Below are 115,599 nucleotides of genomic sequence, written 5' to 3' on the forward strand. Positions count from 1 at the left end.
AACATATAAAAATTCACTTGCGATATACAGAATTTCAGTCACATTTCGATTTAAATCAGTGTATTCTGTGAAGAACTTCTTCTATCAAAGGCATCAGAAAACAGTTTTGTGTACCTTAAAACATAAAATTCCAGGTTATAATAAAATTCCCTCAGCAGTAAAAATGGTTTTTACCTTTTACTTCCTGGGAACAACAAACATCCATTACAAATCCATGCGACTTAAAAAAGACAGAAGAGATCTAACAACCAGCTACCTTCTTCAAAATTAAATAGCAGTTTGGCACATAATAAATTAAAAACATCTATAAAATAGTCTAAAACTCACTGGTCTGATCAAAAACTGGCTCAGCATCTGGCGATGCTCAGAATCCTTGTCTCTTCAGAATCTGTGCACGTTACTTCACATAACACTGAACAGACGTAGCGATTTATTTAACAATTTCCCTATTCATGAAGTTTATTTGTTCCTCACAACTAAATCTCCAGGACTGCGTTGTGCCTCTCCAGAGGCCTCCTACAAAAGAAAGAAGAAGCTGCACTTGAGACTTTGACCGCACAGAAGTTTGGAATGGTTTGACTCTGTCTGCGCTTCAAAGAGAATTACAACGTGCTCAAAAATTCCTTGACCTGCAACGAGAAACAAATATTGTCAATCACACTAAGTGTTTATCGGCAGACACAGGCAGCAGGTATACTTACCTCCCCTCTGCTTTATGCTTTACTACAACCTAAGGAAAGAGGGAAGAAGCAGCTCTGGCTCAGCTGTGCCATTACCTGTCCACCAAGAACATTTGCAGACATGGCACCTGTAATTTGGCAGATGCAGGGAGAGACACGATGGAATTACGCTCACCCCTCGTGAGGTGATCCTGAACTACAGCCCTCTGTCACAAAGGACTGCATTACAAGCAGGTGTCACCCCAGGAGGAGGATAATGGCCACCTCAAAAGAGCTGTCATCTGGAAACCACGGAGTCAGGCCCACTGCCTGCACACCAGACAGATTTAATGCTGGCCAACAACCCAGGGCACCAAATCAGGATGTCCCTTGGAATCTGAGGCTGGCAAACAAATAATGAGGCAATACCTACGAAGACCACACCTTTGGAGAAAATACAATACTGGAGATCAATGCCAGGCTCACAACTCCCGCCTTTAGGTTTCAGGAATATCCTAGGAACTAGGCTGTAATACAGCTCGAACTAGGAGCGTTCTCCTCTGTCCACTCAAGCCAGGCAACTCCACAGAAGGGAACTGTTTTCTAGAGGACACGATGCTGTTCTTCTGGCAAAGGCTGTCCTACGCAGAGCCCATCTGTAAGCGTTTTGCCCAAGTTCTTGATGTGAAATGGAAACAGATCTTGGCTCACACTCTCCAACTGTGACCCTTCCCTTCCCAGGTCAGGGCTCAAAGAGGTGGGGAAGAAAGAAGAGATCAAATCCCTTCCTGTAGAGAAGGGAACACGTAACTGTGCCAAGACTAACTTTAAAGGCACCACAAGAAAGTCACCCTCTGCTACAGAGAGTAGCACCAGTAATCCTGCATGGAGAGGCCTGTCAGGATTTACACACCAGGCACAGTTTCAGGATGAGCATCACAACAGAGGCAAGAAGAAAGGACACAGGGTCTGGGTCCCCACACAGCACACGCCAAAGCCCAGTGTAGCCAGCCTCATCAAGTGTACCTCTTCCCTGGCTCCATTTAGGAAATCCCAAGAAATAGAGCCAACACAGGGCATAAGCTGTGCCCAGATAACCTGACAGCTACCCTGGAGTAAACTCCCCCAAAATCCATACTAAGCTGCCCGAGCCTGGCCTCATCTCATCTTGTGCAGATGGGAAGCATGCTCCCTCCACAGCTGCCATCTCCAGTCATTCCACTGATTAACAAGCTCAATCAGGAAGACTGGTTTTAATCAGGGGAACACTTCCAGTCCTGGGTGGACCAATGGAGATCAAAGGACAAAGCTGCTTTTCTCATGAAGGAACACTTTACTTCTGAAGAATGAAAAAACGTGTGCGAACCACTGCTGAGGTCTGTAAGTCATTGCAGCTACTCAGATCAAAGTCAAATTCTCCTTGCTTGAATCCCACTGGGATTCAAGCACTGAGCACCTGAACAGTTAAATGATAAAGGTTTGGCCTAGCTTTAAAATATGTATTGCCATAGGCTGTAAAACTGTTCATTACCTGAACGGAACTCTGTGACTTACATATTTTAGAAGGATAATTGAAGTGTGTTTCTAGAGCAACGTGAATCATCAGTTTGTACTGCTTGTGGAATTTTACCTTTTCAATCATGTGAACGTATCTGTCCTTTTTGCCTTTGAAGTCTTCGTTAACATCGAGCGTTAAAATCGGAATTTCCTGTAGATAGTCAAAATCTGTTCTGTATTGGGAGAGGAACAAAGCAAATATTAGTAGCTGCAAATAAAGCAGAGGGCATTCAAATTCCTGTCAGCAGCTTCATTGTTAAGAGTACCACAAAAAGAACTGCATCTATAAATCACAGCCAGGAATTCTGAATCTACAGTGTGGCTCCTGGGATACACCGGTGATTCCCTGACATCCTGCTCCCCCAGCTCCTCACTGAACAACAGCACACTGTGTATTAAAGCGAGTTCGGCTGAAGCCTCTGCTGCTCAGAGCTCTGTGCGAGGAGAACTTGGAGCACACTGCATGTCCAAGCAATAACGAACGTGCTGGAAAGACACTGCTACTAACACAACACTGAGAGAAATGTGCCTGCAGTTTGCATTTACACATCATAAGGAAAACTGAAGTTCCACCGGTGGAAAAAGCACCACAGAACATCCTTACAGAGATTCATCTGTCCTCAAGGAACCACTCAACAAACCCTACCGCAGTGTCCTGTGCTGGAGCCAACTTTCATGTTTGTAGTGAAGCTTCTCCAGATATTCAATGGGGATTTCTTGCTCTTCATCTCTTCCACGCAAGTAAATCCTATTCAAGCATTTCTAAAGGCAAAAGATAGTAAATAGAAAGAAATAAATTGCTGTATTGCATGCCAGGAGCAGAGAAATATCCATCTGACATTACAGACAAGCATTTCAAAATCCTGTTGAATTTGAATATGAACAAAAAACGTTTCTGGCTCTTAAGGAACCGTTTTCCAACGTTTGAAATAATTTGTTCCCATCCTGAGTGCACCTAAAGCCTCAACAACAAGCCAGAACTGTTTAAGTGTTGCACCTTGCAATTTAAATATACTTTCTTTTTTTAAACAGAAGAACAACATGCCCTCAGAGTTACCCCAACGTGTTACATTCCACAGTCTTTTAAAACTGTAACAAAACTGAAGGCATGGGAGCTGGAAGCAAGGAAATATGGAAGCGATCTCTAAGTTCATTAGAGCTCTTTTAATCTCACGTTTTTTTTCTTGACCAAGCAAGTTTCATACTCAAAGGAGCTATTATTCTGTTCTCCCCTTTTAAACAAATATTAGATGGCCCAAGATCAAAGCGTGGTCAGGAGGCCTTGCACACAGGGCGCGCTTTGCCCTGGCTCAGCTCCAGCGCCCCAGGTGTAGGGGCTTCACAGACCACCCCCACACCAGCTCCAACATTACAGCACACTGCTGTATCCATTCCCCCCACAGCTACATTCCCGATGGAACAGCTATTCCTGGAGATATTTTGTACTTTGCTGGAGTCGCTGGCTTTATTTCAGCAGCATTTTCTGGTTCACTGTTCTCATGTATTCTGTTTTTAGTATGAGAAAATCGTTACCATCAGAGCTGACTTTAATACACACAGTCTACATCTGAAAGAACGTTTTCCTTGAGTACTTCCAGACCCAGTCACAGCTCAAGTATTGCAGCCTTGAGGGGAACAGCGCAGCCCCAGCTGAGCTCTAACCATGAGGGGCCAGGCCCAGAACACAGACTTGTTTTCGGTGCCATCACATTCTTATCCCTCACCTCAGGAGTGGCTCGGAGATAAATGATCCCGTCCAGCGCCAGCCTCGATCCAAACTGTCTATTCACCCAGTCGTGCCAGTCCTGGTAAATTGTCCACTCGGTCTCGTTCATGCAGTCAGACTCGTATAAATTAGCAGCAAAGATGTACCTGTGGAGATTAAACTGATGGAAACGAAAATTCTCTTGGACACAGGAATCCCTTGGTTTGCCTCAAGCACAGTAACTAGAGAAGCAGCTGAGTGATAACGCTGCAGCATCTCTGACGATCTCCTGGAGTGGAATTAAGCAGCTGGTATTCTCCTCCTGGAGCCCTGTGCATGAAGACCACCAATATTTGCAGCGCAGGTGTGCAGGGATAACCCACAGAACACAGCTGGCTTGTACACTGGGTCATTTACTTACAAAAAAATTAAAACCCGTTATTTTTTGCAATATATCACAACAGGTGGAACACCTAAGGATTACGGGATGGGATCCAGTTATCAAGTCTCACCTTCCGAATCCAGAAATGCAGGACGGGGCATTTATTTAGACGTTTTTTTGTTGGTCATAAGCTAAAATACAAGAAAAGGTCCACCTCAACATGAAGAGCTTCTCGCCATGAGGGTGGCCAAGCACTGGAACAGCTGCTTCGGGAGGTCACAGAGTCTTCCTTTCTGGAAGCATTTCAACCACCTGCAGGCGTTCCGGCGTCACGTGCTCTGGGTGACCCTGCCTCGGCTGGGGGCTTGGAGCGACTGATCTGCAGAGCTCCCTTCCAGCCCCACACATCCCGCGATCTGACCTGGGAGAATCTCCACCCGCACCTCGAGGGCTCCAGCCCCACGCACCTGTCGCTGTAGACGGAGCGCTCGAAGAACACCGCGGGGTTCTGCGCGTCCCGGAGTTTGCCATCCAGGGCGTTGAGCTGGGCCCGGATCCTGCTGAGGCAGGCGTACGTCTGGAAGGTGAAAGCCCACCGCTCCGGCTTCTCGTACATCATCCGCAGCACGTTCCCGCCGCTCCTCTGCGACGTGGTCAGCTCCTGCGGCCGCGGGAAAGGAGACAGAGCGCTGCCTGATTCCCAAGAAACGCGGCCAAGGAGAAGTCAGGAGCCACGTGTCCCCGTTAACCCTTGCGCCGAGTCAACCAAAACACACTGTGCTTTTTGCCAGGTCTGAAAAAGATCCCCAGTCCCTCAAAAGCCACTTGCACAGGAAGCAGCAGCTGGATTGCTGATGGAATTAGCAGGTAGCTGGGAAAAAAAAAACCCACCACTAAAACCAAGTGAGCAGCAGCTCTCAATTTCCTAAGCCATTTCAGAGCACACTTTTCGTGGCACAGGAACAAGCCTCTCCGCTCACCTGGTTAGCTCACAGTGCCTACAAGTAACTCTTGTAACCCTTCAGCACTTTCAGAAATTACATCTGATGCTGAACAACATTTATTCCGTAATAGACCCAACAAACTGGAAAAGAGGAACTCGGACATTGTAAAAGCAACCAGCAAAAGCGTTGCTATCACCCAGAGTCTGAAAAACGCCCAGTCTGTTGGATATACTGGTATTCTGAAACTAGAGGAACATTTGACCTTTTTTTTCCCCCTTTTACCTCACAATCATCTTCAGAGCTTTGCTGGACATTGCACCATCTAGCTACAGGCTCGAGAACCACTTCCCACTCTTCACTGGCTTGTTTCAGAATATTCACAAAGGTGGATTTCCCTGCAGCTGTAGGAAAAGCATGCAGGAACAAGGTCAGTGAGAAGTCACCCACAGCAGCGTTACTTAGCTGGTGTTCAACTCTGCCTTCCACCCCCACAAACCAGCCTCCCACTCCCACCACGATCCAGATCGAATAGCGGAGCAACAGGGTTTCTCTTTATCTGCCTTTAAACAGGTTGGACAATGCTCCCAGGCGCCTGGTGATATTTTGAGGTGTGCTGTGCAGGGCCAGGAGTGCGATTCACAGGTCCTTAGGGATCCCTCCCAATCCGGGAAATTCCGCGATTCCGGGTGCCGTACACCACAAACAGGAAAGACGCGAGGAAAAGCTTATCCAGGACTTCAGCACCAAACAGGTGAATCAGTTAAAAACGGTAAGGGAAAACGCTTTTTTTTTTTTTTTTTTCCTCTCAAATCTCATAATTTTTTACGGTGTCAGGGTAAAGTCTCTGACATTACGAATGCGCTTGTTTGTGCCTCCTGACCTGATTAAAAGCCTTTTACGGCCAGGAAAATCTTGTGGAAGCGTCCCTGTTGCCCCGCTCTGCCGTAGTGGGAGGAGCCTTCACACAAGGAAAAAGTGGGGGGAAATGGGTGGGGGAAAGAGGCAAGGAAGAAGGGGATGGGAGGAAAGGACAGAAAAGAAAAAAGAAAGGAAGGAGGCAGGCAGGAAGAGGCCGCAGAGCTGCGGCCGAAAGCACCGAGAAAGCCGCCTCTCTCCCCAGCCCTGGCCGGCTCCCCCTTCCCCACATCGGTTTTCCCGCGTGGGCGAGACGCGCCGACTCACCGATGTTGCCCTCCACGGCGACCTTCTTGAGGCGGCGGTCGGGCCGGGGGCGCTTGGGCGGGGTGGCCATGGCGGCCTGAGGGGGCGCGAGCCCGCCTGAGGGGGCGAGAGCGGCGCGAGCCCGGCCCGGCGCGCGCCGCCTTCAAATTAGGCGCGCGACAGCGGCGGGCCCGGCGGAGCGCCCGTGACGTCACCGGCTCGCGCCGCGGCCCACCCCGCCGCAGGCCGGAGCAGCGGCACGCGGAGCGCATCGATGGCGCGCCCCCGCGCGCGCCGCGAGCTGCTCGCGTTCTCAGCGCTGCGCCGCCCCGCCCCGCGGGACAAAGGGAACGGGAAAAGGAGACAAAGCCACCCCCGCCCCGGCACCGAGTGCCTCCAAAACTCACCGGGGAGGGAACGTCTGGGCACTGCCACGCGAGGCCGGGTCTAGGGAGATCGGTGGCACTAGAAGTTAGAGCGCTGCTACTGAAAATAATTGGGAAGACATTCTTGTTAACTTCGGGAAGGAATTCTTTGCTTTAGGCTGGAATTCTTTACTTCAGGAAGGGCTCGCACCCTGGGAGGGTGGTGAGGCCGTGGCACAGCGTGCCCAGAGAAGCTGTGGCTGCCCCTGGATCCCTGGAAGTGTCCAAGGCCAGGCGGGATGGGGCTTGGCGCCACTTGGGATGGTGGAATGTGTCCCTGCCCATGGCAGGGGAACGGCCTTTGAGGTTTCTTCCAAACCAAACCATTGTGGGATTCTAGGAAACCCTAAAACCTCCCGGACCCAAGGAGAACCACGTGAAACGGGGGAAAATCCTGAGCCAAGGGAGATGGGCAGCAGCAGGGAAGCAATTGTAGCCCCAGCTTTGTGTAAAAACTTGAAGTAAACCCCATATTTTTTAACCACCTTTCCCCAAACTGCCCTCCAGCCATGTGCGTGAGGAACTTAGCGCGGGGCAGGGCACTTCAGAACCTGCTGTGGATGGGAGGGCAGCAAATCTGGAGCCCTCCCAGCTGTGGGGGTCACAGGAGGTTCTTGGGAGAAAGAAAAGCCGAAAAAAGGCACCTATGCTGCTGGGCAGGGCCAAAAGTGGAGTCTGCACCTCGTGTGGCTCGGGGGACACAACATCATCCTTGGCTGTCTCCTGGTCAGATGTCTACAATATGGGGAGAGAGGAATCTATTTACAAGTAGAAGACCATTGAGGAGCAAGTCCAAGAAGGAAATAAAGACAGTCATGGTCAAACATAGCTATTTATTTTCTCTTATAAACAGCCTTCAGTTTCTTATTGAAAAGAAAAAAACAAAAACGAAACAAAACAAAAAACCCCTAGGATTTAAATATTCTGCCCCATCACATACAACCATCTCGTATACATTATTTACAACTCTCAAATAAACAACGGTGCGGATCTTCAGACATTCAACTCAATTCAGTTTTAATCAAAAGCTGTTTTCATTTCAAACTGAAATCTCCACCAGTGACTACAAACTGAAGCGGCATTGGCACAGTTAGCTCACAGTAAGGGTTCTCTCCTTGCATTTTACGCGTTACACTGCGTTTTCTCCCGTTTATTTCAGGATTCTAAAGGAGGAGGGAACGTTAGTGTCGCTTTTGGAGTTGGTGGGGTTTGGTTTTTTTCCTTCAGAAATGGCCTTTTACAGAAGCCTCGTTCGTTTTTACTGCATCCTCCTCTCTCTCTCTCTCTCTCCCAGTGCACACCAAGGCATGTGCCTCCACACCACACAACCACAGCATTCCCAAGTAGTCAAACAGCCACGACAATCAGCGTTCCCTCCGCGACACGGCTCGGAAAAATTGCCCCCGAGTTGCAAACGTACAAAAATAATGAGTATAGTTTAGTGGCTATAAAAAATTAATCTCCCCTAAAAATACAATATTCTATGAACAATTTGGGGAATTGGTTCTTCCAACAGAATAAGGTAACCGGGTGTTTCCCTAGGCTGCGAACTGAACCTGGCAAGAGGAAACAATAAGAAAAGCAGGGAAATAAGAAGGTTTAACACTGAAAATCACCAAGGTTAGTCTCATGTTAAAAGAGAAGGTATCCAGAAAAAAAAAAAAAACCCAAAACGATGGGCATCCATAAAACTGCCAGTGGTTTTAGGAGTGAGGGACTGGAAAAGAAACAACTGCTACCAGCAGTGAAGGAAACGAGATTTGGTGCAGAAGGGAGTATTTCAGTGGGGAAAAAAAGCAAGGAATCTCTGCTGGCGCTGCAGCTCCTTAAACAATCCAACTGAAAGTGGGGTTATGTAGAGTAACAGCACTGTGGCAGGCAGGGGAGGAGGAGAGGGCAGCAAGGAAAAACACAGCTATCCGAAAGGATGTGTTTACAGTAAAATTTTGTCTGGCGATCCAGGAGAAAGAAGAGGGATGAGAAACAGAAAGGAACAATCTGAAAGGTAAGTTGAGTCCATAGCAGCAAACAGGTGTCCTTACCTGCCGAGGGTCAGGGACACTGGGAGAGGGCTCAGTTCCTAAGGACTGAGTAAGGACAGTGGTCCTCTCTACCTCCACGGAAAAGCAGAAGTTCAAAGCTCTACATTGCATAGTAAGCAGGAAAGGAAACTGGATACTTGCAGGTGGGCTGCCTGCCCCTCAAAACCTGTTCTGTCCCCTCAGCCACCTGCCCCAGGAGACCGTGGTGGTTTTGTTCCTCTTTGCACGAGTAACCTGTATCCCCGACTTGGACAGCACGTCCCGTATCCGTCCACCTGAGCACTGTCGGCGCTGCCCACCGTGCCCAAGCTCCGTGGACTCGGCTCTTTGCCCTCCCCAAGTCTCCACCCAAATCCCTGACAGGACCCAGTGTGCTGGTAGCAACACACTGCCACAAACCACAGGAATTTGGGACCCTACCAGACTGGGAGGCCTGAGGCAGCGCTGAGAGCACACCCTGGTTCAACCCCACTCGCACTCCCTGCTCCTCATGACCAAAGCTGGAAGGTTTTGTCTCCGAGCGCCCATCACCCCCCAAAGTCCACAGCGGGAGGCCTGGAGCAGTGCAGGGTTTGTCTCTCTGGGGTTTATTTGGAGGGGCAGGGGGCGTCCCCCCCTTTTCCTCCCATCAATGCACTAGTTTATAAACACATTCACTCGATGCAGGTTCCACTGAGTGGCATTTCCACGTGCCCTTACTCCGAGAATGTAAACACACGTCAACTTCTGGTCCCACAGCTTTGAGAAGCAAAACAACAGTGAAAAGCTGCAAAAAGAAACAGCACGGGGATCCTAAATCCCCACCACTGCAAACACATCCTCAATGATGTCATTTTCAAGTGTTGTGTAATTAAACAATGTGTTCATACAGCTGTCAGGCAAATCATGATCTCCAAGCTTTTATTACGTGCCCAGAAACTATTCGGTCAGACTTTCTACTGCCAGATATTGAATTAAAAAAACCCCACACTATCCACCTAGGACTCATTTTTATACTGGATACATTCCAAATTCTGACTGGGTGAACTGTGGCAGATGCCTCTGGATTTCTAGAACTGGCCGTTCAAAAGAAAAAAAACTGCAACAACAACGAGAACTAATCCCTCCTTGGGCGGAAGCGTGCCAGGAACACGAACCACCGCACTGCCGTGTCCCAGCAAATCTTCACACTGCTACACATTTATCCTTTTTGCCTCTTGCTGGCACGTGACGCCAAACCAAGGACTCACCCTGAAATTTAATGGGAGACGTCACCTGTTTAGCACTTCGGAGCTCCTGCCTCGCTCGCTCTGTGTCTAAACCGTGCGGTTTGAATTTGGGAGATGTGTCACTCCTGCACTGTCAGGTGGCTGGATGGTGGCACAGGAAAAACCAGAAGATCAGGATCCCCCACCGGAACCCAGCAGCTCCCAAGTGAGTCATTTCTGTGCTCAGCTGTTCCCTGCTGGCTGTGCCAATGGCCACTCACCTCTTCTGCAGGCTCCTGCACGCCAGCTCCGACTTTACTCGGCGTTTCTGGTCAAGCCAAGGCAAAACAGAAGCTCAGCTTGTCTGTCACGCGCTCACCTTGGCCTCACCTGTTCCTTTTCCCAACAGCTGGAGTTCCCTGAAGATGGGCAGTGATTTTAAATGGGGGAGAAACACCGTCACAAACTTGTAACTCCAAAGCAGCCCGTGAAATTATCTCCCCTCCAAGACATGTCTCCTCAAACAGTGGCTGCCAGAGCCCCTCCTCAGAGCCGGCCTTTGCATTCCTAACTTAAAAACACCTTCCCACCAAGAATTCTGCAAGCCAGGTTTTCTTTATTATTATTATTATTATTATTACTACTACTATCCCAGTGCAATTTTTATAGGGAATGTTTTCCCTAATTGTATTTGTGCAAACTACCTGTTCATTTGGCAACTGCTGGGGGAACATAGCAAGCCGGCTGACCCAACTGATGCTTTCCTGCTAAGAAAATAAAAGCAACTATGCAAAGTCCCATGGCAGCAGACATGGAACTACTTGCTAAGCACAAGGTCTGTGTAATTTTGACACCACCTCTGCTGTTCCGCTTTAGTGAGAACTTTGCTTTTCTGCGTAAGAAGAAATCTAGTTTTGAAAAAATTCTATATTCATCTCTAAAAAAATAAGACAAGTATTTGTATTAAAAGCTGGAGATCATTGATTTCAGCAAGTTATGGCTTTTTTTTTTTTTAGTGTAAGCATAGATATATATATATATATATTTTTTAAAACAAGTTTCAGTAAGTGTCTGGGTGTTAGTACGTATTTTCTGTTTCCAGCAATGTTCAGTATTGTATGTGCTTTGCACCTCAGAAGTGAGTCTGCCAAGGCACTTAGAGAATGTAAGCAAGTCTTCCAGGGACTTCATGAGAATGGGCTACCACTGACACAACACAAGAACCCATCCACCAGCAGAGTCAATCCCCCAACCAAGCACGTTTCCTTTATAAACACTCAGCACCTGCTAGAAATTCCACAATGGATAACAACAATAAAATAATAATAATATTTAAAAAAAAAAAAAGCTATTTACCACATGTCACTAACAGAGAAAATATTTCCCCTAATAAAAGCACAGAAAGTAGATCTCAGCTGTCACTGGTAACAGCACAGGGGGGTTGTTTTTTTTTTTAAAAAAAAAAACAAATTAACAAAAAACAAATACCACACGCTCGCTTAAAGAAACAAGTGACTTCAAGAAGTCCTCTTCCTTTTATCTGTCCTTGGAGGTGAGTTTTTCAATCAGTTCTTGAAGTGGTGCAAGTTCTCTTCTATCAATAAGGTTGAATTCCTGTAACAGGGATGAGGAGAAGGACACACATACAGAGTTTTTGTGGATACAGCTCAGGTGAGAAGCCTTATTTAGCCAGAATTCATCTGGCACTCAGCTCTCCAAGCCCAGGGTCAGCCACCACAGCGTCCCCTGCCTATCTGCCACTCGCTGTGTTCCACTGCCTGAAGCTTCTTCTCCCTCTTAAAGGAAGGACACTTAAGAAGATGCTGATTTTTTCCCACAGGGGAAGGGGGATAATGCAGCTTTGAACAGAGAACCCTGTTCGCAACGTCCTTACCTGAACGAAAAATATAAAGTGCTTGAAAGAAGTGTTAAGGTGTGCCTCTTCCTGCAGCTGGATCACTGGGTCAAAGTGCTGGTGGTAAATGTGGGCGTAAACTCTGAAGAGACGCTTGAGAATTGTCTTGGCCACCGACATGAAGTTCTTTGGGAATGGTACGCCTGGCAAGGAGAAGAAGACAGATGGCTTATTCTTCATCTCCCAGGCCACATCTGTCTGCTTTGAAAGCTGTACAACCCAGGTGAAATCGGCCTCAACAGCAGACCTTTGTCACTGCACAGGTTTTATTAAAATCGGCTGGGAAACAGCAACCAGCTACAGGGAGCAACGAACTCCCTAGCTGCCACTTCCCCAGGCTAAAAAAAAAAATAAACCATGTCTCAACCATCTGAAAAGAGGAAACCTGGCTAGCTTCTCCTCACCTGCCAGTCTCCCTAGCCAGCTTAGCTCCTCTGCAGCCTTTCCAGGTGCTCCAGGGCCAGAGGCCCAGGCTCTGGATGCTCTGAGGCCAGCCAGGACCTTACCAATGCTTTCAGGTCCCACCATTAACGTTCTCATGCTCCTGCTTCAGCCTGCCCTGCACGCATGTACATCCCTGCATTTCCTCCTCTGGCTGCTGCAGCACACGGGGAATTCATATTCAGCTGGTTCGCTTGGAGCCTCTGAACTTGTCTCTGAAGGCAGGGTTTCTCTGAAGAAGCTTAATGAAAACGTGTCAAAAGCCTCAGAAACTATTTACAAAATTAAGGCAACTAAGAGATCTCCCGTTATCTTTTCCAAGTTGTTGGTGGGTCATTATTTCCCTTCTGGCTTTCTGAAGGAAGCCTCTTTAAAAAACATGTGTTTTTTATCTTCACTTGAAAAAAAACTAAGCAAAAAAAATTATTAACTTAAGATCAAAGCTGCAGTTCAGCTTCTTTGGAGATAAGGCCTGAAAGTTTCTCATGACACCCAAACGTCTCTTCCTTGAAAAAAAGCTGCCAGTTACTGGTTGTAAGGGTCTGAGCCCCTCTGCTTTATTTCCAAAGACACAACTCACTGTTCCAAGTGAATAGAACACCAGCCTCAATGAACAGAGTGAGTTATTTGTTAGAAACAGTACTTCCTGCATCCAGAATTGTGACAAGTGTTTATTAGGAATACTAACACAGGGATCAGAGTTCACGTATTACAGCGTATCTTAAAAGATAACCGTGTTTAGTTAGATAATGTAACATTCTAAACCTTGCCTACACACCAATGGCTAAGGAGACCTTTTAATGCTCAAGGACTGGAGCGCTCCTGTTCAAGTGTAACCCAAGTGCACTGCTCAGCTGCAGTCACTCACCTATTTTAGAAGGAAACAGCGTCTCGTCATCCAGCTGGTCCTGGACCCAGGTCATCAGGTAATCGATGTACTTTGGTGCCGAGCACTTGATGGGTTTCTTTATGTTTGTGCCGTCTGCCCAGTGGTACTCGTACCTGGGGTGAGACAACGCGGCACTTAGCGCCAGTGAATCACCGCTGACGTGGGCCTGCAGGCTGCTCCTCCTGCTCCCACACCCTCCCGCTGCCCTTCCTTGGAACCAAGGTCCCAGCACTCCACGTCACCCTTCTCCGCATTTGAAAATACTCCTAACAAAATTCTGCACAGCTGAAAACCAAACTAGGTTAGCTCTCGCCAGAGATCCCAAATTACGGCTCTTCTGCAGCCACAGGAAGGTTCCTAGGAATGCTGTTAAAAATGGGAGCAGATATAAAGCGCCTTTCAGCTCAAAGAAGAGGTCTGAAGCAATCTGTGCTGGTGGAAGGTGTCCATGCCCATGGCACGTGGTCAGAACGAGATGAGCCTTAAGGTCCCCTCCTACTCAGACCAGCCTGGGATTCTGATTCCATGGTTAAGACAACTTCCAGGCTACCTACACAACCAGACAGAAGCAAGTCCTCGTCAAATTCACACTGGAACAGACATTTTGCCTGGCTTGGGGAATGCAGCTGACACCGGCCCAGATGGTGGATAATCTTGGAAATGTATTGCTCAAAAACCCCAAACACACCTAACGCGGGGAGTCTGGCAACACCAGCTCCCACGTGAGCCACAGGGTCTGTACGTTACAGATCGCACGCGCGGCCTTATGCAAAGCTCAGCTGCATCTGATAAATCTGTCCTCTCGATTTGTTTAGCAAATTCAGTTTTGTCAGAGCAACTACTGGGAGAGTATTTTCACCATCAACAAATGTGATGAGGGATTATGAAGGTGCTGCTCACAATGGGACACAAAGCCCCGTTTTTCCAACAGCAACAAGTCAGAGGGTCTGAAAGCATTTTAAAATTTTACCTAAAAACATATGCTAAAATCCCAGACACACCAAACGGAGCATGTGTCTGGATTTATGAAAAAAATGGATTGCTCAGCACCCAGTACTGTCCTGATACCAAGATTTAAGTAGTATTCATGTAGGACAAATATCAACACTTAGCTGAGGTGCAGGATCAGTCTGGAGCCAGAGCAAAACAACAAACTGAATGAGAGGAAAAAGCACAAACACTGGATGTCTCAATAAAAGCATAAGCAGGAATCCAAGAAGGGCACAGGGATTCTTATCCAGACCTCTACTATTTCTACGATACCTACAAAGAAGATTTTGGTAAGCCCTAACAGAATGCCTGTATATAAAAACTTGAAACCTTCATTTAAGAAGTCCTCATTAATGTTTAAAAAAAAAAAAAGAAGGGGAAAAGTTTTGATAATTAATTTACTTCCCAGGGTAAAGGGAAAAAAAAACAACACCAAAAACGAAACAAATATAAACAGAGACCAAAAAACCCAACTTTCTATTCCCCACCCTGTTAACAAAAGTTCAAACCCTTCTTTTCTTTCACATCCCTGCCACCCGACGCAGGCACTCATCTCAGCTAGTCTCGGGTTTTTAAATGAAAACCCATCTCCAAACCTGCACCCAGCCAACAGTGTGAAAAACACGCTCTTACTTTGGGCCCGCAGACATCACGGGGCAGCTCTCCTCTGTGCAGAAGTCCGTGATGGTTCCATAGAGCATATTGATCTGGTTGAAGAAGTCGACAGCTGAAAAGCATGGAAACCACCCGTTAGCACTCTGCAGCACAAGACCCCTACAGCCCAGGACTGTAAAGCACAGGTTCTGGAATGGTTTTTGGGAAAAAAAAAACAAAAAAAAAACCCTAAACAAAAAAACCCCCACAAACAAACAAACAAAAAGCTTCATTGTTGTTGCTTTTTTAAGATCCACTACAAAAGAGATGCAGAATGCAACCACCAACTTTCTGGAACAGCCTCCAGCAAGAACTATTTAATTGTTCACTGCAGCAAAATCTTCAGCTGGGAGAAGAAAAAGGAAGGAGAAAGCCCAGTCATTTCCTTTCCTGAAAGTTTGGTGCATTTTATTACAATCCCAAACCCTGCTGGGCAAGCGTGGGATCGCAGGAAGATTTTCAGCGAACGCTTTCCAACTCGAGAGAGCAGGTACTCGTTAAGTGACTGGCTTCCCTGAGACTTTGTATTCCAAAGGCCCACCTTTCCCAAGGACATTTCACACCATCCCAGGCTGCTTCGGGTGGGAAGGGAATTTAAGGACCATCCAGTCCCGCCCCTGCCATAGGCACGGACACCTTTTGCTATCCCAGGTCGCTCCAAGCCCCTTTATCCACTTTATCCGCGGGTATCTCTCCGAGGACGAACGGCCAAGATTAGACAAACGTCCCTGGAGCCAGTCACAGCTATTACTCAGCAGATGCAGGACACCAAGCCCTCGCTTCTCAAGTGCCCACGGGAACTGTTAATGAAGTTTCCGTCCCCTGCTCCCAGCAGGAACCACAGCCCACTGCTTGCCTGCAGGCCAGCGCGTCCAGAAAACCCACGCAGGCTCCGACAAAATGACTGACTATGGCAAGGCCCACACTCGCAAGTCTCAAAATCCACGCGCACATCAAGTCATTCCCCAAGACACCAGTCAGGCTGCGAGCTGAGCCAGAAGCAGCAGGGCACAGCACGTTTGGTTTTGTGCTCTCAGGGTCAGGAAGGGTAAAAGCAATGATTTGAAGTCGCGCCTTTTGTCTCCTCACGAGACCCCTCTGTGAGCAGAAGGGGCTCACGGCTATCGCTGGCGTGGTGCAGGGATGCTGAGGGAAGGGAGCACATCACCGGTTCACTCTTTAGTTGCACAGCGACAATTTCATTCCAGCCAGTTCAGCAGTGAAGTCACTGGGGAAGGGGAAAACTGCTGCCTCGCAGGAAAGCAGAGACGCAGAGTGGAGGAACCACCAGAAGGGAAGGATGCCAGCAATACATGAAGCATCTTTAGCAATGCTTACTCACACCAGCGGGCTGGCTGTTTTCTCCGCTGGGTTTTGCAATGCAGTGCGAATTAACTTTTAGCAAAGGATGCTGTCAGCAATTCCAGCCCGCCCTGGAAGCAGTGGTGGGTGGAGCACCAGAGCACTGCACGACTGATTGGGAACAGGAAGGTGGAAGTCAGCGTGACTGTTTCACTTCCCAAAGACGTCAAAGAGCAAGAAGAAAAAAGGCAGAACCACAGAAACAACTCCAGGACGTTTAATCCAAGCATAACCAATCCCATACCACCACTGGAGCACGTCAAGCCCGAGAGGCAAGAGGTGAGGAAACACCCAGACAGGGCACAGAGCTTGTGGCAGCCAAAACTGCACAGGCTACGGAGTGCAAAGGGAGAATCCATTCTTCAGGAGCAGAGGGCAGAATTCATGCAGCAGGGAGAGGGAGGAGGAGGAAACAAGGTCAAGCAATCAGAAAATGCTAATTCAGGCATCATTGTTTGGCCTGAGAGCAGAGAGTCTGGACAAACAGCTTTGGAGGAAGTGAAAAGAATGACATCAGAGACTTAGCAGAGCAAAGGCTCAAAACTTGGTAGGAGCTAAAGGAACTAACTTTAGGAAAATTACAAACCCCATTAGAATCACAGAATCATTCAGGCTGGAAAAGACCTCATCAAGTCCAACCTGTGGCTGATCCCCACATCTAGCTGTTCCCTGGACATCTCCAGGGGTGGGGACTCCAACACCTCCAACGCTTGACCAAGTTTTCCATGAAGGACTGATGTCCAGCCTGAACCCTGAGGCTGTTTCCAGTCACCCTGTTCCCTGGGAGCAGAGCCTGACCCTCACCTGGCTGCACCCTCCTGTCAGGGAGCTGCAGAGAGCAAGGGCCCCCGACCCCTCTTTTCTCCAGGAATACAAAGGGACACACAGCTGTCCTCCCACAAGTGTCAGCCCGCTTTCAACACCCCCAGGATGAAGAAAAGTGACTCACTGTTAACTGCAACCCATTCATTTAAGTCTTCCCCGTCTGGAAGCATCACAGCCATCCGGAGGTTGCCGCTCCCCAGCGTGGCCTCGGCATGTTTTAGCAGCTCGTACTGATGAGACCCCTCGGGAATATTCTTCTTTGGTTTGAAGGTTTTGGAAGAGCGACTACCACTGCGAAAGGGGGAGAGGAAATATTCAGATACCTTTTGGAACAGGAAATAAAAAGGAAACAAGCCGACCAGTCCCGGGAAAGGACAAGATTAACATTAAATACTTCACACACTCACATATTTTCACGTTGCAACAGGGTATTCACCAAAAACTGGGATGCTAAAGTAGCAGGTATTCTGACTTTTTATAAACCATTTTCTGACCCAGTCGCTTCCTTACCTAAAATTTTGTTTGGAAAAACATGGACTGGCTTAGAAAAAAACATTTAGATGTTTGAATTTTAAACCATGGCAGTAAGCCCGGATGGCACATGAGCCCCTCACATATCAGAAACACAATGTGTAGAATTAAATATTTGCAGGGAAGTGTCAAATGAGTCAATATTTGTGAGTATTTTCGTGTATGAGCTGAGAAAAGACTTCTGTCAGAACAGGCAAACTGAGCTCTGAATTCCAATGTAGTGGAAAGTTGTGAAACCCAGGCAGCACAATTCTCATTAAAATTTTATCCAGATCTCATTTCTTTTTACAAAGACTTGGCCAACGTTTCGCCACCTGAGGACCAAACAGAACGTTTGATTGGTGGGGTGCAAGGGTTGTCTCTCTATCCTAGGAAGAAACGTGTCGTGAAGAAGGGCTTGGCAGGACTTCCAGGGATGGTACACCCACACAGCCACGGACATTCACACGGACAGCCGAGCAACACCAGTGCAGCCGGCCGCTAAACGTAACCAGGAGGCAGAAGGAGAAGGAGGGGAACATCCTGCTCCTAGCTGTTCTGTTCCAGGACACTTGTAGCTGCTTCCAGTCATCTGCACCTCACCCTAAGCCACGACGCCAGACACAAATCCGGAATAAAATAATTGCCTCCCAGTGGGAGTGAGAAGCTTCTGTGGCTCGGGGAGTTGCCGTCACCTCCCACCCCGCCAGCCGCCTGCATCTGGTGCCAGGCCAGGCTCAAACCAGCTCCGAACAAAGAAGAAACTGAAAAAAACCCCAACAAACAAAACCCCCAAATCTCTTGACCGACCGCTTTACTTGAACCCAATTATTTTCTTTTCAGGAACACAGCCGCTTTAGAGGCACTTTGCCAACACGAGGAGCAAAAAATCCAACCTAAAACATCTGGAGAGCAGAAGAGACCGGGATCATCATCTTTCCACATGTGTCAGCGAAAGCAGAAGGAACCCAGCACGAGCTAAACGCAACCTGGATAAAGGTTATGAAATGACTAACCCAAGCAACTGTTTGTATTTTAGCACCAAGAGAGAGCCCAACAAAGGGACGAGGGTTTGGGAACGGGGCACAGGGAAAGCGTGGTGAAGGAATTCCCTAAGGAAGGAGTTTATTCTGAGAAACCCTGGGTAGGAATTCACCAGACCCACCCCAGCTCGTGTGCCCACCAGACAACACAGCGAGTCACTGCAGATCTGCTGAACACCCTGCACACATCCACGGTCAAGGAGGCCGAAACTGCAACATGCCGGAAAAAGCTTCAGGTAGCATTTAATCCCCGCTCCCCTCTCCCCAGGAACAGAGGGGATCTTCCCGTAAGCTGCCAAAGGCTGTGACAACAGAATGAACTGCTACTCTAAATACGCCATTCCATCTTTGCCCCCGACACCTTTCTGATCCCTGCTTCTCAAATGCAGCACAGCCACCCCAAGACAGCAGGAAACAGTCTCACACGAGAGGCAGGCAGGCAGGCAGGCATCCAAAAGGAAAAGTAATTAGGATAACTGCAGCCTGGTAGTCGTCGCGTGCTATGGAAATACCTGCAATTCTGGCAATGAATTATCAGAATTCCATGCCTTTATGCAGTTTGCTGAAGCCAGTTAACACACTCCCTGAGACACAGCTCAGGGACAGCCTAATGCAGCCTCTCTGAGCCGAAATCTTTATAGGATGTGGTTTTTCTTAGAAAGTCTGGTTAAAAATACTGCATTAATGAGGAGTATTCCAATTACCTTACTAGTCCAGCAGCTGTCCTGTTATTCAACCAAAAAAAACCGAAATTGTTTTTTCCTATTATGCCAGTCTGTTTCACGTGACGGATTCAGAAAGTTGTCTTCACCCAGGTCTCTCTCCTCAACTCCTCGAGCAATCACTGAAAAAAGTAACTTTCAGGAGTTCTGCCTGGAGGCCGACAATACACACAATCATCTATGTCTGGGTCACGTGTGACATTTTACTTTCAGCTCCGTTCCCTAATGGAATTAGCCATTTCTGTCGAGGTTTCAGAATGCTTTAAGACAGTAGGCAGTACCTGCTTTTTCCTGTTAAGAGTCTCTGTGCTCTCCTTCACATCAATGCTGAGGGGACAGAGAAACCAATGAAGATCTCATTTTCCTTGGACGTAAAAAGGTCGTGGAACGGGGAGCACCCGTTGCGCCATCCCCACTGTGTGCCACGAGCAGTACACGGCCCTTGGAGGAGAAGTGACCCCTCAAGCAATTCCAAGGAAGCTTTGCTCCCTTCACTCCCACATCCGACGTCTCCGGCCAACGATGCCCTTCTGTTTTTACAGGGAGCTGCAGCCCGGCCTGGCACTAAATGAGGAACTGTGTCTGAGGCTGTGCGTGGAAGCGGGGCCCGGCAAACCCTCCCCACCCGCAGGAGCCCACGCAGCCACGTCACAACTCGCCTGGAAGCAAGAACACCACGTTTCCTCCAGAGCTGTCCTTTCAGCCACTCATCTGCTGGCAGGGCGTGGGGCTCGGGATGCACGTTCTGCGGGCTGTTTCTGTCTCAGGCTGCTAAGAGGATGTTTCCAGAAGAAAGGAAAAAATTTGAGCCGTCCTGCTCACCCCACACTGCCTCGACAGCTCATCTCAGCCTCAAACACAGCGCCGGCAGATGTTCTGCGCTCAAAGCAGCTTCAATGTGCAGCCGCAGCTCTCGATAAACCTCCCAGTAACTGCGCCCAGGAGAAGCCCTCGGGCTGGCCTGGCTTAAACCTCCTCACTCCCAACCATTCGTCCACAGAGCCTTTCAGCAGAGATTTTTATCCATTTCCAGCAAGTCTGCTGCAGATGTGGGGAAACCTGAATTAAACCAGCCAAGTTTAGGCTTCTTAACCATAAAAGCTAACCCTTCCCAGCTTGCTCTCACCACAGGACTAAGCTCAGGCTCTCACCTGCTGCGCAGTGGCAGCGTTTTCAGCATAGCCCGGCCACCTACGTTCCTCCAACTGCTCCACTGTGCTCAGGCCCCCTTCCCTGGGGTAAGGAGCAAGTGAGAAACTCCTGAAAGTACAGGTGTACCACTCAGCGTCTCCCCAAAGCCATCACCACCACGGCCAGGCTGAAATAAGCCCTTCAAAGAATTTGGAAAAGCTCCAGAGAGTCTCAAAAAGCTGAACTCAAGACCGTGCACAGAACGTTTATGCGGAGCGTGGAAACTTTTCCTATTTTAACCTCGGCTTTTTCGCCTTCAAAGGCCTTTACAAGCATTAATTAATCCAAAGTATCTTTGAAGCAGGGATCATTAGTGTCTCATTACACAGGGAAACTGAGGCAGAAACTCACTGCCACAGGCCAATGAGGGAGTTTATCAGAGAAGCCCCCAAGCTTAGGCTCTGCACTTTTGTCTCCTTTCTTCAGCTGAGCCTCTTTCTAAAAGCAGAAACACTCTAAGACAAGACCCAAATTCCAGAAAAGCAAACATTTCCAGCCTTAAAATGATAACATCCTGCTAAGAATAGAAACTTCAGAGTAAGATTGGTTTGTTTCCACCAGCCAACAGGTCAACGTAGAAATTAAACTAAAAGCTCAAGCTACTTTTTGACAATGAAATCAATAGCTGCAGCCTTTAAAACACATTTTCCCTGTGACAACCACAGCATCACAAGGACAGCAGGTAAAACTAAGCTGAACATGTTCCAAATCTGCACTGATGAGATTGAACTTGAGCACTTCTGTTTATAAAACGGAACAGTCACAACATTTCTGTTCTGAAGAGAGTGAGAGAGCAAAGCGTTGCTTCCTTCAGTTCTCTACACCACCAAAGAGTGAACTGTCTCCAATCCAATTCCCATTCACTGCAGCAAGCCTGTCTCAGTCCAGTCACTCGAATCTGCAGGTAACAAAAGCTAGGCAAAAATTCAGGATGCATTCCATGCAGCAGCTCTGGGAAGCAGTCAGGAGCTGCCAACTCCTCGCACAGCACAGCTGCTCTCCCAGAGGGTAAGGCAATAGTTTGGAAGCAATTCCAGGCCCAGAGCTTTTGTTTTGGTTTAAGGAGGAATCAGTGGCACTAACTTGAGAACTCTTCCCAGACACATGGTCATTCCTACAGAATACATGGGGTTTATTGTTTATTCCTGCACCACAGAGTAACTTCAGCTCTCTGTAGGCTTTTGAACCTGAAGATGCTTCTCAAGGGGGTATGGCATTTCCTTCCACTGGAGCACTGACAGGGAAATCAGTGTCCCTGTGAGATTTTTCGTTCTCTGCCCATCAAGGTGGGGACTGAAGCCCGGCCTCCCCTTCTAGGAAAAAGTCCCCTACAGATCGGCAGCTGGAAAAGGCACAATCTCATCAACAGCTCTTCAAACACACGGGTCCCATTACACACAAGACTCTACAGGTTACAAGAGCAGATGTTTATCAGATGACTCACATCCAGGAAAGAGAAAGTTATTCAAGGTAGCCTTAAGGAACACTTTTGCTTTTGCTTGCCCCAGCCACCACCCCTGAGTGTCCAAGCCGACATAACCCGTACACATCCACGTTCTCAAAATGCATTTTTTTTCTGCTAAACATACCCAGAGTCAGTGACTTCGGGCCAGCGTGGGACTGGTCCAGCTCAACTCTTACACTCTTCTTCTCTCTACAACTCTCCCCTGAAAGGAAACCTCTGCTGGCTGAGCTCTGAGCGGGGGACAAGCGTCCTGTGTTTGGGGAATGGTCACCTCCCCCTGCAGTGGCACACTGCCAAACCCACAAGATGCTAGGTGGCCACAGGCTGTTTCCCAGCCAAGCCAGGCACCTACGCTTCCCTCTGCCTCTGTTTTCCTGCCTGCAGGCTGAGAAAGCGCCTGTAAACAAGCGGGAGGTGCTATGCTACAGCACCCGTGCCTGCTACAACTCCACCCGATGGTGTTCCTGCTCTTTACCCCCTCAGATGCAACCCTCCTCCCAAGTAATCACGATTCCCAGCGCAAGGAACAAGCAAGCGCCCAGAATCCCATCCCGTGACCGGGGAATCATCATCAGTTTGCTATGCTTACAACCAAAATAAATTCCCTTGTTTCACTTATAACGCATTCATTTAACACACTTTCATCTCCTGGAAAATCCTCAAAATAAACAAAGCAAGTCACAGCTGCCCTCACTGGACACTACCAGAGCCCCGTCTGTGCACTCCGAACACAATTAAACTGCTCCCAAGGCAGGCAGTGGCTGCGGAAGTGACTCAAGCCCTCCTGGCCTGTTCCAGGCAGGATTAACAGAGAGGGGCAGGCCAGGGCCACGAGGAGCAGCGTCCAGCCGTACCCATCACAGAAAAGCTCGGATCCCAGCTTTCCGGGCAATCGCGCCCTCCCGATTCGCAGAGCCGGGCAGGCAGACACGGGGGCACGGCACAGGAGCCGGAGCGTGTCCGTGGCACAGGATCCACAGCCCCCGCCAAGGCTCGTTGTGTTTCATGGATGTCACCGCACTGCCGCTCCCGAGTGTCCCACTGACTTTCTCCGAGAGCTCCAAGACCACCAAACTTGAAACACCTTTTCACTCCCATTAGCAGCAAAGAAGTTTGCAGCAGCGACCCGAGTACCTCCGCATGTTCTCCTCCTCCTGACATCCATGTGAAATCCTGTGGCAGGAGAGGAAGCAAGATTGTCCCAAACATTTTGTTGCACACTGACTACTCTGAGGCAAACACAATGCTGTCTTCACCCAGAAAATTTCAGGCTTACTACAAACAGACTTTACATTTTTAAGAAAGGAGAGCACTAGTCTTGGCTGTTCTGCTGTGTCCTTTCAATCAGACTGAGGTTCCTCAACTATTTCAGTATTAACATTGACTGCGGACATGCACACACACCCCCCTCGTGGAACTGTAAAAAAATAATCCAAACTAGATTTATTTCTTCTAATATCCTAATATTGACTTAGCACTTGCTTATAAGAGCGGGCTACTGGAGCTCTGAAGGAGGTAAATAGGAAGTACTCCTTTTCCAACTGCTTTGTTTTTTCCTGCGAGATGGAGTTCACCATCATTTCAGCCCCTAATTAAGCTCCCTGCAAGCTAAACAGCACCATTTCCTCACTAATGCTCCCCTCTTTTCTCGGGGATCCCTTATTTCTGTCAATTACCATCAGCTCGCTCAAAAGGGAGGGCACAGCATGAACTCCAGCTCAAGTCAGAACTTCACCCAGTAAAATGTTTCCAAGTTTAGTTTCCAAAAAGGTTCAAACCTCTTTGCTGCAGAAACGTACCTAAAACACCATTCAGTGGACACAACCACACTTTTTTTTTTTTAAACCTACCCCTCTCTATATATAAAACTGAGCAATTCATAAAAGAAACACAAGGAAACGTGTAAAGCTCCAAGCCTGGGTTGCTCCTTTCCGTGACACGCCGGCTGGCATTCCAAGAAGAACCCTGGACATGTTCACAAAGAAGGAAGGTGTCCTAAACCATTTATGTAGGCACGAAGGAGCTGAAGATCTTTCCCCAAGTAACTGAGAATATCCTGGAGGGCTCCAGCCTGCCTCAGGCAACCTCACATGCCGCCAGTCCCTCCAAGAATCCCCTGGCTGCTGGGGCAGGAGGCAAAGGGGGAGCGTGCCCAAGAAATGCAGCAGGTGATGGACGAGCAGTGTTGGCCTACCTGTGATTCCTTTACTCCGGCACCTCTTCCCTGGGATGAACAGGGACCGGCGTCCCACACAAAAGGTGTCCGCTGCTTTCCCCAGCAAACTGCTCCTCCTGCCTCGCAGATTTCCTTACGTTCGGCTGATTTATCTGTCTGTCCGTGACTAATGCCCTCTGCACCCCAAGCTAACAGTCCCACCCTGTGAATACGTCTGCAAGTAGGAAGCAGAGCTTTGCAGAAAGCCATCTACAACCCACTGAGAGTGATAAATCGCAGTAATAAAAGCTTGGCTCTAGCATCAAATTAGATCCTTACTTGTACACCAAATATAGTGCTTGGAGAACATGCCTCAGAACATGGATGGCTTCCCAAAATGCTGATCAGTGCTTTTGAAAACTGATGCTTAATGAATGACTAAAGCAAATCCAGCCACACAGCCTAGGAAATCGCATCAGGGCTGTTCCAAAGGAAGGGAAAAAAAAGGCTTAACTGAAGAGTTTAAGACAGTCTTCAATCCTTTTAAACAAAATAAAGAGAACCATCTCTCAATGTGCTTAGGGAATAGGCAGTTGAAGGAGAAATTTAACTAAATTTTCGTGGGGAACCAGTCACTTCAGCACTTTCTAAAAGGCTGCCCTTTACTGTAACCCCCACGCAGAACAGGCTGAGGATAGGAACGTGCCAAAGGACAAACACTTGGCAACTTCCCAACAGAAAATCTCAAACAGAGACGGAAGATTACACTTACATTTGGATTAAGAGGCAAAATGGGGCCTGGATCCAGGAACTAATAATCATTAGAGGCAAGGAATGACACAGAGAACAACAGGAAGAAGGAATGGACAGGAGGCAGCAGCGAATAACCTAACAGCTCTCCGAAAACACACTGCGTTATCTCACCCCAAGTATTCCTTACACAACCCCCGCACTTAACAAAGTCCTGTATGTGCCATGTGTAACTATCTTCAGGAAAATTTGCTTATCTCTTCCCAAGTATCTTATCAGGAAAACCCACAGGTCTGAAGCACCTGAGAGGGAATGATTGCTCCTACATAGACAAGAACACGTCTCTCTTGAAATTATTTCAGCGTCAGCATTTGACAGTTGAGCCCAAAAGTCTGTTTAACTGTTCCATGAATTAAAATATTCAGAGGTTTTTGTCTTTTATTTTTTCCACTCCCACCGCAGCAAGAATTTTTTAGATGAGCTGTCAATCACGGAAGTTAATGACAGGACATTAGAGAAGCTGTTTTTCCTAAAAGGGACGCCTCAGCGTTTGAAAAAGCAGTATTTTGCGGCGATAAAGTAAAAGACAAAGTAATGCCATTTTGATTCCTGGCTCCAGAGCACTGAGCAAGTCCCTAAAACAATTAATCCATTCAAGCAAAACCAGGACTGTGCCACTGAAGCTGGGAAAAACACAAAGTACCAGCTACCGAAACAGAATATAGGTTATTTCATTACAGTCAAAATAGAGAACCCACCAAACCGTCATTTGGTTTGAAACGATTTCCATATCAAAACTCAGTTGTCTCAAGTTTTAGCAAAAGAGCAATCTACCAAAGCTTACCTAAGCTTATTTGCTCAGTTTGTCATAAAGAAAGGAATTAAGACTTGTGATAAAGACAACAAATCCAGGCATTATGAGTCCTTATCTGCAAGATGTTCTCCTTCAGGCGAGGAAGGGATTAAGATTTTGTACGTCAGTATCTCAAGGACACACAAGCAATTAACTCCAGAGGCAAGTGACCACACTGGAGGATGAAGAGGTGCAAGGACAGACTACAACAAAAAAAAAACCCAATTAAACCTCAACTAAAACTCAAGTGAAACGTGGGCTGGATCTCTTCAGGTATGTAAGAATACCAAAAGGCATGGATTCCTGCCAAGGGTCAGCTGCGAATTGGAGAAGGAAGAGAAGAGAGGGTAAATAAGGTAGAGGGGTCCTCACACACCAGAAAAAAAAGCCAGAAGCGAAGTCGGGACAAGAAGCTAAGGTCACAGCTGGATTTCACACGGGGGGGGAAAGAAGACACAAGGAGAATGAGAGAATTCGCTTCCATGGACTGCTTTTAAAAGTATTAAAATACATTTGCAAGGCAAAAACTTCTGTTACCTTCATGAATTCTCAGGGTGGGACTGGCACACAAAATTACCATGAACTGACTGACTGCTGACTCACTACGGGCTTGAAATGGGAAGCCAGGCCTTGAATCAAACAGAGATGCTTGAGGTGCACCACGCTTTTCATCTAAGCTCACTGAGAAATTAGAAGTTGTTTCAAACTCACTCTCCAGGAACCAATTTGAGCTGTGAGGATACACGCGAATCCTCAGCTCTCATTTCCTTCTTTCACATCCTTTCCACAAAATACGGACCCAAGCAGCAGTGTCCTGGGAAAGCATCTGGGAGATCCGTACACAGAGATGACAAAACAAAGCACTGGGTCTGTGCAATCCCACGTCACGAAACGAGAAATTTTTCCAAGTCTGTGAAAAGTCATCCTCAGTTCTAGCTGAAAACAGATTTTAGAGCAGCTGAATTTATAACCCACAGTCTCCCTGTGTATTAAAAAAGGAGAAAAAAACCCCAAAAAAAGAACAAAAGCCAAAGAGCGAGTTCGTTGCAGCTGGACTCCAATGGGAAGTGGCTTCGTTTACAAATGCTAAAAGCATCGCAAAGCACATCCTGCGGTTTAGGCTGATTTGTGGGTCAGAGGCTTATTGATAGCTCTGGCAGCCAGATCTGCCTTACTGCTTACGAGGGAAGACTTGAAGTGGCCAAATTTAATGTAGCTATTTACTCCTCTAAGAAAAACAAGCAGCTTCATTCTGCCGGCCTCCTGCAACCCTCCAGCCACCCACCGCCTGGCGGACAAATGCTTCTAGTATTTCATCCTTTTTCACACAAGATAAAAAAAGACTGTGCACGTCTCAGGACAGCGTGAGGTGGCACTATGACCCCAGGGCTGAAGAGGTCCTGAATCCAAAGCCCTGTCTGAAAAGTAAAAGGTGACAAAGACAAAAATCCCAGCCACTCTCCAGCACATAAATCACTCCCAAAAGTGATCCTTGTTCCACCGCTCCTCCCTGCAATTAGCTAATGGCACTGGCTCACTTGAGCTGCAAACACAAAGAGGGAAGGACAAACAAGGGAAAACAATCGTGGCATAAAAACAAACAATTAGGAAGCAATTAAGATCGGACATCACTGGATGTAGTAAACACAACTTTCACACTGAACAATGCCCTTCTTCCTACGCTTTTTTTTTCCCCATTCCAGATGAACGTTTCTATCTGAGTGGGAGCTATCTAACACTTAGAAGCCACAATCAATCACTTCACCTACTACACGTTCCCAAAACACAGCAGCAGGGGCAAACGTTGTTTTTCCAACTTGCCAGGCCAAGTGCAAGACATCTAACAGCCTGAACTGGTCTGCACAGCTCTGCAACTCCGAGGCAGACTCATTCTTGCAGAAATAAAAGCCAGGCAGCAGCTTCCTTGCTCTCTACCTCCAACCTCACTGATAAGGCAGCAGCACTCCCTTATCTGACACCCTAAACACCACATTTTACTTCGCTTTAAGCTCGTTGTCAGAGCTGATGCCATTTAAACCCCACTTCTATGGAATACTTCTGCTTTCCTCAAAACTCAAAGTTGCTGTTACCGAGGCTTAAAAAAAAAATTTCTTTGGAAAGCTGGTAATAGCTTCACAGCTCTCTCTCCAATTTACCTGTGGGAAAACTCAGGAGAGACTTCTCACTCCCGGTACTTAAAAAAACCCAAACACCAGGAACTGGACACGTCACTAATGGTACCAGTCAAGCAGCTGATTTTATGTTAACACATTCCTGTGTGGAGAGCCCCTGCCCAGCGCCTTATGCTCCTCAAGATAAAACTGAAGTAAACAAACACATTGAAACCCAGGGGGAAATGTCTGGATGTTCGCTGTATTTCCCATTTCTAGCAGGTTGCAAATGCCTCCACGCTGATTTTTCCATGAGCAGATTCCAGTTCAGGAGTGCCTCCCGGTCCTCTGTGGGAGTCCTTGACCAAGAGGAGATAAACACATCCCCAAAAGCATGGAAGGAGCACTCACAAAGCACTCAGCTGCTACACTGCCCGCATTATGAAGGGAATTCCTTGAACAAGGAGCAGCATCTCGGCACCTCGAGAAGCTGAGGAAGGGACAAAAACAAACAGCCCTGATATTCTCCAAGAGCAGGAGCAGCCTGAGGAGTTGGGAAGGCCTTGTCCTTCTGGAAGCAAACCCATCAGCTCCAATTTTGGTATTAATCTGCAAGAGACGTAAGGGGGGAAAAAACCAGTGCCTCACTACACCTTCTGCACATATATTTACACACAAAGCATGATTCCAATTTAAAAAAAACCAATAACAACAAACCATGAGGAGCATCAGAAGCAGCTGCCAGGCCCCACCGTGCTGTAGAACAAGGCAGAGAAGGAAGAGCACATCTTGCCCCAGTCTGCTTTACAAGTTAACTTGCCCTTCACTCACCCAAACATACATGCCCCCAGAAACAGCCACTCACCCCAGCTCGCCTCCAGCAGCTCCTCGTCCTTCCAAGGCTGATCAGGCAACAACTACTTAAATCAACCTCTTTTTAAAAAAAAAAACCCCTGTGCTGGAATCTTCGGAGAGGGATTCACTAGTCCAAAGATAGGAGTTCTGTGGGGCTTTTTTTAAAGGAAAGACAATTTCAGAACTTCAATAATAAACCTGAATCTTTTCCTTTTATAAATAAATGGTTGTCATCTAGCTTCCTTTTTATCTAAGTCTTGCCAGCAGAGGATAACACAAGCATGTTACCATCTGGCACGCCCACCAGAACTATCTTTAATTTTTTCCCTTGGAGATGTAAGCTGAAGTACCTGCAACTATGCTGTAATTTCCTTTTTAGAGAGAACTTACCGAGCAGTGTTTTTTTGGAACTGGAGATATTTTCTAGTCCAATTCCCATTCTTAAATCACTTTTAAACAGTCAGGATAACCTATTCAACCGTTGGAAAGGTTTACAGAGTCTTCTCAGAAAGCGAGAAACGGATCAGAAAGAGAAAACCGCGGCGCTGAAAATAACAATTGCTGTCAAAACCGAGTTGTATTAATTCAGTGACTCGCCTCACAAGACAGTCTTTTTATAGTGTTCCCCCTAAGCAGAGAAGACAATGGCTCCCCTTGATTTTATTTCCCCCCCCCCCCCCCCGTAACTGGCCCTAGCAACAGGGAAGGATAGCCACGGATTTGTCGGCGCACAAGGGGGGCCCCACAGGCGCCGAGTTATCCCGGCACAATCCCCCTGTTATTTGACAAGGAGGAAGCCCGCGGGAGAGCACAGCTTTCGGCACCGTGCTGGGGGCCAGAGCGACGAGCTGCAGCCCAGGCCCTGACGATGAACCTGCACGACAGGTTGGCTGCCCCGCGGGAAACCTTCCCGCTGCACAAGGACAGTCCTCCCCGCTGCCTGCCCCAAACTGTGCGTCGGCTCACTGAGGGACGGCGGTGACACCGAGGAGGGACAACAGCACCGACAAACACCGCCCGCACCCGCACACCAGCGCAGCAACAAGGGGGTGAAAAAACACTACCAAAGCCGCAAGTGGGAGGTTTGCGGCTCAAAATGCAAGCCGGCGGTATTAAACCTGCAGGCATCCACGCGCTGTCCTGGAAACAGCTCTCGGCAAGCCAAAATTCACGTCTAACAAAAGGTGATGCTAACTTTCCGGATCCCTAAAAGAAAAGCCAAGCAACCAAAAAAAGCCACCAAAACTCTGCGACAGCAACACAGAACGTTTCCCGGGTCGCCTTGAGGCCTAGCAGGCAGATTTGCTTTCTTTTCTTTTTTTTTTAAACATTTCTAGACTGCAGATGAGCAAATCAGGTGCCATCCACAGCACTCTGCCAACAACAGCTGAGGCAGCTTTGCCAACATTTCTAGATTTACTGTGCACTAACCCCAGTTCCCATTTCTACGTTTCATCCAGAAGGATCCCTAGGAACAACGGAGGTGGGGGTAAAAGTTTGCTTTCCTAGGTTTCAGAAGGATGAGAAAAAAGAAACAAGCATCTCATCATTGCCTGCGACAGAGGGTGGAGGGCTTCATGCTTTCCCATTCCCAGTTCGCCACATGCCGCGGAGAGGGAGGCTCTCTAATTTGCAAAGCAGACTCCCAGGACGCTCGAAATCCCGTCCCCCCTTCTCCACCGTGGCAGCTGAGAATTACGAAGGAGGGGGACAGCTGGGCTTCTCATTAGGAGCAGCGCGCCTCCATCCACGGACCGCCGCCTGCACCCACCTCCCGTAGGCAGCCGAGAGATGCCTCTGAGAATCCCTCCGGGGGCACGGCAGAGTTCAGAGATAAACACCAAGGGAGGGACTGAGGAGGAAGCCAGCGCCAGGGTTATTTGTCTCCATGAGAACACAACTTACTAGAACGCTCCAGCTCCGAGATAAAGTCTCTTCTCTAAGCCCAGGCCACGTTTACGTCTGCTGTCAGATATTCCGGCAGCAGTGCCGGGAGCTGCTCGCACGGAACCCGAAGCGTGCGGGAACAAGGCCCTAATGGAGCTGGGCTCTCCCAGGTGCCTTTTCCAGCTGCCTTGATGGCCCTTCTTTCCCTAGAGCGCATCTTCGCCTTGACTAATAGGTCACTGAACCGGTTTATGTTAATTGTCACAAGTACCTCGTCTTTGTTTCCAAGGGGAGGGCCCGAAGTTCATTCGGTTCTTGCCCACGAAGCAAGATTTGAAGCAGTGGGGTTCTGCGCGCACCTGCATGGCCACCGACACCCGGGAGAGCTTTCTCCTGCCGCAGGAAAGCCCGGCCCGGCGCTGAGCGGGGCTGCGGCCGCCGGAGAGCCCCACCTGCCCCTCCACCTGCACCGGCGGTCACTTCCACACGCCGGCCCCTAACTCAGCGGCGGCACGCAACTGCACGGCACCAACCTCTGCCCGCCACAAAGGGGACACCCGCGCGAAAATATCACAGAAGCTCGGGGAGAGCCCTCGGGTGGGTGTTTTTGACCCCGACGCTGCTCTCGCCCACCCAGCGACACCCCTCCGCCGGGCAGCACGGTCCCCGGGGCCGGTGATCCGCGGCTGTTTCCAAACCCGTACCCGTGAGGGGAAGCCGCGCGGGAAGGGGAAGCCCGGCTCGCCCGCCCTCCAAACGCCCTCACGGCGCGGCGGCGGCGGCGGCGGCCTCGCCGCTCCTTGCAGGCGGAGCCGGGCGGCTGCTCCCGGGCCCGCCGGGGGGCCGGGGCACAAAGGGAGAGAGCGGGGAGCGCACAGAGCGGGGCCAGGCCGGCGGGGAGCGGCGGGCAGCGGGCGAGAGAGCGGGCGGGCGGGCGGCGGGCTGCGCTGCCCTGCCCTGCCCTGCCCGGCGGGACGGCGCAGAGCAAGAGGAAAGGACCCCCCGTAGCCCGCGGGTACTCACAACAAGAAGCTCATGGCGATGGCGGCGGAGCGGGACCGGCGGCTGCCTGCTCTCGGCGCGGCTCGGCTCCCAATGGCAGCGGCGGCGGAGGGCGGGAGGGTGCGGGCAGAGCGCCGCGGGGCGGGGACACGGCCGGCCCGGCCGCCGTCGCCCCCAGCGGCCCCCGCGCCGCTCCTCCCTCACGGCCGCGGCCCGCCGGCGCCTCCGCGTTCCTCTCGCGGCCGGCCGCTGCCCCTCGGCACTCCCTTCACGGCCCCGGGCGCGGCCACCCCGCTTGGGCGTCCTTTCACAGCCCTCCCGCCGCGCCGGGCCCCCAGACGCCTCCGGGGAAAAGGGGATCTCCTGCCGCTCCAGAGCTCGCTGTCTCTGCAGAGACCGCCACGAGCCGCGCTCCCGGACGCTCCCCTGGGAACGGGCACCGCCTGCCCCTCCAGGGCCCTGCCCAGCCGTCAGGACAAAGGGGGCCAGGCACCAGCCCACAGGTCACCACCACCACCACCAGAAAAAGAAGAGGATGGTATTAACGGCCTTGCTGCCCTCCTCATCGAACTCTTTTTGGTTTTTTAACGAAGCGTGACAAAAGGGATTCTAATATTTCTTAATATTTGTTTTGTTAGCAATTTCTGACTGGGCTGGTGGGGGCAGGCGGTGAGTGAAGGAGGGGCACTCCTCAGGTGACGTTACGGGCAGCTGAGGCTAAAAAAGCTGAGGTAAAAAAAAAAAAAAAGAGCAGTTTTTTTAATGAACCCTTGGCAGGCAGATTTACTCACGTCCCAGTGTTCTTTATGGCAGACATTGCATTCCCAGGGTGTAATTTTCACGCAAAAATCTGGCTCTGTTTAGGTCAGCAAGAAGCTAGATCTTGGAGAGGGCTCAGGGCAAGCAGCACGATCCTCGGGGATTCCCTCCTGCCACCAAGGGAAATTTGCCATCCCAAAAACCTCACACTGCTGCAGGTAGGCCAGAGGAAAACCTGATGGCTTTGAGATTTACCAGGCAAATTCAGCACGTCGAAACAGGCTACAATCCCACACAACACTAACTTTCCATAGAGCACGTCAGGCGTTTCAGCTCCAACGCCTTAGGTGGCCACACTGACAGTCATCTGCTTCCCTCACGCTTTTAAATGCTGAAACTGCATTTTCCACTCTCTGTCCTTCAGACTAAGTCAAAATGCCAGCTCAGTGCATTTCTAAGTAAATTAAAATTGCACTGCTGTTTTTAGGACACCTCTAAAATCCAGTGCTTTACTGGGCAGCAATGGTGTAATCAAAAAGCATTTCACGACGTTTGCCATTCTTCTTTTGGCTGTATTAGCCAAAGGGTGGAATCGGTCTTGGGGCACTTTGTAACAGATGCTGTTGGCCACGTAAATCAAACAGAAATACATCAGCGATCTTTCTGGCACATTCCTGTCGGGACACGAACAACCTCCATTCCCCGCTCCCACCCCTACACTTCCTTCTACCCACAGAACGTTTTGCTTCAGCAGCAAGTTAAAATTAAATGCTGGTTGCTGCAGTAGGAAATGCTCGGCCGGGAGAGAGGCTTACGTAACGCGCAGGCTTTACGTCTCACGTTCATATCGGGCTGCTGGGACGGCTGAGGGTCACACGAAGGGCTCTCCTCGGCCGCCGCCGACCCAAGGGGCTGGCAGGGAGCTGCAGCCTTACGCAAGGGCCTCGCCTCTGTCATCTCCGTTTACCCAGCGCGCTGCCTCAAGAATTCCTCTGGAAGGGCCCCTCCGGCTGGCAAAGTGCTCCGGTCCGGAGCTGAAGTTCTCAGCTTTTCAGCACAGCTCGGTAAACACAGAACGTTCCAGCTGAAAGCAGCATAAAAAAAAAAAAAAGGAGATCGCAAAACTTAACATGTGCATTGAATCGAGAATACAAAAAAGGGAAACGGCGTTTTGTTTTGAAAAATAACGCGGTGTATAAATAATTGTGGAGAATACCACAAGAGAACAGAACGTCGATTGTTCCTGACAGCAGATTACACGGAGGGATAAGGAATGCTTCCCAGGATAAGATAAGCACTGGTTTGAGTGTCACATCCCATGATTTTCTGACCATCATTTTTAGTCTGATTAGACTAAAGAACAGCTGGTATCGGTTATTCTCAACAACAACCTGTTTAACATTATTTAAGAAAAAGGCATCCTCCCGTGCAGATAAATTCTCCAAGGCAGATAAATTCTTGGTCCACAGCAGTATGGAGGCATCTCCTGAGATCTGCTGTTTTAACAGAGGCAGATTGCCTCTCCTAAGCCATCTTCATTCAACAGCAGTTCTGTCGAGTGACTCAATGCAAATTCTCTTGTCCTAGGATGACCTTTATATTCTACCATAGGTGCAGAGGCTCTGATTCATCGTGTAACTAAGGAAGCTCTGAGATTCCATGGAAACATCAGTACCAACAGTTGCCCAACAACACGGTGCCCTCTAAAGGTAACTCTCACAGACCTGACAAGCTGCCAGACAAGCAGCAGGGAGTGTTTTTTCCTGTACTTGGGAAGCAAGCAAATCAAAGGAAAAATGGGTGGAAATGTGCATCCCTTCCAGAGACTCTTCCTTGCACCCTGCTGGGGTCGCAGGAGAAGAATGCCCCTAACATTCCCTAAGATTTAGGGATCTGCTTATTCAGTTAAATTGAAAGCACAAAAGCCAATCTAGATATAGATAAGCGCTCAAGATGAATTCCTGTAGCTAACTTTAATTTTTTTTTTCTCCTATAACATTTGCTTGCTTATTTAAAGAAGGTTTTGAAGAGAAGCCCGGCAAGCAGGCTGTGAAAGACTGGAATGTGAACCACTCGGGCACCGAGGTCAACATTCCTTTGAAAATGTGCATAATACGTGATTTACCTTGAAAACTCAGAAGGGTTGAGAGTGCTGTTGTCAAGAGGCTGTGCCATTCTCAGGGTTATAGCCTGTCACGTGAAAGTTTGTTACAAGGAATAGTTTACAAAAGCATCAGCCAGCAACAAGCGGGTGACATAAAGTAGCTTGTTCACATTTTCAAAAGGGTGACAAGAAACATTCAAGGCTTCTGATAAACGAGTGTGCTGGCAGCACAACAAGATGAAAGACTTGTGCTGAAAAACCCAAGCTTGTGTTTTGGGTTTGACAGCCTGCAGTGGCTTGAAATTGCCACCCTCACTTGACAATCCCCAGGCTACAGGTACAGGGTGCTGGAAAAGGGAGGAGTATCTTGGATGTCCTGGCTCTCATGATCTTCCTGATGCTGGGGTCCTGCTTGGCCTGGCCCATCCTCCTCCTGAACAGCTACCCTGGATCTGAGCCTCCACAGCCCCTCCCTGGGTTCCTCCACTGTTGGGGTTTGGGATTTCGGCTTGCCTTTTCCTACTCATTTTGCTTCATCCTAAAAATTTTTTTCTGGCTTCAGCACTACCTACCTTCCCCACATGTGCACTCAGGAGAAGCCGGTGCCAGGTCTTTCCCCCTTACCCCTTCTGGATGCAACGATGACAGCAGGACTGTCTTCCCAGACCACCTGGAAGGGGAATATTCTTCATCAGCAGGTTCAGCCAGTGCTGCCTCTGAGACCTGCAAGCAGGGATGGGAGTGAGGGGGAGAAAACAGTCTCTCTTGGAAAATCAGTCTCCAGGGAAGGGGTGTAAAAGGCTTGTCAGTGATGGTGCCCAACCTAAAACTTTGTATTGCAAGAAGCCCTCTTTGTCTTGGGCTCATACCCACAGCGTGGGCAGCAGGGGAGGGGGAGACTCCTCCCCTCTGCCCTGCTCAGGTGAGATCCCACCTGGAATGCTGCATCCAGCCCTGAGGTCCTCAGCACTGAAAGGACATTGACCTGTTGGAGCAAGTCCAGAGGAGGCCACCAAGGTTATCGGAGGGAGGGAGCACCTCTGCTATGGAGAAAAGCTAGGAGAATTAGGATGTTTTCAGCCTGGAAAAGAAAAGCTTCAGGGTGACCCAACTGCGGCCTTCCAGTGCCTAAGGGGCGCCTGCAAGAAAGATGGAGACTACATACAAGGGCCTGGAGTGACAGGACAAGGGGGAATGGCTTCCCACTGACAGAGGCCAGGGTTAGATGGGACACCGGGAAGAACTTCTTCCCTGTGAGGCCCTGGCACAGGTTGCCCAGAAAACCTGTGGCTGCCCCATCGCCGGAAGTGTTCACGTCCAGGATGGACGGGGCTTGGTGGAACCTGGTTTAGTGGCAGCTGTCCCTGCACATGGCAGGGGGTGGAACGGGATGAACTTTACGTTCCGTCCCAACGCAGGCCCTCCCGTGACAGGAAAAGCCAGCAGTGACGGCCGCGAACGCCGGCCCCGTCCGCAGGAGCCGCAGCGCGGGCACGGCAGCGGACACCCCCGAGCGCCAGGGCAGCCGGCGGTGCCCGGGAAGCGCTTCCCGAGCAGCGCCTGCCGGGAAGAAAGGAAGGAAGGAAGGAAGGTCACAGGGGCGGAGCCGCGATCCCCGGCATGGCCGTGGTCGCCGCTGCCCGCCGCGCTCTGTCCGCGCTGCTGCTGGGCCGGGGCCCGGCGCTGCCGCCCGTGCTGTGCCTGCCCCGGCTCGCCCCGGCCCCGGCCCCGGCCCCGGCCCCGGCCCCGGCCCCGGCCCCGGCCCCGGCCCCGGCCCCGGGCCCGCTCCGCGCCGCCCGCCGCGCATACAGCCAGGTACGGCCGCGCGAACATGGCGGGCACCGACCCCGCGGGAAACCGCCGCCTCCCGCTTCTCAGCCGGCGGCTTTTCTCGTGTGTCCGCGACAGGTCACGGATGCTCCGTCCCACGAGGGTCGCCTTTCCGAGCAGGAGCCCGCCTCACCCAAGGAGGAGAACGACACCGTCTACCTCGTCAGGGCACAAGGATTCCCGTTCTCGTGCACCGAGGAAGATGTCCTTACCTTCTTTGATAGTACGGGTGTTCATTTTCCTGCCTAACTGCTCTGCATGCTGGTATTGAGCCCGTTAGTTCATGACTGCTTAACGGAAGGAAAACTTAGAGGTAGCCGGAGAAAGATGAGGTCTTATTTTTGCTGCAAAATTATTCACAACTGACACTCATAAAGGGAATGATCAACATCCAAACTGCTGGACGCTGATTAGAAGCTCATCCTTATGGTCTCTTAAATTTAATTGGACAAGTCTTTCCCTTCTTAAATCAGTGTCCCCACAGCAAAGGCAATCCAGTTCAAAGTGATGCTCTTACAGGCCGTTATGGCTGGCCCAAACTCCTTTCCTTTTAAGAAACTGAGGATTTTACTAATCAGTTTAAACTGCAGTGTTGTTTTCCGATCCCAGTTCATAGCTTTTACATACCTTTGTAGGGCTGATCCTCCCTCCTGTCATACGATGCTGCATTCTCCCGGGGGCCAGATGCAAGTTTTTAAATTACGTGCCACTTGCTTACAAAGTAAAGCAAGTCAGTTTGAAGTTAGACTTCATGTTAGACGTGCGAATGTTCTACCCTTTGTTCTGCAGTGCTGAGGGGATGAGGCCTGAGCACTGCGGTCAGGACACAGAGATCCCCGTGTCTGATGCAGCCCTGTATGTTCCTGTGTTGTGTGTCCCTTGGTTTCCAGGCTGTAGAATTCGAAACGGTGAGAACGGGATACACTTCCTCTTAAACAGGGATGGGAGGCGCAGGGGGGATGCCTTGATCGAGCTGGAGTCCAAAGCAGACGTCCAGAGAGCCCTGGAAAAGCACCTGAGGTACATGGGCGCACGCTACGTGAAAGGTGGGTTTGGAACAGCGGCAGTGAAACTCCCCAGGGAATGAGGGAATTTAACTCCTCGGTCAGCGAAGAGGCGCAGGGGTGGAACTGAGCAGCAGGTCAGCCAGCGAGGCACCGCTGCTGGGCCAGAATGTCTGAGGCTAGCCAGGGAAAGCAGAGGGGCAGGACACGGAGCGTGGGGTGGGGGAGGAAACAGGATGGAGGGGGGCAAAAGCTGCCTTAGGGGAGTGCCTGCAGAGCGCTGCCTTCCAGCGCCGCGTGGGGAGACGCTCCATGGCCGCGTTCCTTGCAGTTTTTGAAGTCCACGACAGCGATGTGGAGGGCTTGCTGCAGAGCCTGCGGGACGAGACGCAGGCCATGAACGATGGAGTTGTGCTGCTCCGAGGCCTCCCCTTCACCTCCACCGAGGAGGACATTGCAGATTTCTTCTCAGGTAACTCAGCCTGCGCCGTGCTCTTCCTTTACCAGGCATTCACTTCCCTAGGTTGATGCTGGTGTTCCTCAAGGGACGAGGCAAAGCACATGCAGCTTCAAACACCTTCAACACCGCAAGGAGTTGCTGTTCCCCAGAAGTCACACAGGCTTTCTGGGCACCCTGCAGTTTCCCTGCCCCTCTGACCTTGTGCAGCTCTAACCCACAATCGGTACTTTCAGCACTCGGATTTGGGGCCAGGAGAAGCAAAGGAAGGGGACCAGATGTTTGTGATCTGCAGTTGGATTGTTACCAGTGCATAACTTGGCAAACTTGAGAAGGAGGATGGCTTGAGTGATAGCTAAGTCCAGGTGAACGCAATGTGGGTGTTGCCAGCTGTGGCATCAGGATGGGTGGCTCACATATGCCACTTGAATCCTTGTCCCATGCTCAGTGCTGGAGCAGTCCCGGTCCTGGCTCCCCAGGGTAACATTCTACAGCACAAAAACTGAAATTCACTGAATCTCACTTAATTTTAAAAAAATGCAGGAAAAAAATTTGCCATAATAAGAGAAAATTTCAAGAACATTTGTGCTCTGGATCTACTTGTTGTGCAGAACCTGGATTCACTTACTTGAAGTCTCAATTCCTTTTGTAATTAAGCCTTCTGTGAAAACTGCCTTTCAACGAAAAATTGGAGTTTAAAAAACTCCAATTAGGCCAGCATGAGCAGTTGTTTCAGAACTATTTAGCTGCCCAGTTAGCTTGTCAAAAAAATAAAAAAATAAGGAGGGAAAAAAAAAAAAAAGGCTTTCCGAGCTCTCGCACAAGTTTCTGCCACAATCAATGCCTTTTTCTCCCCTGCCATCTCTAGGTTTGAAAATAACAGACATAGCTTTCATTTACCGGGGAGACAGAAGAACCGGAGAAGCTTTCGTGCAGTTTGCGACTCCTGAAATGGCGGCTAAGGCCCTGCTGCGGCACAGGGAATACATGGGAAACAGGTAGGTGCTTCCCTGGAGTTCAGGGGGTAGGTGAGCATGGTGTGAAGCTCCCGGGGGACTTGGAGCTTCCTGCCCGGTGAAACAGCTCATCTCACACTCCAATTACGAGGGGCAGAGGCACCTGCAGCACTCGTAGCTTGGGGCACTTTGGGGACTTTCAGAAAGTCTTCCCAGGTGTTTTCAGGTTTTCCTGAAGACATTCTCATCCCAGTGAAAAGGGGATGGGCCCCTCCAGGGTGTGGAATACTAGACAGATGTGGTCTGCCCGAGGCCTGTGCTTCCTTCAGACGTGTGATTCTGCCAGATTTCCACCAGGTTCCTCGGTGCTTTGGGCAATTTTGGCAGCTGTCCTCCTGCCCTTTAGCCCAGTGCCCGGCACAGCTGGCGCTTCCTCTCAAGGAGAGCCTGTTTAAAGCACAGCTGACCTGGCTCGAGTCCATTCCCAGCAGGAACTGCTGGCCAGCACCGCACCATCTCCCACTTCTTTGGTGACCACATCCCCTTTGGGGATCACACCATTTGATTCCAGAGCACTGAGCCCACACGCTTACTTCACAGGAGCCTCTTTCCTCTCAAACAGAAGCGCCACATCTGCACAGCTTTTAAACCCCTCCAGAGCTGTGCTCAGAAAAGAAAACCCAAGCAACCAAGGCTGCTTTTCCCTGCTAAGTTTTCTGACTTCAATAATCTGTAAAACTTTATCTGCACCCCACATGATAAAAGAATTTTCCAAACCTTACCTCTCCTCCTGCACACCAACCTCCTTCCTTTTATTTCCTTTCTTCGTGTTCCCAGGCTGCATTTCCTTGTGTTTGTCAACCTCCCTGCTCATAGTAAAAGCAAACAGCTGCTCCACAGGCAGAATTCGATGAATGAATGAATGAATGAATTAAATTAAAAGGACCCCTCTCCTCTTGAGTAAAGCTTAATTCCAAATCTACTGTTTATTTTTTTTTTTTGTCAGAACATGAGCTGACCTGACTCATCCATCTGGCTCAGACACCTCCATTTCCATGTGATTAGCCAAGAAATGGAGGGATTTTCAAAACTGCTGGCAGCTTGCTCCCATTCTTTCTTCCTGGTTTTATCCAGAAGTGGCCTCCAGCAGTGGCCAGTGCTGAGTGGGGACTCGGGGCAGCTGTGCTGTCAGCTCTGTCAGCCTCTACACGGGGTTACTCCCCTTACCCTGGCTGCTCCCTTCAGGAAGGGCGGAAGGCCCCCTCCCTTGGATGTCCGTATTTCCTTTGCATCACACTGTTCCTTCAGTGCTCTGGAAATTGCCTGATTTCACAGGGCTAGTGAAATCCCATCAATTTCATAGGCATACGGAAAATCTTAGGGCTCCACTGAAGTACTTCCTGTGACCCTGTGCATCTTGTTGGTCTGCCTGTTCCAGGGCCTGTTTTGGGGTTGGGTAGGGTGTTAGATTTGGGGTTTGTAGAAACCGGTGCAGTTCGCAGAAGCGCAGCGAGGGGGAAACAGCCTCAAAGAGAACCAGTGAAATGAATTAATTCTTCAGTGCCCTGGCCCTGGCAGGGCTCTCACCCCCAGAACCTGAGCAGAGCCAAGGCAGGACGTAGCTGGAAGGTGCTTTCTCCAAGCCCCGAGTGCTGGGTGTGCCATGTGCTCTTTCCCTTTGGGCTCCAGGTACATAGAAGTGTACGTGAGCAGAAAGCACCAGATGCAAAGGCACATGCCCTACGGCAAGCAGGTGATGGCCTACTCCAAAGTGAGAAGAGAGTATGAATCCATCTCTGAAGACAGGGGCTGCAGAGACACACGGGGGTCCTACGCCGAAGGAGAAATCGGTGAGTCCCTCCCCGTCGCGAGTGCTCCTCAAGGCCCCTGTGTGTCACCCCACGGGCCCACGGCTTCCACCTGAGGGAGGGGGGCACTGCAAGCACAAGTGATGTTTTTTCCCTCCACTCCACAGAGTTGTGCAGGCAAGGAACAGAAAGCTCCAGGAACGTTTTAGAGTCTGGGAACGCCTCACCACCACCACAGCACTCTGTCCGCATGAGGGGTTTTCCTCTCCAAGCCAGTGCCCAGGACATAATAAATGTGAGTAACAGGCTACGGATGGAGCGTGGGTTCTCTCACTAGCCATGCAAACCCTCAGTTAATTGTTACAGCTGCAGGAATTGCGGGCTTTGAATTAATTAGTGTCTGTTAGTTCTCAGTGCTGTGTGGCTTTGGAGCGCTGTGGCCTCAGGCACAGCAGGGATCTGCTTCTCTCCGTGAATAGGAAGGAAGTAAGGCTTGCTGGGATGTGTTAATACCCATCAGTAGGCTTGAGGAGCCATTGAGAATCTAAAGCAAGATTTCAGAGTAGCTGACTGCACAGAAGCTTTAACGGTGTACATGGAGCTGCACTGATGTGTACAGATGGCGAGTGCTGTGTGAGGGTTTTTGTTCCTGGCAGGAGTTTCTATGCCAGGAGCTCGCAGGGGGTGGGACAGGTGACTGGGGAGGGCCTCAGCTTCACCCAGATGGATCAGGGAGCCTTTTGCTGCTCAGGAGCTCAGATCCCCCCCATGGACTGGCAGGTTTTGGGAATAAGAGCATTGAGTTTCTGGGGAATGGGGTGCAATGTTGTTTATTCTTTCTCACCAAACTCTGTCCTGCTTTTCAGTTTTTTGCTCCGCTGAGGCCCACAAGGATCTTGGTGGAATATAACTCCCATGGAGATGCCACAGGAGAGGCAGATGTACACTTTGAGAGCCACGAGGACGCAGTCGCAGCGATGGCCAAGGAGGGGTCACAGATGGGTAAGTCAAAAAAAAAAGAGGGGATCCTGCAGCCCCGGGACTGAGACCTCAGGGGCTTTGGCACAGCCCATCCAGCTACTGTTGCACCCTGTGCGGAGAGATCACTTGAGTGCAGCTCTCCAAGTTGTGATGTGCCGTGGGCTTTGCAGAGAAAGAAACCAAACCACCCTGCAACACATGCATCTGACCTCGGCCCGCCTCTCTTCCGTTCCCCAGAGCGCTGTGCCATTGAGTTGTTCCTGAACGAACATCCAAAGGGAAAGGACGACTGCTAGTGGCAGTGGCACGGGTGCAGGTTTGGTAAGCACATGCCATCTCTGTCCTTCCTGCTCTCCTTGTGTGCCCCAGGCTCACAATCCATGGTATTCCAACCAGCCCAAAGGGTAAAACATAGAGGGGATGTCCATAGGTGTCCAGCCTGGAGCCCACAGGTGCCATTCCTGCAGCACAGAGACAGCATGGAAAGCTCTGATGGGGTTATGTTCCCTGGCAAGGAGAGGAAACGTGGCTAAACATTTCCCATAGATGTGGCTTCACAGGAACTGGTCTTTGGATGGGTTGGGGTTTGCTGTGGCCGTGAAAGATGGTGGACAGCTTGTTCCATGAATTCCCCTCAGAAAGGGGGGGTGGTGGTCACCACTCCCCAAGCCCTGGTCCCTGCAGCGGGGAGGGCAGCCCAGCCATCCTGGGTTTGTAATCCAGGCCAGGGATAAGTCCTTGGAGCAGGTCCAGGATGTGCAGCCTGACCTCTTACCTGCATCTCACACTTCTCTCCCTTCTGTTGGTGCCTGTGCTGGGGGAATTAAACACCCCCACCCCGTGTGCCTGTGCTGCAGCCCCACCTGAGAGCATGTCCCACCTGGAGTCTGTGACATTCTACTATTGCCAAACTGTACTACTTAATTCTCTAATAGAGGATTAACTGGGAATAAACTGCAGTGGGCACTGAAGAAAAAAAGGAAAACAGTAAGCCACAGTGAGGGAGGGAGTGATTTTTATCTTTCCTCTTCTCCTTGTTTTTAGGCCAAGCACACACATTCCGTGGTGTGAGCATGAAGATCAGGTCCAAGAGTCACCAGTCATCAAGGAGGACAAGCTAAGATTAGTTCAGGCATGTTTAAGAGCTTATAATAAATGTGATGGTCTGTGTGGAGTTGCAGCAGCAGCAGTGGGAACGGCCAAGGCTGCAGGGTGGAGCAGTCCTGGGCTCCAGATGCATCAGGCTGCATTAATAAAACACCAGGATTGCCATTTAACACCAGGGTGATCTAAGCCCTCACACTGTTGCTCTGAATCCTTTCACACCTCCAGCCCAAGAGGAATGGGAGGGAAAGACAACTCAGGAGGCAGGATATGGAAGATGAAGGTTTTTTGTTTTTTTCTTTTTTTATTGTGTGGAACAAAAGTAACATCAGGAAACTTGAACCCCCCATTCCCAAGGTGCAGGTGTGAGCCGACCCTGGCATCACACCGAGTACCTGAGCACCGAGGGAGCTGACACCAGCACGGTCCTGCTCCCGCCTTCCAAAAGGCCACTCCCATGGCAGCGCTGTGCTCCGGAGGGGCTCAGCCACCTCCCTGCTCCATGGAGTTGAATCCTGCATTTCCAGTTCAACGCTCCCTCTGCACTGCCTGGGTCTCGTTTTCTCCTTGGGGCGTGAGTCACGCTGGGCTTGGGTGCAGGAGTTGACACTCTTGGATGTGTACAGTACGTACTCAAAACTACCGACACTGAATTCAGTGTTTCCTCCAGCCACCTCCAGTGTCTCACCCCTTCAGAGAACTCAAGAATTCACCTGAATTCCAGGCTTTTGGTATTCCAACACTGTTCACAGCTCCCGCCATACTTTAGGGGATAACCAGCAAAGAAATGGGTCAGGCAGCTGCCCTGGGGGGCAAAAGAGCAGAGCAGTGTAGAAGTTGGGTGGCTGAACGTGCCGAGTCCTGAAAGGATCTAGGAGAGATGATTCCTGGTACAAAGCAGTACCAACCATGTCAGAACCTCAGCTCCAAGAGGCTTTTTCACATGCTTCCAGCCAATCCAATGACTAGAAAATCCCCTCCAAAGAATTAACCACTACCCCCTAACAACATGTGCACAAACCCCAGTGCATTTGTCACGCCAGTGCATCCCTTTTCTATGAACTACAGGACATTCTGTGGTCTCAGAGACTGCAGGAGGTGCCAGTAGGAAAAGGAGTAAACACTCCCGTGGCATGAGCAAGCCACCACTGCTTTTTGGACTAAGGAAATTCCTTGAGTGAACAGCAACTAAGAAAATGACGTGGCACGAACCATGAAACCTCTCTGAACTGCATGTGCAACTAGAATTTCTAACAGGTGAGAAGTGTTCCCATTTAGTTTCGATCCAACGAAGAGGGAAATGCCAGGTTGGTCGTAACGCCGTTTCCATGTGCTCAAGGTGGAGAGGTGGATCCAAGTGGCCCTAAACCTCTGTCTGATGGAGATTGGGCCCAGCCCCTCGAGCACAGAGGGGGAACAGAACATTCACAGCTTGGTTTGGGGTGCCCCTGGGCAGAGCCCTGAGCCAAGGAAACGCAGGGAGGGTGTGTTCGCTGGCGGCCCACCTGCCCTGCTCGCACCATCGCCCGGGGTTCCCAGGATGAGCCAGCCTGTGCAGGGCAAACGGAAAAGGGGAAATGGGATTTCAAGTGCAGCCAGACTTGAGGAATACCAGCGCTCCTGTTGGGTTTTGGAGAGCCTTTGCTCAGCAGCAGCAGCAGCAGCAGCAGCCACCCACACCACACACGTGAGGGTGAGAACACTCCCAGCTTCCACATGCGGACAACAGCTCTGGTTTGGCAGGGGCTCCCAGAGTCCCCAGACTGCTCAGGCACACCCTGAGGCTGCCCCATGTGACATTCCCAATGCAGTTCTCCACAGCACAGGCTGATTCTGGAACGGGGAAGGGCTCAGGCTGTTGTTTTAGTAACAGGAGATTCTGAACACCAAGAGGCTGCTTTGCATCCAACCTCCAAAGCACATGGGCAAGCGTCTCCACATTCCCCCGAACAACTCCAGAAACACCGTCAGCTGCAACTCTCGTTTGTCACCTCTGTGCCACCTGTTCCCTACAAGGGGCTGCTGGAATACTGCTGGATGAGCCGCTGGTGGCAGGGGTTGCAGACGCGCTCAGGGTTGATGCTGGACGGGAGGGGCAGCTCGTGCACGGAGCAGGCTTCACAGAAGGTGCCCCCACAGTTCTTGCAGATGTTCTGAAGTGCAGGAAAAGGGACAGGGAAGTCAAGGGGAGGTTCGGGTCTTGGCAGATCAACTCGGGGAAAAACAAACACTGAGCTGAAGAAGGGAGGAAGCTGCTAAGGGGGAGGAAAGCCAAACCACTGAACAGAGCAGAGCAGGGAACCATCGCCCCATCAGCATTTAACTAAGTTCTACTGAGGGCAGAGGGGCCTGCAAGGGCTCATTTCTTGGGACAAGTCACCAGCAGGAATCCGTGATTCCACAGCAAAAAGCAGAGGGAACTCAGTCACCTGGGGTGGGAGATGCCAGTTCCAGTCCAGGCCTTACCTTTCTTTGGCTCCGGCTGTCCTCCTCCTGGCAGAGCTGGCACATCTCGGCGTGTCCAGGCCCCGACAGCTGCTCCTAAAGCCCAAGCCAAAAGCAAGATTCTGCTTTACACGGCTCCTGTGGCAGAGCTCAGCAGCAACGAGGGGGGAGCTCAACAGAGTTTTCACTGGGAACAAGCTGACAGCAGCAGGAATTCCCAGTGGACAAGACAGCACAAGGCACCCCAGTGGCACTCTGGGGGTCTGGCTATGCTTTGCCAGGCACACAGAGGAGAAGGAGAGCAGATTTTGATCCAGCTGATTTACAGGAAAAGAGCAAAACCACCAAGAAGGAGAATCACCCACCTGCTCCTCCTGCCTGCCGCTGGGTGACCTACAAAGGAACAACAGCGTCACTGGGAGCAGGCCTCCCACCACCAGAGCCTTTAAATAAAACACCTGTGCTCTCAGGGAATTCCCTCATGCTGTTTTTAAAACCCTCCCCAGATTTCTGAGTAGCACTCCTAGTTCAATGGGAAGAGCAGAAGAAAGAAAATTCCACAAGGCCTTCAGGAGAGCCGAAGAGAGGGAGCATGAACATAGAAAAGACAGTTTGAAACTGGCTTTAAACGCAGAAATTGATCCCTACCCCTGCTGTGAAAACCCCTGCAGCAATAAAGTACCACAAGGCCTGTAAATCATAACCTTGACCCTTACCTGCTTAAACACTTCAGGTGAAACAGGGAAAAAAAAAAGTGTCTTAGGCCTGGAAGGTTTTTTAGTATGTGGCCAAGCAGATTTGAACTGCTTTATGCTATTTTTTTGAGGATATTTTCCTGATTAACTCATTGATTAACTCGATGGAGAGTACCTCTCACGTGGCACTTGAGACACTGCAGCAGAGCCCTGACAGTCAGAGCACTTCCAATGAGCTGCTCCATCCCTGAGCCAAAGCCTCAGCACTGAGCTGTGCCCAGGGGCTTTGAAAACACCTTTTTAACTCCTAAAGCCAAATACTTACATCCTGCGACAAGAATCCCCCTCTGTAATAACTGAGCCTGGAAACAAGTGACCTGAACCACAGTTTTACACAGCCATCTTCTTAGAATTTCACTTGAAGCTCCCCAGCAGCTTCTCTTTAGGAGGTCCAAACACGCTTCCCCTTTCCCTCACCAAAGATACTTTGGACGTGAGTTCCAAAGGTCTTGCGTTTGGCTTACCAAGGATTCTTGAGTCAGAAAAATTAATAAACATCAGATTTAGATAGAAAAAAAAAAATTCAAAGGTTAATGGGCAGAGACACAGAGCTTTTCCCATCTGAAAGCACTGATGGCAAGCAACAGAGCCTCCTCCTTCCCTTTGAGAGCTATGGAGAAGCGGCAGGGAACTCAACAAAGGGCATGAGGCTGGAAATCCTCCTTAAAAAGCCAAGTTGCGCTATTCCAAACCCCCTGGTGGTACAGAAACTGGAGAAGTGAAAGCAGCACTTGGGAAAGGAGGGGCAGAGGTGGGATTTGTTTCCTTCCTTACCTGTGTGGCGGGACACTGTTCTCTCTCAGCGGCTGCTTCAGTTTAGCGTTTTCTTCCTGCATTTTGAGCTTCCCGTCCTGCCAAAAGGAAACACTCACCCATCAGTGGCAAACTCCAGTTTCCCTCCTGCCGCATTTCAAGGGGAGAGCTGCCACTGCTATTCTGGGATGCAGCTCCTCCTCGGCACAGAGGGGTATCTGGGTCCCAGTTTCCCCTGGGAGCAGCTCTCGGTGCTTTCCCTCTGCTGTGAGCAGAGGGGACTGTGCCTCTCGGGAGGCAGGCAGGGCTCCCGTGACCTCCTGTTACCAGAACCAGCACAGTCACCCGTTCTTATTTGCAGAGCAGAGGTGGAGAACGAGGATGGGCTGAAGAGGTTTTGCAAAAGCTGACCAGAGACAAACTTTCCCAGCCAGCAGAGAATCCTCCCCTTCTCCCTGAGGGTCACAGCTGAGCCGTGAGGCCTAAAGCACTTCCCTGAACTGGTGTAATATTGGTCAAAAAAGACACAACTGCACCATTCAGGCAGACCAGGGAGAAACAAGGAAGTGCAGAAGCCATCTCTGTTGCTGCACAGTTCTCATTGCAACTCAAACTGCCTGTTCAGAGCGTACAAAAATCTTCCCCAAGCTCCTCTGGTTGTGGCACGTGAACAACAACCATTTACTGCCCGGGAAAGCTCAGTAAAAGCAAACAAGGCAAGGGAAACTGTACCTCAAACCCGAGCCAAAACCCAAGTCACGTTACCTGTCTGAGCCAATTCTTTGGGCCTTTTTTGCTTTCTTGGCTGCGCTGGTGACTGTGAGACCATCTGTCTCTTTCCCGCCTTAGCTCCAGTTCTAGGTGGCTCCTGGAATACCAGGCGGAATTGTGAATAAAGGATGGTTTGGGGACACTTGGCATTGACAACTGACAAACTGTCTGACCCTTTCTTCACACCCCTAACTCAAGAGCTAAAACTGCCTCTTGGAGCCCAAAGTTGTCTCGCAGTGTGCTCAGCCACGATGTGTCAGTATGAAAAATCTACGAGTCCTTCATCTAATTCTGGCACAATTTAGCATCCAACTGATGCAAAACCAGACCCGTTTGCCTGTGTCCTCCTGAGCTCACCCATGCACACCCAGGACCTCGCACCAATTGCTGACCAAAGCCATCTTCTGGTTGTCAGAGCAGCACTTTGGAAAAGGAAACAAAAAGCTGGGCCAGGAAGGGAGGAAGGGACAAAAACCTCCATGCATCCAGCAATGCTCTCACAGAATTCATCACCAGTGACCTTGCAACAAGCCACGGATACGTCAAGGCTGCAGGAGACACTCTTCTCTTTTAAGGAAAGAGATTTGTCTGTGTCCCTGACACTGCTCAAGTGATGAGGCTGCAGGGGAAAATGTGACGGCTTTTGTCAAGGTCTCCGTTTGGTTTCCACCAAAACCAAGAGCAGTTTCCAAAGGGGAAAAAATCCACATCACAGTAGTGTGTGTCAGGTAAGAGAACCAAAATCACGGCCCTTGCTCTCGCCCCCTCAGTGCTTGCTCCAGGCAGAGACTTGGCAGCTCAATCCCCACCCGGGAGCAGCAAGTTGTTAATGCTGGCTTTGGATTCCCAATTATCACAGAATCACAGCAGGTTTGAGTTGGAAAGGACCTTCCAGACTATCCTGTTCCACCCCGTGCTGGAACACCTTCCACTGGATCAGACCAAGCTCTGTCCAACCTGCCCTTGAACACCCCCAGGGACTGAGCATCCGCAACTATTCTGGGCAGCCCGTGCCAGTGTCCAAGTGCTGCTGTTACCAAGGGTTTCCTCCCTGGAGTTACAGCTCGTGGCATCTAATGCATGACTTGCCTCACTCCCTCTCCATCCCCTGCTCCCCTCTGCCATCACCCTGCCTGCTCTCCCCTAGACACAGCAACCACAGCCCCGAAAACAGGTTGGAAAAGTGTCTCTTCACCGCTGCCTGGAGAGCTCTTCCACTTCCAGCTGGAGGCTGTTGATTTTGTCCCCAAACTCCTGCTTGAAGAGCCGGTTGTCCTGCTGGGCCAGCTGCCGGTCCTTCTCTGCCTGTCGCAATCTGGATTTGAGCCACATGAACTTGTGATAAAAAACAAAAGCCATGGTGGGGAGGAAGACCGAGTTTAACCAACAAATAAAAAACCCAGTGAAAAGGTAAAGCCAAAGAAAAACGAGAGGATGGTAAAAACGATGGAAAGGAGGAAAAGAGTTCGAAGCAAAGCAAAATGTAGGTGAACCAGGCAGAAACTCTCGTTTTCAATAGTTTTTATTCTATCACTACAGTTTACAGCCATTAGATGAGAAACAGAAAACATCACTTTTGTCCAGATTCGAAGCAAACCTCAAGTACACAGAATTTTGGGTCCAACTGGAGTTTAATGTACGTTACATTTCAGCTTTGCACAGGTAACTGGAACTTGCAACATAGGCTGTAGCTACTCTATTGAGAATTAGTGCATGTTCCTGGTCTCTCCCTTGGATGGACACTTCGGGTCAAGCCCCAGGCATTAGTACACCATCACATTCCCACTCGGGGCCTGACATCAGAAGCAGCCAGATCCTTAAATCGATGTGATTTCAGCACAAATCTCACCATCCAACCCCCTGTTCCTACAGCAGAACTGTGCTAAGGGGCAGGGGGGCCTGCTATCCTAACCAGCTGTCCACACACCTTGATCAAAGCTTCCACCTTTCCCTTAGGATTCTTTTTTTTTTCTCCAGGGAGTTAGGATGAGTTTCTAGTAAGGGGTTACTGAGGGGGGAGTTTATAGGTTCAAGCATGCGGCTCAGGCATGGCAGGGAGGTTCCCAGCAGGGCTGCGCCGGGAGCCCGGGGAACAAGCCCCACGGTGGCCCACGCTCACATCCGCAGGGACCGGGCTGAGCCCCGTGCATTTGTAAACACCCCGAGGGGTTCCCTCCTCTGCTGGTCACATTTGCCACCCACTGCCCCAAGGAGCACCGTCCCACGGGCCAAAGGGAGAACTGGCATCAAAGAACTACTACAGACGTCTCACCGGAGCAAAAAAACCCTTATTCGACACAGAAACTCCCCAAATCCGACCTTCCAAAAAGGAAAAAGAAATCTTGAGGAGCACTTATAAACCTAAAGCCTGCGAGAGGCCAGCACAGGGACTTCAGTGATCAGAGAATGTTAGTTTATAACAGTTCAAGCTACAGCTACTTCAGATTTTTGCACCAGGGTGTTAAACTGGCCGTTATTTTTCCTATTGAGAGGCATTTCCAAGCTTTAGCTCTTGTTCCGTTAGCAAATTCCGTTTGTTTTGAGCAAGGCAAACTCAGAAGAAAATGCAAGAAGTGTAAAAGGCAACTCTTCAGCCACCAACTACTCGGACAAGAAAAGGGCAAGGACCAAATTTCCATCTCCACTCCCCGCTGCTGCACACTGAGTTCCTTCTCCTTTCTTTTTTTTCTTTTTTTTTTTTTTTTAAATGTGTTTTTGTTTCCTTTAAACACAGATCAGATTATTTTTTATAAAACCGGTAACTTCCCTTTCTGGGAAGGGGAGAGACCTCCCAAAACACCTCTCCTCCACTTCCTTGGGTCAGGAAGGACCACAGGGTACGTCTGGAGGGATTCCTGGCAGAGGTAGAAGCAATGCAGAGAGAAGGAGGTTTCCACTGAACTTGCCACTCTATCTTGTTACTCTAAGACACCTACAGCTACTAATTCCGGACACATGAAGTTTAAAGGAATAAGGGTAAGTCCCCACCCTCCCCCCAGGTCCCTAAGGCAGAATCCAGGCAGGCTGGTTACGAGAGGGCCGGTCTTCCCGGTGACGGGCCGGCGTCGCGCCCGCTCGGCTCGGACTCGGGGCTGAACCCACAGAACAGGAGAGAACGGGGAACGGCTTGGGGTACGCACACAACTACTGTCAACAACTTCCAGGGATGCATTTCTCGTCTACTTCACAAAAGGGCAATACAGAAAAGGAGCTGACTGTCCCGAGCTGGCCGCGGTCCCGGCTGAGCCGCGCGGGCGCCGAGGGCGACGGCAGCGGCTGGGCACGGCCACCTCGCCCGCTCCTGACGCCTTCCCGGGTGCTTAGTGGCCAGCTCGTTGGTACTTGGACACGGTTTAAATGGTAGGGGTGGGGATTTTTATAGCCGACTAAATCTTGGCAGAAAAACTCACTGATTTGAAAAACTCGGCAAACTCCAAATCAACTTTAGGTGACAATTAACTTTTTAACAGTTGCTTTTAGCAATTCTCAAGTTCTCCCCTCATAAATGAGTTCTGATGTCAGAGCTGTGAGGTGGCCAGACATAAAAACGTCTAATGATGCTTCTGGATCAGTTTGTTTGCTGCGCTATTTAAGGTTTTTGCCTGTTTCACCAAATCCTTTTCACTGTATAAGTAAGTCAGAACGAGGATGGTGAGAAAACGGAAAAAATAAGAACAGCAAGAGAAAAAGAACACGTGAATTAGCTGAGTAGGTATCGTGAAACATTTTCAAACACAAACTTGTTTTGTAACACCACCCTGTTTACTACGAACCGTCCCCAACAGAAACCCTAAAATGAAAGCATCCAGTGGAGTGCCATGCGCCAATAATTAACCAGGCCCCAGAGGTGCTGCTCACTCTGCTCCCCCCCGGCAGAGCACTGGGACTCTCCCCTGGTCCATTCTGGATCTGTCGGACACTGCACTAAGGGACACACCAGTGGATCGCGGTTCAGGTTTCCTGTTTTACCTTTGTTCCAGCTGTTTGATGGTGGCGGCCATCTGATTTGTTTTCTCTTCCAAGCGGCTGTTTATTTCACTCTTCTGTTTCACTCCCATGTCTGAACTCTGGGAAGAGGAGCAGCGGGGATTTGCGTAAGGAGCAGTAAATCCCAAATAAACCCCCATCAATCATTTGACTCGTGAAACGACAGGGCAGAAGGCAAAGAGGCAGGAAAAGGCGCTGGAAAAGCAAGTGCCAGGTCAGTATTGCGAGGACAAATGTCTCGCCGTAGAGGACCCCACAACAGGGCAATGCCACCATCCACCAAGCTTGCTAGATACGGAAAATGCATGACGCAGTGCCTGCTGATGTTCAACATCTTGATATAATTCAGCTGCTTTGAACAAAGCCATTGGCTCAAGGAGAGCAAAAGCAACTCCTTCCTGCTGTCAAGTTGATTTTAGGCTCTATTCTGAGTATCGTGCTGCTCTTTGGAGAGTCTGCTTGTGTCACCACACAGGAGTTACGCCAGGGGCCCTCCACACCAGACTGTGCTGGAACACAAGCTCCCACAGCTCTTTTCCCACCACAAAACCACGCAAGATGCTTTCCCCTGTCTCACACGCAAATTTCTGGACCACGATGGATTTTTGTTCAGAGGAAATTGCATTTGCCTTTACCCTCCACCACGTCCCAGTGGTCTCACAGCAGGACAGGAGTGTGCTGCACAGCCTGTGACCCTTCCACACCCAGCATCTTTCCAACAGACAGGAGAAATAAATGCACAGCAGCTCCCACTTTCATCTGGAATTCCCTGCATTGCCTTAGCTCCCTACCTGCAGCTTGAAGGACAGTTCATGCTTTAGAGCCCTGAGATCATCCAGCTGCTGTCTGAGTGCCACCAGCGCATCCTGCTTTTCACAGACATCCTTCTCCAGCATCTTCATGGCCAGCTCCATCTCCTGCCGCATCCCAATCTGCGCCTCCAGCTCCTTCTCCACATCCTGGAACACACGGAGCCCTCAGCATTTCCAGGAGCTCCCCTCATGACCCAGGGGGTAACCCACCCTTCCCTTCTGCCCACACTGTCCCTACCCCGAGCCCCCCGCTCCTCACCAGGCGCAGCTGGGTCTCCTCCTTCAGCTGCTTCCGTGCCTCAGTCAGCGCCTGCCCGTCAGCAGTTCTGTCTTTGGTGGCCTGAGGTAACAGACACAGCTCACTTGGCACTGGGTACTGCCAGCCCTCACTTGGCCTCCTATCGGCTTTTCCCCAACACTTGGAATTTTGCAACAATTCGGGACAAACCAGCACACCTCCAACGTCCTGATTTTCCTGCCCCCATGCCCCAGAGTAGGCCCCCCTCCCTCCTGTCCCCTGACGCCTTGCCCAGCGAGCAGTAAGCTGTGGGAGCTCCCGGCTCCATCCCTACGGCCAGGCGGGATTCCCTGCGGCCAGGCCCATCTGTTCCCTCTGCACAGGGCCCACCTGCCGCTCCTCTAATCCACCGTGGCATTTGTGCGAGACACACAAGGAAATAAGCTCTGCTCCGAACAAGGCGCTCGGGCTGGGCCTGCCCCGGCGCTCAGCAATCACCCGCACACAGAACGCACCAACCTTACGACTGGACTCCAGGATGTAGGAGCTTTCTTCCTTAACCCGCTCCATCTCTTCCTGCAGCGTAATGATCCTGTTGTTGGCAACTGCAAGCTGGGAACAAAAACACAACAGTAACGCACCAAAAACATACTTCACTGGTTTTTTTTCCTTCTCTCTTGACTCCACCAGATGAGGAAGATTTGGCTGGAAACAGAGGACGAGCAGCACACAGCACCCTTAGGGATGGGACACCTGGCTCAGGGATTTCCAGGGATGACAGCACTGCAGACCAACAGATTAATGTAAGTGTATGGTCAAAGGCAAAAGGAACTTCAGAAACTCCTTTTGGCTTTGGAACTCACACCTCACGGATGGCTCACGCACAGGAGCAGCTCAGAGACATTCCAAGGGATCAGCCACGCTATCGCGTGACAAACCCAAACAGACCTCCCGGATGCAAGTGCAGGTGCTTGGCAGAGCTCAGGCCCGACACACACACAGCTGTGACGTGTGACACAGCCCGTCACCTACCCCCCACCTGGCACAGCACGTGTGCTATCACCGCAGCCTCACTCTGCACACCCTGCAGGCTTCCCTGGGCAACTTCGTGACCAAACCCCAGAAACACTGCAGTCACCACTGCAATTCATCTCCTGGTTCCAGGCCACTGTGCAGGAAATTCACCCAAAGCCACTCGTTCCATCAGGGAAGACCTCCTGCCACCCATCTGCCAGGGGACTGACCCCAACACATTTTATGGCACTTAGACCATCAGTACTGAGCTGCAGACCCACGTTAAAACACAGACTGCACCTATGCCTCACGTACCCACTGCTTCTCCTGCTCAGGCTGGACATCTCACTTAAAATGACATGCTTTCCATTACTTTTCGCAAATTTACACAAACATCCAGTTGATTCTCCAGCTTGTGATCTGGAGCGACAGCCAGTGAAATTCCTTGGCAGGTCAGCTATTCCAGTTCCATCATTGGACACCCCTCATCCTGCACACCAGACATCTGAAAGGAACCCCTCCCTCCGTGGTTAATCCCCTAACTCCCCAAGGCCAAAGCATCCCAGTGGTTTTCCATGACGCTTACCTCCTCGGTCAGCTTTGTGTTGGATTTCTCCAAGGCATCCACCTTGGCCTGCAAGTTGTTTACTGTAGCACTGTTGAAGAGAAAAAAAACCCTCCAGTAATTCCTTGACTCTTTTTAAAATCCTGATTTGTCTTTTCTTCCACAAGACAATGAAGAGCCACCAGAACACGTTTTACCTTAGATGTCTATTGAGTTCTTCTACATAGTTCTTCTGGTCCAAAATAGCAGTTATCTGACCATCTCTGGAAAAAAGAAACACGGCAGCCTGGAACACGTGAATTCCAAAGAGGGGAGCAGCAGGACAACTGTGCGTGCACCTACCCCTCACTGCCTTTCGTGCTGTTCCCGTCCTTCAAATACATGGAGAAATCGATAACTCCGACCTGGAGAAGAAGAGAATTGCATTTTGCATTAAACACTTGGTTTGTAAGCCCAACCCACTGTTGCCAGGTGTGGAAGTTTAGAGTCAGAACATCAGCACCTGCAGTACTTCAGTAAGGGCTCATTACATCAGTAAGCTATGCAAAACTAATGAGTTTTCCAGTTTGAATGAGCAGAACAAACCCATTAACTGAATACCCAGTACCTGGGAGTCCAGGTCCTCTCCCTTCATGCAGAAGTTGGCATCGATGACATTCAGACCTACGAGGAGGCCAGCAATGATGGCACCTTCCTCTTCCATCATCAGTGCATTGGGCTCGTAAAATTCACTGCGGGACGCAGGGCAAGAGATACAGAGGAGTGAGATGAGAAGGATGATCAAGACCTTACAAGGCAGCAGAAATGAACCTGACTGAGAATGAGTCCAGCACTCACCTGAGAAGATCCTTTCTGTTAATCAAGGCTTTCATGTACTCTGAAAGTTTCTTCTGCATCAGAGCCAGGCGAAGCCAAGCTCTTCCTCTGCCCACAGGTGTCCTGCAAAGGCCAGAAACAAACATTTCCAGACACCCTGCAAGGCACAGACACCAACAGCCCTAATAACCCCACCCCAGCTCAAGTTTCTGCACTTCCAAGATAGAGCTGGCACCGGTGCAAAGATACACCAGGTATGTAAGCACGAATTGGTCCACACCGATTAAGCCATCACTGTCTCCTCACTCGTGATGTTTTTGTTGCCATACTACAAAGATTTCCCTGGCTTTATCCCTGCTAGATGCTGCCAGACAGATTAGCTGCTCCAGCTCATCGCCTTCTGAGTCACAACCAGTTCTGCCTAGGTCACAGGAACACGCACAAACCAGCCCAGCTGCCCAACGCCACTCCTTGGGGTGGCTCGGGCTGGATAGGAATCTGGCCAGACAGCTCACTAACACCAACTCAGTTCTGCTCTCCCTCCTCAGGTGCTTGGCTCCTGAATGCCCTCACAGGATGCCATGGGCTCTAGTGCCAGTCCTTCCCCTCTTTTCTGGCGGCCATCGGGAGCACGTCGCTCTAACACACGGACCTGGATGTCTGAGCTCACCTGGCAGCAGCGGCCCAAGGAAGCCACGGCCAGTACTGCCCACTCCTGACTCACTAACAGGACCTGGCACTTCCAAAGGGCCACTGCGAACACAAGGTTTAGAAACGCAATCTAGAACTGCTCCTTACTTCCGCTCGTTTCCTGTTACGGCAGCAAGAGGCACGAGGAGCCCTGGCACTGCACTGGTCCTGTCAGCTGCTGCAGGAGTCCTGCACAGATCTCCAGGAAAAGCACCTGTCCGTACGTACATCACTAAATGCTAACCCAAAAGCAATTTACTGAATTTATCCACCTGTTCTTTCAGCAAAGGTGACACCATCCTTAGTCCTGATGCTCACACAAAAGCTTCCTTACCCATGTTTTTCTGTTCCAAGCTAAAAGCTTCTTACAGTTTCTCCAACATGAAATAGGCAAGCCTGAACGTGATGTCTGAAACTCCTACAGAACTTTAAAAGTAATAATGCCTCCTGTGGCTTTTCGCCTCCCCTCTTTAACACAAACTACTATTTTCTCTAGCTTGCTGCCTAAGCTTTCCTCTCACATACACTCTACCTGAAATTATTTAAAAGAAGAATTACCTACACCAGCCTCAAAACTATTTAAACTGTTATAACCTTCCTGTTAATTTCCCCCCTCTTGAGTCTGACTTCGTGCTCAATAAAGGCTGTTGCCATGCCTGAGGCACATGCAGTAAAGGCACTGCTGCCCCTAAGAATATATCCTGTGCTCTCCTGCTGCAGATCCTTGATGCAGAGGAAGAGAGCAACGATCCATTTTTATCTGCAGAAGGTGACAGGTGTACTCCTGAAGGCTCTGTTTGCCCTTCCTTCTCTTCTTCAGGACCCTTCTCACAACAAAACCCATATTATGTACTCATGCAATAAAAGAATGTACTTACTTCAGCCCTGGGAGATCCTTAACACTTGCTGTAATCTCTGCAGCCTCAGGAACAAGTTTTTCTACTAGTTCCAGAGGTCCCCAAAATGACTTATTTTGCCCAAGAAAAGTCTTTTTGGCTAAAAAACAAAAAGGAAATAAAAAAACCAGCCCATTAGACCCGTGCTGACACAACACATTCTCAAACAAGTGAACTAATTAGCCAAACGCTGCCAGAATGGTCCCTGCTGCTGGGCAGGCACTTGGTACCCTGGAATCTCAGGACAGTTTGGGTGGGAAGGGCCCTAAAGACCAGCCGTTTCCACGCCCCTCTGGTTCCCATCTCCAGCTACTACCACGCAAGGGCAGCACCTAAATGACAGTCCGGACTTGGCTATTTGAGCCGTGACTCAGGATTTCACAGTCAAACACATGCTCTGCTTTAAAAGCAGCTTCGAGCCACGAGCTGCACACAGCCCAAAGCCCCCGTTTAGACAGAGCTACTGAGAAAGGAGCTCCAGGGCTGCAGCTCCTCTTCCAGCAAGGGGATGCATTCCTAAAGCACAAGGACAGGCAGAAAAAGGAATCACGAGCTTGGCCAAAAGCCAATTTAATCCCCAATCGCTGAGTTATACCCGGGACAACTGAACTGCTGTTTCAAACGTGGCAAGCACCTGCAACGCCTCAACTTCCCCATCCCCAGCAGGTTTTTGTGCCTTCCTTTGGCCTGCCCAGTCCACTGCGACCGCAGTGACCGTGCTCAGCCTCTCCTGGGTCTCACGCAGGCTGCAGAGCTCTGTTTTTACCCCCCTGTGCCCTGGCTGAGCTACCTTTGAGGCCGTGCTTGAGGCAGTGCTCCATCACCACGAAGAACTGCTGCAGGGGGGCGTAGTCCGAGTCCAGCGTGCGGCCCAGGTTCAGCGCGGACTCGATCAGCCCCTTGATGCTCAGCTTGGCCATGTTCATCAGGTTCATGCGTTCGTTAGCCATGAGGTAATTCGGGTCTGCAACAAAGGGAGGGAAATGCTGGTGAGCAACAAAAGCTGGTTTTACTGTAGCAAACACTCCACCTTGCTCTTTGTCCCCCCCCAGCTTTGAAGGCATTTTTGGGGCAGCGAGTTTCACAGGAGGCACTCTGCAGGCCTTTTGTGGAGAAAAATCAACACCAACTAGCAGTTTAGGGCCAAAGCCCCGATGGCAGGGGAACAGACAAAGTATCATACTGAGGGTGCCTCAACACTTGAAACGGCTACAGGAGCTCCCTATTTTCAAGAAGGACATTTGGAGCCTGGTGCTCATCCTGCGCTTCGCACCTTGACGACGTGTCTCTGGCCGTCACGGCCATCACTTGCTCCAACTCACACCCCCAGCTACAAACCAGCAAGAGTCCTCCACTTGCGGTTTGTTCTGTCTGAAGATCACCTTGGACTCCCTCAAACCTAATCCAGCAACACGTGTCTCTATCCCAACTTGCGTCTCAAGACTACTTTTTTGAGGTTAGCTGTAACATGGAGCCAACTTCCACTTCTGTCTCTTGGTTTTAACACTGACACTGGTTTATGCACCCATGAGGACCTGATCTTCATGCCTCCTGACAGGCCATATTAAATCCCCAAACTCACAGATCTCCCAGGATTATATTCTTCCCCTACCACCTTATAAATTTCCAGACCTTTTGACCTGCTACTCATACCCAAGTTTTGAGCTCCAGTTCTTGGCTGCAGGCAGTTTCATCCCTGTACGGCCCTTTCATCCAGGGCTGCTGCCAACAGCCACGGACCCTGGAACCAAGCTGCCGCCTCCACGAGTGAATCAACTACTCCTGGCAGCAGAGACCTGGCCAGAGGACACCTCAGACTACAGAGCTAAGCAAGGGGCACCCTGTCAGCACCCACCAGCCAGAAAGAGAGCCAAGAGCACAGCTAATACACCCACACCCCAGTGCACCTCACTGTGGGCTGGGAAAAATCCAGCACAGGGAGAGGGAAGAGCTGGGGCAGCGCCAGCATCCAAACCCGATACCACAGCTCCCAAAAGCAGCTTAGGACAGAGCTTCTCTCATTCCCCTTCTTCTTCAGAGTGAAGCAGCACCAGAAGTCTCCTTCTCTAAATTTATCTCCATAGTCTAGAGAACTTCCAAGTACTCATTTAGGAGTGCAGTGCTCAGAGCAGCACCGGACTGCAGAGAGACTCAACTCCGTGAGGCGTTTTTATTGCCCTCCAGGACTACTGCTGCCTGAAGGTGAAGGGTCTGCCTGATCTGGAGGTACCCTGAGCACGTGACCTGCTCTGGATTCCCAATGCCTTTTACGACCTGCAGGGTCCAACAGTCACCGTGACCGGGAACGCAGACTCAGGCAAAAGCCGGGCACAGTACTGCCAGCGCACAGAGACCTCCTCCTCCTCCTTCTCCTCCTCTGTCATCACATTTCCCAACTGGCCAAGGCCGCTGATCTGACGGGTAGCAAGGCATCCACAGTGACTCTGCTTGGGTGGCAAAGCAGCCCCTAACGCAGAATTAAAGGAATTGTACAAGAGAGCATCAAAGAAAATGCTCCTTCGGCCATGGTTACTGGCTAACTTCAACAGAAAAATATTTTCACCACATCACACTAATCCAAGGCTTCCTCTTCCTTAGCCTGCTCTGAGCAACTGGGCTCTGCACGTGCATTTTATCCAAGATTCTCATCTTGCAAACCAAGGGAGACTATATATAGCTTATATAGTGTGAAACTGGATAAAATCCCTAAGGCTTATCCCAAAACTTAAATGCTAAGTAATTGTTACTCTTGCTCTACGTACTGCACCACACACACCTTTAAGGAAGGCTGACTTTTCCACAGTAAAACTGTCAGGCTGGCTATAAGCTGGGACAAGTGTGATCCTGCTGTGGACCTGGCACGCTCCATCTGAGCTGGTCCCTTCTCCAACTTCCTTCTGCCTCTAACTGCAAAACCTCTGCCTGGGCTTTCCTACACAGCCCACATCACAAACCTTAAAAAGTAAACCCCCAGCCCTTAAACTGTGCATTTCCACAGGGGCTGGGTTTCAAATGAAGGAATCAAACTCTCAGGACATTTTTTTGTTTAAATATCGCAGCTCCTTACAGAGCAGACACGTTTCCTAACCAGCTGCTTCCGTGAAGATGTTTCCAAAAGCATTCGAGAATCCTGTAATTGGTTTAACAGGTACAATCTGTACCCAGGAACCTGAAAGTTAAGAGAGAGTCAATGCAATACAGGATCTCAAAGGGTTAAGCTGTGACTGGTCTTGGCACTTCTCAATTGGTGACAGCAAGTTTTATCACTCCTCACTTTTACTCTAAAACGAGGAAGAAGCAACTAAAATGAAGCTAAAGCTTGGATCAAAGGCAGGGAACGATGAGACACTGGGGAAGTGAACAAACCCACTGAGAGCAATGCCAATTCGTTAGCATTTCATCAAGGTTCTCCACCTTACATCAAGAATACCAAACCTGAAATTTGGCACGGCTGCTTCCACGTGGCAGAGAAACACCTCTGACCTGACAAAATAAATGCGTCACAACCTACACAATGTTTTATGAAAGAAAAGACGTCTCAAGCCCCTCTTTTTCCTTCAAGCCTGCCTGGGTGAATGCCCTTCTCTGGGTAGCAGCACGGGCTGTTGGGCCAGAAGAGAAGGGCATTGCCTGGGGCTGAGGAGGCTGCGGGCAGCAGCCAGGCACAGAACCAGCGCAGCAGTTACAGTCAGCATCATCGTGGAAGATGAGCAGCAAGGACCAGCGTGCTCAGTGCACGAGAACATCAGCCTTTAGTGCTGCAAACACCTGAATCCCAAGCAGGAGCAGTCGCGCTTAATATCAAAGTACCAATTTGCTTGACCACTGCTACATCAGAGATTCAACTACTTCATATTTGCATCCTTTTTAAAAATCAAGAAAGAAGCACTATAAATAAGTTTCTCATTTAGTACTTCATGAGTTCTAACAAAAATCTGCAATACAAGTTTTAGAACCATTTTTTTTTTTTTTGCCAAGCCTTGGCAATTACTTCCAGAAAATCAGAAGTCTCTAGACAGAAATACTGCAGAAAAATCTGAAGCTTCGGGGTGATTTCCGAAATACTTTTTTAAATTCAGCTTCCATATGTTGCTCCAATCTTTTAAGCTGTGCTTCTGCCAGGCTCAGGAAACTACTGCCTCTGAAAGCATTTAGGAGAAGGCAAATAGCCCTTGCTGATTCACTTCTTCTACCTCCAAGTCAAAATAGTAAAAAAAACCAAACATTTATTTCAGCAACACCGAGAAAATGCAAGAAAGCCACAGCTACTGGCACTGGAAAGGAGAAGTAACTGCGTTTTGCACTCAGGCTCAAAGTAATAGTGCAGAAGCCAACGATTAGCACAAACAAGAGCTGTGAGATGTGGGTGTGGAACGCACCTTCGGAATCATCGCGCAATTGCTCCACCACATCTGTCAAATCCTCCCAAGAGTCTTTGCAAACAGCAAAAGGAAAGGAAAAGAAAGAAAAACGTCATGCAAGCCGTGATCTAAAGGAAAGATTCAAAATCAAGGTGTGAGAAAAGCATAACTGAAAGGGAGATTTGCATCATACAAGACTTAATTCATAGTGGCAAGAGATCTGCAAGTCAAAAAAGGTTCATTAGTCTGCACAAAGCAATAGAGCAAAGCATTTTTCTCCCAGAGTCAGACCAGGGCAGGCTTTAGTAAAGCTGCAGAAGCTTTGTTTCTGCATTAACACAAGCAACATTTTTGTAAAGCACGTCCTAAAAAGAAAAGCAACAAAAGCATTACTTGATCTGTAAGACAAAAACACTGAACTCGTGGTATTTCTGCCGTGTCAGCTTTTGCTTCAATCTCCTCACATCCAGCCCCAAGAAGAGCTGCTGGCGGGCAAACAGCCACACGTGGGAAGCAGGTACATTCAGGGAAAACACAAACTGAGGGCATTTTAAAGGCCCAACAGAGCTTAAACTGTGTTATGAGCCTCACCCCAGACCCCACAGAGATGACGCAGCTGAGCCCCACACGGGTCACAGGCTGATGATGGTCCCCTAAGGACTCAGTCAGGGAAGCACCTCTCTCCTTGGCAGGACGAGGGAGGTATCCCGGGAGAGGAGCAGCCAGGACAAGGAGAACTGGTTCCAGCACACCCACTGAGTCCCTGTTCCAAACCCAGTGAGCCAAGCCAGACAAGCACGCCGGACCCTGGGCGCTTTTCACTCCCTGCTTACGCACCCGCACTCGGCAGAACGTCCAAAGCACGGCGAAGGCTCCGTCCCCCTTCCCGAGCCAACTGTGCCGAAGCCCCGAGCAAAGTCCGGAGGCTGCCGGGCCCTCCTCCCTCCCACACGCACAGCCTCCGGCCCCGGGAGCCAGCCCTGCCCGGCAAACTGCCCCAACACGGCTGGAGCGACAGCCGGGAGCCCCAGTGGCCCTTCAGCTCACGCGGGTGCTGCAGCACCTGCCCCGCAGGCCCCCGCCCTGCACAGCGATCCTTCTTAACCCTCTTCCTCCGAACCACAGGCTTTCACCAGCGCTCCCCTGGGACTGGGCGACACGGACTCTCCCTGGAGGAAATCCCCGTGGTACCAAGGACAAATCCCTGGTGACGCTCTCCCCGGCATACAACGCTGATGGCTTCTGGTCTCTCCTCACAGGTGCTGCGGCTTTCCCAGGGCCAGGAGACTGAATCTCACTGCGGTGGACGGAGCTGTCTGTGATGCTTCCCGGGACCCTGCGGCACAAACGGGACTCTGGGACTCAGATCCAGACGCTGCTCATCCCAGAATCCCTACCTGCACACACCACCACTGCAAGGTCTTTCATCTAATACTGAGGGGTTGGATTTTTTTTTTTTTCTTTTTCCTAACACAAAGCATAAATAAGGAAGAACATATAGCCAAAACCAGTACCTGGGTAACAGGGACAGAGGGAACTGTCAGGCTCCATTTCATCTCTCTCATTTATTTTTAACCCTTAGCAAGTAACCCACATAAAGCTCCCAGAGAAACATTCAGAGGAGTCACAAATATTTTCCTCTCTTCTATCCCTACAAGCCACAATCCCATATTCCTACTAGCAGGAACTGCATGAATTTAAACCGGTACTGTGGCATTTGCATAGATTCAGAGGCAAAATCCCACACTTAATTAGCACTTTCTTTCCTATTTTCACTCATTCTCCATGCATCCAGTTGCACTTTGCATGGAGTTCATGTCTTCTTTTACCTTGTACATCTTCCCACTTGTCTGGAAATTCCACCACCAAGCAACAGTGGGGAAAAACATCTTCCCACAGAAGAATCACAGACACCTGAAACTCTATGGTTTCCATGCTCCTTATGGGGTGTGAAAAATTCAATACTTTTAAATATGATGGGAATCATTTAACTCCGTATGAACGAAGTTTAGAAAACAGGACGACCAAGGCTTTTAAGTCTCCATAACACGATTAACTCATTCCAATCAGATTCCCAGGAAGATTAGTATTATGGAACTGAATATCCCACTGGAATGAACATTCAAGCCAGCTCCTCAGGAAGGGACTGGAAAACTTGCCTCTAATATATTAATCACGAAAATCCCATCTGTTATTTGGACAAAGGAGGGGTTTGCAGTCGCTCTCTTTTGCTGACACAGCAGCAGCATCTCCCTGAAGGAGCAGGGATATTTTCCCGAGCCAAAGAAAGCTTATACAAGTAAACCCTGGGAGAATGGAACAGCATTAGAATTATTTCACACTGCGGCTCAACGTTTACTTTGTTTTTAAAAGTTGAAGTTATTAGGCTAAAATGGAGGTGAGAGTCGAAACCTTTCTGAACCAACGAGCATCACCTCACACAGAGCATCTTGGCAGAAGAACCAAGTTCCTCCAAAGACAGATGAAACAGAATCACAGACTGCCTCGGGTTGGAAGGGACTTCGAAATTCATGCCATTCAACCCCCTGCCTCTGTCCCCTGCACGGGCAGGGACACCTTCCCCTACCCCAGGTTGCTCCAAGCCCCAGCCTGGCCTTGGACACTTGCAGGGATGGGGCAGGCACAGCTTCTCTGGGAAACCTGTGCCAGGGCCTCGCCACCCTCACAGGGAAGAGTTTGTTCCATCGGGAAGGAAAGGTCATGAGGTTTTAAATAGGTCAGGATTTTTAAAATTGTTTGTAAGTACAGAAATTTTAAACGAACTCGTAAGGAGAAGCTGAGCTGTCAGTAAAATAACCTAAAAAAACCCCAGGGCAACAGTTTTGGGAAGTGAAAACCGAGCTTGATATAGAAAGCCCCGAGTGATGGTGCCAGGTCAGCCCTGCTGCTGGGGCTGCTGGGAAAGGCTTGGCCCAGATTTGGGCAAATATCCTTTCATTATGAAAGGGGAACCTCTGGTCCTATTACGACACTTCAACTGCACTCTGATATTCGTTACCTTGGGAATACATTTCAGAGCAAATAAAGAAGGTCGAGAAAGAAAATGAGGTAGATGCTGTTCGTGTTATGGGAGGTACATAACTAATCCTTTCGGGTTAGGTTTGCCAATGTGATGGATCGGGAATTGTTGACGAAGAAAAGGGATCAGCAAAGGGTTTTGGCACCATGTTCAAACACCCTGCAAGCCCAAAATCAGGGAAGCCACCAGGCAGTCTGCGGCCTGGAATGCCAGGAACCATCTACTCAGGACAAAGTAGCTTAAAAAACCCATCTGTTTTAAAACCCACTGCATAAAAATGCCATCTCTAAATACACACATATACAGAGAGCCTTGCATACCGAAGAAAAGAGCAGTCAAAGATCTGCAACAAACCAGAATGAAATAAAGAAAGAAGTACAGACAACTTGGAAATTCCCAGCCCACTCTCCATTACACCTATGGGACAAATAAACAGCCAGTGGACGTCCCACGAAGCCACAGTTCAATGCCACCCTAGGTCTTACTCCTATCTCCACATGATTACCATCAAATAACTACCCAATTTCTCTATGTTGTAACTGTGTGCAGCTATATGGAGTATTTCTGCACAACCAGCCTGTTTTCAGAGGGAAACACATGACTGACTGCAATGGGAAATTTCTCATCCTATTTTAGTCCTTCATAGTTTACACCAAGAAAATAAAAACCCAAGCCCTTGGGGTTCTTTTTTTCCCCCCATCTTTCACTTTCCAGTTTGGTTGACACCCAATTGGTTTCTCTGGAGTAGTTTGGACTCACCACCTCTGAGGGAAATAACCTGCCCCAAGTTCCCCAGCTCTGACTTCATTTAGACTGACACAGCTTTAAAGGGCAAAGAAAACAATTACTCTTAAGAGTAATTTCTGAATTCAAGTCTGGATTACATGACCTAACTGCAATTCCCAAGATTTATGACCACAAACATGCTGTAATTCATTTAACTTGCATTTACTGACTTCATATTTCTCCTATTAAATCTGGTCTTCAGCTCCTTCAAACATCTCATCTGTTTAGGGGTTTCTATCACCAGATGTATTTTAAGAGTTTTTATCCAACTACAGAGCCATCTCATGCAGGTTTTTGTCCACACCTAGAAGGTCCCTGACACTCTCAGTACAATACAGATCTGTTCTGTAATAGGAAAGGCCCGAAGCACTGAAAAATTCTACCTCTCCTGTGACTTTGCTGTTCCTATTCCACACTACTGGAGAAACCCTAAACCCACGTTAACAGCTGCCAGCCAGCAAAACAAAAGTATAAGCAGTAAGGTTATGCTGCTTCCCTAAACCATTCTGAGGTACGCAAAGAAACATGGAAAAACGCTTGGATAGAAAATGGAGAGAAAAGGTAAAATCTGATGGATGATTCAATAACCACTGCAACAGAGTAACGGGCAGGAGGTTTTAAGAGGAGCATCTGCTTTTCCTGAAGAGCTCTACAGCTGCTTGTCAGGGCATTCTATGCAAGTGCGTGTCACAACCTAAAACTTTCAAATTACTGGTCAAAGAAAGTGAAGAAATCTGACCTTAGCTTCCACCCTGTACAAAAGATAATTTCATCTTCGCATGTTATAAATTCTAATTCAAATTGCTCCTCTTAGTGCAATTGAGGAAGATTAATAAAAAGAGGAATACTGTAGCTCTTCAAAGTTCTCTCCAGTTAGCACATGTACTCCTTCTGAACACTATTACAAGGTAATCCCATGAGGACAAAAATTTCCACAGCTCTGTCGTGAAGCTCCTCATGATTATTCAAGATACAAATTGAACATCCAATGAAATGACCTAAAAAAAAGGCCATTTTGTGTAACTTCTCCCCAAAGCCGAGACCAGTGTTCGCTGCCACTCATGCACACAGTGTTCAACATTCAACAGAAATACAGTCCAGGTGGTTTTTTACCTCCATCCCTTAAAGCTGCCTCAAAGATCGTCACACGCGTTGCAAGCAAACAAGATTAACAAACACTAATGTCACATTTAATTCTGAGGGGCCTGCAGAGAACAGTAAGGTTCCCAGAGTCTTATTAAGAATCACGGCCTGTTTAGAAAAAACAGTTCTTTTTCTAATCCAAGCAGATTTGCAGTAAACAGCAGAATCTGCTTATTTTCTTACGCACACAGAATTGTTTCAATCAACTGAAAAAGTGTATTAATTGCTTTTACTGTTAAACTGAGCACCCATGCCACGGGTTATATGGAATATACGCAGTTGCAAGCAACTCAGTATCTGCTGCTTGCTTTTAATTTGAAGAAAAGTTTTGCTTAGCTGCTCTCAAGCTCCAGCTCTGTGCAGGACTGGAACTGCTGTGACTGGCTCTGAAGGCAGGATGGCTGCTTGAGGGCTGGGGGCACAGCAGATCCCAGGAAGAAGAGAGGCCAGGGACAAAGCTCTCCAGAGGCAGCAAGAGCTGAGGGACAGCAAATTGAAGGCTTCCAATCTTTATTCCAACAAGCTGCTGGATTCGGTACTTACCGCAATATATATTTCACATGTCTTGATTTCTAAGGAAAAAGCTGTCCCCCTTTGTTATGCCTTTGGCAGAATTCTACAGCTTTTGGGTTTGGTTTTTTTTCCTTTTCTTCTTCATAATGCCTACGTTTGCACATCAGGGTTTTTTTTTTTTGTGGAGACACTCCCAGGGACAGGAGCCCACGCTCCTGTACCCCTGACCTGTGCACAGCCTGCAGACACAGCAGCAGTGCTGATGCAGTGGCACCAGACCCAACACCGGGATACAGCTGTGTCAGCTTTCCTATTGTCAACGCTGTTCCTGACCTTCCCTGTTCAAAATACGACTTGGATCCACATACACCCTCCCAACCAACGAGTAACCTCAATTTAGGCGAGCATAAACATCTCCAGGGAGGTTGTTACGGTACTGCTCCTTTGCGTTTATTTTTGACATATGAATTAAATAATAGGGTAAAGAAATGAGCAGATGCTGTTTTCTAACCCCCTTCTGGTGTTCGCCAGAGAGCGACTGTAATTACACCTTGAAAAACGCTGGAGTAAGACCAAGGCAGGCCTCAGTGTCACACACAAGAACACGGGAACTGGAAGACGACCGAATTCCTGCTCACCCTGCACTCACCTCCTTGAACCCCTGGGATACGCTTCAGAGGGAATGTTAAATTTCTCCTTTTGAAACCTCCCACTGCGTGACTAAGTACTTGGCAAGCCAAATCCAAACCCAAGGGCTACTGTCACTGAAAGCAGCTGTCAAATGGAAATTAAATTATCCCTTGGAAATTTATTTTTAAAGCTTAAATCCCCACCACAATTTCACTTGCCTCATTCAGCAAGGCAATGCAAGACACCGCTGACTTAACCAGGCAGCGTTAAACGGGTCAAGCGAGACTGCTTGGTGGAGTCAGGCATTTCAGGAGTTACTGGAAGAGTTACTGGAAAAGGGTCAGGCATGAGAGGCTGGGGCCTCCTCGCTCTAAAACCAAAGGGTGCATCCAGCAAGGGCGCTCAGAACCTCAGCACCCGCAGAAACTTATCACCTCTCCTTCTTCCCCGCTTGTTTACTGGCAGAGCACTGCGTAGACGTCCTCTCATGATGTCAGTACTCTCAGAGCATTCCATCCTCGTCCTGGTTTTAAACTGCTTATCAACCCAGACGACAAATCGTTTTTCCAGGGGAAGGTGAGATGTGCTCCATCTCCACGTTTCAGGCCTCCAAAGCCATTACAAACAGCGGCAGGCTCATCAGAGGCGAGCCGGGCCACTGTGATGGCATCGTCACCTGACAGCGGGCATCGCTGCGTAATCGCTGGGGCTCTCCAAAAACTCCCCACCACCAGGCACACGCTGGGGTGCCGCCACCGTGCTCCCCCGGGACCGGCCGGCAGCTCATTAACAGAGCTCCCAGCCCCCGGTTCGAGAGCAAAATCACGATTAAACGTTCTCGCTGAGCACGCATCCTTCCTGAGCCACACAAACCTGATAGAGCTACAAAAGACAATCCATCGCACACCTGCCTTAGAGGGCCGGGTGACAAATTCTGAGGGCAGCCCGAAGCAGCCGCCGGGCTCTCTGCTCTGCCCACGGCTGTCCAGGCTCTGCGGGCAGGCCACGGGCATGTGGTCCTGGAGACGCCCCCTCCCAAGCCGTGCAGCGCCGGCACCACGCCGGCCCGGGGCTCCCGGGGCACAGCCGCACCGTACCTTCGTGGGTAGGCTCGGGGTCGGGTGTCAGCGAGATGTCATCCAGCTCGCGCAAGCACAGCCACTCTCCATCCATCGACACGCGGAATTTGCACAGATAGATGGTCTCCATGGCAGCCTGAGTGATCTTGTCTGTGGTGGGGGTTGGCATGTCGCTTTGAGGCGTCAGAGCAGACATGATGACTCAGCTGGTACAACAACAACGGGGGCAAAATAAGGACTAAAAACAAAAGCTTTCTGAAGAAGAAAATCAGAAATACCTTGCGATTAAAGGACAGATTGCTCAGGATCACAGAGGCTGCTCTGGCCTTTTCATAGATCAAGCAAGGTAAAAACGCTGCTCCTTCCCGCTTAGCTCTGCCTCGCTCCTTTCCACCGACTGCCGTCGTCTCCAGCTACGCTAGAGGCTACTGATCCTCAGCATCCATAGAAAACCTGGCCTCTGCACCACAGGCAGCAGGGAAAAACAAGTTAAAAATATATTAAAAAAAGAAAAAAGAAAAAAAGAAAAAGGCAGCAGAAGCAAAAAGAACGTCTTCCCCCGGTGATGACCCCCGGAAAAAAGCCCCCACAAAGGACGAGCGGAGAGGCAGCGTCCCGGTGCGCCGAGATGCGAGCGCCGGTCCCCTCTGCCGGCGCAGCCCGGGCAGCGAGTGCCGCCGGGATTGGCTGTGGCGGGGAGCAGGGTGGTGACCAAAATGGCTGACTAATGAACGGAGCTGGAAACCCAGGCTCATGTGATCGCCTGCGATTCCCAGGATGCTGCCGAGGCGCTGCTGATGCGGGGCCCGCCGGCAGGCGCTCCTGGGCACAGCGCCTCCTCGCCGGGCCGTGCCAGCCCGCCGGGGAGCGGGCAGAGCGCCGCCGCACCCCCCAGCCGGCGGCCCCGGAATACAAAGGAGCTGCGCCCGCCATACAAAGCCGCGTTTGTATTCCGCTCGCGTCCCTGCGTGCCGCTACTGGAATTCAATCGGCACCTTTGTTTTCACAGGAGGTGTGCGAGGCGCAGTTTTTGCGTTTTATCCGCTGTGCCACCTCCTCAGGAGGCGCCTCGGAGCTAAAATTCCCCATGTACAAAAAAGGTTAGGATGGATTTAGTGTCCCAAGGTAACTGGAGGGAAAAAATGATCTGGCTCTAAGCGCTCCAGTGACTGAGGATGAAGCTCTTTCAGCAGGGCATGTGCACACGGAAGGACAATAAAGGAGAACACCACAAACACTGTGACCCAATCTTGTACTTTTAAAAATCTCCTCGGAACATTGTGCTGCTCAGGTGAGGCTGACAAAGAAATATTGTCTCTCGGGCGGAAGAGAAACAGGCTTTCAAGCTCTCAACAATAATATAATGATAGTATTTTATAATAACAGCACTGCATTCCCTGTCCCTTCCTGGCTGGCTGAACCTCGCCTGCGTCCCCAACCCACGCGGGACAAGAGGTCCCAAGTCACCAGACAGGCTTGACATTCCCAAGATCGGAGTAGTGTCACCACCCACTTCAACAACGCTATCAGGCACCAATAAATTAGCTTATCTGCCTTCATTCCTGTGTGGCTCCAATGTATTTGAGGAGAGCACACGTATAACATCCATCTGAAATGGACGGTCAGCCTTGGAGAAGGCTGTCACCAGAACAATACGCTGATAAGAACGTGCGCCCAATGTCTGGGACCTTGATTACTCTCCCTGCTTTTCCTTCCCCTTACAAATACTCAAAAGGATGTACATCTCTCTCAGGGATGCGAAATGCCCAAACGGATTGCGGGATGCGGAATTCGGCGTGCCAATGCATACAGCTTTGGGGAAAAAAACGGCACCCATCATGTAAAGGGAAAAAGGATTAAGAGCTGCTATTTCTGACTGGCAGGAGGAAGCAGTTGCTTTCGGTGAAAACTTCCTGCTTAGTGCAGCACATTTTGACTCAGCAACTCTTTCCCCATTAGGCCAAAACCAGCCAAGCACCACACAGCCTGTTCCGACAGCGACGCAAAGGGCAATTATTTCACAGAAAACAAGAATTGCTATTGTTTCTTCTCCCCGGGAGAACAGAGTTTATAAATCGCGCTGACAGCATCTTAACTCGTATATTTATACGCCTTTTCAGCAATCAGAGCCTCGAGTTGCAGCATCCACACCGCACCACCACAAATTCTAAGCACAGTGAAAGTGGCCACAGCTGCTGGCCCCGGCGAACCCTTGGGCAGGGTCTATACGAACAGCACACGGTCAAAACAAACCCTTTAGAATCAACAAAGCACCACAAGCTATTGCTCAAGCTATTATCCAACAGCTCTCATTAACAGACAGTTTTAATTTTGTTTTCAAAGCAATTAGAAATACCAACAGCGCTGGGCGTAACCCTGCAGCTCCCATTTCACAACACGGGTCTTCAGCTGAGCTCAGCACAAGTAAGAGCCCTGCACAGCAGGATCACAGGGAAGATCTAAAAAATTAGGAACGGTTCAACTTCCATTGGTTTTAACATGCAGAAATAACAGAGGCCAATAATTCCCTTCCAGATGAGTTCTATTTTCAGGCTCCTTTATGCAACGATCCTGCTGCAAATACTCCAAAGGAATACTTGAAGTATTGGAAAACGTTCTTTGACTGACTTATTTCCAAAAAAAAAAAAAAAAAAGAAAGAAAAAAACCAAAAAACCCCAAAAAAACCCCAAAAAACCCCTACACCCGAACAGGAACTGTGTAACTTACTGACCTGTGACCTTTCAATCACCACCTGAAAGCCACAAGACAAACCTTCCCCTATCCCCATCCCGTGCCCCAAAGTGATAAAAGCAACAGAGCATCTCATGAAGAAACTAAAGAAAGGTTATCAAATATTTGTGTTTTGTAAAACCTTTCATACAACTACCAGGCAACTCAAGGGCACCTGATAAGGCTCCGTCAGGGTCCCAGGATGGTCACGGACACAGGAAAACCCAAATCACAGATATACGCAGAGGAGTTTGTGCAGGATGAACCACTTTCTCAAACCAGTCAGGCAGCCTTGACTGGTCCTACAAACCCTCCTGTGAGCTACACTTTGGCACAAGCCCTTAGAAGCTTTGGCTGGATTGCAAAACATAGCAGGGTTCTGCCAAAACATTTTTAAGATTAAAGAGTCACACACTGACTGCACTGGAATTTTAAGACCAACCACCTGAACACCAAGCACTCCATCAGCCACCAGTATTTGGGAGCTCAGCTGTACTGCACAGTATTTTGAGTTTCAAAGCTGAATGAATTAGAATAATCTACGCAAAGAAACCCAAACAATTTTGCAAACCACCCTTAGGATTCCAGGGAGCATCTTTGGGTGTGTACTTTTATTCTCAGAGCCTGTGAGCAACCTGTGTTTCCATCATTAGGAGGAAGTTTTCCCCCCTCACCGTGTAGAGATTGCAAAGCAAAAAGGACAAAGCCATCCCTGACACGGAATGTAATCTAAAAAGATAAAACTAGCGACACAGCACCTACATGGCAAAGTCTGCTTCTGACTGCCTCTGTCAGCACAGATATGCACATTACCTCAAACAGCAGCTACTCCCAACCCCACAAGCTAAAACAGGAATGGGAAAAAGGAAGTTTAACAATCCAAAAACCAGTAACAATTTCTTAATTACGAAGTGACGAGTAAGTTTTTCTTTACCTACTGTGAAACACGGAGATATTATTTAAGGATTGAAGTAAATCTCCCAACTGAAGGAAAGGGAAGGAAAAGCCTACTTCTAGTATCATGGTATTGGGTAGGTTTTCAGTGGGAGCAAGGAAAGATTTGGGGTTTGGCTTACAGGTTTTTTTAAGGACAGCCTAATCAAGTTGCTTTTATTGCATTTTAAGGTTTTGCTGCAGGACAGCATGTTTAAGTACATCATTTTGTTCCTTCTGTCTGGAACCACCTGTAACAAGTAAGTAGGTATACAGTATAGTTCAAGGACTGAGTCACAACAGGAAAAAAGAAAAAAGACTTGAAATAAACCTCCAAAGTACTGTGAAACACTGACTTTTTGGTGTAGTGACCACTGCCTCCCTGTAACACCTAAGACTCTGCAGGAACAAATGAAAGATGCTCTTAGAAATGTGAGAACTGGAAAAAACCACAACAAGAAAAAAAGAGATGGTGGGGAAGAGTGATTTACTGACAGAGCTTGCCCCAGAAGAAACAAGAGTCCAAGACACCACGCAAATAAATGCTGATTCCTGTTCCCTCCAGACACTGCTATCACCGCATCAGTCAGTCCCTGAGCGGGCTGTGACACACGACACTGCACAGGCAGCTCCACCTCCACGGCTCACAAGAACAAGGGAACTTTTATGTGCATCTTGTAAAGGTTTTTCCACAAAGCTTACATGAACAATCACTGCAGAATAAGGCTGACATGGGATAAAGCACTGCTCAACCACTGAGCTTCTCCACTAAGTCCTTGTGCTCAAATGTGCTCATCTCAATGCTTCAGTGTCCCCACATCCAGATAAGATCTTCTCACAAAGTTTGAACAGCTAAGATTAAATAAGGCTTTTCTTTAAGCCTTCTTTTCTGTCACAGGTAGCTCGACCCCTTTCATGCACATCACAGGGTTTACTGTGGGTAAAGATCTCCTGATTAGGGAAGAATTACAAGCAAAACTGAAGGTTTTGACAGGGGCCTGTCATTTCAAACGACAATTTAGCAGAGAGGGACTTTGGACGTAAGTTGGCAGTCACAGACAGTCCTTCATAGAGCTCAGAGCAAAGTCAGGGCATTTCACCTCCCCTTGGCATTACAGACATGGATTTCTTACCTCACTGATTCTAGCTCTGCTGAGTAATGCCTTCAAGTACATCAGCTTCCAAAGGAGAAAAAAAACAGATACCCGCTCCAAACAAATCAGCTCCTGTGTGAGTGAATGCTCAACTGGGACAGGAGGTGACAAAGCAAAGGCCAAAAGCTCAGTCACACACACTCTGGTGCCAGTCCAGAGAATAAAGCTGCCGGTTATTTTTAGGATGGATAGAAAAGAGAAGATCTCTTCTATATATGCACCCACGCATGCACTTCTTATTTGATTTTAAAACACACCCAAGTACTTCAGAGTACTCCAGCTTCCCCAAATACACCACAAGAACACCATAAGGAGTCTTACAAAGGAGAAGGCTATTTGCCACCCATCACGCCCCACACAGCGATGTGGTCCCCAGCGTGCAGTGCCCTCGCCTCGGGTTTGCTCTCCGCACCAACACCAGGAGGAAGCCCGAGCGGGGGGTTCCCCAGCCCCCAAGCTACACCCCGCGCCCAGGAAGGACAGCCTGTTGGATCTCCAAGGGCGGCACCGATTGTCCTCAAAGGGCTCCCTCTGGGGCAGGTTTTGCTGAGCTGCGGGGCCAGCACAGCTCACCCCCCATCCGCCCCCTTCCCCGCCCCGCCGCCGGGAGCAGCGGCGTGCCCCGCGGGGCAGGGGCAGGTTCGGGGCGGGTGCCCCGAGCCCGGGCGGCCCGTGGCTGCCAGAGCCGCGCGTTCCCGGCCCGGAGCGCTCGGGGCACGGGCAGCCCCGGGCGGGAGCGGAGCGGCGCCCAGGGACCCCCGGCCCGCCGCCCACCCCGCCTCGAGGGAGGCTCCCGGCCCGGGAACAGCCCCGCCGTACTCACGGGCTCCGTCCGGCCCCGGGTAGCTCAGCACCAGCACGGGCAGCGCGGCCCCGCCGCGGGGCGCCGGGGGTCTCCACAGCCCGGGCGGCGCGGCCGCGGCGCCGCCTCCATGGCCGGGGTAGAGGAGGAAGAACGGCGGCGAGGCAGGGCGCGCCTCCTCCTCCTCCTCCTCCTCTGCCGCCGCTGCCGCCGCCGCCGCCGCCTCTCCGGGCTCGGGCCGCCGCTCCATGCCGGGGGACAGCTCCGCTTGGGCCCCGTCCCGGGAACTTTCCGGCGGCGGCGGCAGCGCTGCCCGCTCCGCCTCCGCCATCGCCGCCCCGGCCCCCGCCCCGCCCCGCCCCGGCCGCCGCCGCCCCCAGGGGCTCCCCCCGCCCCGCCGGCAGCGCGGGAGGCGACAACCGCAGCCGCCACCCGCTGGCGGTGCACGGACTCGGACCTGAGAAAGCGGAGCCAGGGCACCATCTCCGGCCTCCCCTCGGCTTCTCCCGGCGTGAGAGCTCAGCCACAGCAGCGTGTGGAGATCCTGGGACAAAAGGGGACAAAGTCCAAGTGTATTCTTTAGTGTTAAATCTGTCAAATACAGCGTACTACTGGGAATTTCACTGGGGAGATTCTTTCAGAAGACGAAGCAATGAATGTGGACTGTGGTGTTGTCAGCAGGCAGGAGGCACATAAATCTGCCAGTTTTTAAAGAACACCCTGCCTTCCGTGCACTTGGGTCAAGCAGAAGCACGTTGCTGCTTTCTTTTCAAATCTCGCATTAAAATTGCAAAAGCGAAGCTGTAAAGGCTACTGATTTCTGGAGACTGATTTTCCAGCACTGCCCCAAGTCATGCAACATGTTGCAAGCAATTGAACAGATGCTTTAATCCACTTTACAAATCTCACAGCTGAATGTTTGAATTTCTACAAGCTAACAAGAGTAAAACAATGCCCAGACTGTGTGTGATGGAATATTTTGGAACACAGCTAGGAAAACCTACACAGCCAGGAAAACAGCAGCAAATGTATTTCCATGTGGGTTATTCAATATATTTTCCTTGCCTGTATAAATAGAAATTTCAGGTTGTGATGCAGAAAGCATTGTGTCCCCTCTCTGCCACTGTACTTTCCTGCCCAAGCTTCCTAAGGCAGCCACCTGGATGCTCATCACCCCCCAAGGATTACGTCTTCCAGGCGTAGAAAAACAAAAAGAATAGCTCAAACCTTGGAGCTTCCTACACTTTGCCTATGTCAGTTTAAATACAAATTATTTACGCCCAGGTGTGGACGGGACTGACTGTCCTTTGGACTACCGTGCTCCAAGCAGGAGGATGGAAAGGACCCAGGGCAGGTACTTCCATTGCTGTGAGGGTGACAGAGGTGAGACAAAGCTGTTACCTGAGGTGAGTCCTCACCTGCTTTAGGTGCTGCTGAGGCTGCCAGCCCTCTCCAAGCAGGACGCTGGCAAGGACAAGTGCCATCTCATGGCTCAAGCATTTCTTGGCAGTGTCAGCACCTTCTCCAGAAGCAATACTGGAAAAGGGAAAAAGCAGCATTAACCAGGACTTTGATCCACTCCTTGCTTCTTTTCCTGATCGCCTGTGGTCCTTGCTTGATTTCATGTGTCCATTTCCATAGGGATTTTCAAAACCTGTTCTCCAGGAGGAATTTTCCTTCAACACAAAACATTACCCCAAGTATTTCTTAAGAGACACTGTACAGTGTCGTCCCCCCTCCCACAGCATTAATAATCACAGCATTCCCACGATCAGCCATACCTAAAAGCATATGGGAATTATGTTTATGGCTTTGTCCAATCTCTGAACTAATCAGGTGGACATAATGCCTGGTTAATCTTCATTAACGCAGGGGCTGTGCTGTGCCATCTGCCGGCAGGCAGGGCCAGGCCCCTGACATGCAGTGTTCCCTCCAGCCTTCAGCCTAATCCCAGAGTTTCTGGGGAATGTGTCTGTAATGGCACACCGATTTGTTATTTCCCTTATGAAGCGCTCAGATAGAAGCCGCCAGAATCTTGCTCGCCTGCTGCTTGGAGCTTTCCAAGGAAGCACAAAGCCAGATCCATGAATGACCATTAGCTCCTCATTTTTCTATCAAGTGCGAAAGGAGCGCAAGCAGGTTCTGTAGTAATGAGATCAGGGAGCATCTCTGCTGGGTATTTTCGACACCCCATGTGATGATGCCTGTTACACAATATCATCCCTCCCCAGAAAAAGCACCTAAGCTGCTTTTTTGCCCAGCATCTTACCCCTTACTGACCTCTTGGCAGAGCCTCCGGAGCATAGCTCAGCGTTATCAGCGGGCAGTCTCCAACCATGATCCCAGTGGGGACCTAAAGGTGGGAAAATTCTACTTCCCTCCTCAGCAAGTGTTCTGGACCCTTCTCCCTGGGAAGAAGGAGCAGGCAACACTGTTGCTCATAGTAAGGGCAGGTGAGTAGTGCACCTGAGACAGGACTGTTCCCATCTGGCCAGCTTAAGCTTATTGTGTTCCTTCCCAACAGCCTGGAAAATTACCAAAATATTCTCCAGCCTGCAGTGACCAGCGTGTTCCTGTCAGAAAGAGGTCTGCGGTGTTAAGGGTTACACAGGGACCCCACGAAAGCACATTTCACTTGCAGAGCACAAGCAGAGCACCTCCACGCTTGTATTACAGAACCTGGCCTGTCCCAGGATCAAGAGCACACACTCATCCCTTGGCTTCCCCCAAGACCATGACACACACAAAACAGCCCCATGACATGCAGATATTACTAAATAAAGCAATTATTCTCCTGAAATAATTTGATATGGAAAACCAATACCTTTCAGATGGTGTGGTACACAAACCAAGGCATGGGCTCCCTGAAACCTGTCCCAGACACAAGTCCAGGTTTACCTGAGACAGTTTTTGTTAAACTTCAGAAAAATTATCACTCATTCCTCTTTCACAGCCCAGATGGGAACTGATCACCCAGAGTCAGCTCCTGGCAAGCGTTTCAGTGCGGGGTTAAAATGCATTTACCCACCAAAAGGCACGGAAGCAATCACAACATCCTCAAAGTTTACCTGCCCACTGAAGACATGTAACACCTCACCCATCTGTAAGGTGGTCCTGCAGCAATGCTACTTAGTCCTGTAGCAGCAGACAACATTTATCATTTATCAGAGGGGAAGTTAATATGTTTATCACATATACGGTCATAAAATCCAATCAAGTCCTTGCTTTGCTTCTCACTGAATTCAGGAAGGGAAACAGTATTTCAGACCACGTGGGACTAAGAAATTTAAAAGTAATGCCCATACATTCAATTGCTAACAAAGGTGCTAAACAGAACAAAAATTAACTACTATTAACCACGTCTCTGCAGCTCAAGACAGGAACAGGATGGACCAGAACAAGACAGCAAAACAGAGGAGGCAAGTGAGAGCTGCTGAACCCCTTTCTCAACCCACCCTCATGAGGTTGCTCCATCCAATCCCATCTCCCCATAAGTCCCACACGGCCCATTTAATTCCCTTTGCCAGATACATTCCTTGCAGTTTCTCAAGGCTTCCTGTTCAGGGAAACACGACAGCATCACAGCAGAGGAAAACACCTTCAGACATGGGCAAGGTGTGGAAAGGGCCCTGTGCCACTCAGAGATGGCACCTTCTAGAAAGCACCCTCTGGAAAAGAAAAACCAAATACCACCCCACGGCCAGTTTCCTGAAGAATAAACCCCACAACATCACGTACAAAAGTTTTATTAGATTCAGTACTGCTACTCGCAGCTCTTACAACAAGAGAACTATCACTTAAGCTTCCTGCTTTTCTTAACCCCGGCCCGAATGCCGGAGAGTTCCCCGGCGTATCTGTGCAGCTCCCTCCGGACCTCGCGGACCTGGCCCTTGCGCCGGATTTTGGCTCTGCGGAATTTCTCCCGATGCTTGACCCGGGGGTTGCGGTCGATCTTCCTCCTTTTGGGCGTGAGGCCTTTGTTCTTGATCATCTGATAGGTCACCCCTCTCTTCTTACCAGGATCCTCTCCTTCCGACACCGCTGCTTCTTCAAGCACATCCTCGTCTCCAGCTCTCTTCCTCTTGAGTGCCAGCTTCTCCTCCATCATCTTGTAGTATTTCAGGGCAGCCTCCTCGTCCAGCTCCGACTCATCCGACGATTCAGCAGCAGCAGCCTGGCCATTAACAGGCGCAGAGGCACGTTTCGGTTTGCTTTTCTTGCCAGCCATGGTGAGAAACACTGAAAACTTGTTTTCCTTCCGTGGCTTCTCTTCCTTCTTGTCATAGTAGTTCCTCAGAAGCACACGGACCTGTGGGGACAGCTTTTGGTCTATAACGGCGAGGTCGTTGATGATGTTTCTGTAGGCCACCAGTCGTTCGATGACCGGGTGACTGTGAACAGGCATCCTCCTGGACTTCAACACCAGATAGAAGCTGATATTGGCACAGTAGTTCAGGTAGAGATGATACTTGGTCTGCAAATAGCGACTGCCCTTCCCCTGGGGGATAGTGCCCTCTCTGACCATCTGCAGCAGCGGGTGCAACTCATCCTTGATCTCCATGAGCTTCACCTCAAAGTCCTCCATCAGCTGCAGGAGCTCTGGGGACTCCTGCTTCAGCAGCTTCAGCTGCTCCTTCTTGGAAAGGGCCTGCAGATCCTTATCAACTTTCTGCCCCTTGCTATCGTGGGTTTTCTGCTGCTCAGCCAGGTAGCCCTGGATCATATCCAGACCATAATCGTCCTCCCCCAGATCCCGCACCAACCGTCTCTGGATGACTTGAGCCTCCTGCTCCTCTTCCTCCTCCTCAGCATCGATTTCTTGCTGGCTCCGCTTGCCCTTGGCCTGGGCATCACTCCCGTAGTCCGTGTCATAGTAGAGCTGCTTGCGCTGGCCCCAGGAGAGCTCATGGGGGAGCTTGGCTTCCGGATGGCGCTCCTCCAAGTCGCTTTCCATGGACAGGTCCCCCTCCTCATCCTCAGCTTCATGTTCATCTTCCTCACCTTCTTCATCTTCTCCATCCTCATCCTCCTCTGCGCTGTACTCCACAAAGGGATTCCGCTCCTCCGTCTCCTCATCCTCCTCCTCCTCCTCCTCCTCCTCCTCCTCGCTGTCCTCGGGCAGCTGCAGACCCAGCACCTCCTCCTCCTCCTCCTCCTCCTCGCTGCCCGCGGCCTCGTCGCCGCTATCCAGGGCGGCCATCACGGCTCGGAACTGCTCCTCGTGGAAGCGCTCCACGTCGTCCGCCAGCTCCTCGGGGCCGGCGCGGCGGCCGGGCACGTCGGCGGGCTCATCGGCGGGCTCATCGGCGGGCTCGGCCCGCGGCCGCAGGACGGTGCCGCGCCGGGTCCGCATGGCTGCCGGCGCCACCGCCGCTGCCAGCTCCGCTCCTTCCGCTGCGTCCCTTCCGCTCGATCCCAGCCCTTCCTGGGCCGGGCCCGGAGCGTCTCCACGCCCCCGGGAGAGGGGAGTGCCCGGGGCGGCCCGCGGGGAGCTGGCGTGTGAGCCGGGCCGGCTCTCAGCGAGCCATGGTGCCACGTGGGAAATAAATAAAATAAAATTAAAAAAAAAAAAAAAAGGCTTTTGTTTCCTCCTCAGGGTTTGCTGTTCCTCTAGAAGTCCTGCCAGCACAGCTGCTGTCTGTGCGGTCATCTTGCAGCAACGAGGAATAAAAAAAAAACCGATGGAAAACGCACCTGACACCTGTGCCCTTGTAACCAAAACTCGGACCTCGGTTCCCTACGACCAGATCAAACTCGGAGAGGAAACAGAAGTATTTGCCAACCAACCTCCTTGGACACCTCCGAGGTTTAGACATGAACTGCCCCGAGCCTTTCCCATCACCGAATCGCACTTTCACAGGGATCCAGGCAGCTCCCGGCAAGAGCCAGGCCCGTTCCCGGGGGCTGCGGGGCAGCTCCAGGCTGCACAGCCGGGCAGCCGCTGCCGCTTCATCACCTCTGCACTCCTTGAATCCACCCCCCTTATGCCAAGAGATCCCTGCGTCCCAGAGAAGGAGCAATTCTGCTTTTTCAACACCTGGGGACCCCTCACTAGGAGGGCTTTTCATGCAGCCTGTATTTACTCTCCTCTGCATTGTCATCCTGTGTTTTTGTGTATCTGTCAGCCGTGACAGAGCACCGGCCCAGCCTCCCACCCTTCCCAAGGGAAAGTTACATTAATACTGAGCCGCAGGGAAGCAGTCTGCTTTTGTGAGCTGCAGGCAGCCCTGCCACATGAACAGAGGAATTAGACACAGGAATTAGTGTAGTCCAAGCTGAGAAACCCAGAGCCTGATAAATTGGGCATGCACACGCCCCAGCAAGAGCAGTTCTGCACACAAGTGCAGGGGCTTTTCCCTCACCACAGAACAGGTGCAGGTGTATTTATAAATGCTCCTGTCCACCTTTTTGTGGGAAAAAAAAACCCAGGTCAAGCAGATATTCAAAACAGCCGAAACAGAGTGAGGTGCACAGCTTTACTCACTTTTTGGTGATTCATTTAGATTCTGATCAATCTGATGGCAAATAGATCTGAGTTTTGACTTTCTGACACACTCAGCCTCTTCACATGGTTGCCTCTGGGTCAAAACTTTCTTGCACAAAGACAGTTTTTGCCTCAGACCACTTTTCCAAATCTGTCCCTGCCCGTTTTCAGCCATCACCTCCCTGGATACAGGCCTGTAGAAGAAAGAGCAACAAGAATAACTTGGCTCTGGAGACACACAACATCCATTACATTTGTTGGCTCTGCCTTGGGGGAAATCCTCACTTGATACTTGGCCACTAAATACAACTGTCCTTGGGGACAAGGGGCAGTCTTGCCATCTGGCTGCTCAGTCCTGCTGGCTTTTTGTGTGAATCCATGCAGAGACATCTGCAGCCAGTTCCTGCCAGGTTAAAATTCCAGGTAACTCCTGCAGCTGTGACTTAGAGAAACCCAGGCCTTTCTCATGTCCCTGGCCTTGACAGTTTCCATCATAAGTGTCCTATTTTTTTTTTTCAAGTCTGCCCTTTCAAAAATTAGCATACTGACTTCCACTTGGACTCTCTTGGATTCAAATGGAATTGACATATTTCCCAACCCAAAGTAAATTTCCAAGAGCTGGAAACATTCTGTGTCTATTCAAACCTTCTCCGGGACTTGGTGAAAGCATCAATCACTTCTGGTGAAGCTGGAGATGAGTTAGTTGATCCAGTCAACCAGGAGCTGCTCATGCCAAACCAGTTTGCTGTAAGCACGGTGGAATCACTGCTACCAAGACAACAATCCGGGGCTGCTGCTGGTCTGTTTAGATGCTCCGTTCTGTTGGCTTCCGAGTGGGAAAGGAGGAGCAAAGAGCAGCACAGGGCAGACTGCTCATGGACGGTGTGTTACGTGGAGAGGCCCAGCGCCTTGGTGCTGTCCAACTCACCCAGCACAGCAACAATTTTGCCTCACTTCACTCAGGCACCTGCCCAGCTTCCTACCTGGAAAATCCTAGTTCAGCATGTCCAAGGCCAATTGGAAGCACAGGACACGTGAACGGAGACTGAAAGCACAGGGCTGGTTCCCATTTCTTTTCCAATTCTCAATTATTCCACCCCTAGCCACCTGCAGGGAGGTTGGGAGTCCAGCTCCCTGCACAGCACATTGCCAAACACCTGTTCACCCAGATAAAATTCCAGAAGTCATCCAGTAAAACAGGGGTAATCCATAAAAATAACAGTCCATAACATAAACTTTCCTCTCAAGAGCTTGTGATCTAGCTAGAAATCCCCAGAGACATGCAGGTGGCTGAAGGGACTGAAAATAGCTCTCGTGTCATCATATCCAGACCAAGGCACTGCACACACACGTGTAGATTTAGCAACCGAAATCCAGATACGCTGAGCACCAGCAGCCAGGGAGAACCACCAAAGTCAACAGGAAGACACAGATATAATTCTGCTCAGCCTCTGCCCTGACTTTTGAAAATCCTCTCCTTGCACGTTCCCAGTGCCACATTTTTGTTAGTGCAGCTAGGCAAAACAGATCAGAGCCAGCCTTCCTTGCATGTTCTCTGTCCTGGTGACAGCGTCCTCCCTTCTTGTATAATCCTAAAAAAATTCTTACACAACAGGGTGACCAAAACAAACAGAACTTTAGACAGACATCCCTACCAGCACCGGTGAGCCAGGTTTATTTTTTACCTCCTGCCAAAAATGGGGCAGAGGGATCATCTTGCCCCTGTTTCAGAGAGAGGGCTGCATAAAACTGTTGTGGGATGGGGAAAGGAAAAGAAAACCCACATTTTTTTCTCTGCTACAGACAGAACCCTCAAGAGAACACAAGGTTTGTAAAGAACTGTGGAAGAACCCAATGCCCTGCAAGGAGTTGGCTGTGACCCATCATCCCCCCCAAGTCCCACGCTCCCCTCGCACATGAGCACTGCTGATGTAACCTGAAAGCTCATTGCATCATGCAGCTGCACGGTGAGGGGTTTGTGCGTGGGGAAAAAGCTCAGAGCACACAACCAGGGGCTTGGAACAGTTCTGGGCTTGGAGATCCAGCCAGCAGGGTCTCTAAGGAAACAGGGGGACATCCTGCAAGGTGACAGGAATCAGGAGGCTTGGCAGCATTGCCAAAAGAGTTCAGCCTCTTGAAGAAGCCTGGCAAGAGCAACCAGGCCCTTGCTAAGCTTGGTCTTCCCTTGAAAAGTGGCTTTTTCTGTACAAGACACATGCAAATGCTACAGAGACAGCCCTGGCCATTATAGGCTGCATTTGCTCTTCAGAAGTTACACAAATGATCCCAAATCTGGGGGAGGGCAAAAAAAAATTTAAAAAATTCCCAGGCCCTCTCCAGTACCACCCTCCTTCAGGGAAAGTCTGCATGCCCAATATTCCAGGGTTTTCCTGGCACCTGACTCAGGACCTCTCATACCCCCAAATCCCATGGCATCCCTTTTCCACTCACAGGAGGATGAACTCATGGATGCAGTGGCTGCGCCTCTTTCCCCCCTGCCCTGCCACCTGTCCTGCTTTGACTGCAGGGGCAGCTCTGGGGGCAGGTCCAGCCCTTAATTCAGGTCTGCACACAGCTGGTCCAAACAGGATTTTGATTTTGAAGCCTGAAGTGTTTTGTGTTTTTTTTTTTTTTAATAGAACTCAAGGGATTTTTAAGTCTGATTTCTCAAAATTAGGAGTCAGAACTGTGGCCCTTGGACTTTCTCTACTGTCCCCCAGCCCTGATGGCAAGATGTCCCCTCAGGGCTGGGGTGGTTTTGCCTGTCCTTGCACTCAGCAGCTGTTGCCTGTTGGTGAAGAACAGAGAAAAGCACAATAAAAGTGCAACCCCCTGCTCCCTTCCCCTCCGAAAGCCAGAGGTCCTGGTGCATTAACACACCTGGTTTCAGTCCCCAGCCACATTTCCCAGTGTTGGCTGGGCTGTTTATTTTAGGAAACCAATTTGCACACGCCCTTATAGGCAGAGTCAGGCTCTCCCCTCACATTCTCCAAAAGAAGGGAAGGCAAGATGAGGAGCTCTTTGTCGCTGTGTGTTGCCTTGGCCGTCTCCTTGGGGATCATCCTGGTGGCAGGTAGGTGAGCAACGAAGAGATGGAAAACTGGGATTAAGACCTCAGTGGCAGGTTTTGTGTCATTTACCCGGAATTATTCTACCAGCCAGAGGTCAAACCTCAAAGCCTGCTCAAGCAGCCATGCTTCAGTGGTGCTTGGACACCTCAGGGTGTTTCTGCATCAGAGCAGTGTGGTTTTAATTGCTGCCTGGAGGGATACAGTGATGACTAGCTCCAAATCGAAGACTTGATAATTAGCCTCTTTTTAATCAGGTTTATGAAGCAATGAACTGCAAACGTGCATGCTTGGTTTCCTGCAGTGCTAGGGAGCTTACCTGCTAGATCTAAAGGCTTCCAAAATCTTCCTGGTAATCCTGCCATACAGCTACAGCCAACTTATTCCTATTAAACTGTAGCTTATCACATAACTCCACTGAATTCCTTAGAAACTCTTGATTTCAACTGAGCTCAGCCCGTCCTCCCAGCACACTCCTCGGCGTGGGTCTCAGGTCTCTAGACAGTCTGAATCCATCCTGCTGCACATGGGGGATCTGGTCTGCAGGATCAAATGGGTGCCCAGGGATAACCATCTCAAGGGCACGGACGGCTGCATCCCTGCATTTCCTGCAGCTTTTGGAAGGGAGGGCATCTTATTGCTGACCCCAGGCGATTCTGTTGGGCTTCACAGTGTATCAAAGGACAGTGCAATATTGGAAGATGAAAAATTTTGTCCAAAACACAGCCACATAAGTATCTGAGGAGGGAGGACCAGCTTAGTGCAGGAACTCAGGCACCAGGAAATCCAGCCCGGGGATGTTTAGAACAGCATTAGCAAATTTTGCATTTAAATACCTTCTCCCCCGGGGGACTTCATTGGGTGTCACATGGAGATACTGCAGACAAAATCACATTTTTTTAGCATTGTAATCTCCAATGAAGAACTGATGGAGCACCAGTAACTTTAACAGTGAAGCCAAGAGCATAGCAAGGAATTAAATCAGGGCAGTATTTTTAGAGCAGTCAGAAAAACCTGCATATGCATAAGATTGTGTTAATCTAATTTTAGAATTAAAGCCTGCTCTGAGAGGTTTTGGGACAACCCGAAAGCCAATAGGATCTGACTTGAACATTGGCTTTGGATGAAGGGTTTGGAAAGAACTGCACACAATGTTATGTGGGACGCAGCACAGACAGCAGAGGAAGAGCAGTGTGATGGACAAAAAGCCAGAGACTTCCCTTGAGCCAAAAGAGAGGCCAAGACAAGGAGCCAGGGACTAGAGAGGCTTTTCTGGGAGGCGTCTGCATCAGAGGGAAGAGCTCATGTGGAATGATGAGCTGGCAGAGAAGAAGCCTGGAGAACAAGCTAGGAAAGTGATTTCCTTCCCAAGCCAGGAAGTCCATAGAGAATCTTATCCAGCAGATATACTGCTGCCAAAGGCCACAGAAACTGCACTTGTAACCAGCAGGTCAACTCTAGGGTCACTGAGGCATCATTTTACACAGTATTGTAAATTCTTCTTCGCAGTTACAGTGCCTGTAACAATCTCAGAAACCCTGAATGGAAGCAGATGAGACTGGGATATTACAGGGGAAGGAAGGACCAAAGCTTTCATGTCCAAGTAACTCCAAATTCCTTTACAGGCATGATTAACCCAGCTTTTTTCAGCCTGTTTCTTTATTCTCTCTATGATTCAACCAAGGGACAAGCAGAGCAGGCAAGTCCCCAGAACTGAGATCCATCTGAGCCCAAAACAAACTGTCCCCATATGACAAAAATCACTGGGTCTGGTACTTCTAAGCAGGCTGAGGGTGCTGTAGCAAGAATGATGCTGCAAAGTGATAAACTTGATTTCAGCAGCATTTAGAAATAAAGAGGGATGTAAAAACAGTACAAAAAAGCAAGGCTGGCTTGTTATGGGTGAAGAGACCCGAGGGTCTGGGTTGGTGAAAACAAAGCAGCAAAGAATGAACTATTTCAAATCCATCTACTCGGAGTAAGGCAGCATTGGGCAACATCAGGAGCACCCCAAAAGCCTCTGAGTGACACCTGGCATGTTTTAGCCTGCTTTGACTGAGTTTCACATCGAGTAGCATGCTAGATGCAGCAGTTTGGAGAGGTAAATCAGGACTGGAGTTTTCCCTGCAAACCACAAGCATCATCAGGGCCACCTGCTTTTCCCTGCCACGTCAGGGGCTGCCTCCTTGCCGGGTCCTCCTGTGCTTTTTTGGCAGCTGTTCCCCCAGGAACCTGAAGGACAAGATACCACTCAAGGAAAACTGACGTATCTGCCACATTGGCAAGGTCAGAGACGTTTATTTAGAGATCAGATCCAAACTGGGGTTTGGACTGCTGGAGTGGTCTTGGTGCGTGACAGAGGAATTGCATAACCAACCCCTAGTAAAAGAGCACTTCAGTCACCAGGTGTGGCTGGGACGTTCTTCCCACTTTACCAGCAATCCCTGCATGTGTGTCCCTCACCAGCCACAGCGAATCGTGTCCTTCCCAGTCCCACCACGCCTCCGGACATCAGCACACTGAGCTGAGTAGGAAGACAGCTGAACTCACCTTTGCTAAGAGACTCACTTGTACCTGCTGCAACCTCAACTTTAATCAACCCGGGCGCCATAATGGTGCATTCCTGGCATTTTCATCCCTTGGCTATCTGCTAGAGCAGCTTTCAAGGATTTTGTTCTTGATTCTGGGATTGGTTATCCTGTGCTTGCAGGTTATCCAGTGAGCCCCGAGGATGAGGAGTACGTGCTGGTCAATAATAAGTGTCAGTGTGTCACAGTGACCTCCAAGTTTGTCCCCTCCAAAGAAAATCCTGATGAAGAAGTCCTGGAGAGAAACATCCGCATCATGTAAGTAGCAGCCAAGTATTTCACAGAGATGGTGAGCAGGAGATGCAGTGTTATACGAGTTTTCTCTGCATTGTTTCTTGTGTCCCAGCACTGATGAAGTGAACAGCTTTTGGCGTGGGCTGCTTTCTGTGGTATCCTGAGCATTTCACTTGGCTAAGTGCTTCCCTGCCTCATATGAACCTCTCTGGTGTTTGTCCCTTCGGATACAAAAAGCACCAGGTTTAGGCAGACCAGTAGTAACTTCACAAAATAGGCTGGGGCAGTTGATAACCTGTCAAAAGTTGACCTAACCTGAAACCAGATCGGGCTCATGACACTGGACTGACTTCCTGACCTGACAGAAAGCCTGGAAAAATAGTTAATGATAGTTAACTATCAGTTAATGCCTGAACTGTCTCCCAAGAGACAGAGCTCACTTCAAGAGCAGGACTTTGTCCTGTCCTCTCCACTCACACAAACCTAAAAGAAGTGTGTGTGTTTCTCTGGGAAACAAAGACCAGCTTCTGTCCCAGAGCTGCAGGAGCGCTGTAGAGCTCACAACAGGAGAACTATTAATTAAACTTCCCTGTCCATCAGCCTCAGGCACCTGCTAGCTCGGAGTTTAACAAAAATTAACACTCTCAGCCCTGTCCCCTTGCCAGTGGCACTTACATCAGTTGCTGCAGTCCTCAAGGGGAGGGTTGTTGCCTTTGAGGACCAAGATCTCCTTTTCCTGGGATTTGATTTGGAAAAGGGTCAGAATGAAAATAACCTGAAGAAGATGATGAGAGTGTAGAATTGCTCACAACAGAGCAGACTCTGTTTAAGAAGCAGTTTTTGTGAGAGTGACTCTCTTCCCACCTCTGCAGAGTCCCCCTGAAGGCTCGGGAGAACATCTCCGACCCCTTGTCCCCACTCAGGACCACTTTTGTCTACCGCCTGAGTGAACTGTAAGTAGTTTTATTTCCTAACTTCACTTCCCAACACCTGACCCACAGCAGCTTGAGGGCCAGATGTTCCCCTGGAGCACCTAGAAAGGTTACAGCACTCTCCTGGCTCTGCGTGCAGATGAGCAAGAAAGATTTGGGGTTCAGCAGGGGCATCTTTTCATCCAACTTCTCACACTTGTTCTGTTTTCCACCTCTTCCAGCTGCAAAAACTGTGAGCCCATAGAAATCGAGCTGGGTGGGGCGATCCACCAGGCCCAGCAGGGCAACTCGTGTGAGGAGCCGCAGACCTGCTACACCTACAACAGGAACCACTGCTACAGCTCCCCTGTGCCACTCCTGTACCACGGGGAGGTGAGGCAGGTGCCAGCAGCTCTGACACCAGCCTCCTGCTTCGCTGAGTAGCTCGGCCCTCGGCTGTGCCAGAGCCTTGGAGCACCCTCCTTTCTTATCCCAAATGTATGTAGAGCACCACAGGACCTGGATGACAGCACCCCAAATGCCAGCTCCTACAGCAACCCAACCTGTCTCTTCCCATCCCTGACCTCAGGCTCACGCCATCTCCCAGGAGCAGCTCCTGGCTGTCAGTCTCCCTTCTCACGTTCCCCGGCACGTATCTGCAATGCCATGTTGTGTCTCAGACCCTACAGAGCAGATCCCCGGCAGGTATAAGGCAGTCATTCCCCTGAAGTCAAGGGAACAACACTGACTGACAGCTCAAGGGAAGCAGCCTCCTGCATGTCTCCCCCCAGCAAGGCTGCCACAGGCATCAGCAGGAGTGTCTGTGCCCTTCCCTCCCTGAACAACCCAAAGTGACCTCCCCACAACCTTCATACAAGGCAGTTGATGACATTAGCAGCATTTATGCCCTTAGCAGAGATTTGTAAAACCATACTTGAGAGAAAAGATGAGGGACCCTTCTAGCACTCGGACATCTGCAAGCTTCCAGTTCTCCCAGATTCAGAGAAGATCAAAAGATGCCGCTACCCTGAAGTGTTTTGCAAAGTTGCCAAGCCCTCAGCTGTGCCGGGAACACTCAACTCTTCTGGGAGATGTTGGGCATTTCGCTTTCTCCACTGCTTTACTGCTGCCTTCTTCCACCCCTGCTCCTGGTTCAAGTGGTAAAAAAAAAAAAAAAAAATCAAGTTGGCTCAAATTTCTTTACTTGTTCCTCATCTTGCATTTAAAAAATTCTATGAACGCAACATAAATTGCAGGACCCTAGTTCAGGGTTCAGAATTGGAGTAATGCAATAGCAAAAATTCCCACAATTGTAGTTTTGTTAATGAAACATTCAATAAACTTTTTTCTGCATCAGTCTGTGTGTTCTATTCCAATTCAATAAGAAAGCATAAAAGGAAGCCAAGCCTATAATCATATTCTTTTCTCTTTCACAATTAATCAAACTCTCCCTAAATAACTGCTTATATTTACAGGCAAAGTCTCCCAAACCCCCAGAATAGAAACATTTCCATGCACTTGCAGAGCCTCTGACAGATTGAGGCTGAACTGGTTTGTCATTTTAGGATCAGCTCTGCATCGCTGAGCTGCTTTGATTCCCAGTCAGTGCAGGATCAGCGTCTCAAAATCTAAACATCACCTAAATCAACCCTTGAAACTGCAACCCACAGATCAGAAGAAGTTTCCATCACCCCTGAAAAAAGTACTTTTGGACAGGTGCTCTGGGGGATGTTCCTTCATGTGCAAGGTGTCCGTCCTAAAGAAAAATAAAAGTCTTGTGGGGCCAAATTTTGAAGAGCAAAGGTATAAAAAGGGATTGACACCAATTATTCTGATGCTATACCAGAACTAGGAAAAACAAACTTGTAAAAATAATGATTTGCAACAACTCCCCCCCTCGGAGGAAGAACCATTTGCGTTGCAGGCAAAGGAATGCCACAGCAAGCAAAGCGGAGGCTGAAAAGCCTCTGGTTCCACACAAACACCTCACATCAGCACCATCAGCTGGGCTGTTCTTCTCCCCCTGGAGCTGCAAGTGACTGTGCATTTCTCAAGCCATTACGGGAACATCCCCCGGTTCCCTTGAACAAAACAACACAGTTCCTATGTCTCAAATCTGCAAATAACTTATGAGTCATGACCCAGAAATAATTATTTCTGTTGGACTTAGAGACTTTGGGGTTTTTTTGGTGGTTTTTTTTTTTTTTTTTGGTTTTTTTTTTTTTTTTTTAAGGAAAAGAGCATTGATCATGTTCTCAATTACAAAATTACAAGTATTAAGACCAGGAAGACAAATTCCCTACAGCCATTAAGAGCCAGGAATTGACACGGAGTTTAAACGAAATGCTGGCAGTCAAATACATTAGTGTTCAAGTAAAACCTCTGAGATATTGTAAAAACTTCAACTCTACAGCTAAGAAGCTGGGGCTGATTGCAGCAGTAGCGAAAGAGAGCCAAGAGCTGCCCATCTCCAAATTCCCAGCCTGCCATCATGTGCAATTCTACCCCATCCACAAACTCTGCAGCCCCAACTACTCCTCAACTGACGGAAAAAATATAGAAATACAGTGCAGGGAAACACCTCAGTGCCCTAACAGCAACTCAAGTAACAGCTTGCCCTTTTTTCCAGTTTCTAATAGAGCCCAATTTACCTTAAGAACAAAACCCAGTTTTAGGCCTGAAGGAAGTATAAGCTACGCACATGAAGAGGCCAGCTTACTATTCTCTGGATCAAAGCTGAACTTAAAAAAAAGACAAAACTAGAATTAATCCTTTTTCCTCACGGAGAATTCCCTTCTAATCCCCACCACTTCTCTAGCGATTATTTGAGGCGTGAAGCACCTTTCCTCCGAGCAGCTGGGAGGGGAGGGCAGTGAGCGCTGAGGGGCCGTGCCCGGGGAGGCCGCGGCGGGGCCGGCTCCGCTCCGTGCGCAGGCCCGGGGCCCTCACAGCCCCTCTCCAGAGGGATGGAGCGGCTCCGCTCCGTGCGCAGGCCCGGGGCCCTCACAGCCCCTCTCCTGAGGGATGGAGCGGCTCCGCTCCGTGCGCAGGCCCGGGGCCCTCACAGCCCCTCTCCTGAGGGATGGAGCGGCTCCGCTCCGTGCGCAGGCCCGGGGCCCTCACAGCCCCTCTCCTGAGGGATGGAGCGGCTCCGCTCCGTGCGCAGGCCCGGGGCCCTCACAGCCCCTCTCCTGAGGGATGGAGCGGCTCCGCTCCGTGCGCAGGCCCGGGGCCCTCACAGCCCCTCTCCAGAGGGATGGAGCGGCTCCGCTCCGTGCCCCGCTCTGTGTGCAGGCCCGGGGCCCTCACAGCCGCTGTCCTGAGGGAAGCCATGAGCCGCTCCTCCCTGCTGCCGGCTCCCGCCGCCAGGCGGCGCCGTGACGGAGCGCGCCTCCCGCACAGGTTTGTCCCTCGGCGGCGGCCGTCGGGGGCGGGCCAAGATGGTGGGGGCCCGCTGAGCGGCGGCGTGGTTCGCTCCCGGTGCCGGTGCCCGCAGCCATGTCGGGCCGCCAGGGCAACAAGCTGCCCAGCAACCTGCCCCAGCTGCAGAACCTCATCAAGCGCGACCCCAGATCCTACACCGAAGAGGTGCGGACCGCGGGAGTGGTTGGGGCGGGCTGCGGGACGGGCACGGGGGTAGGGGCGGGTGTTGCTCAGCTGCCGCTGTTCCCTGTGTGTGCGCAGTTTCTGCAGCAGTACCACCACTACCAGTCCCACGTGGAGATCTTCACCTTCCAGCCGGACAAGCCCAGCAAGGAGCTGGCCGAGCTGCTGATGTTCCTGGCGCAGGTGAGCCCGCGGCCCCAGCCCCGCAGCCTGTGCTCGGTTCCGGCCTCAGTGACTATTACTGATACACAGTGTACTGGCTGCGTACCCCTTGTGCTCTAGAGCGTTCGTTTGCCCTGTCCCCCGCAGGTTGCCCACTGCTACCCCGAGCACATGGCCAGCTTCCCGGAGCAGCTGAAGGAGCTGCTCTCCTACCACCACACGGTCCTGGACCCCGAGCTGCGCATGGTGAGACCCCGGCTCGGCTCTCCCTGCCCTCTGTGTGAGCTGGGAGCTCACGGTTTGCTTGTCGATAAAGAGAAGCCGGAGAGGAATGGGGAATTTGGGTTCTCTTACAGACCTTCTGCAAGGCTCTGATCCTGTTGAGAAACAAGAATCTGATCAACCCCACGAGTTTGCTGGAGCTCTTCTTTCAGCTGCTGCGGTGTCACGATAAACTGCTGCGAAAGGTAAGGCAGACTGACAAAAATCTGCATCCCCAGTGGGTTTTGATCAACTTGCCAGAGGTAATGCCAGAATAAGCAGCTGTTCTCTGCTTGGTTGGGAAGATAGAGTTCCAACAGCCAGGGCTCCAGCTCTGTGTTGGACTAATAACTGAGTTCTGCAGCTGTAAACACCTTGCTGATGCAGGTTGTAGGCTTGTCCTATTTGGGACTGAGCAGTTTGGTTGTGTCTGCGGGTGAAAAACCTGCTGTCAGAGCAGGCCTGAATGAGGCAGGGGCAGGGTTTGAAGCAGTATTTGATGCTGTTCATTGTCCTGCTTTGCTGTACTGTGAACTGAGTATGGTTCTCCAACACATGGGTCTTCACAGGACGCTTTCCTGTGTTTTTTTCTGCTGTAACTCAGTGATGAGCAGCTGGGTCCCCTGTCAGTGCCTGGGCACAGGGTTTCCTCTGTGTGTGTTACTGTGTCACCTCTCCACTTGCAGACCTTGTACACTCACATTGTCACCGACATCAAGAACGTCAATGCTAAGCACAAGAACAACAAGGTGAACACGGTAGGTGCTTCAGCTTCCACGTGTGCTTTGAGCTGACCTCCTGCTGTTGTGGAAGACCTCTAAAAACGTGGTTTCAACTTCTTTCTTAGGCACTGCAGAACTTCATGTACACGATGCTGAGGGACAGCAATCCCACCGCTGCCAAGATATCTCTGGATGTGATGATAGAGCTTTACAGAAGGAATATTTGGTGGGTCTGTCTGGCAGGCTTGTGTGGATTTGCCATTTATTGTGCGGCACACGGATGTCATTTGTGGCATGTAGTCCAAAACATAATGCAAAAGATAGTGATTTAAATAGATTTCCTAACTGTAGTCCAGTCAGAGTTGTAACCTGTGCCAAGGAATTTAGCTGAGAAGAAATAATGTCTTGTGCCAAATTAGTTATTTATATATTTGCTGAGAACTAATTTTCTGAGAATAATGTGAAATTGCCAGACTTGAAATAAAGGATGTGGTTTGGTTTTTTCCAGGAACGATGCCAAAACAGTCAATGTCATCACAACTGCCTGCTTTTCCAAAGTGACCAAGGTGAGAACAGAAATCACTGATACACTGGATGTTACCTTGGCTACATTTTTCATGGATGTAACTTGATATGTTACAGCAAACAAACTTCGCTGGTTTGTCTGTTGCTTGTTTAATTCTCAAAAGAACGCTCATGGAAGGAAGTGGAGCCTGGCACCTTATCTAGGAATAAGTGTAGACTGGTGTGGGGAGTGTGGATGTCCTTTTCACTGCTCTTCAGAACAGACTGTCAGGATATCACCTCCTTAATATCAGCACTGTGAGCCTTTGATTCATTGAGGAGAGCAGCTGTCCTGCCTGGGGCCTGACTGAACATTGGGCCTTCTGCACTGGCTCTGGAGGCTTTAAAAACTTGTACTATGGCTTGAGACAAGTTTGTACTCTCTGAAGGTCCCAAAAGTGCTTCCACCCAATAAAAGTCAGCCAACCAAAACTAAAAAGCTATCCAGCAAAACGATCTGAATTAATGCCAGTTGAGAGTTCTGAGCATCATCTTGGCTCTCACCTGTGTAGGGCCTCCTGACAATGTTGCCATGGAGCAACTAGATGGAAATGATTTTGCAGGATGACAAAAAGACGATTGGCAGCTTTGAATTTGCTCCAGGACTTGTGGCAACTCAGGTGCTTTTTGGTTCTGATTGCCTCTGAGTGATGATGGGCAGCTAAAATTGGCTTGGTCTGTAAAACACTTGTGGCTTTCAGGCTGTGACTTGGTTTGTTTTCTGATCAGATCCACGCCTATAAAAAAACCTGGCTAAGTCTTTGCACAGCTTAAGGTGTGGGTGTAGGTTGGCTGCAAATTCTGTCAGCTTGTCCCACATGAACTCCCTTTACTTTCCAGGTATTAGTTGCTAGTTTGAAGTTCTTCCTTGGCAAAGATGAGGATGAGAAACAGGACAGCGAGTCAGAGTCTGAGGTGGGTGTTGTGACCAAATATTCCCTTCTCTGCTTTTCAGACCTGTTACTGGTTCTGTCCTCTTGGTGACTCTGGCTCTGCCAGTCTGTCTGCCTCTGTGCTACACACAGTCCTGTCCAGCTGTCTCCAGATGTTTCCGTGATTCACGAACAATTTCAGTGTCTGACAGCTGGCCCCAAGTGGTGGCAGGATGTCTTTGCTGTCTGTTAAAAGAGAAATGCTGAGAGCTCTTTTCTTTTCAGATAGGTGGTACCTGTGTGTCCTGACACGTAGGAAGGGGGGGTAGTTTTCAGAGCACGTGGTATTGAAAAGTGTTGGTGTTTGTTTGTGTGACTGCCATTTGGAGCCTGGGTTAGCTGAGTGTTGTGTTCCCTCCCCAAGGACGACGGCCCCACGGCCAGGGATCTGATGATGCGCTACGCCACCAACAAGAAAACCACCAAGCGCAAGAGGAAACTGGAGAAAGCCATGAAGGTCCTCAAGGTGAGGAGAGGCCTGTCTGACTTCCCATCATCTTGGCTTCATCCTTCTGGTAAAGAAGCCCCGTTGTCGCCCTGCTTGTTTAGCTGCAGACGGCAGATAACGCTGTGTGGTTGAAAACGGAGATAGTTTTTAAAGTCTTCTTGGAGAGGCAGCAATCTTCTGGACAGCAACCTTGAAACTGAAGCATTTTACTCGTAGAAAGAGAGAAATGTCTTTTACTCTTGTTTCCGTGCAGAAGCAGAAAAAGAAGAGCAAGCCAGAGGTGTTCAACTTCTCTGCCATTCACTTGATTCATGATCCCCAAGGTGAGCGTGCAGTGAATTCCCCTAGTGCAATTTGCATTAATCTAACAGCACTTGGTCTTCAGCTGCTCCAGCGAACCTCTGGGGATGTCATTTTCTCAGATCAAAACGTATCTAAAAGTTTAGTCTTCAATGCTGACCCAGCACTTGTGTTGGGGGACGTCTGCTGGTTCCCTCTGCTGCACCTGTGCACAGCAGGCCTTCTAGGTGTGTGAGGAGTAAAGTAACCCATTGGAATAAGTGCTTTGGTCACCTTGAATTTCTTCTGTGAAAGGGCACTGGGGCGTCAAAATAAGAGCAAGTCAAACTGCCTCTTTTGACCACAGTCCCATTTGAGTTCTGTGCTGTGCTGTTTCGGTCTACTGCAAATCCACCTTTGCTTCTTCCAGACTTTGCTGAGAAACTGCTGAAGCAGCTGGAGAACTGCAAGGAGCGATTTGAAGTGAAGATGATGCTCATGGACCTAATATCCAGGCTCGTTGGAATACATGAGGTATGTACCTGGATAATTTTACGGTGGCCTGTTGGTAGCCAGCCTGGTTTGGGTGTGGGCATGTTCTGGCCCTGTGCCTCTGGAAAATAAAGTTTAATTTTTTTTGTATGTCCAGTAATAAAACATTTGCACTGGCTTAAATAAAGAGTAATCCAGTCCAAATTGGCCAGAGTCAGAGCGTATAAGGATTTCAGTGGCAAGGACTAGGTGCCGGGAGACTGCAGCTGTATTTATCTTGGTACAGTTCAATTCTGTGTCCCATAAACATCAAACTCAACATAGGGGACAACATTTTGCTGCAAAATCTGAGGCATTTGGTGAGCGCACTAGAATGAGATGGTTTTACCACATATCATCTTATGAAGGTGATCTCAAGTTGAAAGATCAGAAAATAATAAGTTCCAATTTGCCTTGCAGCTTTTTCTTTTTAATTTCTACCCCTTTGTTCAGAGGTTCCTCCAGCCCCATCAGAGGGGTAAGTAGCTGCTCTGCGTACTGCTGATCCCTCATGTGCAGGCGTTTGATGGGAGTGGCAGTGAAAGTGGGCAGGTAGCAGTGGTTTGGTGGGAAGAGCGAGTAGTCCAGTGTGGACAAAGGAAGAACAAGTCCCTGACTGCCAGAAGTGCCAAGTGCTTTGGACTTCTCTAGAGGCTCTGTTCACTCAGGGCTCCTTACCTGAGGATTTGAGAAGCTCCAGCAGAGGAATAAAAGGAATCTGAGTGCCTAATCCTGATTAACTAAGCCAAGCATGACTGCCTTGTGCTGCTTCCTTTTACTGGTGTTTGACTCCAGTTCTGGAGCATTTCCTTTTGCTTTAGCTGGCTATTGCAGCTGTGTGGAGGCCAGAGGAGTTCCTAATGCTTGGTGGGAGGGGAGAAACAGTTGTCCCAAAGAAGTTGAGGCTGAATGGTTTCGGGACTGACTGAGCAGCTTGTTGAGTTTTAAGGGATGTGTTTATTGGCTGTAGCAAGCTGCAGCAGTACATTTTGGCATCTTCTTCCTGCTTTTCTTCCAGAAGTGACAAAGATTCTTCTGTTTGCTGCACAGGCTTCACATCAGCTGGTACCGCCTGAGGTCAGTGTTGCACCTGTGGTGGATGTTAAATGAGCAGCAGGCCAGCATGGAAATGCAACTTAGTGTGTGGGTGTGGGGAGAGGGAAGGGGAATTGGTCGGATTGTTTGGAAAAGCTTATGGTGATTGCAGCAATTTTTGCAAGTTCTGTGGCGTGGTTTCATAAGGTGGGGCAGGGGGGTGGCGGGGAAGATGTTTTGTTTTATTTTCTGCAAGGAAATTCTAATTTAGAAAATATTTGTGGGCTGTACTGGCGTGTCTTCTTGTGTCTTTCTATGAAAAAGGATCTGTCTCTTAATAACATCTAAGTGTTTTAAGTTTTTATTAAATATGCTGGCTTTTCTTGTTTTCAGATTATCCAGTCAGTGTTGATGACCATTGCCAACAACTTTGTCACAGACAAGAATTCTGGGGAGGTCATGACTGTGGGGTGGGTACAGAACTGTATGAGTCATGTCAAACTCCAAATGTGGTAAAATATATTTATTTTTTTAAACCCCTTGAAACTTATTCCTGTTACTTGTGCTATTCTTTCAAGAAGCTGCTTGAGTTAAAAGTATGTTAGCTTCAACTTTCTGTGTTTTTGCTGGGAGTATTTTATGATGGTGTTCTGCCCCTACACCAAATGCTGTATATGGTTCTTCAAGTTTCAGGTAATTCAGTCTGTAAGCGGCACTTTCTCCTAACTGGTGTTGAGAAAATAATTAATTTTCCATATTTTTAGAATCAACGCAATAAAAGAAATCACTGCGAGGTGTCCCTTAGCCATGACTGAAGATCTGCTCCGAGACCTTGTTCAGTACAAGACGCATAAAAATAAAAGTAAATATTACATGGATATGACTTTACACTCCTTTTTTCCTCTATTATGTGGCCTTCAGTTACAGCCTTCATGGCAGTGCTGTCCTAATTGGTTTTGAGGGGCTGAGACCTTTTTCATTGTTTGGGTTACGTCTGTCTATTTGGAGCGTGTAGCCACGGGGGACAAAACAGTCAAGTTTAATTATGGCAGGGGAGCTAATTGACAAAAATAAAGCAAGGAAGAGGGATTGTTAAGAAGAGTTGGCCCTGAGGATGTGCTGTCTTCTATACCAGAGAAATCAGAGGGAGCCAGAACCTCAGAGAAGATGTGAGGCTGTAAATGCTGGTGACCTGTGTGGGCTTTTGGTTTGCTCAGAGTTCTGCTCTTTTCCTGACTCTCTCATTTTCTGGGCAGATGTGATGATGTCTGCAAGAACTCTGATACACCTGTTCCGCTCCCTGAATCCAGAGATGCTGCAGAAGAAGTTCAGGGTAAGTGTTCCACGTGTTTTGCACTCGCTAAAAACTGATGTGCTCCAAAGTGATGAGAATTGGTCTCAGTATCCTCTTGAGAAGGTGGAGACAAGTCTGTGTTCTTCCTCTGCCTGCTGCCTTTGTTCAGGCCTTTGTTCCTTAGTTCAGGTCCGTGTAACTCATGGTTAAATCATGCTCCTGAAGTTCAGCCATTTTCTGAGACACGTTCAACTTGAGTAATTAAGCTCTGCCACGTGAAATAAGGGAAGGTCTTTGGACCCACACCCTCCTGTTCCTCCAGGTGTTTTCATGGATTGGTGGGTATTACGATAGCTGCCTGCTTAATGTGTGTTTTGTTAATGTACAGGGTAAGCCTACCGAGGCCTCCGTGGAAGCCAGGATTCATGAATATGGAGAACTTGATGCCAAAGACTACATTCCAGGAGCAGAAGTACTGGAGGTTGAGGATCAAAAGGAAAAAGGAGGAACGCAAGAGGAAGGTTGGCCTTTTTTCTTTAAGAGTTCTAGTTTGGGTATCACGGTCGCTAAGATTTTATGTGGACATGGAACCTGGTGTTTGTGCATTTCATTTCCTGCTGTGCCTTGTCTCACACGTGTCTGTCCTTGAGCAGGTGCAGTTTGTCAGTGGGGTTTGGTACTGTGTTGCTTTTCGTGATTCACACTGAGATGGGGAAGCAGAGGGACAGACAGTGCAGCTGTGAACTTTGTGTTCAGCTTCTCCTAAATAAAACCTTTTGAATATTACAGAACACCTAAATAGTAGTTGGGTATGATACTTGGCTTGTTTAATTCAGTTCCTGTGTAAGTGCTTTGTGCACCCTGAGACCCCTGCCTGAGTCAGGGAAAAGGGATAGAGGAATCTTCAAAAGCACGGCAGAGTCTGGCAAAATCTGAGTGCCTTGAAGGCCCTGATGGGACAGGCTGAGTAGTGAGCACTAACACTGGGCTTGGTTGCTGGAGCTGCCAACTTCAGCACGTCAGCCAGCACGACAGTGGAGAGCAGTGCTTAGACTGTCTTAACTAACACAACTGTAAACCACAGTACGTCCTGGTTTAGGTGGCTGGGAGAGGGGAACACTGTTACTGAGGGGTGTAATCAGTGTCTGTGAACTCCTGTGGTGCTTCAGGCTGTCCCAAATGCACCTTGTTTTCAGGATTTTGCCCTGGAAATGAGAATTGAGCTTTGCAGAGCATAGCATGGATCGTGTCCCGGGGCAAAATGCAATTGGAAGATGGGTGAAATAAATGAAAGGCAGCAAGAGTAGGTGGCCCAAGCATCAATTATTGCCAGTCTGGGTAGATGAATTTGTGTTAACAGCTCTGTACTTGTTCTGTGAGCAGATGGCTGGGAAAGTGCTAGTCTGAGTGAGGAGGAGGACAATGACGATGGAGAATGGATTGATGTGCATCACTCCTCAGACGAGGAGCAGCAACAAGTAGTGAGTTCCAAGTCTCTTCTATGCCAAATACAAATGAGTCTTGTTAATCACAGACCAGATCCTCTTGCTCTTCACCTTCATGTAGCTGCTCTTAAACACCTACCCAGGCCTTCAGGGCAAGGTGTCCTGAAGCAGTGAGGCTGAAGTGCTGTTCAGCAGTGCTGCTGAAGTACACGTGGTGTTAGGGTGGGAGGGGAGGAGGAGGAGTTATCATTCAGGGCTCAATGCTTTCAGAGCTGTGACAATCAGGCGAGAGCTGATTTTGTACTCCCAAAATCTGGTGTGCGTGTACTCCATTCGGACACTGGATGTTGGGTATGAGACAAGGAAAAATCCTGACATCGAACTGTAGCGTTTCCCAACAATATTACCATTGCATGATATGTATTAGGGAGGCATTGATCAAGGATTTCGGCACAGGAATGGTTTGCAAAGCTCTGATTCTTCGGTACCTTTTTCTTTTCCAAAGGCAGAAAAAGTGAAGAGCATGCCCATAGAGGAGCGAAAAGCCAAAGCTGCAGCAGTCAGTACAAGCAGGCTGCTAACTCAGGAAGACTTCAAGAAAATACGTCTTGCCCAGCTTTCCAAAGAGCTTAATTCTGCACCTGGCAAAGCTGCAAAGCGGAAATATATTGAAATAGATGATGAAGAGGAGGAGAAGGGCAGGTAGGATATGGGCTGCTGAGTGCTTTTTCTTGCCTGTCCTCTACTGATGCAGCTCTTCACTGCAGCAGGGCACAGAGCTCTGCTGTTGATCAGTATTCCCTGGTGACAGCCAGAGCCTAGAATGGATCCTGGGCTGGGGGTTTGCTTATACCTGGGGAAAAAAACACATGAGGAGCTTGTGGAAGGTCTGAGACTGTTTGACTTGTTCAGGCCAAGAGGCATGAGAGGGGGTGTTTTGTAGCAGTGGCTGCCTGGTTTTAGCACCAGTGTTTCTTAAACTTGGTGAAAAAGTAGGACTTGAAAAATAAGTGGGTGACTTTTGTAATGGATATCCCACACGTGAGGAACAGCCTGAAGGGAACAAGAAGCGTTTGTGTCTAAATTCATGGTGAGACTGTGGCCTAAGATGGGGGAGAGACAAAGGATGAAGAGGGCCTCTTGTTTTCCTTGCCAGATGAAGTTTTGTGTGGTGACATTTATTTGATTTGTGTGTAGGGGGGAGCTGCTTTCACTCCGAGATATTGAACATCTGCATAAGAAGCCCAAGTCGGACAAGGAGACGAGATTGGCAACTGCAAAGGTGAGGAGCTGGCATGTTCTGTATCCTGTCCTTCTGGATTTGGGTTTGTCTTGTGCAGGAGGAAATGCTGAGGCTGCATACCTAAGATGGGTGCTCAGCTGCCATGTGGGTTTTCACCGATGATTTATTTGGATCTTGGCTGTAACAAACGAACAATCTCCTGCTGGTCACATGTGACCGTGAAAATGCAAAGAGACCAAATTTTCACTGTGACTTAATAAATGCAGCCAGTATGGGAGAAGGCATGGATGAGCACAGCCATCCTGAGCCCAGATTTGTTGTTACTGCCACAGAACCTGTTACCATCAGGCGGGTGATGCTGATGGTAGGCGAAGGAAAATGACTCCCTGTTGCTCTACCACACTGTCTCTTCTAGGCTGGAAAAACAGACAGGAAAGAATTTGTGAGAAAGAAAACCAGAATTAACCCATTTGCCAGCTCTTCCAACAAAGAAAAGCAGAAGAACAAGAACTTCATGATGATGAGGTATAGCCACAGTGTCCGGACCAAGAACAAGCGTTCCTTTAGGGACAAACAGGTAACGTTTCACGTTTCATGTTGGAGATGGATGGGGCAGTGTGAGCAGCAGTTTGTGATCCAGGTGTGGTGCTGCCTGCCCTCTGGCCTGAGGTGTAGCTGCTGTAACTCAGACAAAGCCTGTGGCTTGGCATGCCCGAGTCCTGCCCCAGAGGAAGAGCTGCTTTGCAGGATGTGGTTCGCTCTCCATAGTCTCTGACCTTTCTCTTTTTACTCTTCAATCACAGACTCTTCTGTCTTGGCCTAGAGGTCATCTAATAGCTTGTCACAAATGTTCCTGAGGAATTGATGCAAATGCTATTTATTAGCTACTTGTAGCTGCTGTTTAGAAAAAAAATATGCTTCACTAAAACAGTAGTTTCACACTAATGCTGCTCTCCATGGTGAAGCCCCTGCCAGTCTAGGGTTTTATAAAGTGTTATTAACTCAACTCATCCAAATGTGTTCAAGAAACTTGTAGAATAATCCAGTGGTCCACTTGTTTTTTCTTCCCAGATTGTGTTTTGTGCAAGTGTTTACATGCTGCTCGAACTTTGAGCTGTTTTCAGGATCATACATGTTATCCAAAGAAATTTGTCTGCAATTTCTTGCCTTAGGAAGGGAAAGACAGGGACTATTAGTAGACTCAGTAAGGAATATCTGAAGTTTTTCTGTTGAGCAGGAGGGTGTGGACTAGTATCCTCTGTACACGTTTGTTTGGCATCATTGTGCCTCACCTCAGTTAAGGCTGACCACATTGAAATCAGCTCTTAAAACACACAAAATAGGCTGCAAAGGGACAATCCAGGCTCTTTAAGGAAGCTGCTGTTTACAGTTATACTTGGCTCAGTTAATCAGGAAAAAGTCTTGAAACATTTTGTCCTTATTGATGTTTTAAATTCAAATGTAATGGCTAAACAGCATTTATTCCTACTTTTTCCCCATGAAAGTTAGGCTACAGCACCAGTGTGTTAACCATTAAGTGTTTTGAGTGAACTGGAGGATCATAGCTGTATGGGGCTGCATTCTGCTGCACTTTTTGGTGGTAAAATAAAATAACCTGCTTGCTATCGTCCAGAGCTAGCTTCTTTACTAACTTAAAGCATACCTGAAGCACAATAATATTCCTTTAGGGTGATAATGGCACTCTTAAAAATTCCTCCTTCCCCTTTGAAAAGTAGTCTTGTAATACTCTTTCACAAAACAATTTTACTTACCTCTCAGCTGAACTGTAACTTTCTTGATCTCTCCCGTTTGAAATGAGTCAGTAGAATGGTTTGTTCTAATCTTCATTGTCTAGGATTTGGTAATGCCCAGCTCTTCAGTTGTGCTGTGGAGTCCAGGTGAATAACCCCAGTGTTTCTGTCACTTAAATTGCATTGCTGCTCCCAATTTCAGCTGGTGAGCTCTTAGTGTCTTTATCAGAGGTTGAAGAAGTTGAAGAGTTCTGATGTGGTAGTGGTGTTTTCTGGGTCATTATGCTCCTCACTGGAATATTCCACTCTTGTTTTACGATTAGCTGGCCCTTAGAGATGCACTTCTGAAAAAGAGAAAGCAGCTGCTAAAATAAATGCTGGAGAGAGCTTCATCACCCCTGAAGAAGTTGCCCTGGAGATGCTTATTTCCACTCACCATCACCCTGAGGGAAAGGAGGACTGCGGTGCCTTATGGATTTAGCTCTGATCTGTTTGGGAAATGCAAATGGACCTCTTGCAAGCTGATGGATACTGCATGAATAGGAGAGAGGCCTTAATCCTTGGAGGATTTGAATTGGTTTTTAAAGCATTCTAGGGTAAAAGGCAATTATATGTTTATTTCGTGTAATTTACTTACAGCGGGTTTTTTACGTGTAAGTAAAAATTAAAATACACAACTGTGGTAAAAATTCTACTTGGGACAGTTAATGACTAAGCAACAGAAAGGAAAAAGAATGTTCTGGTCAGTCTGTAAAGCATGTGGGTATAGTGTCTTTGCCTGTCTTAGGGGAGTGACTGTACAGACGCAGTGAGCTGTTGTCTAAGCAGCTGGCTTTGACCGGTTTAATAGTACCAACTTCATCTGTGATGCAGGTAAAATTAATTCAAGAGTTGTGGGGAAGAACAATTCATTATGGCTTACTAAGGAAAGAAAAATAAAGTTAGTGTATTGGGAGATAGGTGTGGGAAAGATTAAAGGTAAGGAGGCTTTCAGAAAGCTGTGGAAGGATTTGAGTTGGGGGGGACGGTAGTGGGACCCGAAAAGCCGGAGAGAGGGTCGGGGGTGGTTGAGGGGAACGCGGAATACCGAGCGTTGACCCTGTGTGTGCAGCCGGCGCGGCCATCCGGGTTTTTTTGTTTTGTTTTGGTTGGTTTTTTTTACGGCTTTCTGTGTTTTATTCAAATAGCACGTTCCTGCTGAGGGAGGGCACGGATTAGTCCTCGGCAGTGAGCTGTCGGGTGGAGGAGCACGTGTAGCTGGGAGCCGGAGGTGGGAGGAGGAGAAGCAAAGTACAATCTGTAAAGTCGTACTGCTGGGGGCGTTTTTTCTGCTGAACAGCTGAGCACTTTCCTGTGCATGTGTCCAGAAACTAATAACCCCTGACACTGAAAGGGAGCGGTAACTTTTCGCCCCCGCGGTTGAGGACAAGTGTCTAGTCCCCTCTCCCTTTTCCCCTCTTGTTTACAGCCTCGCTGCGTCAGCCAGCTTGCCGACAGCTGCGCCAAGCGGGGGTTTGTCCCCTCTGCCCTCGCTGTGGCAGCGACAGCGCCGGAGCGGCCGTCACCAGCTCGGCCCCGCAGCGGCGCCGGGCCAATGGACGCCTTACCCGGCGCCACACGCTGGCTGCTGCGGCCGCGCCGTCCCCCGTCTCCCGAGGCCGGCGGGCGGTGACGCCTCGGGGCGGGCAGGCCCGGGGCGGGCCCTGCGGTGCGGGGAGGGGCGGCTGGCCCCGGGGAGCCGCCGCCGCCGCCGCTCCATCCTCCGCCATGGGCTGGGGGCCGTGGGCGCTGCTGGCGCTGCTGTGCGGGGCGGCGGGGGCGGCGGCCCCCCTGCGCTGCAACGTGAGCCTGGACAGCCCGGCCGAGCAGCGCTGGCTGCCCGTGCTGCGGCACTTCGAGCCCGCCTTCCTGCGCGCCGCCGTCCGCCGGATCATCGAGTGCGTGCGGCCGGCCGGGCGGGGAGCGGGGACGAGCGGGCGGCGTGCCAGCCAGGTGTGAGCCGCTGGCCCGCTCCCGGCTAACCCCTCGGGTGTGTCTTGCAGCGAGAGCGTACCGAAATGGGTTCACCGGGTCGTCCGGCCCATAGCAGCCGAACTGCAGCTTTTCATGCCGCAGCCTTTCGCGGGAGAGGTGGCGGGGATGTGCAAAGCACTGGGAATAAGTCTCGGAGATGGAATCCTGCTGAACTTCGCCTACGAGTCCACTGCGTAAGTGTCGGATACTTGCGCGGTCTCGTACGGGTGGGCGTAGAGCCTCAGCTGAGCGTGGGAGAAGGCACGTGGTGACTTGCACTGTTCGTTCTGAGACCACTTCACCTGTTCAGCCGGAGGGTTTCATTCTCTTTTGGCAGATTGAATGCCGAATGGAACCAGAAACGGTACAAGTAATATTTATCTGGCATGGTTTGGTGTATGGATGTATATATAAATGTATTAAAATCCAAACATCATTTTTGCTGGTAAGGTATGGCCGTCCAAAAGTAGAGATCATTTACGTTTGAAGATAATGTGATGTTCTCTGTCACTTAAAAATTGCCAAAAAGGAGGCTAGAATAATTAGTTGCTCTCTCATTTGTCTGAGATAAAGTCACTACTAAACTACTTTCTGGATGAAGGTTCACAATGGCTGCATAATATCACTTCCTGATTTAAACAGTGACTGTAGTATATTTAAGGCAGCAAACTAAATTTCAGTGAAAAAATACTCGGTATCATTGTCTCTTTTTTTTCCCTAAAAACATGGTGCAGGAGAATAATCAATACTTGGTGTTGCCTCTGGGGAGCCTAAAATATTTTTCCATGTGCATTTTAGCAAATATCAAGGCATGTTTGCAGTTAAATTATTTTTTTCTTAAGGTGTAGTACTCAATTTATTATCTTTTTTTTTTTTAGTAAGGATTAATATTGAATATGAAACATTTAAGTGCTGGCTGTTTCACAGAGAATACTTGCCATACTTCACCCTGGTGAAGCCCTTGAAATTAAGTTTCTCAGCTTGGATACCAGAAAACCCCCATCAACTGGGAACAGCCTACTTTAGTGAAGAATTTTTTACCTTTATATTTTTGAGAGGCAGTTATGCATCACTGAAATGACCAACTCAAAACTACAGAGAAAATAAGTTAATTCCCTGCTAATGCAATATACGCCATCAAAAAAACCCAAAAAAACCCCAAAAAACTGTCCTAATGAAACTGAAGTTGTTACACAAAGAGTTTGAGCACTCTTCCTGTTACCGAGAATAGTCTGTTATTGGAAAGGCTGATACTTGAACCAGTGTTTTTCAGTTTCAGTGATGGGACTTAATTTGAATTTACCCACTTGTGATTAAAATTATAAAGACTCCAAATGGAAATGAAATCATCAGAATTAAATGCAGAAAGTGCGACACTTTATGAATGCTTTCATTTGTCAGCTTTTCATTATGACTTACAAAAGCGAAATGAAATAGTTGTTTTTCCTGAGTGGAAGTGCAGCTGTCGGCTTGCCCTGTAATTTCTGAGCTGCTGTGCACTGTGGTGTGGTACTGGACTCCTCTTTGTATGGGAACACTAATAAAACACTCAGCAGAGCATCAGCTCAGTTCCTACTGAGAGGTTGAGCTCCTGCAGCTAGAATATTGCAAGCGGTGCCAGAGCTGCGCCTTCAGTCATTCCTTGCCCTGTTCTGTTTGCAGGTTCTGTACCAGCATTGTCGCTCAGGATGACAAAGGAAACATTTACCACGGTCGGAACCTGGATTACGATTTTGTCGACATACTGAGCAAGATCACGCTGGATGTGCAGTTTATAAAGAGTGGACAGGTACGGTCTGGGTTTGGTCTGGCTGCGTGGTGTTCCATGGAAAATGGGACGGCCCTGTTTCTGCTTAGATGGGGAGGTTAATGTAGGAATGGGGTTCCCGTCCCAAATACACTGGATTGTGAGAGCTGGACAGTTATGCTCCAGGACTGTGGGATGAATGCTGATTTTCGTTCCTTTCTGGACATCCAGTTCATGGTGATGGACTGGAAAAAGGAGAACGGCTTAATCTAGTATTGAAGGTATTATTTCTAAGAGATGCTGAAAGAAGGAAATTTCAAGATGCTAAAAAAAGAGAAGAAATATTAGGGAATATGGCAAAGAGATCAGTTTTGGTAGGAACCAATTCTAAGGCTTTTTTTTTTCTCTTTAGACCTTGTGAATTTCTATGACCAATAAGAGTGTTTTTAGAGAAAGATTTCCAAAAAACAATTAGTTGCTAGTACAGTTTTGTGAGTCTGATTTTTTTTTTTTTTTAATTGTTCATTAGTCCATTTTGTAAATGGAAAAGTTGCTGATTGTTGCTTGGCAGTTTAACCTGAGCAAAAGTCTTGTAGCTGTTGATGATCACAAACCACTGAAATGCTGTGAGTTTGAAGCCTCAGAGTCCCTTTGCAATTTACTCGGCATGCTTTCCTGTAACTGAAGGCACGGTGTGCTCGAGCAGTGTAGGTATGAAAGCTATAGGAAGAAGTACAAGGCTGCAGGTTCCAACTGTGTTCTGTTCTGGAATGCTCAACTGCTCTCTGTCCTGGTTTCAGGTTGCGTACCAAGGCACCACATTTCTTGGTTATGTAGGCTTATGGACTGGGCAAAGTCCACACAAGTTCACCATCTCTGGAGATGAACGAGGTAAAGGACGTGTCTTCCACAGCAGATGTTGTGTGCTGTTTTTGTTGATTGTTGCCTGCCCTGGCCTTTTTCTCTCGGAGGGAACAATGAGGTTAAGGTTACCAGGAAGGATCTGAAGTGGAATGCCTTGCCTTGCCCTCAGGGAGTGAAAGCACACATGCCTGGCCATGCTGCTGTGTAGGAGAAGGTATTTGTCAGCAGTGTCACCTGAGCTGAAAGTGTCAGAGGATGGGGAAAGCCTTGGGAGTGCAGTAAAAGATGTGATCTGGTCAAGAGACACCATTGGAGGTGGCAGAAATGGGGCTGAGATAAGTCGCAGTATGGACAGCAGAGAAACAGCCCCTTTCCTGGTTCTGCTGTATTCCGTGGTTGTGTGGCCTCATAAGGCAGTTGGAAAGAAAGGAGGGGATGGTCTAGGGGAAAGGCAGCGGGGCTTGAGGGAATGCCTGGAGACACTGGAAAGGCGGTTGAGCAAGATCAGTAGCAGAGCAGAGTTGAGAGATGTCGCTACTGAGGAGCTTGTGGCAGTGGGGAAGGTCACTGCCTTGTTCATCAAGACTTCAGTTTCTCAAGTAATGACCGTTACATCCAAGCTTGGGAAGTTGCCTCCTCCATTTCTTGCCCCTTCATTCCTTTTAAGAAGCTGATCCTGTGTTGTTTTTCATTAGGTGAATGTTAGAACTGGCAATAATGTATTCAATAATGTATCCGATCATGTATAGAGCCAACATCTAAAACGTTTATTTTTCCCTTGTGCTGGTGATAAGCATTTTTCTTTTTAATCTTGAACAATCTGTTCTTCAACTCTTTAGCCATGCAAACAATATTCACGGTATGTGTTCCACCTGTACATTACCTCTGAGTAGGCATTCCGCTGTGGAGCACTTGCACCTCTTGCTTCCTGTTTGCTTTGTTAATGCTGCCTTGTTGGATTCACGAAATTCTTTCTGTAGTTCACACGCTCAGCGCTTCTGATTCCAGAGTGGTTAGTCCTTTCAAAAGTGCAGTGTCCTGGGCTGATACTTACTGCGGCAAACAGCTTTTAGCTCAGCTTAAAGGAAAGCGTTAAGTGTTTATTGAGTCTGTTGAAAGGCCTGATGGAGGAAATCTTGTGTACCAAAGTCCTGTGTCTCTCACATCCTGTGCTCACTCCACACATGCTGCGGTCCTGTCCCGGGGCTGCTGCTGACTGCTTGCTGGCTTATCTGAAGTGAAAGCTGTTTTCAGTTCATTCCAACTGAACGACAAATTGAGGGAAATGAGCATGTGAACTATGGCTAGGAAGCAGGATGATTAAATCAGGGTCAGGGTCTGTCAAGTGACAAGCAGACTGATTTTTTTTTTTTGGTACCTTGCAAAGTGGGAGTGTTTAAATAGTAACAAACTTGGCCTTCTGCTTTTTGCACTTTGCTTATTTTTCTCAGTAACACAAACACTATCACTACCTCTTTTTTAGCAGTTTTACTATTTCTGTGGATTTATTCCTGTTTTAATATTCCCATAAGAGGAGTAATGAGGAGATTATTTTCACTCCTGTCACGACAGGTCTGAGATGCTTTCTGGAAAGCAGGGGTGTTAATCCAGCTGCTGTGGCTGACTGTCAGTTGGAATTATGTTGTCTATACATATTTAACCTGAAGGTTGTGCTCCTTGTTGGCATTTCTCCCATAAAGTGTTGACATTTTGTACTGATTGGCACCTACCCTCTCTCACTGTATATAAATTAAATGTAATTTTTTTTTTCTCCCCAGATGGTGGCAGATGGTGGGAAAACGCTATAGCTGCTTTCCTCAATAGGAATTACCCTGTCAGCTGGCTTGTGCGAGATGTAAGTGCACTGAGTTGTTCTTACTTTTCACAGTTGTGCCACGTTTGTCCTTAAAAATCTAGTAAATTAGAATCAGTGGCACAGAAGGCTTAGCAACTTGATAAGCAAATGAATTTCTCAGGAGAAACTAAGTGTGGACCCTGTATTCAGTCATGAGGAAATTCTGGTCCTTTTGGAGAGCAGCCTCCAGTGCCAAAGGTCCTGGAGAAGCTGTGCCAAGACTTGTGTCCTAGGGAGTATTTCAGCTAGCTGCAACTTGTGTCGTAACCAGTTAAGACAGCTGTACTCCTAGATAGTGAATACCTGTGCCAGGGCTTATTTTATACTATTTGTTATGCTGCCATACTAATAATATTTTCAAGTAGCGCTCCAGGGTCAATTACCATTTTCAGAAAAGCTGGACCTTTGTTCTTTGGAAGATGTCCCAGTGCTCGTTTTTGTGCTTAACCTCACTGCCATCTCCTTTCTGTGTTAGACTCTGAGTGAAGCAGAGGACTTTCAGTCCGCTGTTCTCAGGCTGGCTGGCATTCCCATTATTGCGGAAGTCTACTACATTGTGGGAGGCGTCTCACCCAAAGAAGGCATGGTCATAACAAGGAATAGAAGAGGGCCAGCAGACCTCTGGCCTCTCGATCCCTTAGGTGGAGCGTAAGTAGGAAAAAACCGCTTCGTTTTGGCTTCTCACATTCCCTTCTGAGTGATTGGCCTAGTGGCACAACTTCCTTGGGAGATTTGGGGCACCTCTCGGTCGCGGTTACAGCAGGAGATCAGAGGTCACCCACCCATCCATTCCTGTGTTCCATAGCTGACGGTAAAGGCTGTTACATCCACCAGCACGGGGCCCTTGCGGAGGGCGCAAGGGAGTTGCCTTTCAAGGGAGTTCTTTCCTTTTGGCAGTACAGGGATCCTGATTGTTGGACTCGATGCATTACCTACTGATTCACCTTTGGTTTGCTTGTGTGCTTGTTGCAGGTGGTTTCGTGTGGAGACAAACTATGATCATTGGACTACCCCTCCTCCTTTTGATGATCGCAGGTAGATTGATTGGGAGCTCTGTGGGGAGAGAACACCTGTTTCAAAAGTGGTTAGAGGTACGGGCAGGTGTTTTCTCCTTGAGCAGGCAGCTCATTCAGTTCCTGTAACGCCACTCTGAGGGGAATACATACAGGCTAGACCAATATTCACAGATGCCAGAGGAAAGTGATTAGCATAAATAATGAGAAATTGCAAAGATAATGCACGGGGCAAAAACTTGCTCGGAAAGCAAATTTTAGTAGAAGGTAACTGGCTTAGATTGACAGTGCCAAAGTATTGGGTGGCACTAGGAAGGTGCTTACATGGGATTTTTAGGCTGTGTAGTGTGCAAAAAGGGATTGGCAGGTTCCTTCTTGGTATGTACTCAATGGAGTAGTAACAGGAACTGCAATACTGTGAGATGAGATCCAGTCACACAATGCGGGGTTATTTTAGACCAAAGCAGGCATTTCAGTGTCAAGGCCTTTAGTAAGAAGGTGTTTATGTTGGTACTTTGTAGCCTTTGAAACAGGCAAGTGTGTTTAATAGATTATGTGTTGCTTTCCCACAGAACTGCAGCCATCAAAGCTCTCAATGCTACTGGACAGCACAACATCAACCTTGATACACTCTTTAAGGTATTTCTCAAATTCTGCATTGTGAGTTGCTCTTCACGTTCTTTGACAAAGCAGAAGTGTTCTTTTATCAGGGATGTAAAAGCTGTGCTTTATTGTGGGGAACAAGGTTTACTTGCTGCACAGCTGTCTCTAGGGGAGTTGAAAACTGAAAGTTGTTCAAAATGCTTCTGGACTCCTATTTAGGGATTTTATAACAGTTGACAAATTCAGTTGGAATGGGCAGGAGGTGAATCCCATCATCTTTGTGCAGTTTCTTATTTGAAGCGCAGGCACTTAGTGTTAGACATGGTGAGCTTGGGGAATTGGAATGTCTTTGAAAGTACTTCTGTAAAATGGTCTGATGTTTAAAAAAGGGGAGAAGTCCTTGACTTTCTATTATTCCTTTCATAACTTCATCCCGCTGCTGTTTCTTAATAGCCACTTATTTCCCTCTTTATCCACCCAAATGACAATTCTTCAAACTCTCTGTACAGGTGTTGTCAGTGAAGCCAGTCTTAAACAAGTAAGTATTAGATTGAGAGACGTTGATCTGTGCGTCCTGCTGTGCCTCAGACCACTTGAAAGTACACCACCAACTTCCTTAGGATCTTCCTTATGTGTCTGAATATTGTGGTTTCCCAGCTTAGGTTTTGGCTTGTGCTCATGACCCTCTATTTCCACTTTCACAACACCATTCCTTTTGCATGTATCACTTCTGTTAGGGAACTGCACCTGTTTGGGCTCAGTCTGGTAGTGGGAAATTGCTTTGGAGTAGTGAAACTAATGACTCCTTTGGAGGAGCAGCTGAAGGTCACACTGACTCCTTTGCCCACTTTTGGAACCTTTGGCTTGGTGTTAACACTGACAGTAGCTTTTTCTGCGTGTTCCGATATAGCTCTGATTTGTGTAATAAAGCAAGTGGGATAAAGCTTTTAGTTATCATTTATTGGGTTTCCAAGAGATGTATTTCAGTACACCATTCTTCTCTGCTGTTCTGGAAACTGAACTTTTGCAGGTTACCATGTTATGGTTTACTTTTACATGGAGCTTGGTATATTCTCTGCATCAGTCATTGTCATTGGAGCTTGGCAATGGCTTCCTTTACCTCTCCTCTGCCTTGTCACTGTGAGGAGATGGGGAAAGGAAAAGGTTCACCTCAGCTGTGACATAGATGCAGTACCAATTGCTTAGTACAGTCCCCCTGTTGTGCTGTGTGGGGGAAAGAACACTAAAAATCAGTGCAAACAGTCTTTAATTTGATCAGTCTCCTTTCCTAATCCTTCTGTACCTAAGCAGAATATTTGTTTCCACAAAGATTTGTCCTGCTGCTTTGCTAGCTAGATAAATTCCCTTTCCTGCCTTTGGAATGTCACTCACTCACTCTGTTGCTCTTTCCCTGCCAGTAACACAGTGTACACCACAGTCATGAGTGCTGCACTTCCAGATCGGTACCAGACATGGATGAGAACTGAGGAGTGAAGAGGTGGAAGAGGCAGAGGTGTAAGTGGCATCTGTACTTACACAACCATTTCAGCTGCAGAGTCACTGAGGGACAAAGTATTGCAGTGGCACTCTGGTGACCCAGTCTGAATTCCTGATTCTGCTTGTTTATTGCCCTTGGATAAATACCTTTCTGTAGTAATGCACTCCCACACCCAAGCAGGTGTTTCTGTATAAGGGAAAGAGTTTCAGTTTACCTTTGAACTTACAAGGAAAATGGACTAGACTCTTCTGTGATACTCTCACTGTGGTTGGTCCAGTGCCAACACAGGGGCACTGGCTGGACTTTAGAAATGTCTCTCAACATCTGTAGCTGCTTCCTCTGGCAACAAGTCAAGTTATCCCTCCTAAATCGTTAAGTATTTATAAAGGTGCACAAAAGAGCTCAAGGGCTTTTCAAGGTGTCGGAGCAAGGTGTCTGAGGCTTCTCTGACACCTGTGCTCGGCTTTTCCTTCTGTACTGTTTGCTATTTTTGTTTTTTATTAAAACCTTTATTTTACGAAACACACTTGAAAGGCCGTCTCACCACATTATTTTAAGCCATTTTCTGTAAGGTGCTGGACCCCCTCAGAGGTATCGAACCCTCGCAGGGCTAATTCCACCTGGCTCTTTGAGAAATACAATACTTTCCCTTGTTGTTTTAGAGGGAGTTAAATAATGACTCTCCTCACGAAACTCTTGGAGATGATCTTAGAGTTTTGATCAGAAAGGAAGGGATGGATGTTGCAACCTAAAGGTGGAGGTTCCCTCTGGGAATGTTTTGGCTATTTTTACCACTCCCCACTATGGCACTTGCTTGTCTCCGGGTGGATGATAACAGGAAGCCCTGCCAGAGGGAACCGAATTCCATCAGGAGGGAGTGGTGCACTTAGCACCAAGAAAAAATCAAGCTTTGTTGGGTAATGGCTGCTCACCAATGACTGCACGTGAGCAGCATCCTTTGGGGGCTTTGTCCTGTGAATGTGCAGAATAAGTCCACGTTCTTGAGCTCAGAAGATGCCTCATGGGGCAGCTTCAGAGAGATATTATGAGAACTTCTAAGCCAAGAAACTGGTTGCATGGCCTTGGCAAGAGCACAAGAAGTTGTATTACAATTGAAAGCTTTTTAAAAAATATCATTGCTATTATATTTGTAGCAGTTCTGTCAGATCTGATTTTAGCAAGAGTAATTCTTTCTAGAGATTGTGTAGAACTTGTTTTTCACTTAACTCTGGACAAACCTGTGCTCTCTTGCCTATTTTTCTAGTTCAACTGAGTGAGAAGCTGAAGCTGTGCAAGACTACCATACGCTTTTAAAAGCACTCCTGGGAGCAATACAGTAACTTTGGTTCACGAATGATGTGAACCATTCAGGAAACAGTGTTTTGTTGACTCTTTGAAGTATTGCAGGTGATCCTGTTAATGGAAGTTTGAAATTTCTTGTAATAAATTGATGCTCTAGTGATGTGGATGGTAAAAATGGCTTGTATTATTTTTGGTAGGAGTTGTGCAACTGCAGTGTACTTCTGTGCTGTCTAATAAATACATTTTGTAATTTACATAGCCTGTATGTCTGAAATAATTGAATAAAAATATTCAGCTGATAGCTTGTGGGGTTACTTCTATGTCATCATCCTTTTCCCTCATCTGTGAGGAGTTGTTGATCCTGGGCCTAGCAGGGGCAGGTGCAGCAGTCAGCAGCATGCACAGCTATAGACTACAGGTATTTTATTTATCAGAAATCAGGAGCTGTTTCAGGAATTGTGGTAATGCACTTTTCTCCTTGGTAGATGAGAGGAGGTTATGTTGGGTAGCAGTGAGGTTAAAAAACGATTGTGTTTGTTTTTGTGCATTCAGATCAAGTTACCTGCAGTAAAAGTTAACGTCTTGTCTTACAGTGCAGAGCAGTGGGGTTTTTGTCAGGTTGTGCTGTCACTGCATATTGAGTTTAGACACTTAAGTGTACTCCAGAAATACTGAGGGATTTGAAGAGTCAAGACCAGTGGATACCTTCCGGTAAAGCCGGAAAGAGCCCTTCTTCACTGGATAAAATGTCACCTGTGTGAAGGTGACAGAGCACAGCTTCCAGATCCGTGCCGTGCTGGCTGTGGTGAGTATGCACTGGTTATGCAAACAGCTCTGAGAGCACCTTCTGGACCTGAGGGCCCTTTATCTCCTTGTGCTGAGTCTCATAACCTACTTCCCTGCATCCTCTCCTGCTGCCTGCAAGCTTTGCCTTGACCCAATTTAGACAGCAACCTACAGCAGCCAGATGATAAATTTGAAGAAGATTTCCTGAAGGAATATTTTAAAATGTTTTCACTGCCTTTGAGATTCCAGAATGCCATTGCTTTAATTCGCAGAGTGGGCACTGATTTGTGATCCCACCGGGTTTTCTTTAAATAACAGCCACCCACAGCTACAGGATCCTTACAGGTGTGGCTTTGTGTAGTCATCCTGACCTCTGCAGCATTAGCCGATTATCCTCTGGCCGGGGTGTGCCCAGATGCTCTGGTATATCAATTTGGCCAAATGTATTTGCTTCAATATGTACAAACAATCGGGAATGTGTAAGTTGTTAGTATCTATGAATATTCAGGAAACAATTTGCTTCCACTGTTGTGTTTGTGGTTTGGCAGCTGTTTGGGGTTATGAAGTTTAGACAAGTGAGGAATGTAGGCTTTTTTTTTTTTTCCTTATAAATTACTTCCTTGAAAGCTTTGCATTTTCTGTGGTAACCAACACTCCAAGATGCTGACTGCCAACAAAATAAAGTCCTTCTCCTACCTTGCATGCTTTTCTGCTCGCCCAAAGGATACAGAACTGCTTGGTCTTAGTTTAACAACAAGCTAAAATATATATATACTGATGAACTGGTAAGTGATATAACTTACCACTGAGATAATTTAACTTGTAGTAGCTAAGGTACTTGTGATAAGAACTGAAGTTTGATTAAAGTGGAGATATGCGATTGTTTATACTTAAGTAAAATCATCTTAATGCTGGAAAGATTAAATTTTGCAGTGATTGGTTTTTTTGATAGGTTTGGATTTTTGTGGGAATTTTTGCCAAGAAAGACTGCACCATAACATCCTGAAGGTATTTCTCTAGCCTGCTATTCTGACTTTATCATCATTGCTTTTTTAAAAAAGGAGGATCATTTATAGTTATTTGAATAGCTTACTGATCACATTTCTGTTTGAGATTTCATCTGCTTTCTGTGTACACTTTTTAAAGACTGGAAAAAAACAGTGATTTTCCTGCTTTCTCAAGCCCTGGAATTATGAAGTAATAAAATGAGGTAACTTATCCTTGCTTTTTTCACATCCCTTCCATTCTGCGCTAGGGATTTCTTAACTACAAAGCTCCATTTCAGCCCAACGCAAATAAGGGGTGAAACCTTGAATTATTTTTCCTCCAGAGGTTTGCATTTAGCAGAGGGCAGCTCGAAAGCGTGTAAGAGCTGACTCCTAGGATGAGAGAGGCCAACACGCTGTATTTCTCATTCATAATCCCTTGAGTAATCCTAATCCAGTTGAGATCTGTAGCCTTTATTAAGCATCACATGGTAGAGGATTCTTAAGGCTGCTCATAACTGGGCAGTAAATAAATCAAAGTGTCTGCACCAGTTCTGGGTTGCACGTGCACAGAGATTTGGCCTGTCGTGCTGCCTGCCCAAGGGAACACCTTACTTTATTATTTGCATTCTGAGGAGGAGATTTTGCATCTGTAACTAAACAAATAGCATCAGAAATCATCGATCATTTGGGTACTGAATACAACCAAAATTTATCAAGTGGGGAGCTTCAGTTGTGCTTATCTCAACAAATCCATAAATTAGGTCCTGGCAAGGTAAGTTGCATTTTTCTTTTTAATTCTTTGCAGTAGGGTTTTGTGTTTAGAAATAGCTTAAAGTTTGAGGCAAAATATCCTTTTTGTATGCCAAGGTGTATAAAACTGCGTTTGAGGGTTTTGTATCTGTAATTCCCCTTTCTGGCACTGCAGAAACACGTGGGGGTGTGTTTGGAATACAACATGCTTCACCATCTTGTTTGCAGCTACGAGTGGTGCTGGGTCTGATGTGCACGTGGGCCATACATAGGTATTTACTCTCAGAGGCAAGGTAGGATCATCACTTTCCCTAGTGCCAGCTAACATCTTTGTCCCTGGGAGAAGTATTTAAATGTTTTTAAATTAATCTATCGCTCTTAAACTCTTGCCGTTTTCCTTTTAGCAGAACTTAAAATTTGCTTCCCTCCAACATTTCTTTTGGGTTTTTCCCTAGCAAACTTTCTAGTCTGTTATGTCCTCCTGTTGCCTTCCATATTCTGCTCATCTGTTCCCTCCATTGCTAGAATGTCTATAAAACTGTCAGGTTAGTGGGCATCCTGTTCATGATACATGAAATTTCACCTTTCCTAGGAGCAGGCTTCACATTGGAGTTATTTCTGGCAGGTCCTGCGGGTTGAGCACCACATTCTGCAGAGATCTATGATGTGCGCAAATTCCCAGTGTGTAGGATTTGCTTCAGAATGCTGTCCCTTGCTTTGGTTTTGGAGAAGTTGAGATAATTAGGCTAAGCCAGGAAATGTACCTAGGCTTTGCTGTTTGTGTTTTGGAGTGATTGGCTCAGGTGGCTTTGTGCAGGGTTTCCTCTCCTGAATTTTATATTTTAGTGTTCAATAACACTAGGTGGTGTTATTGAACAAGTCCTCTGCTTGTGTTTGAAGAGTTGCAAGAACTCCAAGCAGGTGGTACCCTCGAACACATCCTCAGCAGGCAAAGTACTGAACACCATACTTGAGTGTTTGCCTCAGATTTGTTCTCCATTGTTTTAAAAGTAACCTAGAAG

The 115,599-nt window shown here is 48.9% G+C and overlaps 8 protein-coding genes across 18 annotated transcripts; 4 read left to right on the plus strand and 4 right to left on the minus strand.

Moving 5' to 3' along the window:
* Positions 1-441: 441 nt before the first annotated feature.
* Positions 442-7,517, minus strand: DCK (deoxycytidine kinase). The gene is made up of 9 exons (XM_066184727.1): positions 7,478-7,517; positions 6,816-6,894; positions 6,430-6,525; positions 5,530-5,648; positions 4,771-4,964; positions 3,941-4,088; positions 2,863-2,978; positions 2,290-2,389; positions 442-629 (listed from the first exon to the last, which is right to left on the minus strand). Exons 3-9 carry the CDS (start codon positions 6,497-6,499, stop codon positions 603-605), a joined length of 774 nt encoding a protein of 257 aa, XP_066040824.1. The 5' UTR covers positions 6,500-6,525; positions 6,816-6,894; positions 7,478-7,517; the 3' UTR covers positions 442-602.
* Positions 7,518-7,544: 27 nt separating this feature from the next.
* MOB1B (MOB kinase activator 1B) lies at positions 7,545-31,787 on the minus strand. 3 transcript variants are annotated; one of them, XM_066184739.1, is made up of 7 exons: positions 31,704-31,787; positions 17,263-17,429; positions 14,931-15,024; positions 13,287-13,420; positions 11,957-12,120; positions 11,551-11,676; positions 7,545-7,568 (listed from the first exon to the last, which is right to left on the minus strand). In XM_066184739.1, exons 1-6 carry the CDS (start codon positions 31,715-31,717, stop codon positions 11,599-11,601), a joined length of 651 nt encoding a protein of 216 aa, XP_066040836.1. In that variant the 5' UTR covers positions 31,718-31,787; the 3' UTR covers positions 7,545-7,568; positions 11,551-11,598. The 3 variants fall into 3 exon arrangements, 2 of the variants coding, with proteins under 2 accessions (XP_066040836.1, XP_066040835.1); XR_010721112.1 differs by lacking the exon at positions 7,545-7,568 and adding an exon at positions 7,650-10,224 and having other exon boundaries at positions 10,344-11,676; XM_066184738.1 differs by lacking the exon at positions 7,545-7,568 and having other exon boundaries at positions 7,650-11,676.
* Positions 31,788-36,047: 4,260 nt separating this feature from the next.
* GRSF1 (G-rich RNA sequence binding factor 1) lies at positions 36,048-42,874 on the plus strand. Its single transcript, XM_066184737.1, has 10 exons — positions 36,048-36,360; positions 36,454-36,598; positions 37,266-37,421; positions 37,711-37,851; positions 38,705-38,834; positions 40,482-40,642; positions 40,768-40,895; positions 41,467-41,602; positions 41,819-41,902; positions 42,626-42,874. The coding sequence occupies exons 1-9, from the start codon at positions 36,166-36,168 to the stop codon at positions 41,875-41,877; spliced, it is 1,251 nt and encodes a 416-aa protein (XP_066040834.1). The 5' UTR covers positions 36,048-36,165; the 3' UTR covers positions 41,878-41,902; positions 42,626-42,874.
* Positions 42,875-42,969: 95 nt separating this feature from the next.
* On the minus strand, positions 42,970-75,981 carry RUFY3 (RUN and FYVE domain containing 3). Of its 8 annotated transcripts, XM_066184731.1 has the most exons (20): positions 75,880-75,981; positions 75,018-75,135; positions 74,057-74,143; positions 57,218-57,391; positions 56,410-56,527; positions 54,863-54,964; positions 54,633-54,756; positions 54,368-54,429; positions 54,223-54,288; positions 54,047-54,116; positions 52,966-53,058; positions 52,468-52,548; positions 52,188-52,355; positions 51,379-51,476; positions 48,605-48,724; positions 47,404-47,506; positions 46,660-46,736; positions 45,496-45,523; positions 45,152-45,226; positions 42,970-44,838 (listed from the first exon to the last, which is right to left on the minus strand). In XM_066184731.1, exons 4-20 carry the CDS (start codon positions 57,375-57,377, stop codon positions 44,695-44,697), a joined length of 1,689 nt encoding a protein of 562 aa, XP_066040828.1. In that variant the 5' UTR covers positions 57,378-57,391; positions 74,057-74,143; positions 75,018-75,135; positions 75,880-75,981; the 3' UTR covers positions 42,970-44,694. The 8 variants fall into 8 exon arrangements, with proteins under 8 accessions (XP_066040828.1, XP_066040825.1, XP_066040826.1 ...); XM_066184728.1 differs by lacking the exons at positions 74,057-74,143; positions 75,018-75,135; positions 75,880-75,981 and adding an exon at positions 73,621-73,900; XM_066184729.1 differs by lacking the exons at positions 74,057-74,143; positions 75,018-75,135; positions 75,880-75,981 and adding an exon at positions 67,998-68,675.
* A 1,348-nt stretch (positions 75,982-77,329) lies between these two features.
* On the minus strand, positions 77,330-78,979 carry UTP3 (UTP3 small subunit processome component). Of its 2 annotated transcripts, XM_066184719.1 has the most exons (2): positions 78,737-78,978; positions 77,330-78,688 (listed from the first exon to the last, which is right to left on the minus strand). In XM_066184719.1, exons 1-2 carry the CDS (start codon positions 78,950-78,952, stop codon positions 77,393-77,395), a joined length of 1,512 nt encoding a protein of 503 aa, XP_066040816.1. In that variant the 5' UTR covers positions 78,953-78,978; the 3' UTR covers positions 77,330-77,392. The 2 variants fall into 2 exon arrangements, with proteins under 2 accessions (XP_066040816.1, XP_066040815.1); XM_066184718.1 differs by having other exon boundaries at positions 77,330-78,979.
* A 4,069-nt stretch (positions 78,980-83,048) lies between these two features.
* On the plus strand, positions 83,049-88,240 carry JCHAIN (joining chain of multimeric IgA and IgM). Its single transcript, XM_066184740.1, has 4 exons — positions 83,049-83,156; positions 85,862-85,997; positions 86,846-86,926; positions 87,127-88,240. Exons 1-4 carry the CDS (start codon positions 83,093-83,095, stop codon positions 87,326-87,328), a joined length of 483 nt encoding a protein of 160 aa, XP_066040837.1. The 5' UTR covers positions 83,049-83,092; the 3' UTR covers positions 87,329-88,240.
* A 2,057-nt stretch (positions 88,241-90,297) lies between these two features.
* Positions 90,298-101,846, plus strand: SDAD1 (SDA1 domain containing 1). The gene is made up of 22 exons (XM_066184741.1): positions 90,298-90,472; positions 90,569-90,673; positions 90,800-90,898; positions 91,009-91,119; positions 91,600-91,671; positions 91,761-91,861; positions 92,144-92,201; positions 93,040-93,114; positions 93,496-93,597; positions 93,833-93,902; positions 94,289-94,392; positions 94,810-94,867; positions 95,408-95,466; positions 95,818-95,894; positions 96,189-96,286; positions 96,681-96,757; positions 97,107-97,239; positions 98,102-98,199; positions 98,669-98,865; positions 99,361-99,445; positions 99,822-99,983; positions 101,481-101,846. The coding sequence occupies exons 1-22, from the start codon at positions 90,383-90,385 to the stop codon at positions 101,529-101,531; spliced, it is 2,082 nt and encodes a 693-aa protein (XP_066040838.1). The 5' UTR covers positions 90,298-90,382; the 3' UTR covers positions 101,532-101,846.
* Positions 101,847-102,853: 1,007 nt separating this feature from the next.
* Positions 102,854-112,306, plus strand: NAAA (N-acylethanolamine acid amidase). The gene is made up of 11 exons (XM_066184742.1): positions 102,854-103,094; positions 103,200-103,364; positions 104,833-104,959; positions 105,718-105,808; positions 107,560-107,636; positions 108,112-108,284; positions 108,609-108,671; positions 109,222-109,288; positions 109,762-109,790; positions 110,671-110,767; positions 112,015-112,306. Exons 1-10 carry the CDS (start codon positions 102,925-102,927, stop codon positions 110,744-110,746), a joined length of 1,038 nt encoding a protein of 345 aa, XP_066040839.1. The 5' UTR covers positions 102,854-102,924; the 3' UTR covers positions 110,747-110,767; positions 112,015-112,306.
* The last annotated feature ends 3,293 nt before the right edge of the window (positions 112,307-115,599 follow it).

This window comes from Chamaea fasciata, unplaced genomic scaffold, assembly GCF_029207755.1.
Source record: "Chamaea fasciata isolate MVZ Bird 193981 ecotype frontalis unplaced genomic scaffold, bChaFas1.0.hap1 SCAF_6, whole genome shotgun sequence".
Classification (NCBI taxonomy): Eukaryota; Metazoa; Chordata; class Aves; order Passeriformes; family Sylviidae; genus Chamaea; species Chamaea fasciata.

What these genes read in the sequence shown, in the direction of transcription:
- DCK (XM_066184727.1), bottom strand. Translation starts at nt 6,499, where the DNA reads ATGGCCACCCCGCCCAAGCGCCCCCGGCCCGACCGCCGCCTCAAGAAG. An exon ending in CGCCGTGGAGGGCAACATCG is followed by an intron (nt 5,649 to 6,429) that starts GTGAGTCGGCGC and finishes CTTTTCCTACAG; the next exon opens with CTGCAGGGAAATCCACCTTT. An exon ending in ATCTCCGAGCCACTCCTGAG is followed by an intron (nt 2,979 to 3,940) that starts GTGAGGGATAAG and finishes TTTTGCCTTTAG; the next exon opens with AAATGCTTGAATAGGATTTA.
- MOB1B (XM_066184739.1), bottom strand. An exon ending in TGAATGGGTTGCAGTTAACA is followed by an intron (nt 15,025 to 17,262) that starts GTGAGTCACTTT and finishes CATGCTTTTCAG; the next exon opens with CTGTCGACTTCTTCAACCAG. An exon ending in ACTTTATATTTTTCGTTCAG is followed by an intron (nt 11,677 to 11,956) that starts GTAAGGACGTTG and finishes TCCCTGTTACAG; the next exon opens with GAATTCAACCTTATTGATAG.
- GRSF1 (XM_066184737.1), top strand. Translation starts at nt 36,166, where the DNA reads ATGGCCGTGGTCGCCGCTGCCCGCCGCGCTCTGTCCGCGCTGCTGCTG. An exon ending in TGTCCTTACCTTCTTTGATA is followed by an intron (nt 36,599 to 37,265) that starts GTACGGGTGTTC and finishes CTTGGTTTCCAG; the next exon opens with GCTGTAGAATTCGAAACGGT. An exon ending in GTGCCCAGGACATAATAAAT is followed by an intron (nt 40,896 to 41,466) that starts GTGAGTAACAGG and finishes CCTGCTTTTCAG; the next exon opens with TTTTTTGCTCCGCTGAGGCC.
- RUFY3 (XM_066184728.1), bottom strand. Translation starts at nt 73,849, where the DNA reads ATGGAGCGGCGGCCCGAGCCCGGAGAGGCGGCGGCGGCGGCGGCAGCG. An exon ending in CCTCAAGCACGGCCTCAAAG is followed by an intron (nt 56,528 to 57,217) that starts GTAGCTCAGCCA and finishes TTTGTTTTTTAG; the next exon opens with CCAAAAAGACTTTTCTTGGG. An exon ending in ACACAAAGCTGACCGAGGAG is followed by an intron (nt 53,059 to 54,046) that starts GTAAGCGTCATG and finishes TTTTGTTCCCAG; the next exon opens with CTTGCAGTTGCCAACAACAG.
- UTP3 (XM_066184718.1), bottom strand. Translation starts at nt 78,952, where the DNA reads ATGCGGACCCGGCGCGGCACCGTCCTGCGGCCGCGGGCCGAGCCCGCC.
- JCHAIN (XM_066184740.1), top strand. Translation starts at nt 83,093, where the DNA reads ATGAGGAGCTCTTTGTCGCTGTGTGTTGCCTTGGCCGTCTCCTTGGGG. An exon ending in GGGGATCATCCTGGTGGCAG is followed by an intron (nt 83,157 to 85,861) that starts GTAGGTGAGCAA and finishes CTGTGCTTGCAG; the next exon opens with GTTATCCAGTGAGCCCCGAG. An exon ending in GTCTACCGCCTGAGTGAACT is followed by an intron (nt 86,927 to 87,126) that starts GTAAGTAGTTTT and finishes CACCTCTTCCAG; the next exon opens with CTGCAAAAACTGTGAGCCCA.
- SDAD1 (XM_066184741.1), top strand. Translation starts at nt 90,383, where the DNA reads ATGTCGGGCCGCCAGGGCAACAAGCTGCCCAGCAACCTGCCCCAGCTG. An exon ending in CCAGATCCTACACCGAAGAG is followed by an intron (nt 90,473 to 90,568) that starts GTGCGGACCGCG and finishes GTGTGTGCGCAG; the next exon opens with TTTCTGCAGCAGTACCACCA. An exon ending in GGGGAGGTCATGACTGTGGG is followed by an intron (nt 95,895 to 96,188) that starts GTGGGTACAGAA and finishes CCATATTTTTAG; the next exon opens with AATCAACGCAATAAAAGAAA.
- NAAA (XM_066184742.1), top strand. Translation starts at nt 102,925, where the DNA reads ATGGGCTGGGGGCCGTGGGCGCTGCTGGCGCTGCTGTGCGGGGCGGCG. An exon ending in TTCGCCTACGAGTCCACTGC is followed by an intron (nt 103,365 to 104,832) that starts GTAAGTGTCGGA and finishes TTCTGTTTGCAG; the next exon opens with GTTCTGTACCAGCATTGTCG. An exon ending in ACCTTGATACACTCTTTAAG is followed by an intron (nt 109,289 to 109,761) that starts GTATTTCTCAAA and finishes CTCTCTGTACAG; the next exon opens with GTGTTGTCAGTGAAGCCAGT.